Source organism: Styela clava, chromosome 5 (assembly GCF_964204865.1).
Source record: "Styela clava chromosome 5, kaStyClav1.hap1.2, whole genome shotgun sequence".
NCBI lineage: Eukaryota > Metazoa > Chordata > Ascidiacea > Stolidobranchia > Styelidae > Styela > Styela clava.
This window is the reverse complement of record NC_135254.1, coordinates 17437643-17581821: the sequence shown is the minus strand read 5'-3', so window position 1 is coordinate 17581821 and position 144179 is coordinate 17437643. Positions and strand designations below refer to the sequence as shown.

Here is a 144179-nt window from a genome sequence, read left to right as displayed (position 1 = left end):
ATAATTCTTTGCCTGAGAATCTAGAATACCATTAAAAATATCTGAGCGTAATAAAAACCCTATTATTCCTAGTGGCGGGAATGGGTCTAAATCTAACTATACGAAATAAAATATTAAAAACAAAAAAGCCATGGCAACCCTGTTAATACTTTTCTTCTTTTGTCGGTGTCACGATATCCTGGTTCCTGTTTTAATTATTTTAAAAGTAGAAGAGAAATTAATGAATATGACAAACACAGATAGGAAAATATGGATACAGCATATTACGAAAAAAGCTATATTAAGTAATATTAAATATTCAATATCAGCAATGAACATAGTACTTCGTGCATTACTGTATCAGTATTAATATAATCAAAAAAGTATTATGTCGAACTAAATCAAAATGAACAGTAGATAGGAGAAAGCCTGACTAGTGAAACACTTGTAACATACTTACCGGAATTTCAGATTTGTCTCTGATTCCGTCTTTTTTCAATTTCTTCAGTGCCTTCAAAATTTTGAGCCTGAGAAGCTAAGATAATAATAATAATATGTAAGCCTAATAAAATTTGTAAAAATATTTACATGTAATTTGTAGATTTTCCTTGCAGCCGTCTTTTTCTAATTTTCCCAGTCCCTCCATAGTTCTGTGCCTGAGAATCTAGAATACCATTAAAAATATCTAAGCCTAATATAAACCCTATTATTCCTAATGGCGGAAATGGGTCTAAATCTATCTATACCAAATAAAATATTAAAAACAAAAAAGCCATGGCAACCCTGTTAATACTTTTCTTCTTTTGTCGGTGCCACGATATCCTGGTTCCTATTGAAAATATCTTAAAAATAGAAGAGAAATTAATGATTATGACAAACACCGATAGAAAAATATGGATACAGCATATTACGAAATAAGCTTTATTAAATAATATTTAATATTCAATATCAGCAATAAACATAGTACCTCGTGCATTACTGTATCAGTATTAATATAATCAAAAAAGTATTATATCGAACTAAAATCAAAATGAACACTAGATAGGAGAAAGCCTGACTTATGAAACACTTGTAACATACTTACCGGAATTTCAAATTTGTCTCTGATTCCGTCTTTTTTCAATTTCTCCAGTGCCTTCAAAATTTTGAGCCTGACAAGCTGAGATAACATTAACAATATCTAAGCATAATAAAATTTGTAAGAATATTTACATTCAATTTGTAGATTTTTCTTGTATCAGTCTTTTCCTATTTTCTTCATTGTTTCCTTGTATCAGTCTTTTCCTAGTTTCCCCATTGCCTTCATATTTCTTTGCCTGAGAATCTAGAATACCATTAAAAATATCTAAGCCTAATAAAAACCCTATTACTCCTAATGGCGGGTATTTCTAACGGTGGGAATGGGTCTAAATCGATCTCTAACAAAGAAAATATTAAAAACAAAAAAGCCATGGCAAGCCTGTTAATACTTTTCTTCTTTGGTCAGTGTCACGACATTCTGTTTCCTGCTGAAAATACCTCAAAATAGAAGAGAAAATAATGATTAAGACAAATAAGATAGGCAAATATGAATAGAGCATATTACTAAAAAAGCTTTATTATTAAATATTCAATGTCAGCAATGAACATAATACTTCGTGCATTACTGTATCAGTATTAATATAATCAAAAAAAAATTATATCGAACTAAAATTGAAATGAACGAGTAAGCCTGGCTAATGAAACACTTGAAATATACTTACTGGAATTTCAGATTTGTCTCTGATTTCGTCTTCTTTTAATTTCTTCAGTGTCTTCAAAATTTTGTGCCTGTGAAGCTTAGATAACATTAATAATATCTAAGCCTAATAAAATTTGTAAGAATATTTACATTAAATTTGTAGATTTTCCTTGTATCAGTCTTTTCCTATTTTCTTCATTGTTTCCTTGTATCAGTCTTTTCCTAATTTCCCTATTGCCATCATAATTCTTTGCCTGAGAATCTAGAATACCATTAAAAATATCTGAGCCTAATAAAAACCCTATTATTCCTAGTGGCGGGAATGGGTCTAAATCTATCTATACCAAATAAAATATTAAAAACAAAAAAGCCATGGCAACCCTGTTAATACTTTTCTTCTTTTGTCGGTGTCACAATATCCTGGTTCCTGTTGAAAATATCTTAAAAAGAGAAGAGAAATTAATGATTATGACAAACACAGATAGGAAAATATGGATACAGCATATTACGGAAAAAGCTATATTAAATAATATTAAATATTTAATATCAGCAATAAACATAGTACTTCGTGCATTACTGTATCAGTATTAATATAATCAAAAAAGTATTATATCGAACTAAATCAAAATGAACACTAGATGGGAGAAAGCCTGACTAATGAAACACTTGTAACATACTTACCGGAATTTCAGATTTGTCTCTGATTCCTTCTTTTTTCAATTTCTTCAGTGCCTTCAACATTTTGAGCCTGAGAAGCTAAGATAATATTAATAATATGTAAGCCTACTTTTTCTAATTTTCCCAGTCCCTCCATAATTCTTTGCCTTAGAATCTAGAATACCATTAAAAATATCTAAGCCTAATAAAAACCCTATTATTCCTAATGGCGGGAATGGGTCTAAATCTATCTATACAAATAAAATATTAAAAACAAAAAAGCCATTGCAACCCTGTTAATACTTTTCTTCTTTTGTCGGTGTCACAATATCCTGGTTCCTGTTGAAAATATCTTAAAAAGAGAAGAGAAATTTAATGATTATGACAAACAAAAATAGGAAAATATTAATAAATATTCAATATCAGCAATAAACATAATACTTCGTGCATTATTGTATCAGTATTAATGAACACCAGATGGAAAGAGTAATCCTGTCTAATGAAACACATGTAACATATTTACCGGTATTTTAGATTTGTCTCTGGTTCCGTCTTTTTTAAATTTCTTCAGTGTCTTCAAAATTTTGTGCCCGTTAAGCTAAGATAAAATTATAAATATTTAAGCCTAATTAAAATTTGTAAGAATATTTACATTAAATTTGTAGATTTTCCTTGTATCAGTCTTTTCCTATTTTCTTCATTGTTTCCTTGTATCAGTCTTTTCCTAGTTTCCCCATTGCCTTCATATTTCTTTGCCTGAGAATCTAGAATACCATTAAAAATATCTAAGCCTAATAAAAACCCTATTACTCCTAATGGCGGGTATTTCTAACGGTGGGAATGGGTCTAAATCTATCTCTAACAAAGAAAATATTAAAAACAAAAAAGCCATGGCAAGCCTGTTAATACTTTTCTTCTTTGGTCAGTGTCACGACATTCTGTTTCCTGTTGAAAATACCTCAAAAATAGAAGAGAAAATAATGATTAAGACAAATATGATAGGCAAATATGAATAGAGCATATTACTAAAAAAGCTTTATTATTAAATATTCAATGTCAGCAATGAACATAATACTTCGTGCATTACTGTATCAGTATTAATATAATCAAAAAAATATTATATCGAACTAAAATTGAAATGAACGAGTAAGCCTGACTAATGAAACACTTGTAATATACTTACTGGAATTTCAGATTTGTCTCTGATTTCGTCTTCTTTTAATTTCTTCAGTGCCTTCAAAATTTTGTGCCTGTGAAGCTTAGATAACATTAACAATATCTAAGCCTATAAAATTTGTAAGAATATTTACATTCAATTTGTAGATTTTCCTTGTATCAGTCTTTTCCTATTTTCTTCATTGTTTCCTTGTATCAGTCTTTTCCTAATTTCCCTATTGCCTTCATAATTCTTTGCCTGAGAATCTAGAATACCATTAAAAATATCTAAGCCTAATAAAAACCCTATTATTCCTAATGGCGGGAATGGGTCTAAATCTATCTATACAAATAAAATATTAAAAACAAAAAAGCCATGGCAACCCTGTTAATACTTTTCTTCTTTTGTCGGTGTCACAATATCCTGGTTCCTGTTGAAAATATCTTAAAAAGAGAAGAGAAATTAATGATTATGACAAACAAAAATAGGAAAATATGAATACAGCATATTACTAAAAAAGCTTTATTAATAAATATTCAATATCAGCAATAAACATAATACTTCGTGCATTATTGTATCAGTATTAATGAACACCAGATGGAAAGAGTAATCCTGTCTAATGAAACACATGTAACATATTTACCGGTATTTTAGATTTGTCTCTGGTTCCGTCTTTTTTAAATTTCTTCAGTGTCTTCAAAATTTTGTGCCCGTTAAGCTAAGATAAAATTATAAATATTTAAGCCTAATTAAAATTTGTAAGAATATTTACATTAAATTTGTAGATTTTCCTTGTATCAGTCTTTTCCTATTTTCTTCATTGTTTCCTTGTATCAGTCTTTTCCTAATTTCCCTATTGCCTTCATAATTCTTTGCCTGAGAATCTAGAATACCATTAAAAATATCTGAGCCTAATAAAAACCCTATTATTCCTAGTGGCGGGAATGGGTCTAAATCTATCTATACCAAATAAAATATTAAAAACAAAAAAGCCATGGCAACCCTGTTAATACTTTTCTTCTTTTGTCGGTGTCACAATATCCTGGTTCCTGTTGAAAATATCTTAAAAAGAGAAGAGAAATTAATGATTATGACAAACACAGATAGGAAAATATGGATACAGCATATTACGGAAAAAGCTATATTAAATAATATTAAATATTCAATATCAGCAATAAACATAGTACTTCGTGCATTACTGTATCAGTATTAATATAATCAAAAAAGTATTATATCGAACTAAATCAAAATGAACACTAGATGGGAGAAAGCCTGACTAATGAAACACTTGTAACATACTTACCGGAATTTCAGATTTGTCTCTGATTCCTTCTTTTTTCAATTTCTTCAGTGCCTTCAAAATTTTGAGCCTGAGAAGCTAAGATAATAATAATAATATGTAAGCCTAATAAAATTTGTAAAAATATTTACATGTAATTTGTAGATTTTCCTTGCAGCCGTCTTTTTCTAATTTTCCCAGTCCCTCCATAGTTCTGTGCCTAAGAATCTAGAATACCATTAAAAATATCTAAGCCTAATAAAAACCCTATTATTCCTAATGGCGGGAATGGGTCTAAATCTATCTATACCAAATAAAATATTAAAAACAAAAAAGCCATGGCAACCCTGTTAATACTTTTCTTCTTTTGTCGGTGTCACGATATCCTGGTTCCTATTGAAAATATCTTAAAAATTGAAGAGAAATTAATGATTATGACAAACACCGATAGAAAAATATGGATACAGCATATTACGAAAAAAGCTTTATTAAATAATATTTAATATTCAATATCAGCAATAAACATAGTACCTCGTGCATTACTGTATCAGTATTAATATAATCAAAAAAGTATTATATCGAACTAAAATCAAAATGAACACTAGATAGGAAAAAGCCTGACTTATGAAACACTTGTAACATACTTACCGGAATTTCAAATTTGTCTCTGATTCCGTCTTTTTTCAATTTCTCCAGTGCCTTCAAAATTTTGAGCCTGAGAAGCTGAGATAACATTAACAATATCTAAGCATAATGAAATTTGTAAGAATATTTACATTCAATTTGTAGATTTTCCTTGTATCAGTCTTTTCCTATTTTCTTCATTGTTTCCTTGTATCAGTCTTTTCCTAGTTTCCCCATTGCCTTCATATTTCTTTGCCTGAGAATCTAGAATACCATTAAAAATATCTAAGCCTAATAAAAACCCTATTACTCCTAATGGCGGGTATTTCTAACGGTGGGAATGGGTCTAAATCTATCTCTAACAAAGAAAATATTAAAAACAAAAAAGCCATGGCAAGCCTGTTAATACTTTTCTTCTTTGGTCAGTGTCACGACATTCTGTTTCCTGTTGAAAATACCTCAAAAATAGAAGAGAAAATAATGATTAAGACAAATATGATAGGCAAATATGAATAGAGCATATTACTAAAAAAGCTTTTTTATTAAATATTCAATGTCAGCAATGAACATAATACTTCGTGCATTGCTGTATCAGTATTAATATAATCAAAAAAATATTATATCGAACTAAAATTAAAATGAACGAGTAAGCCTGACTAATGAAACACTTGTAATATACTTACTGGAATTTCAGATTTGTCTCTGATTTCTTCTTCTTTTAATTTCTTCAGTGTCTTCAAAATTTTGTGCTTGTGAAGCTTAGATAACATTAACAATATCTAAGCCTAATAAAATTTGTAAGAATATTTACATTCAATTTGTAGATTTTCCTTGTATCAGTCTTTTCCTATTTTCTTCATTGTTTCCTTGTATCAGTCTTTTCCTAATTTCCCTATTGCCTTCATAATTCTTTGCCTGGGAATCTAGAATACCATTAAAAATATCTAAGCCTAATAAAAACCCTATTATTCCTAATGACGGGAATGGGTCTAAATCTATCTATACAAATAAAATATTAAAAACAAAAAAGCCATGGCAACCCTGTTAATACTTTTCTTCTTTTGTCGGTGTCACAATATCCTGGTTCCTGTTGAAAATATCTTAAAAAGAGAAGAGAAATTAATGATTATGACAAACAAAAATAGGAAAATATGAATACAGCATATTACTAAAAAAGCTTTATTAATAAATATTCAATATCAGCAATAAACATAATACTTCGTGCATTATTGTATCAGTATTAATGAACACCAGATGGAAAGAGTAATCCTGTCTAATGAAACACATGTAACATATTTACCGGTATTTTAGATTTGTCTCTGGTTCCGTCTTTTTTAAATTTCTTCAGTGTCTTCAAAATTTTGTGCCTGTTAAGCTAAGATAAAATTATAAATATTTAAGCCTAATTAAAATTTGTAAGAATATTTACATTCAATTTGTAGATTTTCCTTGTATCAGTCTTTTCCTATTTTCTTCACAGTTTCCTTTTATCAGTCTTTTCCTAATTTCTCCATTGACTTCATAATTCTTTGCCTGAGAATCTAGAATACCATTAAAAATATCTAAGCCTAAAAAAAAACCTATTAATCCTAATGGCGGGTATTTCTGACGGTGGGAATGGGTCTAAATCTATCTCTAACAAAGAAAATATTAAAAACAAAAAAGCCATGGCAAGCCCTTTTAATACTTTTCTTCTTTGGTCGGTGTCACGACATTCTGTTTCCTGTTGAAAATACCTCAAAAATAGTAGAGAAAACAATGATTAAGACAAATAAGATAGGCAGATATGGATAGAGCATATTACTAAAAAAGCTTTATTATTAGATATTTAATGTCAGCAATGAACAAAATACTTCGTGCATTACTGTATCAGTATTAATATATTCAAAAAAATATTATATCGAACTAAAATTGAAATGAACGAGTGAGCCTGACTAATGAAACACTTGTAATATACTTACTAGAATTTCAGATTTGTCTCTGATTTCGTCTTCTTTTAATTTCTTCAGTTTCTTCAAAATTTTGTTCCTGTGAAGCTTAGATAACATTAATAATATCTAAGCCTAATAAAATTTGTAAGAATATTTACATTAAATTTGTAGATTTTCCTTATATCAGTCTTTTCCTATTTTCTTCATTGTTTCCTTGTATCAGTCTTTTCCTAATTTCCCTATTGCCTTCATAATTCTTTGCCTGAGAATCTAGAATACCATTAAAAATATCTGAGCCTAATAAAAACCCTATTTTTCCTAGTGGCGGGAATGGGTCTAAATCTATCTATACCAATTTAAATATTAAAAACAAAAAAGCCATGGCAACCCTGTTAATACTTTTCTTCTTTTGTCGGTGTCACGATATCCTGGTTCCTGTTGAAAATATCTTAAAAGTAGAAGAGAAATGAATGATTATGACAAACACAGATAGGAAAATATGGATACAGCATATTACGAAAAAAGCTATATTAAATAATATTAAATATTCAATTTCAGCAATAAACATAGTACTTCGTGCATTAATGTATCAGTATTAATATAATCAAAAAAGTATTATATCGAACTAAATCAAAATGAACACTAGATAGGAGAAAGCCTGACTAATGAAACACTTGTAACATACTTACCGGAATTTCAGATTTGTCTCTGATTCCGGCTTTTTTCAATTTCTCCAGTGCCTTAAAAATTTTGAGCCTGAGAAGCTAAGATAATATTAACAATATCTAAGCCTAATAAAATTTGTAAAAATATTTACATGTAATTTGTATATTTTCCTTGTATCAGTCTTTTCCTATTTTCTTCATTGTTTCCTTGTATCAGTCTTTTCCTAATTTCCTTATTGCCTTCATAATTCTTTGCCTGAGAATCTAGAATATCATTTAAAATAGCCAAGCCTAACAAAAACCCTATTATTCCTAATGGCGGGAATGGGTCTAAATCTATCTATACCAAATAAAATATTAAAAACAAAAAAGCCATGGCAACCCTGTTAATACTTTTCTTCTTTTGTCGGTGTCACGATATCCTGGTTCCTGTTGAAAATATCTTAAAAATAGAAGAGAAATTAATGATTATGACGAACACAGATAGAAAAATATGGATACAGCATATTACGAAAAAAGCTATATTAAATAATATTAAATATTCAATATCAGCAATAAACATAGTACTTCGTGCATTACTGTATCAGTATTAATATAATCAAAAATGTATTATATCGAACTAAAATCAAAATGAACACTAGATAGGAGAAAGCCTGACTTATGAAACACTTGTAACATACTTACCGGAATTTCAAATTTGTCTCTGATTCCGTCTTTTTTCAGTTTCTCCAGTGCCTTCAAAATTTTGAGCCTGAGAAGCTAAGATAATATTAACAATATCTAAACCTAATAAAATTTGTAAAATTATTTACATGTAATTTGTAGATTTTCCTTGCATCCGTCTTTTCCTAATTTTCCCAGTCCCTTCATAGTTCTGTGCCTGAAAAGCTAGAATAACATTAAAAGTATCTCAGCCTAATAAAAACCCTATTATTCCTAATGGCGGGAATGGGTCTAAATCTATCTGTACCAAATAAAATATTAAAAACAAAAAAGCCATGGTAAGACTTGTTAATACTTTTCTTCTTTTGTTGGTGTCACGATATCCTGGTTCCTGTTGAAAATATCTTAAAAATAGAAGAGAAATTATTGATTATGACAAACAAAAATAGGAGAATATGGATACAGCATATTACTAAAAAAGCTTTATTAATAAATATTCAATACCAGCAATAGACATCATTCTTCGTGCAATATTGTATCAGTATTAATATCTTCAGAAAAATATTATACCGACTAAAATCAAAATTAACACTATAGATGGCAAGCCCTGTTAATACTTTTCTTCCTTTGTCATTGTCACGATATCTTGTTTACCTGTTGAAAATATCTCCAAAAATACAATATAAAATAATGAAAATGACAAATAAGATAGCTAAATATAGAAACAGCATATTACAAAAAAAGCTTATTAAAAAATATACAATATCAGTAATAAACGACAATATAATTAATAAATCAGTAATATACAATACCAGTAATAAAAATATAAAAATAACGTAAAACGAAAGAATCATTTTAAACTTATCATAACAGGACATCAAACACAAGATTGCATTGCAGGGTGTTAGAATACAAATAACAATTGTATTTGTTTTTCTGAGCTATGATTCAATTCATTATTAAATATACAATCAAAAATCCGTTTGCAATTATTCAAATTACATAAATAGTTAGTTCCTCACGGGTCGACCATGTTGAACTTCCACATATAATTCTTTTACAGTGTGTATGACATTTTGGTATAGTTTTAAACAACAGTCTTATTTGATATAAAAGACATGTGTATGTGCTGCCCAATGCATTTGTTTGCGATCACATATTAGTAATCAGTGCACATACATACGAGCTTAAAGTACGTATGGCAATGAAATACAGTCTCAAACATCAGTCTATTTTTCTATATCAAAGTCTTGTTTGTGGACTCGATGCATTTGTTTGCTAGCACATCTCAGTTATGTTTAATAAAACTCTTCTTCTTATTCAAATAATTGAGTTGTATTTTCTTTTGAGAAACAGAGAGATTCGTCAAGTTTCATAATTGAAGAATCCTGTAAAAATATATATAAATTTATTTCTTTTTCACTTTTATAGTAGAGGAAGTAAATTATGAGCAACTTATTACGTATGATGAGGCTCTACAAGACGCTTATAACGTGTTGGGCGGTGACGCTGCGCGACATCAACTCCCTTAAGACTTATAACCTGCCAGTTTTCTCGATATTAATAACTACACATCTTTGAATAGGATTGAAGTCTGTTACTGGCAATGAAATATCCAGTCTACATGAACCAAAGTACGAGAAACGAATAATATGTGATGGAAAACGTCAAATAGTGTGCTGATAAAAATGATTATTGTAGAGGTAGAAACGCATAATGTAGAAGCCAAAACAATTAACCCTACTTTTCACATAAGCCAATATATTGGGACATCTGTCATACTCGGTCATAATGTATTGGCTTGCTAAAGTTTACGACCAACCTAAGTATGTCTACAACAATTCCAAAAGATGCAAACAATAGCAACATTAATTTATGCAATTTGAATAAACCCTATCATTTAACCAAAATATAAAACAAGCAAACAATCCGATTATTACAGCAATTAAATTAACACTACTTGAACGACAAACTTCCAATGCGAATTAACTTTTAAATAGCCGACCTGCAATGATCCGAAATAATTATAAACAAACAAGAATATGAGGAGACAAAACCGATACAAGATTTTGTTGAAGTCAACATGCTTCTTTTCTCCCCACGAACAGAAGATGAATTGCCTTAAAGAGAGAGGTCTATGAGCGGTCATTCACTGAAAGTACAACGCCCGATAACTTTTGAAATAACCCCGGGTCAAATATATATACGGAAGAAAACAATTAAACTTTGTCTGTTGCTGAGGAAATAAATCTTAGTAGTAGTATGTGTAACATACTATTACATGCTTGAGATGGCTTAAAAAAGATGGTATTTGATATCTTACGAGGTTTGCAGTAAAAGAGTACATTGTTTTACAACATATTATTTGATACAATAACGCATGAAGTGTATATCTATTTTAAACAATACATTCGTCCATTACATTATACTAGAGATTCCAACTAAGAGATGTACCGATACCTTTTGTCGCCGATACCAATCCGACAACAACGATAAAACGACGATATTGATATTTTAAAGCAGAAATTGCCGACATTTACATGCTATGTAATTATTATCTTAGGTGTTCAGTCCAAACAAGTTAAAGTAACAGTTTGCAAGCTTTATTCATGCCACACAATTTTTCAAATTTGAAAAAGCCATATTTCAGATAAAAAGAAATTAATGTTTTGGATCCCGCTACGTTTTTAGATTTAAATACATTGTACACTGATGTTAATTATATCGGTGTTCGGTTAGAAAACTCATCGGGTTTGGCTACTGTAGGTGGTAAAAATAATGAATGTTCACTCAATCTATCCAACTGATAAATCGAGTTGTGTGCGCAGAATTTTATGCCATGCCAACGTCGTATTTTGTATTTTGCACATCGAAAAATTCACATTCGATATACTTCTTCATAATTTCCATGTAATGTTAAAATTGTCAATATAAAAAATAGGTTGCAAAGATAGCCAAATTAGTTGAGCTAGTTGGGCTGATAAATGGCTAAAATCAGTTCATAATCATATTCCCGTTTCTATTCGCGCGGTTGGGAAACAGCATTGCTCCTATCTAACGAGGCTAATACCGCGAACACGATCACTCCAAGCAAAAAATAATTTTTATATCAGTATTTCAACCTACTTTTTAAATTCACACTATAATATTAAGTTCTTTTTTAAACCAAGAGCAAAAAACTGTAAAATCAAAAACTATCATAAAGTATTGACAACAAGAAAAATGAAAAAGTATGAAACGCAAAGAACTACAGAAACAAATGTTCGTAGAAGTATGTAATGGACAGACATTTTTCTTCTTCACAGGTATTCCATATTTTCCTCTTTTTATTGTTAACGGCGTTTTATATTTTGTACTAAACTAAAAGAGGGTTTATTTGATTTGGTAGATTTGTTTTCTTTAATATTTATAGTCACGTTAACATATTTTAGAATTTGATTTTAAAACAATCGCACTACAAATAGGAGTTTCAGGATGTACCTACATGAAAGCCAGTAGAATCCGCATTTTTATTTTTTTTAAAGCTCAGACTGATATGATTTTGTCACAATTACATCCAACACGCGCCTTCAGTTAACAGTTAGCTGGACGTGTTTTATCCTAAAATATTCTAACACTCTCAAACATTAAAATTAGAAGCAAGTTAAAGTAGTAAAATGAGTTTATAAATGCCCACTTATTAGCAGAGAATCAGCTAAAATAGAAGAACAAACGATTAAGCAAAGGCTTAAATAATATGACTCGGCATGTGTGCAATGTAAATGGGATATTTTCTGCCTTGCCAGCCTTTTTGGGACTGTTTTCTATGCGCTGGAAAATATGAATATTCTATGTAAGCGTCAAGTATACCACAGTGCAGCCTACTACAGATTTAACAACCAATCACAAGAAATCATTTTTTTTACTACATTGGATACCCGACAGCCAGAGTGCACCTTCTGAAAAGGAGTCGGAACAACAACCGTTGGAATATCAAGCGCACAAACCGATTATAAACAGATCGAGCAATAATCAAACACATCAATTTAATCACAATCAAAAACTGTATGAAATATTTTGCACAGCGACAAAACAAAATGTAAAAGAAAAAACTAGCCTTGACAAAATGAAAAATTTGAAATGTTAGAAACTCCGGAAAAACGGCCCGCGAATGAACCCGAACGACTTTCGCGATTATTGCTGCATATTATTGTATTTCATTACTTCCAGTTTCGTGTACAAAATGACCACCTATTAGCAGAGGATGAGCTAAAAAGAAAAACATACGATTAAGCGAGGAGAGATCAATAAATATGACCTGGCATGCGTGCAGTGTAACTAAGATTTTTATAGCTTGTCAGCTTGCTTAAAACAACTTAACTTGTTAACTTTTCGTTCAAAAATAAACCATTTCAATACACATGTTAGAAACTATGAATATTGAGTGTCAGCGTCGGATAAATAACAATTCAGCTAATAAAACTGAACTAGACAGCAAACAACAGAAAATATCATTTTACTTCCTACAAGCATATTAAAAAGTTAATATTTAGGGTTGAAAATACGATCAAATTCCACGAGAAACTCAATGTTGGCTCGTGAGATACTAAGTAATTACTTTTCACCCAGTTATTTCATTCTGGTCTTACTGTATTATAATTTGTACAACCCTGCTGTTTGATTTACATTTTTTACCACCAAAACTAAGTCGTGTCTAATGAAGAATATAAGGGAGACAAAATCCGAAAAGTAACTTGCGTTTTTTTATGAATCTGTTGCTGTGCAGCTTTCAAACATCTGATCAAGCGTTTTTGTTATGGCGGAGATATAGTTTGAGGAATTTTGTGTAAAAAAGGGTGTTAGAAACAAGAATTTTGCAGTTCATTTACCTCTCTTCATTACATAGATCAAGATTTTCGCAAAATATCATTATATAATACAGCATTGCTCTGCAAAAGTACTCGCAATCTCTAATGAAAAACAAACTGATCAAGTTCGTTGCGGCAAAATCAGAAAATTCTGAAAATTTACCTCCTAAAAGTCCTCATGTTGCGTGCTTTCAAATCTACCAATTTATTACGCTTCATCAGAGAATTAGAAGTGACCATTTCATTTCTTTCTTAAATTTGTGGAAACGTCCAACGCTTTTTTGTTGATACGTTTTCTTTCATTTCCCCACTAGTTAGCTTAACATTCTTACTTTGCATCTTTATTGTTTTACTCTTACAATAAACATTATTTAGCATTCACAAATGTATTTTTGTACGGCTAAGACATTAACGCGACAATGACTTAGAAATAAATTATTATTATTTATTAGAATTTTTTGTATTTAAATAAAAATTTACCAAAGACAAATCTGGGTTGGGCATTCAAGTTAACAACAGAATTCAATTCAATTCAACGAAAGCATTAATTTCAAAAAACACCACCGAATGCAGATTTCAATTTTTTTAATTATTCCAACCCGAAACCTAACCCAAGCTGGGCAACTACTAATTTGTTATTTTAAAGCTTTAAGTTTTAAGTTCAATTCAATGGAGGCATTTTTTTCAAATCAAATCTCTCATTTTTCAAAGAAACATTTACAACTGTGGTAATATACCTAAATAATTAGTATATTGCACACTTGCACTATACGTTTTTTTTTAAATATTGAATTATTTCGAACTTTTCCGACCCAGCGGGGGAAAATTTCAATATTCCATCAAATCGAGGATTGAATAAATAACTTAATTCAACAAAAAGTTGTGGTGTGACAATGTGGTATTCGAAAATGATAAATTTTACAAAAATTGATTGATTTCAGAAAAATATTTAATTATTTTGATCTAATTTCGGCTTGGGGGTTAAAATTTGAATGTACCAATAATTTTTCGAACTATGACATTATGTGAACTATATGAACTATGTCAAGTTTTGAGTTTATGAATGACAGAAAATGTAATTTGATAAATTAGATATGAATTGGATACATATTTCAACAAATCTATTTGTACCTGTCTGTTCTAGCGAAAAGGCAACATCAAATAAAACAACACTCCGTAGATTTTCCAAATTCTAAACCCAAACCATTCCAAGCCTGTCGAACTCCTGCGCTATCCTGAAAGCTCCCGCCAAGCCCCATTGTACTAAATGGTTGTAATTGGGAGCCCAATTCCCGACTTTATAAAGGGGAAGCATAATTTCGTGCAAGGTCATAGAAAATTAAAAGATTCAGGTTGAAAATCCTTGGCTTGCCATAACAACCCAAGATAAGTTTCAAAGTCATAATCAGAAAGCATCTAAGGGCACTATCATATAAACAGAAACACTAGAGCGCGCGACATCCGTGGAGAGACGGGTTCACTAAAACTTACAACTGTGCAACGCTATACAAACAGCAACGCTAATTTATTAGTTGTTGAAAGTGTAACTTTGAATATCTGAGATGAACTGTAGGTCAATTTGCGTAATTAATAGACAATGTGATAGAAAAGTCCCATAATATAAAACTGTTTTAATTTAAAGGAACCTCGTCGAATCCCTGGAACAACACCAACAAACACCAAAAATTCGATTTAACCCTGGTTAATTAAAAACTACTGTTCTAGACTATTGAAAAACTGACAAAACGCTTTGGCAACAAAATAAACCCATGAAGTACGATTACAATAAATACTATGAAATGAGGCCCGACCAATTGTATTAATGCAGCTGCAAATGCCCTCATTGCCTGTATTATAACCCCATTGTTGGCGACTGGCGCATACGTCGATACTTGTCAAACGATGGAAGAACGCCCAAAAGGGAACATAACCCGCGTCTTTCCGGGAATTATGTATACGAAATTAACCAATTAGCAAAATTTATCGCATACCAGCTAAAAACTGCACATTCGCCCGTGAACTAGAGGGTGGAAACCATTGCATTACATGACTCTACGAAATTATAAAAAAAAATGAGCGAAATATTTTGGACATCTTGTAAGAATAATTCACATATTTGCAGCTCTTCATGACTAGCGGGATTTAACATCATATATTAGTTTATACCGGACAAAATATGAATTGAAAGATTTATAAGATTACATACTTGCCCTTTACTCTCTAGACTAAATAGGCTTCCATCTAACTCTGTGATGCACCATACTATTAACACTGTCGATTCCGTTTGATGCAATGACTTTTTCAAGCAGTGTTTTAGAAAACTGAAAATAAATATATGGTTTCATTATCAAGTTTTGGAATCATAAATCCCAAGAAAATGCTGTTTGACAGACGTAAAGCAAAGGTAATCTTATAATAAAAATACATAAAAATATCAATTTAATGCCATATTATGTGCATACCGAGTCCATCTTACTTTAGGTGGAACTAAATTTCGTTGACCTAAGATATTATCAAGTTATTTAATTCACAAGACAGAAATACAGAGAAGAGATATAGTTGTTCGAACTATGTCTTTGGCTATTCGGGTTTGGCTACTGTGGGTGGTAAAATAAATAAATGTTCACTCATTCTATCTAACTGATACATACTGAGTTGCGTGCACAGAATTTAAGCCATTATAACGTCGTATTTTGTATTTTGCACATCGAAAAATTCCCATTCAATATATTTCTTCATAATTCCCGTGCAATATTAAAAATGTCAATATAAAAATTTGGCTGCAAAAATAGCCAAATTAGTTGAGGTGATAAATGGCTAAAATCATGTCATAATCATATACCCGTTTCTATTCGCGCGGTTGGGAAACAACATTGCTCCTACCAAACGAGGCTAATACCGCGAACACGATCACTCCAAGCAAAAAATAATTTTCATGTCAGTATTTCAACCTACTTTTTAAAACATTCTGGAATAGAATAAAAATTAATTATCTTGAAAATATCAGTCTACATTTAGCCGATATCGATACGAATGCCGATACCAAAAAAATTGCCGATATTACCGATACCCGATTCTTTTACCGAAAGCTTTTTAAATTAGTTTTGACAAGCACTGACTGTATAACGACACTGATGTTTGTTTCAAGCAGAAGGTAAAACACTCATTTTAATCATTCCAAACCGAAATTGAAATAAATGAAAAGTCAATTTACCGCAATTAATGATAAAATAAAACAAGTAAATAATACACGATAGTTATATGAACATTTGTTAAAAAATTACTATTCAAGGCAAAAAATAATATTGCAAAATGAACATATCATATTGGGTTAGTTTAGCTGTCCTCAGTTAATATTTGGACGTGATTCGAATTAAAATCCTTCTAATTTGAATCGAGCAATAAAATTAGAACCAAGTTACAGTAAAAAAACGCGAATATCAGAACATAACCCGTAAGTTCAAATGACATTATATTTTCATGGCATCGTGATATCAAAACAAGTTTATAGATGACCTATTATTAGGGGGGAAAAGGAGAACAAACGATAAGCGAGAGACTCAAGTAGAAAATGCGTGTAAAAATTCACACTATAATATTATGGTCTTTTTTAAACCAAGAGCAAAAAACTGTAAAAAAATATCATAAAGTCTTGACAACAAAAAGAAATGAAAAAGTATGAAACGCAAAGAACTGCAGAAAATGTTCGTAGAAATATAAAATGGACGGACATTTTTCTTCTTTACAGGTATCCCATATTTTCCTCTTTATAATGTTAACGGCGTTCTATATTTTGTACTAAACCCAAAGAGGGTTTATTTGATTTGAGAGATTCGTTTTCTATAATATTTATAGTCACGTTAACATATTTTAAAATATGATTTTAATTAAAGCAATCGCACTAAAAATAAGAGTTTTAATATGTACCTACATGAAAGCCATCAGTAGAATTCGCATTTTTATTTTTTTTAAAAGCTCAAACTTGTATAATTTTGTCACAATTACATCCAACAAGCGCCTTCAGTTAACAGTTGATTGGACGTGTTTTATCCTAAAATATTCTAACACTCTCCATCTTCAAAATTAGAAGCAAGTTGAGAGGGAAAAACGAGTTTATAAATGTCCTAAAATAGAAGAACAAACGATTAAGCGAAGGCTTAAATAATATGACTCGGCATGTGTGCAATGTAAATTGAATATTTTCTGCCTTGCCAGCCTGTTTGGGACTGTTTTCTATGCGCTGGAAAATATGAATATCCAGTGTAAGCGTAAAATATACAACAGTGCAGCCTAGAACAGATTTAGCAACCAATCACAGGAAATCTTTTTTTTTTACTACATTGAATACCCGACAACCAGACTGCACCTTCTGAAAAGGAGTCAGAACAACAACCGTTGGAATATCGAGCGCACAAACCGAGGATAAACAGATCGAGCAATAATCAAACACAGCAATTTGATAACAAATATAAACTATATGAAATATTTTGTACAGAGACAAAACAAAATGTGAAATAAAAAACTAGCCTTGACAAATGAAAAATTTGAAATGTTAGAAACTCTGGAAAAACGGTTCAAGAATGAACCTGAACGACTTTCGCGATTATTGCTGCATTGTATTGTATTAGCACTTATTAGCAGAGGATCAGCTAAAAAAGAAAAACATACGATTGAGCGAGGAATTAATAAATATGACCTGACATGCGTACAGTGTAACTAAGATTTTTTTAGCTTGTCAGCTTGCTTAAAACATTTTAATTTTTCGTTCAAAAATAAACCATTTCAACACACATATTAGAAACTATGAATATTCAGTATCAGCGTCGGATAAATAACAATTCAGCTAATAAAACATAACTATTCTAAAGTATTCGCAATCCCTAATGAAGAACAAACTGATCAGTGTCGTTGCGACAAAATCAGAAAATTCTGAAAATTTGATAAAAAGTCCTCATGTTGCGTGTTTTCGAATCTACCAATTTATTACGCTTCATCGGAGAATTAGAAGTGACCATTTCATTTCTTTCTTAAATTCGTGGAAACATCCAGCGCTTTTTTGTTAATACATTTTCTTCCATTACCCCACTATTTAGTTTAACATTCTTACTTTGCATCTTTACTGTTTAACTCAAAGTAAAATACAATTCACATCATTTAGCATTCACAAATGTATTTTTGTACGACTAAGACATTCACACGACAATGACTTAGAAATAAATTATTATTTATCAGAATTTTTTGTATTTGAATAAAAATTTACCAAATACAAATCTGGGTTGGGCATTTAAGTTAACAACAGATTTAAATTTAATTCAACGAAAGCACTTATTTCAAAAAACACCCCTGAATGCAGATTTCAAATTTTTCAATTTCCCCTAACCCGAAACCTAACCCAAGCCGGACAACCACTAATTTGTTAAAGACGGATTTAAATTCAATTCAATGGAAGCATTAATTTCAAATCAAATCTCTCATTTTTCAAAGAAACATTCACAACTGTGGTAATATACTTAGATAATTGGTATATTGCACTATAAGTTTTTTCAAAAATATTGAATTATTCCGAACTTTTCCGATCTAGCGGGGAAATATTTGAATATTCTATTTAATCGAGGACTAATATAAACAAGAGAGCTGTGCTCAAATATTTGGACACGTCACAAGGTGTCGCTATTTTTTATTCCGACACATAAAAAACGCGAATCTTTGAGGTCCACAGAAATTATTGAAATAAGTAAAAGTAATAGCCTTCTGGCAAAAAAATCAATCTTTAACCACTGAAAATTCCAAAGCAATTGTTCAGTATTCGAAAAGAAAAGCGATTTCAACATGACGAAAGAGAAAAATACTAACAAGAACAACAACATAATATTGAAACGATCGTTATGTACACTGACGTGTCCAAAAACTTAATTCAACAAAAACTTGCGGTGGCACAATGTGGTATTCGAAGATGGTAAATTTTACAAAAATTGATTGATTTCAGAAAAATATTTAATTATTTCGATCTAATTTCGGCTTGGGGGTTAAAATTTGAATGTACCGATAATTTTTCGAACTATGACATTATGTGAACTATATGAACTATGTCAAGTTTTGGGTTTATGAATGACCGAAAATGTAATTTGATAAATTAGATATGAATTGGATATATATTCAAACAAATCTATTCGTACCTGTCTGCTCTAGCGATATGGCAACATCAAATAAAATAATACACCGTAGATTTTCCAAATTCTAAACCCTAACCATTCCAAGCCTGTCGAACTCCTGCGCTATCCTAAAAGCTCCCGCCAAACCCCATTGTACCAGATGGTTGAAATTAGGTGCCCAATTAAGACTTTATAAAGGGGAAGCACAATTTCGTGCAAGGTTATAGAAAATGAAAGGATTCAGGTGGAAAATTCTTGGTTTGCCATAGCAATCGAAGATGTTTCAAAGTCATAAGCAGAAAGCATCAAAGGGCACTATCATATGAGCACAAACACCAAAGCTCGCGACATCCGTGGAGATGACGGGTTCACTAAAACTTACAACGCTACGCTATACAAACAGCAACGCTAATTTATAAGTTGTTGAAAGTGTAAGTTTAAATATCTGAGATGAATTGTAGTTAAATTTGCATAATTAGTAGACGCTGGGATAGAAATTCCCATAATAGAAAACTGCTTTAATTTAAAGGAAGCTCGTTGAACCCCTGTTACTCCAACAAAAAACAAAAAGTCGATTGAACCCTGGTTAAAAACTACTCTTCTAGACTATTGAAAAACTAACAAAACGCTATGGCAACGAAATAAACCCATAAAGTACGAATACAATAAATACTCTAAAATGAGGCCCAACTAATTGTATTAATGCAGCCGCAATTGCCCCATTACCAGTAATATAACCCGATTGCTGGAGGACTGCCGCATACTTCGATACTTGTCAAACGATGGGAGAACGCCGAAAAGAAACATAACCCGCGTCTTTTCGGGAATTGTGCATACGAAACTAACAAAGCAGGAACATTTATTGCATACCAGCTAAAAACTGCACACCTTCCGTGAACTAGCGGGTGGAAACCATTGCATTATATGACTTTACGAAATTATATAAATAAAATTGGGCGGAATATTATGGACATCTTGTGAGGATATTTCAAATATTTGCAGTTCTTCCTGATTAGCGGGATTTGACATGATATATCAGTTTATACCTGACAAAATATGAATTGAAAGATTTATAAGATTTCATACTTGCTCTTTACTCTTTACACTATATAGGCTTCCATCTCACTCCGTGAGGCACCAGACTAATAACAATGTCCGTTTGATGCAATGACTCTTTCAAGCAGTGACTTAGAAAACTGAAAATAAATATATAGTTTCATGATCAAGTTTTGGAGTTACAAATATCAAAAAATGCTTATTAACAGAGGTAAAGCAAAGGTAAGCTTATATTAAAAATACATAAACAATATTATTTTAACCACGTGAAATGCCATTATTGCCGATTTATTCATGGGTTAGTATCAATTCAAAAAAGTGTTTCAACAAAGTTGAGTTACGTGAACATTCAACAGTGAGTATTGTAGTGATTACCAATTTACGAAGTTCTTTAATTATTATTTAACACAAAAGTAACACCGACACGATCTAAAATTAAACGTATAGAAATGTCAAACTATCCGCTTTAAAAATATGGCACCCCGGGGTCAATAATGATGGTATTGTTCGCCTAAAATTGGGACCGTAATTTACAAATGTGATAGAAATCCTACACATAAGATAGAAATCATAATAAAATTAATTTGTGTTGTGAATGCACCTGTTGTACGTGATTGTGAACTCACAATCATGTCCGAAATATAAAAACTACGATATCCGCCGTGATAATTAATATTTACTAGTAAATAAAAAAGTGCTTTAAATATTAGTCTAACAACATCAATTGGATTGTCGGCCGCCAAAACGATCGCGGTGACAAACAATTCACTGAGGCCTTCGATTACGACAAAATTATGAAATAAAAAAAACCACAATGTTCAAGTAAAATCCGAAAAAAAAGTATTGTCACGGCGATGGTTCCGGCGGCCGACATCCCAATTGATGTCGTTCAAAATGACAATACTGATTATTCGGTGCCCGTTAAAAATATTCGATTAACTCGATTAAAAAATACGATTTTGCCCGCCAGTGATCACGGCGCAAGTAAATAATCATTGAATGGAAATAAAACTTCAACTTCATAACAATAAATTCCAAGTAATAGTTTCACATTTCATGCATTTGATCGGCGCTACATGCGAACGTATTTTTGTACATATAAACCATTATGACACTACTGACATCTGCGAGTTTTAGTTCTCTTTGAAATTAATTTTCCCGAATTTTTGATGTTTTATTTCCAAATGCGGATACCCGCCGACTACGGGATAATAGTCGACTTTTAAAATACGACTTGTAAAATATTCACCAACACCATCAGGCAAAGAGAGACGGGCTACAACGTAACCCCCATTGGAAAATCCTGGCTGCACCCCTGGATGCGGCAATATTTAAAATGCGGTATTTATTGGTTTATTTGTGTTCAATGAAACCTGCAGTTGCGACGACTTACGTCTTACGACAATATAAAATCATGAAAACTCAAAATTACCGCGTCAATCAGCGGACTTGAAATGAAGAACAATGAAACCAAGTGTAACAACACTGAATCCGCCCCGCCGCAGGCCTTGTCACTTTGATTCTTTTTAAGGTTTCACCGTTTGAAATATCCCAAGATATAGACAAAATACGAACGATTGTAATTTAAATTATTGCGAAAAAAAATCAATCGATATATTTTGCATTAATTATTTTATATATCGTCACATACCGAGAAAACGTCGTATGCGGCTCCATAGGTAGTTAGTTTCAAAATAGACAAAAGGTACATCGCGTGAACAATTTACTGTGTTTCGATTTCAGTTACTATTATGGCATATATTTTAAAGAAATCCTAACATAACATCAAATTTTGTGATTTACAATGTCTAAAAAGCGTTTTCAATCTGCTGCGAGACTGCTAAAACAAAACTTATGGTGATATCTTCCGTTTTATATTTTAATTTTAATATTTTATAATGCCGCAATCAAGAAATTGGGTTGCGGATTCACCTCTTTATCATTTATTTCTTCACCGATTTTTATAATATAATATTCTAACTTGTTTGTGATTAATGTAAATTAGAAAGATTCAGAAGATTTTAAAAACATACTTGCTCTTTAGACTCGATTCATCCACCTCTCTCAGTGATGCATAATCGGACAAATAACTCCGCATGTCTTTTGATGTATAATGATAAACTGTCTTTTCCGCTTTCAAGTTCAGAAAGCTGAACTTTATGCGAGATAATGAACTGCAAGTAAATTTTGTATAATGTTGATTTGAATAAATATAGTTGTTCGAATTAAGTCATTATTAATTTTTAGATTTATAAGTTACGGAAAATGTAATTTGACAGGAGCACAGAGAAGCTATGCTAATACTTTGGATACATAAAATAAAAATATTAATTTTCAGTTCATTGACAAATTATTGAGATTTCCCCCTTATTTACTAACATTACTTTGGAATGATCCTTCAGTTTATAATATTGCAACACATAATATAAATTATATTTATATTCATTCAAAAGCACGTTGAAAATACGGCTATTTAGAAATGTGAATATCAAAAATTAGGCGGAAAAGATAAAATTTAACAAATATTTCTGTTTCTAATTACCTTTACGCCCCCCAAAAAAATTGTCCACGCTCTTGTGATAAGCTATGCTTATCCTAAAGATACGAGGACGACAACTTGTACTGATATTCATGTACGTCCATTCTATATTATTTGCAGATTTTCAATATTATAAATATTACTTATTCGGAATGATCTGTCAGTGTGCTATGTTGTATCTCATTATCTGAATCTTAACTAGTAAATTATTTATTAGTGTGTTATATTTTACCTTCAAGTTCTCTATAGTCTTTCCTTCCCATCCCAGAGACCTGAAAATATACATCTATAAATAACTTGATGCCATCTATAAATGCCAAAGACATTTTAGACATTATATATATAAATAAAAGAACATGACAAATCATAACTAGGGAATAAACGATAGCAAAATAAGGAATATATTCCCAGATTCAAACGCTTATGAACATAAGGCTACTAGCAATAGGGATATAGCCTGACTATAGTAGATTTACAATTGGTGGGATCTCATGTATGTATATAGTAACCTTCGAAATTTTAGTTTTGGACACAAATCCCATTGTTAACCAGTACTAAAGGGTGTACGATTCCCGGTTATATTGATGCATATTGACGCACTTGATTCTACTCATTTATATAATATCGTTATTGGAAACTTAATGCAATTTTAGTTCGAAACACAAGTGAACACGAATCTCATGGTTAACTAGTACCAAAGGAGGTAAGATACACGATTAATCAAGTCAAGTTTTTTTTTCCAACCAGTGAAAAGTATCACAACCGTAAAATTTACACCGTTTTACTGGGGAAAGAACGCGTCTTTCCGGGAATTATGTATACGAAATTAACCAATTAGCAAAATTTATCGCATACCAGCTAAAAACTGCACACTCGCCCGTGAACTAGAGGGTGCAAACCATTGCATTACATGACTCTACGAAATTATAAAAAAAAAATGGGCGAAATATTTTGGACATCTTGTGAGAATAATTCACATATTTGCAGCTCTTCATGACTAGCGGGATTTAACATCATATATTAGTTTATACCGGACAAAATATGAATTGAAAGATTTATAAGATTACATACTTGCTCTTTACTCTCTAGACTAAATAGGCTTTCATCTAACTCTGTGATGCACCATACTATTAACACTGTCGATTCCGTTTGATGCAATGACTTTTTCAAGCAGTGTTTTAGAAAACTGAAAATAAATATATGGTTTCATTATCAAGTTTTGGAGTCATAAATCCCAAGAAAATGCTGTTTGACAGAGGTAAAGCAAAGGTAATCTTATAATAAAAATACATAAAAATATCAATTTAATGCCATATTATGTGCATACCGAGTCCATCTTACTTTAGGTGGAACTAAATTTCGTTGACCTAAGACATTATCAAGTTATTTAATTCACAAGACAGAAATACAGAGAAGAGATATAGTTGTTCGAACTATGTCTTTGGCTATTCGAGTTAGGCTACTGTGGGTGGTAAAATAAATGAATGTTCACTCATTCTATCTAACTGATACATACTGAGTTGCGTGCACAGAATTTAAGCCATTATAACGTCGTATTTTGTATTTTGCGCATCGAAAAATTCCCATTCGATATATTGCTTCATAATTCCCGTGCAATATTAAAAATGTCAATATAAAAAATTGGCTGCAAAAATAGCCAAATTAGTTGAGGTGATAAATGGCTAAAATCATATCATAATCATATTCCCGTTTCTATTCGCGCGGTTGGGAAACAACATTGTTCCTACCTAACGAGGCTAATACCGCGAACACGATCACTCCAAGCAAAAAATAATTTTCATGTCAGTATTTCAACCTACTTTTTAAAACATTCTGGAATAGAATAAAAGTTAATTATCTTGAAAATATCGGTCTACATTTAGCCGATATCGATACGAATGCCGATACCAAAAAAATTGCCGATATTACCGATACCCGATTCAAGCACTGACTGTATAACGACACTGATGTTTGTTTCAAGCAGAAGGTAAAACACTCATTTTAATCATTCCAAACCGAAATTGAAATAAATGAAAAGTCAATTTACCGCAATTAATGATAAAATAAAACAAGTAAATAATACACGATAGTTATATGAACATTTGTTAAAAAATTACTATTCAAGGCAAAAAATAATATTGCAAAATGAACATATCATATTGGGTTAGTTTAGCTGTCCTCAGTTAATATTTGGACGTGATTCGACTTAAAATCCTTCTAATTTGAATCGAGCAATCAAATTAGAACCAAGTTACAGTAAAAAAACGCGAATATCAGAACATAACCCGTAAGTTCAAATGACATTATATTTTCATGGCATCGTGATACCAAAACAAGTTTATAGATGACCTATTATTAGGGGGGAAAAGGAGAACAAACGATAAGCGAGAGACTCAAGTAGAAAATGCGTGTAAAAATTCACACTATAATATTATGGTCTTTTTTAAACCAAGAGCAAAAAACTGTAAAAAAATATCATAAAGTCTTGACAACAAAAAGAAATGAAAAAGTATGAAACGCAAAGAACTGCAGAAAATGTTCGTAGAAATATAAAATGGACGGACATTTTTCTTCTTTACAGGTATCCCATATTTTCCTCTTTAAAATGTTAACGGCGTTCTATATTTTGTACTAAACCCAAAGAGGGTTTATTTGATTTGGGAGATTCGTTTTCTATAACGTTTATAGTCACGTTAACATATTTTAAAATATGATTTTAATTAAAGCAATCGCACTTAAAATAAGAGTTTTAATATGTACCTACATGAAAGCCATCAGTAGAATTCGCATTTTTATTTTTTTTTAAAAGCTCAAACTTGTATAATTTTGTCACAATTACATCCAACAAGCGCCTTCAGTTAACAGTTGATTGGACGTGTTTTATCCTAAAATATTCTAACACTCTCCATCTTCAAAATTAGAAGCAAGTTGAGAGGGAAAAACGAGTTTATAAATGTCCTAAAATAGAAGAACAAACGATTAAGCGAAGGCTTAAATAATATGACTCGACATGTGTGCAATGTAAATTGGATATTTTCTTCCTTGCCAGCCTGTTTGGGACTGTTTTCTATGCGCTGGAAAATATGAATATCCAGTGTAAGCGTAAAATATACAACAGTGCAGCCTAGAACAGATTTAGCAACCAATCACAGGAAATCTTTTTTTTAACTACATTGAATACCCGACAACCAGACTGCACCTTCTGAAAAGGAGTCAGAACATCAACCGTTGGAATATCGAGCGCACAAACCGAGGATAAACAGATCGAGCAATAATCAAACACAGCAATTTGATAACAATTATAAACTATATGAAATATTTTGTACAGAGACAAAACAAAATGTGAAATAAAAAACTAGCCTTGACAAATGAAAAATTTGAAATGTTGAAACTCTGGAAAAACGGTTCAAGAATGAACCTGAACGACTTTCGCGATTATTGCTGCATTGTATTGTATAAGCACTTATTAGCAGAGGATCAGCTATAAAAGAAAAACATACGATTGAGCGAAGAATTAATAAATATAACCTGGCATGCGTACAGTGTAACTAAGATTTTTCTAGCTTGTCAGCTTGCTTAAAACATTTTAATTTTTCGTTCAAAAATAAACCATTTCAACACACATATTAGAAACTATGAATATTCAGTGTCAGCGTCGGATAAATAACAATTCAGCTAATAAAACATAACTATTCTAAAGTATTCGCAATCCCTAATGAAGAACAAACTGATCAGTGTCGTTGCGACAAAATCAGAAAAATCTGAAAATTTGATAAAAAGTCCTCATGTTGCGTGTTTCCGAATCTACCAATTTATTACGCTTCATCGGAGAATTAGAAGTGACCATTTCATTTCTTTCTTAAATTCCTGGAAACATCCAGCGCTTTTTTGTTAATACATTTTCTTCCATTACCCCACTATTTAGCTTAACATTCTTACTTTGCATCTTGACTGTTTAACTCAAAGTAAAATACAATTCACATCATTTAGCATTCACAAATGTATTTTTGTACGACTAAGACATTCTCGCGACAATGACTTAGAAATAAATTATTATTTATCAGAATTTTTTGTATTTGAATAAAAATTTACCAAATACAAATCTGGGTTGGGCATTTAAGTTAACAACAGATTTAAATTTAATTCAACGAAAGCACTTATTTCAAAAAACACCCCTGAATGCAGATTTCAAATTTTTCAATTTCTCCTAACCCGAAACCTAACCCAAGCCGGACAACCACTAATTTGTTAAAGACGGATTTTAATTCAATTCAATGGAAGCATTAATTTCAAATCAAATCTCTCATTTTTCAAAGAAACATTCACAACTGTGGTAATATACTTAGATAATTGGTATATTGCACTATAAGTTTTTTCAAAAATATTGAATTATTCCGAACTTTTCCGATCTAGCGGGGAAATATTTGAATATTCCATTTAATCGAGGACTAATATAAACAAGAGAGCTGTGCTCAAATATTTGGACACGTCACAAGGTGTCGCTTTTTTTTATTCCGACACATAAAAAACGCGAATCTTTGAGGTCCACAGAAATTATTGAAATAAGTAAAAGTAATAGCCTTCTGGCAAAAAAATCAATCTCTAACCACTGAAAATTCCAAAGCAATTGTTCAGTATTCAAAAAGAAAAGCGATTTCAACATGACGAAAGAGAAAAATACTAACAAGAACAACAACATAATATTGAAACGATCGTTATGTACACTGACGTGTCCAAAAACTTAATTCAACAAAAACTTGCGGTGGCACAATGTGGTATTCGAAGATGGTAAATTTTACAAAAATTGATTGATTTCAGAAAAATATTTAATTATTTCGATCTAATTTCGGCTTGGGGGTTAAAATTTGAATGTACCGATAATTTTTCGAACTATGACATTATGTGAACTATATGAACTATGTCAAGTTTTGGGTGTATGAATGACCGAAAATGTAATTTGATAAATTAGATATGAATTGGATATATATTCAAACAAATCTATTCGTACCTGTCTGCTCTAGCGATATGACAACATCAAATAAAATATTACACCGTAGATTTTCCAAATTCTAAACCCTAACCATTCCAAGCCTGTCGAACTCCTGCGCTATCCTAAAAGCCCATTGTACCAGATGGTTGAAATTAGGTGCCCAATTAAGATTTTATAAAGGGGAAGCACAATTTCGTGCAAGGTTATAGAAAATGAAAGGATTCAGGTTGAAAATTCTTGGTTTGCCATAGCAATCGAAGATGTTTCAAAGTCATAAGCAGAAAGCATCAAAGAGCACTATCATATAAGCACAAACACCAAAGCTCGCGACATCCGTGGAGATGACGGGTTCACTAAAACTTACAACTGCGCAACGCTATACAAACAGCAACGCTAATTTATAAGTTGTTGAAAGTGTAAGTTTAAATATCTGAGATGAATTGTAGTTAAATTTGCATAATTAGTAGACGCTGGGATAGAAATTCCCATAATAGAAAACTGCTTTAATTTAAAGGAAGCTCGTTGAACCCCTGTTACTCCAACAAAAAACAAAAAGTCGATTGAACCCTGGTTAAAAACTACTCTTCTAGACTATTGAAAAACTAACAAAACGCTATGACAACGAAATAAACCCATAAAGTCGAATACAATAAATACTATAAAATGAGGCCCGACTAATTGTATTAATGCAGCCGCAATTGCCCCATTACCAGTAATATAACCCGATTGCTGGCGGACTGCCGCATACTTCGATACTTGTCAAACGATGGGAGAACGCCGAAAAGAAACATAACCCGCGTCTTTTCGGGAATTGTGCATACGAAACTAACAAAGCAGGAACATTTATTGCATACCAGCTAAAAACTGCACACCTTCCGTGAACTAGCGGGTGGAAACCATTGCATTATATGACTTTACGAAATTATATAAATAAAATTAGGCGGAATATTATGGACATCTTGTGAGGATAATTCAAATATTTGCAGTTCTTCCTGACTAGTGGGATTTAACATGATATATCAGTTTATACCTGACAAAATATGAATTGAAAGATTTATAAGATTTCATACTTGCTCTTTACTCTTTACACTATATAGGCTTCTATCTCACTCCGTGAGGCACCAGACTAATAACAATGTCCGTTTGATGCAATGACTCTTTCAAGCAGTGACTTAGAATACTGAAAATAAATATATAGTTTCATTATCAAGTTTTGGAGTTACAAATATCAAAAAATGCTTATTAACAGAGGTAAAGCAAAGGTAAGCTTATATTAAAAATACATAAACAATATTATTTTAACCACGTGGAAATGCCATTATTGCCGATTTATTCATGGGTTAGTATCAATTAAAAAAGTGTTTTAACAAAGTTGAGTTACGTGAACATTCAACAGTAAGTATTGTAGTGATTACCAATTTACGAAGTTCTTTAATTATTATTTAACACAAAAGTAACACCGACACGATCTAAAATTAAACGTATAGAAATGTCAAACTATCCGCTTCAAAAATATCGCACCCCGGGGTCAATAATGATGGTATTGTTCGACTAAAATTGGGACCGTAATTTACAAAATGTGATAGAAATCCTACACATAAGATAGAAATCATATTAAAATTAATTTGTGTTGTGAATGCACTTGTTGTACGTGATTGTGAACTCACAATCATGTTCGAAATATAAAAACTACGATATCCGCCGTGATAATTAATATTTACTAGTAAATAAAAAAGTGCTTTAAATATAGTCTAACAACATCAATTGGATTGTCGGCCGCCAAAACGATCGCGGTGACAAATAATTCACTGAGGCCTTCGATTACGACAAAATTATGAAATAAAAAAGCCACAATGTTCAAGTAAAATCCGAAAAAAAAAGTATTGTCACGGCGATGGTTCCGGCGGCCGACATCCCAATTGATGTCGTTCAAAATGACAATACTGATTATTCGGTGTCCGTTAAAAATATTCGATTAACTCGATTAAAAAATACGATTTTGCCCGCCAGTGATCACGGCGCAAGTAAATAATCATTGAATGGAAATAAAACTTCAACTTCATAACAATAAATTCCAAGTAATAGTTTCACATTTCATGCATTTGATCGGCGCTACATGCGAGCGTATTTTTGCACATATAAACCATTATGACACTACTGACATCTGCGAGTTTTAGTTCTCTTTGAAATTAATTTTCCCGAATTTTTGATGTTTTATTTCCAAATGCGGATACCCGCTGACTACGGATTAATAGTCGACGTTTAAAATACGACTTGTAAAATATTCACCAACACCATCAGGCAAAGAGAGACGGGCTACAACGTAACTCCCATTGGAAAATCCTGGCTGCACCCCTGGATGCGGCAATATTTAAAATGCGGTATTTATTGGTTTATTTGTGTTCAATGAAACCTGCAGTTGCGACGACTTACGTCTTACGACAATATAAAATCATTAAAACTCAAAATTACCGCGTCAATCAGCGGACTTGAAATGAAGAACAATGAAACCAAGTGTAACAACACTGAATCCGCCCCGCCGCAGGCCTTGTCACTCTGATTCTTTTTAAGGTTTCACCGTTTGAAATATCCCAAGATATAGACAAAATACGAACGATTGTAATTTAAATTATTGCGAAAAAAAATCAATCGATATATTTTGCATTAATTATTTTATATATCGTCACATACCGAGAAAACGTCGTATGCGGCTCCATAGCTAGTTAGTTTCAAAATAGACAAAAGGTACATCGCGTGAACAATTTACTGTGTTTCGATTTCAGTTACTATTATGGCATATATTTTAAAGAAATCCTAACATAACACCAAATTTTGTGATTTACAATGTCTAAAAAGCGTTTTCAATCTGCAGCGAGACTGCTAAAACAAAACTTATGGTGATATCTTCCGTTTTATATTTTAATTTTAATATTTTATAATGCCGCAATCAAGAAATTGGGTTGCGGATTCACCTCTTTATCATTTATTTCTTCACCGATTTTTATAATATAGTATTCTAACTTGTTTGTGATTAATGTAAATTAGAAAAGATTCAGAAGATTTTAAAAACATACTTGCTCTTTAGACTCGATTTATCCACCTCTCTCAGTGATGCATAATCGGACAAATAACTCCGCATGTCTTTTGATGTATAATGATAAACTGTCTTTTCCGCTTTCAAGTTCAGAAAGCTGAACTTTATGCGAGATAATGAACTGCAAGTAAATTTTGTATAATGTTGATTTGAATAAATATAGTTGTTCGAACTAAGTCATTATTAATTTTTAGATTTATAAGTTACGGAAAATGTAATTTGACAGGAGCACAGAGAAGCTATGCTAATACTTTGGATACATAAAATAAAAATATTAATTTTCAGTTCATTGACAAATTATTCAGATTTCCCCCTTATTTACTAACATTACTTTGGAATGATCCTTCAGTTTATAATATTGCAACACATAATATAAATTATATTTATATTCATTCAAAAGCACGTTGAAAATACGGCTATTTAGAAATGTAAATATCAAAAATTAGGCGGAAAAGATAAAATTTAACAAATATTTCTGTTTCTAATTACCTTTACGCCCCTCAAAAAAATTGTCCACGCTCTTGTGATAAGCTATGCTTATCCTAAAGATACAAGGACGACAACTTGTACTGATATTCATTTACGTACATTCTATATTATTTGCAGATTTTCAATATTATAAATATTACTTATTCAGAATGATCTGTCAGTGTGCTATGTTGTATCTCATTATCTGAATCTTAACTAGTAAATTATTTATTAGTGGGTTATATTTCACCTTCAAGTTCTCTATAGTCTTTCCTTCCCATCCCAGAGACCTGAAAATATACATCTATAAATAACTTGATGCCATCTATGAATGCCAAAGACATTTTAGACATTATATATATAAATAAAAGAACATGACAAATCCTAACTAGGGAATAAACGATAGCAAAATAAGGAATATATTCCCAGATTCAAACGCTTATGAACATAAGGCTACTAGCAATAGGGATATAGCCTGACTATAGTAGATTTACAATTGGTGGGATCTCATGTATATATATAGTAACCTTCGAAATTTTAGTTTTGGACACAAATCCCATTGTTAACCAGTACTAAAGGGTGTACGATTCCCGGTTATATTGATGCATATTGACGCACTTGATTCTACTCATTTATATAATATCGTTATTGGAAACTTAATGCAATTTTAGTTCGAAACACAAGTGAACACGAATCTCATGGTTAACTAGTACCAAAGGAGGTAAGATACACGATTAATCAAGTCAAGTTTTTTTTCCAACCAGTGAAAAGTATCACAACCGTAAAATTTACACCGTTTTACTGGGGAAAGAACGCGTCTTTCCGGGAATTATGTATACGAAATTAACCAATTAGCAAAATTTATCGCATACCAGCTAAAAACTGCACACTCGCCCGTGAACTAGAGGGTGCAAACCATTGCATTACATGACTCTACGAAATTATAAAAAAAAAATGGGCGAAATATTTTGGACATCTTGTGAGAATAATTCACATATTTGCAGCTCTTCATGACTAGCGGGATTTAACATCATATATTAGTTTATACCGGACAAAATATGAATTGAAAGATTTATAAGATTACATACTTGCTCTTTACTCTCTAGACTAAATAGGCTTTCATCTAACTCTGTGATGCACCATACTATTAACACTGTCGATTCCGTTTGATGCAATGACTTTTTCAAGCAGTGTTTTAGAAAACTGAAAATAAATATATGGTTTCATTATCAAGTTTTGGAGTCATAAATCCCAAGAAAATGCTGTTTGACAGAGGTAAAGCAAAGGTAATCTTATAATAAAAATACATAAAAATATCAATTTAATGCCATATTATGTGCATACCGAGTCCATCTTACTTTAGGTGGAACTAAATTTCGTTGACCTAAGACATTATCAAGTTATTTAATTCACAAGACAGAAATACAGAGAAGAGATATAGTTGTTCGAACTATGTCTTTGGCTATTCGGGTTAGGCTACTGTGGGTGGTAAAATAAATGAATGTTCACTCATTCTATCTAACTGATACATACTGAGTTGCGTGCACAGAATTTAAGCCATTATAACGTCGTATTTTGTATTTTGCGCATCGAAAAATTCCCATTCGATATATTGCTTCATAATTCCCGTGCAATATTAAAAATGTCAATATAAAAAATTGGCTGCAAAAATAGCCAAATTAGTTGAGGTGATAAATGGCTAAAATCATATCATAATCATATTCCCGTTTCTATTCGCGCGGTTGGGAAACAACATTGTTCCTACCTAACGAGGCTAATACCGCGAACCCGATCACTCCAAGCAAAAAATAATTTTCATGTCAGTATTTCAACCTACTTTTTAAAACATTCTGGAATAGAATAAAAGTTAATTATCTTGAAAATATCGGTCTACATTTAGCCGATATCGATACGAATGCCGATACCAAAAAAATTGCCGATATTACCGATACCCGATTCAAGCACTGACTGTATAACGACACTGATGTTTGTTTCAAGCAGAAGGTAAAACACTCATTTTAATCATTCCAAACCGAAATTGAAATAAATGAAAAGTCAATTTACCGCAATTAATGATAAAATAAAACAAGTAAATAATACACGATAGTTATATGAACATTTGTTAAAAAATTACTATTCAAGGCAAAAAATAATATTGCAAAATGAACATATCATATTGGGTTAGTTTAGCTGTCCGCAGTTAATATTTGGACGTGATTCGACTTAAAATCCTTCTAATTTGAATCGAGCAATCAAATTAGAACCAAGTTACAGTAAAAAAACGCGAATATCAGAACATAACCCGTAAGTTCAAATGACATTATATTTTCATGGCATCGTGATACCAAAACAAGTTTATAGATGACCTATTATTAGGGGGGAAAAGGAGAACAAACGATAAGCGAGAGACTCAAGTAGAAAATGCGTGTAAAAATTCACACTATAATATTATGGTCTTTTTTAAACCAAGAGCAAAAAACTGTAAAAAAATATCATAAAGTCTTGACAACAAAAAGAAATGAAAAAGTATGAAACGCAAAGAACTGCAGAAAATGTTCGTAGAAATATAAAATGGACGGACATTTTTCTTCTTTACAGGTATCCCATATTTTCCTCTTTAAAATGTTAACGGCGTTCTATATTTTGTACTAAACCCAAAGAGGGTTTATTTGATTTGGGAGATTCGTTTTCTATAACGTTTATAGTCACGTTAACATATTTTAAAATATGATTTTAATTAAAGCAATCGCACTTAAAATAAGAGTTTTAATATGTACCTACATGAAAGCCATCAGTAGAATTCGCATTTTTATTTTTTTTTAAAAGCTCAAACTTGTATAATTTTGTCACAATTACATCCAACAAGCGCCTTCAGTTAACAGTTGATTGGACGTGTTTTATCCTAAAATATTCTAACACTCTCCATCTTCAAAATTAGAAGCAAGTTGAGAGGGAAAAACGAGTTTATAAATGTCCTAAAATAGAAGAACAAACGATTAAGCGAAGGCTTAAATAATATGACTCGACATGTGTGCAATGTAAATTGGATATTTTCTTCCTTGCCAGCCTGTTTGGGACTGTTTTCTATGCGCTGGAAAATATGAATATCCAGTGTAAGCGTAAAATATACAACAGTGCAGCCTAGAACAGATTTAGCAACCAATCACAGGAAATCTTTTTTTTAACTACATTGAATACCCGACAACCAGACTGCACCTTCTGAAAAGGAGTCAGAACATCAACCGTTGGAATATCGAGCGCACAAACCGAGGATAAACAGATCGAGCAATAATCAAACACAGCAATTTGATAACAATTATAAACTATATGAAATATTTTGTACAGAGACAAAACAAAATGTGAAATAAAAAACTAGCCTTGACAAATGAAAAATTTGAAATGTTGAAACTCTGGAAAAACGGTTCAAGAATGAACCTGAACGACTTTCGCGATTATTGCTGCATTGTATTGTATAAGCACTTATTAGCAGAGGATCAGCTATAAAAGAAAAACATACGATTGAGCGAAGAATTAATAAATATAACCTGGCATGCGTACAGTGTAACTAAGATTTTTCTAGCTTGTCAGCTTGCTTAAAACATTTTAATTTTTCGTTCAAAAATAAACCATTTCAACACACATATTAGAAACTATGAATATTCAGTGTCAGCGTCGGATAAATAACAATTCAGCTAATAAAACATAACTATTCTAAAGTATTCGCAATCCCTAATGAAGAACAAACTGATCAGTGTCGTTGCGACAAAATCAGAAAATTCTGAAAATTTGATAAAAAGTCCTCATGTTGCGTGTTTCCGAATCTACCAATTTATTACGCTTCATCGGAGAATTAGAAGTGACCATTTCATTTCTTTCTTAAATTCCTGGAAACATCCAGCGCTTTTTTGTTAATACATTTTCTTCCATTACCCCACTATTTAGCTTAACATTCTTACTTTGCATCTTGACTGTTTAACTCAAAGTAAAATACAATTCACATCATTTAGCATTCACAAATGTATTTTTGTACGACTAAGACATTCTCGCGACAATGACTTAGAAATAAATTATTATTTATCAGAATTTTTTGTATTTGAATAAAAATTTACCAAATACAAATCTGGGTTGGGCATTTAAGTTAACAACAGATTTAAATTTAATTCAACGAAAGCACTTATTTCAAAAAACACCCCTGAATGCAGATTTCAAATTTTTCAATTTCTCCTAACCCGAAACCTAACCCAAGCCGGACAACCACTAATTTGTTAAAGACGGATTTTAATTCGATTCAATGGAAGCATTAATTTCAAATCAAATCTCTCATTTTTCAAAGAAACATTCACAACTGTGGTAATATACTTAGATAATTGGTATATTGCACTATAAGTTTTTTCAAAAATATTGAATTATTCCGAACTTTTCCGATCTAGCGGGGAAATATTTGAATATTCCATTTAATCGAGGACTAATATAAACAAGAGAGCTGTGCTCAAATATTTGGACACGTCACAAGGTGTCGCTTTTTTTTATTCCGACACATAAAAAACGCGAATCTTTGAGGTCCACAGAAATTATTGAAATAAGTAAAAGTAATAGCCTTCTGGCAAAAAAATCAATCTCTAACCACTGAAAATTCCAAAGCAATTGTTCAGTATTCAAAAAGAAAAGCGATTTCAACATGACGAAAGAGAAAAATACTAACAAGAACAACAACATAATATTGAAACGATCGTTATGTACACTGACGTGTCCAAAAACTTAATTCAACAAAAACTTGCGGTGGCACAATGTGGTATTCGAAGATGGTAAATTTTACAAAAATTGATTGATTTCAGAAAAATATTTAATTATTTCGATCTAATTTCGGCTTGGGGGTTAAAATTTGAATGTACCGATAATTTTTCGAACTATGACATTATGTGAACTATATGAACTATGTCAAGTTTTGGGTGTATGAATGACCGAAAATGTAATTTGATAAATTAGATATGAATTGGATATATATTCAAACAAATCTATTCGTACCTGTCTGCTCTAGCGATATGACAACATCAAATAAAATATTACACCGTAGATTTTCCAAATTCTAAACCCTAACCATTCCAAGCCTGTCGAACTCCTGCGCTATCCTAAAAGCTCCCGCCAAACCCCATTGTACCAGATGGTTGAAATTAGGTGCCCAATTAAGATTTTATAAAGGGGAAGCACAATTTCGTGCAAGGTTATAGAAAATGAAAGGATTCAGGTTGAAAATTCTTGGTTTGCCATAGCAATCGAAGATGTTTCAAAGTCATAAGCAGAAAGCATCAAAGAGCACTATCATATAAGCACAAACACCAAAGCTCGCGACATCCGTGGAGATGACGGGTTCACTAAAACTTACAACTGCGCAACGCTATACAAACAGCAACGCTAATTTATAAGTTGTTGAAAGTGTAAGTTTAAATATCTGAGATGAATTGTAGTTAAATTTGCATAATTAGTAGACGCTGGGATAGAAATTCCCATAATAGAAAACTGCTTTAATTTAAAGGAAGCTCGTTGAACCCCTGTTACTCCAACAAAAAACAAAAAGTCGATTGAACCCTGGTTAAAAACTACTCTTCTAGACTATTGAAAAACTAACAAAACGCTATGGCAACGAAATAAACCCATAAAGTCGAATACAATAAATACTATAAAATGAGGCCCGACTAATTGTATTAATGCAGCCGCAATTGCCCCATTACCAGTAATATAACCCGATTGCTGGCGGACTGCCGCATACTTCGATACTTGTCAAACGATGGGAGAACGCCGAAAAGAAACATAACCCGCGTCTTTTCGGGAATTGTGCATACGAAACTAACAAAGCAGGAACATTTATTGCATACCAGCTAAAAACTGCACACCTTCCGTGAACTAGTGGGTGGAAACCATTGCATTATATGACTTTACGAAATTATATAAATAAAATTAGGCGGAATATTATGGACATCTTGTGAGGATAATTCAAATATTTGCAGTTCTTCCTGACTAGTGGGATTTAACATGATATATCAGTTTATACCTGACAAAATATGAATTGAAAGATTTATAAGATTTCATACTTGCTCTTTACTCTTTACACTATATAGGCTTCTATCTCACTCCGTGAGGCACCAGACTAATAACAATGTCCGTTTGATGCAATGACTCTTTCAAGCAGTGACTTAGAATACTGAAAATAAATATATAGTTTCATTATCAAGTTTTGGAGTTACAAATATCAAAAAATGCTTATTAACAGAGGTAAAGCAAAGGTAAGCTTATATTAAAAATACATAAACAATATTATTTTAACCACGTGGAAATGCCATTATTGCCGATTTATTCATGGGTTAGTATCAATTAAAAAAGTGTTTTAACAAAGTTGAGTTACGTGAACATTCAACAGTAAGTATTGTAGTGATTACCAATTTACGAAGTTCTTTAATTATTATTTAACACAAAAGTAACACCGACACGATCTAAAATTAAACGTATAGAAATGTCAAACTATCCGCTTCAAAAATATCGCACCCCGGGGTCAATAATGATGGTATTGTTCGACTAAAATTGGGACCGTAATTTACAAAATGTGATAGAAATCCTACACATAAGATAGAAATCATATTAAAATTAATTTGTGTTGTGAATGCACTTGTTGTACGTGATTGTGAACTCACAATCATGTTCGAAATATAAAAACTACGATATCCGCCGTGATAATTAATATTTACTAGTAAATAAAAAAGTGCTTTAAATATAGTCTAACAACATCAATTGGATTGTCGGCCGCCAAAACGATCGTGGTGACAAATAATTCACTGAGGCCTTCGATTACGACAAAATTATGAAATAAAAAAGCCACAATGTTCAAGTAAAATCCGAAAAAAAAAGTATTGTCACGGCGATGGTTCCGGCGGCCGACATCCCAATTGATGTCGTTCAAAATGACAATACTGATTATTCGGTGTCCGTTAAAAATATTCGATTAACTCGATTAAAAAATACGATTTTGCCCGCCAGTGATCACGGCGCAAGTAAATAATCATTGAATGGAAATAAAACTTCAACTTCATAACAATAAATTCCAAGTAATAGTTTCACATTTCATGCATTTGATCGGCGCTACATGCGAGCGTATTTTTGCACATATAAACCATTATGACACTACTGACATCTGCGAGTTTTAGTTCTCTTTGAAATTAATTTTCCCGAATTTTTGATGTTTTATTTCCAAATGCGGATACCCGCTGACTACGGATTAATAGTCGACGTTTAAAATACGACTTGTAAAATATTCACCAACACCATCAGGCAAAGAGAGACGGGCTACAACGTAACTCCCATTGGAAAATCCTGGCTGCACCCCTGGATGCGGCAATATTTAAAATGCGGTATTTATTGGTTTATTTGTGTTCAATGAAACCTGCAGTTGCGACGACTTACGTCTTACGACAATATAAAATCATTAAAACTCAAAATTACCGCGTCAATCAGCGGACTTGAAATGAAGAACAATGAAACCAAGTGTAACAACACTGAATCCGCCCCGCCGCAGGCCTTGTCACTCTGATTCTTTTTAAGGTTTCACCGTTTGAAATATCCCAAGATATAGACAAAATACGAACGATTGTAATTTAAATTATTGCGAAAAAAAATCAATCGATATATTTTGCATTAATTATTTTATATATCGTCACATACCGAGAAAACGTCGTATGCGGCTCCATAGCTAGTTAGTTTCAAAATAGACAAAAGGTACATCGCGTGAACAATTTACTGTGTTTCGATTTCAGTTACTATTATGGCATATATTTTAAAGAAATCCTAACATAACACCAAATTTTGTGATTTACAATGTCTAAAAAGCGTTTTCAATCTGCAGCGAGACTGCTAAAACAAAACTTATGGTGATATCTTCCGTTTTATATTTTAATTTTAATATTTTATAATGCCGCAATCAAGAAATTGGGTTGCGGATTCACCTCTTTATCATTTATTTCTTCACCGATTTTTATAATATAGTATTCTAACTTGTTTGTGATTAATGTAAATTAGAAAAGATTCAGAAGATTTTAAAAACATACTTGCTCTTTAGACTCGATTTATCCACCTCTCTCAGTGATGCATAATCGGACAAATAACTCCGCATGTCTTTTGATGTATAATGATAAACTGTCTTTTCCGCTTTCAAGTTCAGAAAGCTGAACTTTATGCGAGATAATGAACTGCAAGTAAATTTTGTATAATGTTGATTTGAATAAATATAGTTGTTCGAACTAAGTCATTATTAATTTTTAGATTTATAAGTTACGGAAAATGTAATTTGACAGGAGCACAGAGAAGCTATGCTAATACTTTGGATACATAAAATAAAAATATTAATTTTCAGTTCATTGACAAATTATTCAGATTTCCCCCTTATTTACTAACATTACTTTGGAATGATCCTTCAGTTTATAATATTGCAACACATAATATAAATTATATTTATATTCATTCAAAAGCACGTTGAAAATACGGCTATTTAGAAATGTAAATATCAAAAATTAGGCGGAAAAGATAAAATTTAACAAATATTTCTGTTTCTAATTACCTTTACGCCCCTCAAAAAAATTGTCCACGCTCTTGTGATAAGCTATGCTTATCCTAAAGATACAAGGACGACAACTTGTACTGATATTCATTTACGTACATTCTATATTATTTGCAGATTTTCAATATTATAAATATTACTTATTCAGAATGATCTGTCAGTGTGCTATGTTGTATCTCATTATCTGAATCTTAACTAGTAAATTATTTATTAGTGGGTTATATTTCACCTTCAAGTTCTCTATAGTCTTTCCTTCCCATCCCAGAGACCTGAAAATATACATCTATAAATAACTTGATGCCATCTATGAATGCCAAAGACATTTTAGACATTATATATATAAATAAAAGAACATGACAAATCCTAACTAGGGAATAAACGATAGCAAAATAAGGAATATATTCCCAGATTCAAACGCTTATGAACATAAGGCTACTAGCAATAGGGATATAGCTTGACTATAGTAGATTTACAATTGGTGGGATCTCATGTATATATATAGTAACCTTCGAAATTTTAGTTTTGAACACAAATCCCATTGTTAACCAGTACTAAAGGGTGTACGATTCCCGGTTATATTGATGCATATTGACGCACTTGATTCTACTCATTCATATAATATCGTTATTGGAAACTTAATGCAATTTTAGTTCGAAACACAAGTGAACACGAATCTCATGGTTAACTAGTACCAAAGGAGGTAAGATACACGATTAATCAAGTCAAGTCAAGTTTTTTTTTCCAACCAGTGAAAAGTATCACAACCATCAAATTTACACCGTTTTACTGGGGAAGGAACGTCGCGGGGAACCATACTGGTTATCGAGCAGCGACACCAAAGTTCCTAATATCTAATTAAAAAAGTAAGAATTCTAGAGTTTTGAAACTACTATATCTTATATTGACGGTGAGTGACGTATATGAAAGAGACCATTCAGTAGAAACTATATAGGAGAGTTTATATTAATTAAGCTCTTTTCAATACACATGATTAGGCATAACATGACGTGACTAGCAATAACAATGGGGAAAATAGGACACACATTTCTATTTCTCTATTTTTAAATAGTTATGAACATGGATGGTATGATAACATAGGACTTTTAGCAAGGGGATAAGAACCAAAAAGGAGTTTACACTTGGTTGAATATAATTTATACAGTATCGTTTTTGGAAAATTTAGTTGAAACACGAGTTCTTTAAGGTGTAAGATTAACGGCTATCTTAATTCACTTAGTATGACTCACTCTTATAATATCATTATTGGAAATTTGGGACGATTCCAGTTTGATTTAGTTGGGAACATCATTGGCATGAATATCAACTGCGAACTACCCGAGCGTACAGGTCACAATGAGCCACAGTTACATTTAAAAAATTAGCCTGATTACTTTATATCTTATATAGTATGTTAGTTAGTGTCAACTACCCTTTGCGGCAAAAACGCTCATCAGATTAATGATAAAGGCCAGGACTACGATTTCAAAAATGTCAGACATATTAGTATACATAGGCACCCTAGGATAAACAACAAGTTAAACAATAAGTTTTAATATTCGCATGGTTATTAAGTTGGGGTTGTGTTTTAACCGAATTGCACTTAACGAGGCATAGTTCAAACTCTTCCAGTATCTCTGCAGATGTACACTGCTGAACTAAAAGCATCACTATGAAAAAATTTCACTGTTTGTCGTAATCAAAACGTGACACCCTATTGCGATGAAACGCCTTTTTTTTATGCTGGCCTAATAACCTTTAAATAGACTGACATTTCAAGATAGTAATTGGCCTTTCGGTGTGGACGATTAAACGAAACGACAGCAGATGGGACAACACAGCAGTTAGCCCCTGCGCTGTACTGACTATGTTAATATTCACAGGATATTGCTACAGTTAATTCGTAGGACAGAATATTTAATTCCGCGATTCTACGAAATGAGCATGGGTTTGGTTTAACAGATTTTGCCATAAACAATTATGAGCGCGCATTGTGCCCAAACTGACAAAAATAAGATCAATTTAATGCATTCCTGTATCTCGACTATTGGGCGGGAACGAAAAAAAGCCTAATTTTTATTTCTAAAACATGGCCCTAGCCTTATTCACTGGGCCGACTCAATAGCCAGAATAAAACGGTAGTTGTGCGTATCATGTTATTTTGAAATTTTGAGATTGTAATTTTTAGAAAATTTCATTTGACACACAAACCAAAACTGAGCTTATACTCAATATATTGAAAGTAATATTTGTCTGTGGATTTCCCGAAGAATAAACATATATTTGGGCCATTCCAAGCAAAAGTTGAATTCCATCAATTTTTTAAAAAGTGTAGTGAAAGTAATTTTTTTTTAATTTTGATATCAAAAGACATTGGAATTTTATTGGACTGCATCCATTTCATCGAACAATTTAAAATTTCACCCAGGTTGTTGATGGTTTTTAAAAAATGGCCTGAAATGTAGAAATTTTGGTATAATTGACATATTTTGTGATGATTCCTGACACAAAGTGTTTGATTGTGTGGTACAGTTATTTCATATGGAATTGACGCACTGGATGTAAGTTAATAAAGTTTAAATGTTTGCAGTGGTGTAGAACATTTCTTCACCCATTTAACGATTTATTACCAGAATTTTAAGAGATGATAGATGCCGCTATTTCGAAGTGGAAAAATATCCTGTAGTGTCACGTCCTGTAGTGTCACATACAATATGCACATTAATGGCATGGATTTACAGTGTTACATTAAGTAACTTGAGCAACACATAGAGGGGTAGTTCAGCTACTGCACCAGAAAATATTATGGGCTCCTACTGTACCATCGCAAAAATTTACAGCACAACACAACGTACTGTTAGTGCATGGTGGATTTGCCGTCCTGTAGTGTCACGCTATATTTTATTATATTTTTTTTTATCTGCTAAGTAAGGTTGGGTGTAACTTTTGTGCAATTTTTTACATATTCAATAAAGCAACTGATTGGACAATGAAACAAAACATGTAGCTGAAAATGTGAAAATATATTGAATTTAACAACATGCAAAATTTCTGGAATTGTCCTGTAGTGTCACTTGGAATAGCCCATATATTATTTATACTATAGACATCTAAATTGAAAAGATTTCAAATGATTTGGGCACATACTTGCTCTTCAGACTTGATAGGCCTCCATCTCACTCAGTGATGAAAAGCTGGCACTTGACGAATTTCGTTGAGCCAACTAGGTCATTAGGTAGTTAATTCACACAAATGCTATTTGACAGAGACACTGCAAAGCAAAAAATATACGTTAGTTTCAATAAAATACGTAAGGGGTAAATTTCGACATTTGATTTCATAAAACCCGAACTTTTCTCCGATTTTTTTAAATACACAAAACTAAGAAAATTTGAACGAATAAAATTTATTCAGCGATTGCCATAAAATTTCAAATATTATAGATTACCATAGAAATTGCTTTTTACCAAATCAACAGTTACAGGTATATGTAATCATTCAATTTCATAAATTCAGCTTAATATTTTATAACATATCAGGTGTAGCTTTCAAACTGCACGAGTTGCAAATATTACAATAACAGTAAAACACCCAATGAACTTTTATAACTGTTTCATGGAGTATATGACTAATTACCTCTGATCAGAAACTTGTAGAATTATCACATTGTTCACGGTGGGGATCGCAAACTCGAGATCGCTATCCAGCAGAGAAGCGAGCAACGAATTTTAGGGGTCGCACAGAGTACACCAATTTGATACAAGGTACTATATTTATAGTACTATTTCGGACCTCTGCTTCAAAACACAATTATTAAAACATGTGCAAAATCTAAATCTCAAATTTCGATAGAATGCACAGGATAAAATAAGCGCAATAACAATGTTGGCTCGCATCGAACTATTTAGCATTTTAAACGTGAACGTGGGTCTTACTTATTTGAAATTTTGATTCGAAAGACAATTATTAAAACTTGTAAAAATATGAATCTCGAGGGAAAACACACGATCAAATATGTCGCATAACGATGCCGACTTTGATCGCAAGACCCGAGACGCGGTGTGCTCGCATCTAATTGTTTAGCATTCTAAACGAAAACAGTGGTGTACAGGAATAAAATAGGCGTCGAAAGTCAAATAAAATGTTTAAATGATATTTACTTGTATTATTCCTCGTTCGTTGCTTTGTGTCTTTGAATCTCCAACCTTTAATAGTTTTGCATCTGAAAAAAAGGTAAAATATGGATAAATAAACTGTCGCAGAACTGTAGCTAGCATATTCAATGAACAGCGGGGCTGAATCTATCGGATCTTTTGCACAAAGCTCCCGCCACGTTTTAAAATGACATATTAGTAATTATCCATTTGGGGTTAGGAATGATTTAAAAATTTGAATTTTCAGCACAATCTGCATTCCTAAATTAAACTACCAAGATGGCGCACAACCTGAACCCTAACCAGGTACACATACTGTGTTCAGGTTGTGCGCCATCTTGGTAGTTTAAGTTAGGAATGCAGATCGTGCTGGAAATTCAAGATGGCGCACAACCTGAACCCTAACCATGTACACATACTGTGTTGAGGTTGTGCGCCATCTTGGTACGAATACTATGGGAGCACCCCATACACAATAAAATATAAAAGTGAAAAGGCTACGCGAATCTCTAATAAACCATTGATTTTGCGCTACATTTGCGAAAGTTTTGAAAGTTATGCAATACATTCATGTAAATCTTGTCTTGTTGAATGCAGCTTACGTAGATCAGTATATTACGTTTAAGTTTCTTGATATGATAAGTCTATGTATTGCCATATAGCTTTAAAGTTCGACCAGTTGTGAGAAACGATGGAATCCGATGTTAGTGAGTTCGATACAAAAGAGAATCCCCACTAATCTAGACGTCTGTATTAGGTTAATAATTCCATTTCGTATAGGCCCGAAAACCTCTAATTTACCACTTAAACAATAGAAAAATGAAAGCAATAGAATAGCAATGAAAATAATAAGTATAAAAAACATTTAGCTCACCTGAATATCGTTTCGAACTCACTGTCATAACCCAACAGTCAGCTTATCCATACATCTTACACAAAATCGAACCTCATCCTACGACGAACATTTGTGACTGCGATGTCGCTTGTGGCTTCCCGCGCACAAATATTTGACGAAAAAAGCTAACTGATTATTAGTAATCAAATAGTTTTAACTGATTACTTTAATTACTCCAGGTTGCCGTTACAAGCCGATCACGCTTCTAACGCATGATCTCAAAGTTGCAGAATGAAGATGACGGTTGGAATTTGCTTCATACATTTTCTGATCGCATAATACCTAGTTCATAGTATTTTCGGGGGTGTTTATCTCGGTGACCGTACACTTGAACCCACGTACATTTGAACCCATGTGTATATCCGCGGGTTCAATCTATATGCGGGTGCTAAAATCGATGGGTTAGGGTTAGTATGGGTTCAAATAACCGTAAAACAAAAATAATTCATAAGTGCAATAGTACGCAGGTGCAATTGTCGTGGGTTCAAATGTAATGGAACCGTTCATCTCAGATCTCACATTTTTACATCAGTGACGGGAGCTTGGTACAAAGAATCCAGCATTTCCATTATATTTGTCTTTTCTTATTTGTCGAGTAAACGCGCACGTGGATGTCATCAAAAATGTAACCTTCCTTCCACTCAATGAAAGAATAACGGCGTGTTTAGCCTTATATCAATGCATTCTCTAAATTGACGTACAAATCTTAGCTCATTGACTTTCGCAGCCCAAAATGTTTTCATACAATAACGTGCCGGCGATGTCCTTAAAGGTCACAATTAACGTTGTTTCGATGCCTACCCCTGCAGTAAAGATAATTTCTCCGCCCAAACCGAACGGCAGAGACATAACATCAGCAACAGCATTAATCACGGTTCTATGTGAAGTAAATACGGTAATTGACTGCTCAAGACAAGTGCATACCGATGGCATCGACTGATTCACATATTTGGTGTTATGGAGCTCGTGAAGAGGTAGACTGTTATTTACGGAGCCCCACAATAAGAGCGTAACAAAAACAAATTGTTACTTACCGATTAATACTAATGAGTGATTTGAAAATACTCTATTTAATAACTCGGATGTATTTGTTACTTCTTAAATTTTATTATTGTCATTTTGAGTAAACTAATAGTTAACGGAGACTCTAGTTCTGTATGAAGCACTTTGAGTCTGTCTCTACAGTAGACCTCTTGGTAAAAAGCGAATATGATACAGGTATGTACGGCCATAAAGAACAATCCTGAGATTTCGTCATCCAGCGTAAGGGTATAGACGTATATTAATGTGTTTAGTATCTATGTCAGCCAGTGCACTGTAGTTGACTACGTTCGCGTTGAGTGCCGCATTGTGCCTTAGGACTACGCTTGATTTCTAACCTAAGATTACCCCGCTTGGATTCGCAGGTTCAAATCCAGTAGGGGATAATTTAGTACCAGATGATTGCTGGCGGCTTCTTCCCACCATCCCTAATCTAAGCTAGCGCTTCCCAAACTTTTTTCGCCACGGAATATTAATACTTTTTATGATGTAATTTCAGTTTTTTCTCTACTTTCGCTTGAGGCACATAATATGCAGCTCCTACGCAAAATGGATTTTTCGAACCGTCAGTAAATACTTGTACATAGTCTCGATAGTTTTCGTGTATATGGTCAAGAAATGACGTTTGAAGTATTGTTGGTGAACATGTTGTACAGTAAATCGTTAACGATGTATCAATTTGCGGTGGCTTCATTATCCAGGGAGGAATCTTGAAATTGCCATCTTTTGCAACAAAGAAGTCGGTAAAAAAGCTGTTGGTTGTTTTCATAATAAACGTTGCAAATGACGGTTTACCAGGAAAATATTCTTCCCACGACTGTTTGAATAATTGTGCTGTAATTTCGCTGTCATGAGGAATCATTCTGCATTTGTAATGTAGACATTTTCTATAATGTATAATATGTAAAGGCATTTCGTTACACTGGGATTGTAACGCTATAATAGGAGTACTTTTTAATGCAACCAAACATTGTGATTGGATTACAGCCAGTTTCCGCAGTATAGTCGTTGTTCTTATTGTTCCTGTTCTTGTTCTTTGACACGTTTTTAAAAAGTCGCTTTTCTTTTTCATTACTGGACCAATTTCTTTGAAATTTTCAGTAGTCAATGATGGAATTTTTTTTTCTAGAAGGCTATTACTTTTATTAATTTCAAATAGTCTTGTGAGCTTTATGAGATACGTTTTTATTTTGGGCTATGACGTCATCAAAATTTGCCACCATGTGGCGATTCCGCAAACATATATCGATCACTTGATCAACGAACAGGTTCCGTGGTCAAGCCTGCTGGAAGGTTACCGTACCGTACCACAGTGAATTTCAGCGTAACGTGTCTATATATTTGAGCATAGCTCTCTTGTTTATGATGTAATCCCTTCAATATTTGTATACTGTAAGTAAAAATTACTTTCGACTGTGACCACTTGTAACACAAACATTTGTTAAATTTATGTGTTTATTATCACTGCTGAGTCCTATGAAAATGGCAACAAGAAGATTGTGTTTGCATCAGATTATTCAACATTCATCCTGACTGTTGATTGTAATAAATTTGAAGGTAATTTTTGAAGTGTAACAAGTGCAGGAAACAAATTAACTTTTACTTTGCATACAACCGCAAGTTTAGGAACTTGGGCGAAGATCTTATTTATTAAGTAACCGCTTCAGGAAACATCAAACGCATTTAATAAAATAAAACTATAGTACTTTTTTAACACAAAATAAATATTGCCATAATTATATAAAATGAAATAACTCCAAAGTGTGTAAAATAAGGTCTCAATACTGAAACCGTGGCGCCGTGATTAGTTCATACCAATATTCACTATGATAATTATTTTCGAAATACAACGCTAATTATAAAATAGTCTCAAATTTTTCAGGTATTCGATGAATCGGAGTGTATACACCAACATCATATACCCAACAGCGGAAGATCTTCTTGGCGCCAGGAATACTTTAATTACTCTAAGCAGCGCCGGATTAACCATTAAACAATATAAGCACGTGCTTAGGGCACCACAGAAATTTTAGAGCAGAATTTTATATAGTTTATCGGTATTTATTAAAATATTACTAGTTCACCAGGCGAGTCAAACTTCAAAATGTTCGCTTATTTTTTGTCTTCACGTATCATATTAACCTTCTTTACTAAAAATGAACACTGAAACTTATTTATTGGACACGAAATGGGCCTGTGAGTCGTTTCCTTAAATTGTTGTTGTTGTTTTTATTCTTTCTAGTATTCACCTTGTTGCTGCATTTTTACTTTCAAAATTTTTTTATTCTCTTCAACAATTGGACCAATGAACACTATGTTATTTACACTATGTGGCGGTTCCACGATCGCATTTCAACGATATACTGGTCAGCAAAGTCGGGAGTTTCTTGATAAGGTAGACCAGGGTGGTCCAAACTCTGTCATGCTGATACATTCCGTGCGGCTCACAGAACAATTTTAGCGTATATTTGTATCTAATGGAGTAACGTTTTTTTTTTTTTTAGATATTCCAACTGGGGTTGGGATCCCGAAATTCAAATCCTTTTTCTAACGCTTTGTGCCTTTATTTTAGTAAAAACACTCCTCTGTTTACAAGCGTCGGCCATGTGACAGTAGTGACGAAACGCAGAGCCGACTTAACGCTGCGTAATCCAGTTTTTTTTTTCAGTTAGGCCCCGAAATACCAACTGAGACGAACTTGGTTGGTATTTGACGATGTCACTAAGCTTTCTTACGCTGCAAGTTTTTAAACTACTCAACATAACAATTTGTAATAAAATGAGTGTCGCAAGAAAAGGTGACATAAGAGAACACGGCGGAAATGTATTTCCTTGCCCATCACATAGTGTGAGTAATATCTGTCACGAAAGAATATAATTTGAAGCGACATTAAACGCGAGATGCGCAAAATACAACGGTAATTAACTTTAAAATAACTGAAGGTTTTATATATCTTCTTTAAAAGAACGCCACCCATGCAACATGATAATAGTCTGATTAGAACGGTGAACTCTCGTTGTTTATTAAATTTAAAGTAAGTAAACTCGCGATATTTTGATCACTTTTGGGTTTTCTCCGACTTGCGGCCCGCGAGAGCTCCTCAAAAGTTTTTGCGGTCCTTCAACATAGCACCTTGAACCACTTTGAAGTAGACTACTAGGTACCGGTAAAATTCCAAACTACAGTTGTGACTTGTATCCTTTGGTATTTCGATTCACGTTGAGACTGGAGGCATGAATCTTTATTGTCACATTCCCTCAGGATTAGCCCAACCGATATATCGGCCCGATATTGCGTGTTTGCATATATATAACATCGGCAGTAAACGGCCGATATATATATCGGCTATATATAACAGTTAAAAAACCTAAAAATGTTCGTAAAAGTTGTTCTATTTACTGTTGGTTGTGATTATCTTTAATGGATAATACACTTATGTGGTTTATTGTTTTTATAATTAAATTACACATGAGGGGGCACCAAAGTCTTCAGTGCTTAGGGCACCAAAGGGGCTTAATCCGCCCCTGATGATAACAATTGTAAAATATTATAAAATAGTAAGTTCCTCGACAGTTATAGGTAGGCCTTCTTTTCGTCAGTGCTGATTGATATTCTTTCATGTTGGCTTTGATTTATTGCGGCGACGATTATGATCAACCACAAAATAAAATATTTGTAAAATGCTTTTAATTTGAACGTAGGACGGCGGCGTTAAAATGTGCAGGCGATATTCGATATTCTTTAAAACACAAAAAACGATATTCGAAGGTCGCAATATTAAAATTAACTTCGAATTGGACATCCCGGCTTATGAGTTTTCTAATGGAACACCGAGATTACTAGCGTAACTGTACAATGCATCTTAATAAGCATCTGGATACCAACCATCAATTTCATATTATGTGATATATATATATCTTTTTTCGACCTGAAATAATGTGTACTATGAAAAACGCTTAAAGACCATTGTTTTAACCCGTCTGCCTTACACAGCACACTTAATTAAGTGATAATTACATAGTATCGGTATCGGAAATAGGTAATATCGGCATTTTTGTAGAATCGCTGTATCGGTATCGGCGACAAAAGTGGTATCGGTACATCTCGACTATACACCCAGTTGACGAGCACTGGCTTAGTGCACACGATGTTAATTGTTAATTGAATTTTGATTATTAGAAGGGCAATATAGATATTTACTATTTTCACACGACACAGGTAGCCAACGCCAATATATGGAAGAATAGAATGTACCTAAAAGTTTGTTTCAAGAATCGAATTTAATTAGGCATTATATTTTTATTCAATGTAAGTGCTTTGTTTGAAGTATATATCTAAATAGTCAAATTGCCCCCACTAGTTATTGGGGAGTCATTGTGGAATATATTTTTGAAAAATATAATTATTTCAATCGTTTTTCTATTTATTTTTTATTGTAGCACTTACATAATTTTTTTTTTTTTTATTGTAGCACTTACATAAGGCGACGTTAGATCTAGATTACAAGAATCAATGATTCCAGCCGAGTTTGAGCTGAAATGCAATGCAAGTTTTCCGTCTTTCACAGATTATCTGGCTGAGATACTCTATGCCGGAGTTATGAGAATGAATTTATCTTTAATATATATATATATATATATGATGACGATATGATAGCTACCAAGATAACAATAATCCGTTAGTTATGAGATATATATTTTTATATTCTCACCACCTGTATGTGGCTATGAGTTTGAAATTATACCATTGGCAATGACAGTTGATTGAGCACAAAGGGAATTACATTTTGAAAGTAAATGTAGCTTAATTTGTGTTTCATGACAAAAACAGGAATACTTCCCGCTCGTGTCGAACACAATAGGAATTGCTCCAAAACAGGGCCAAGTTTGTAACAAGCGAGGTGAAATCAGTACCAATCTGTTTATTCAATAAACAAAGGATTCACAATTGATTTTGGAAATTCATTGCTAATTTGGTGTGCAGTCGATGCGTGAAAACACGGTAATTTTTCCAAGCCTAGTTTGGCTGGGATGTCATGTTGATCAACCACCAAGGTGGCGCACAACATGAACGTAGTATTTGTGTTCCGGTTAGCGTTCAGGTTGTGCGACTAATAATCGTGTTTGGTCGATAACGATGCCTCTTTTCCATGGTAACCAGGTATTCTGTTATCAAGGGCAATTGTCAAAATGAACTTTTTATCATATTCCTCACTTCTTAAATACACATCGATTTACCTATCTTGGAAATGTCCTTTCCTAAAGTAATGTTTCTTACACTTGGATAGCATAACAGATTACATATGATGCCTCGTTTCCATGGTAACGAGGTAGTTTCTTGAATGGCACCATATCCAAAATCAATCAGAAGATGCCACTGTACATGTGTGCCAAGTTTCATGCTTGCATCCAAAAGTGCACAATTCTATCATATTTGAGGTCTTATCCGCTGAACTACAAAGTTTTACTGATTGGCATCCCCATTATGGTGTTCACCTCAATAAAAACAATACCTAGTAAAATTATATGATTGGTCACAAAAGATTTTCGAAAACTTGCATCGGTAAGACATCCTAGGATTCTGTTGGAACAAATTTCACTCTCTCTGCGCATGAAAGCATTGATATTCTTGCATAAAGTAATTAGCAACAAATCATATGTAGGATTTGTAACCATACAAGGTTTAATAAACCATTCCTTCATTTCCGTACAAACAATGCGACTTTGCGAGATATATAAAACGTTCATGAGTATTTTTAATTCTTAGCCAACAGTGCCATTGTGAGCTTTCATACACAAATCTTTTATTTTAGTTTAAATTGAATATCAACAAAACAAAATTATCATAACTTATTCAACAGCATCTTGGTCAAGATTTGGTTCTGTAAATTTAATGTTTGGAAATTGTTTTGGATCGCCAACTTGATACACTTTTTGCAATCTTGTAATCGAATCATCTTTCATTTTCTGATAATCAGCTCCCGCATCGACTGGCCCACCACCTTGCTTTTTACTCATCTGTCCATATGAAACCACCTGCAAAAAAAAACAATGATCAATAATAATGATGAAAAACATAAAATAAACTACGGTATTATCTCTAGGATGAATTTCTGGATAATTGAAATTCATATCCTTTTCATTAATACAGCATTACACATTTATGCATGTAGTCGACTGGAGCTGAAGCCCCCTATTTACTTACATTAGATCAAAAAATAATATGATGAAAATATTTGAAATTTTGCCGATTCTTGTTATCATCAAGCGATTTTCTGATAGTGGCCTAATCTTGAATTTAAAATGTATGGCGAAGCAAAATATATTAGAAACAAATGTTCCAGTCTTCAACCCTTGGATATTGGTAATTAGTGAATAGAGGGAAAAGGCAAGATGAGATGAAAGAGAAAGAGGGTGAAGCACTTTGGCCTCTTAGAATCTAAAAAAGAAGAGTTTTACCCTAAATTAAAATAATTACCGGTACTTCGGTTTTCACGAATTAACAATACATCTGATGAGGATGGGATTTAAAATATAATAGACTATATTATGGCTATATCCAGTGGTGGGATTCAAATTTTTTGTCAGACGGTCCCATCACACAAATGTCATATTTTCACAGGTGGTTCTGTTACAAAAAGTCATGTAATACTAACCAGTTCGCTGATATCATAAAATTTCGTGAGAGGGTTCTATAGAACCGGTGCGAACAGGCTGAATCCCACTACTGGACAGAGCATACCAGAGTGGTTAAAGTTTTTAATCTCTGGCTATTTTGGGGTCACGTCTCTCTTTGACAAATACTAACACCCAATCATAATGAACCGCTCATTCACTGTATTTTTACATTTACCCCTCATCTTTGATCTCACAAGACCCCAACAGTGTGTGTCCAAAAATACCAGTACTATACACACTACACAGACATCCTCCAATTCCTTGGAAAGTATAGCAAAGATATATTTCTACACTTTCATTTTTTTTGTAATCTAACAAACTTTCACAATTTTCAATTCATAAGATGAACCCCCAAAAAACAACCTCTTAGTTTTATTCTCATTTACAAATCCAAAACAATAGTCCGCAAAAATGTCCAAATTGAGTCAAATATTTGAATACTTTGAAAATTGGATGAATAATTCAAGTAATTAATAACAATTCAAAATAAAACATATCGAGACTTTGGGATCCTGTTCAAACAGAGAAAAAAAGGGTTTCATTCAACTTCATAAAAGTATGGATATTGAAATCTACGGCAAAGCATTATTTATTCAAATTACTGCATTATCAAATTCAATTTCCATTAAAATTTGATCGAAGCAATTTTACTGTGGAATACCATAATCAAAATTTTGGACAAATTCAGAATAACATTTTTCGACCTAATCAAAACAGTAAATTATCCAGATTGCTGCACACTGTGATTACTGGATTATGCCAAGAGTCAGAGTCCACTAAGCGTTCTCAAAAGTCTATTAAAGAAGGCGCGCGCGCATATAGGGCTACCAACCGTCCCGGGATGGCCGGGACAGTCCCGGAATTGACCTCTGATGTCCCGAGTCCCGGTCTAAGCTCCGGTTGTCCTGGATTTTACTGACAATCAAGGCGTTCGAAAATAGAAGTCAATGTAAGCGATCGTGGGATCATCAATCTTTAAGGCGCAGCGCGCACTGCTTCTTTTCTGTATTTCGTGTTTCTCAAGCTTCTGTTGCTTCAATATTCAAATCCTAGACATTAAAGTGTCCCGGAATGGTTTAACACAAAGTTGGCAACCCTACGTGCATATGCTAATGATTTTATTGTCAAAATTTGATTCTCTCATAGTACTGAGGTAAAATCGAAAATTTTCACATTGTACAGTCTGTCAAAGTCAAAACCTTTTTGAACCTGGATTCGGAAGTCTGAGCCAAAATTTATATTCAACACAGCGTCAATTGTTCCGAAATGTTCTTCGACTACACAGCCCTGCAAATGAACCAGCACAACATAGCCTACTGACAGAATATGCTTAAAAAACAAACTTGTCATCATATTCAGATATTGCCGATTTTGCAGTTTTGACTGCCGACTTGTTTTCGCAGGTCAATATCACATGACATGCATGAGGTATTAGTAAAAATACCTAGACTACTAGATTATTTATCAAACTTTATTACCAAAGAAGATTTTATAGGCAATGTGAGCATACCTGATCCAAATAAAGTTTCTGTATGGGATCCATCTGTTTGTTCGCAAGCGCTGATGTTGAAGCAAGATTTCGGCGAAACAGGGATACTGCCTGACGTACAAGCGGAGAAGTCCGTTGAATATTCATCTTGCGATCTCTTCTTTAGCAAGGCGAAATTAATAAAATAAAACGCAAGATAACCCGAACAATCTCCCAGTTGAACCGAAAACGTTACCACTTTGAAGTAGCAGGCATAATCAGCAGTAGCCGGAGTCAAAATGACCTTAAAAACTTTTTGGTGATTGGAGTCTCCGGATGTCTCATTCAATCAGAGCCGTTATATAATGGCTCTGATTCAATTATTGAACAAGTATAAAAAAATTCGACTCCATAGTCAGCATAACAGGCAATAAAATGATGGACAAAAACAAATAAATAAAAACTGAATATGAAATAATGAGAGCAAACAAAACCTTAGATAAGGTTTAAAACGTACAGAATGTATGAGATGAAAGGTTTTGCCAAGAAGAAGTGGTACGTGTTCACTCACGACTCACCTAATCAAAATCTAATTTAACACCACGTTTCGTAGTTATCATGTAAAAAACTAAAATTCGGAAAAAGTGTGGTTTTAAGTAAAAAAACAACACAAAAAGTTAGCAAAAAATAATGTTTAATATGACAAAAACTGAAATTCGAAAAAAGGTCTGGTTTTAAGTACAAAAAGCTAGCGTAAAATAAAATTTTAAGTTGGTAAAGTACTACGGGTAGTATTTAAACATAATGTTGGCGGATAAGTCAACAAACTAATGACTTTCTTCATCGACGCTCTGGTGAAAGTACACAAATAGTGATTATGAAGTAATATCCTGTTCAATAGAAATGAGTAGTCTATTGACACCGAAATGTAGCATGTACTGTTCATACTCAGAATGACAGAATTGCACAATAGATTCGCTGACCCGAAAATGAATGTTCACTCTCCACTTTGCCATTGCAAAACTTTATCCCTATTTTGACAGCGTTTTTGTGAGATGGCGAATACGGACTGTTCTTTATTATGTTCATATTCATCATCCTGATAAAAAAAATATTTAACCCACAATCATTTACAAGTACTGCTTAGTCTAGACCAGGTGGCATATTTTTCTGAATTAATTCTGTATTATTCCAAGTAAACTATATAAGTATAAGTTAACTAGAACAGTGATTCCCAAAGTGGGCGGTACTTAAAATTTTCGGTGCTTATTTTAAGAGTGGTTTCGCGAGTTGTTGTCTGTAAAATTGGGTATTTCAAACTATCATTCTAATTCATACCATTCAACAATCTGTTTTTTGAAATTACCGGTAAAGAATTTTAGCGTGTGACAAAGTGATCATTAAATTATTTGATTTTTTGTTAAATTTCCGAAACACAACTAAAAACAAACGAATATAATTCAAAAACCGAGAAATCGAGGTAATGTTTACGACCAAGCCTGAAAATCTGTCTGAGCGAGAAAAGCGTCTGAGCGGATGCGAAAGGGGGAATTATTACGTTTATTTTTGCATCTTGCTGATTGGCCAATGTCACGAAGTAAAAAAGGAAGTCTATGCCCGAGAAACATCCAATATACAAACAAAAAGGCGGTTTTGGCGATGAATCAATTTTATTTATGATCCACGCTCCAGGAGCAAATTACATTTTTTACGTAACAGAACTTATCGTGAGACACGTTTAGACTAAATTATATCCTAACAATTTAGTGAACAGCTGCTTATTTAGTGAACTCGTTTAACGAGCCTACAATTCAATTATAATTAGACAATAGCAACACGCAGAAAAGTTGATGCTGAGTGCAGGGGTTAAATATCTCAGTAAATATTCAAATATATTGCAATGCAATAAGGAAATAAAATTCATATTCTATTCGAGAGCTTAATCACTGCTTAATGTTTGTGAGAATTTAAGGAAAATCTATATCAAAATTTCACAAACCATGCGAAAATATTCACTTCGATGTTTGGAAGTACATATTTGTGCGAACAATTATTTTTGAAAATGAACATTACAAACAACAAGCAAAGAACTAGGATTATTTGATGCCCATTTAGACACCGTTCCTTGGCGTCGTAAAGCTATTAAGCGTGATGCAGCAACAAGGCAGTGTCACATTAAATGTCATTGTAATAATTTTTAATAGGACGATGACGACGTTGAGTTCATGAATTGTCGCAGTTTTCGCGCGCTGTTCCGTTTTTAACTTTCAGAAAATATATGCGACCCGCAAAAGACTAGCAACCCTTAATTTTGTCCCGCGAGCGACATAAAATTTGCCGACCTCTGGGCCGCAGCCGATAGTCGGTCACGGCTTTTTCCACATCCGAGTCCACGAATCTAAAACAAATGGCTGATTGATTCTATGGAATGGTGATTGGACGGGAGGCCATGGTAGAATGAGGAATCGAGGGTGAATTTTACCGAAGATCGTTATATATCATGTATTTTGGTGCATGTCATCAGGCTGTAGGGATGAATGAGATGTACAAAAATCATAATCAAAAGTTTGGGAAAATTAACTTTGTTTTCATTATTTTAATGTGAAATGGGTTGAATTTGGGGAGTTAAATGCAATAAGGTAGGCACACGGCGGTTTTTGAGGAGGCAGAACCCTGGATTCTTTCATTTTCGACCCCTTATATGGTAAAAAAGGGGGTTTTCAGCCGTGCTACTATTGCTATCAAAACAGCGAAATCGCCTTTTCATCAGTAAACGGAGTGATTTGAGATTGTGTCTGACGAAAATGTCACCTAATGAAGAACACCAAGCTCATCCATTCCATTAAAAAACACTATGAAATATGATTTGTCTTCTTATTTGGTCTGTAATATATTCGTTTCTGACTTCACATTTTTTTGTAGTGCTGGGGGGCGATGGTACAAAAGAGTTATCGATAATACAGTCCATTGCCGTATCTTAACACAAAAGACTAAATCAGAAAAACATTGTTTTTTTATGATCGCATTTGTTGTGTGGCGACTAAAATTCAAAACATATTTGTACGTCGAATAGTCAACAAAGCCAAATGATGCGCCAACCATCTCTAAATAATCCACTTGATGATATACAATATCTGCAAATGACAATCCCTTATACATGAAACACAATAAAGATTACAAGTTGAATGAAATTTTTCTGTACAGTGAAAAATTGGGAAAAGAAGAACAAACACACATGAGAGAAAGAAATTAAGCAAAAATAACAAAACAGCAGTTTGGTCTATAATCACAAATGGCCGCAAAATTTTCAACATAGATGCATAGAAATCTTAATGAACACGTGTTATTCAAAATGGCCAATATAAAACAAGAATTTGCTGGCAGCTTCATGTAATTTCAGTAAAGAAACCACATGGAATAAAGCACTGGGTGTTCATGGTAAAGACAAGAGATGGCCATACCGAATGACGTACAGTCATCTTAATGTTAAAAAATGAGAAAATTCCTCATATTTTTGGACAGATAAAGCCAATACTACTTATCAAAAGTGATCAGCAAAGCAACATTGGTAAGAAAATATTAAACAAGAAATTACATAACATAATGATACATGAAAATCAGCACAAAAAAATATATTTACACTCGCTCGACTGTGTGGTACGGGTTACATCTAAATTATTAAGTTTTTATAGGAGTCAAAGTATTATTGTATAATGAAAGCACTCTGCATACTAGCACCAAAATCAATTCAGGGAAATATACAGGATGTAAAACTATAAAATGTTGGATTTAGACATCGAATTGCTTTTTGAATATATACTGTACCACATCAGAAAAATCCTTTTGCCAACTCAGTGACAAATAGGCTTTGTTGTCAGAATCATTCACGCTCATTTGTCATCAATGAGGCAGAAAAATGTCTCTTGAAACCTTAAACATAAACCCAATAATTCACCACGTATCTAAAAAATTATGGAAATAATCAAAAATAAAAGTTCAACTGGTTATGCAGAAATTATAAAAGTAAGTAGCATGTTCCAAATATTAGTATAAAAATTTCTGTGCTGTCAATAATCATGAGGTGAGCCCTTGGCCAAAACAGAAAATCAGGATATATCTAATGAACAAAATCTTTGAATACATTACCAAAATAAACATTATTACGAAATACAATATTATTTTCCCCGATTCCCAAGCAAACCAAGGTGCACACAGCGGAATCAAAATCCTAGAAGTTAATTGCAAACTATCATGAAACTGAAAATTTTTGCTCTTGTTACTTTTGCTACGACTTGTTCAATGTAAAGTTATAAAATGCAAACACTATATATGATGAATGAATGGAATCACATTAAAGATAAAAATTAAAAAACAGTTATTACAGATCAGTTAGGTACCCGAATAACCAATCACACAATTCAGAACGCCTTCATATATTATGCCAATATTAATGGCTATTTCTGAACTTCCGGCATATTCCACTGAAAATTCCAATGTGTGCAAAATGTATGCATTTACATTATTCAGAGATGTAGTCAGAAACTGCAGGAGTAATGTTCATAAAATATAGAATGAAATAAATGAGTTTTTTTAATTTAAACTAAACTTGTATAGCCTGTCTTGAAAATGCAGGCTATAGATCAAAAGGTTCACAACTCCAAAAAAAGATTACAATTTATTCCACCAATAGCTAAATTTTGTACAATGCCATTTTTTTGTATCCTGGCCGGAAAGTAGAAAATATCCATCCAAATATAGGTATAAATATCTTCAACTTTGAGTCATTTCATAATTTTGTGTAACGACAAACTCATCATAAGGTTGAACATGGAATCGACTGATTGTCTCGTACAACCATTCAACTGAAACCACTTCAGCACCAAACTGTTGTCCCATCGCTGAATAAAACAAGAATATTTTAACATACGGTGGGTAGACGAGAAGTAGTGATATGAAACGGAAAATAAAAAAGAAAGCAATGCTTAAATATATTGACAATACGGCACTGGAAAGTAAACCCCGGATAAGTAGTGAGTATACTGGAAAGATTGAAGGGCAACATGATGAAATGAGGTGTTCGCAGAATTCATATTGAGGTCATATACCGGGCATATGGGGCTCAAAAGAAATTTGAAAAAAAAATAGAAGAAACAGCCTTCAACCATCTTCGAATACAAAAATCTGAAATCGGTTGATCCATTAGCTGCGCAAAAAAGCACGACTCAACCAAGAATCCAGTAAATTATCCATAGGTTCACTTCTGTGTTTAAAGGATATTACCCAAGAAAATTTTCAGCGACCCAATTTAGGGGTCAGGCTTCAAAGAAAATAATAGCACTAACATAAATTGTTTAAGCTCTTTTTGGACATTATAAACTTTTTGAAATAGTAACAAATTATCATACTACGCACCAACATAATCAGGTCCTGAAGCTCCTTCAACATCAACAATAATGAGTTTATGTTCAGCAAAATTTGTGGAATTATCACTCGAGCTCTGCACTAAATCGCCAAGATGTTTCGCAACAGTCGCTCCACACATTTCCAACAATTGCGATGCTTGGTCTACGAATGACAAAATGTAACACATTACATTAATTAATAATAAAGCAAACGTAAAATAATAAGTTCAGAAAATAATCAAGTAAATCAAATCTGAGTAAATTCAGCATGTCTTAAAAAACAGGAATATAAATTGCAACTAAATTGGTCACCATGGCGATGTCGTCGGTACTTCGACAACTCTGGGTCGTGAATTTTTTTTCCACCTGGCGACAAACAGGCGGACAAGCCTTGATATCTGAACAGGCTGACAGATCTCGAGCCAGTCTGCAAAGCGCGACGTCTACGTTGACCGCTCAATATCGTTGACCGTCTAGTTTTTCAATTTCAAGTTTTCAACAAACCTTTCAATTTTAACATAGGCTATATTTTTTTACAAACCACTTTTTTCGATGGATTGTTAGCTCAAAACTGGAAACCTAAAAAGATGCTGTGATAAGTCGGTTGTGCAAGTTGATGCACAAAGTGAATCCAGTACAAAATTTTTCCAATATTAATTTGCCCTTTTCGTTTCTTGGCGTTCCGCGAAGCGAGATAAAAAGCGCACGTGTTTAAACGTTGAGCTAAACCATGAGGTGCGAGTCAAGTTCAGTCATTCTGAACAACGACTTGAGTCACCTTGAGTCTTTGATAAATGATGACTTGAGTTTGAGTCGAGACAACGAGACAAGCCACACCAAAACTATAGTGATACTCTGACCATACGAACAATCTCCATGTGAATCGTACTATTATTATGTATCATTTCATATATGAAGGCCAAAAGAATCAGAAAAAGAAAAACTATGATAGAATAGATCATGCTTACCAACAGAAATAAGGCTGTAAGGTGGAAGGCACACACATCGGTACCCTTTTAGTAGTTTATAATTAGGGTCGGAAGTCCGAGATCTCATTGGACCCTGCAAAATTTCGCAACCATCAGATTCGACGTCATTGACAAAATTATCTCCGAGAACTTCGTATTCGGCTTCGGGTAACTTCTTATCCATTTCTAATGAGTCTGTCACCCATTTCAAACTAACAACCCACTTTTTCGCAGCAATACCTTGCAGATATCTAAAAATTATTATTAAACAGTTATTTTATAGAAAGTTCGCTAAACTTGTAGACATATTATTTCATATGCATCCAAGGGAGAGAGAGAGGAAAGGTGATAATACAAACTCATCATATGATGAACCCCTTCAGATTGAGAAAAGATATAGCTGGCCAGTTAGTTGTGATAGAAGCTTGGCATTGTGCATCTGATACTGAGGATACAATTTCAAGTAGTTCATGTGGTAATATCATGAAGGTATATGTGGTAATAACATGTCGTAATAACATGATCTATTCATTAGAAAATAAAATCTATATATAATTGGAAGTGTATTTCTTCATATAATTAATCGTTTACACATTGTTCAAGTGGCATGTAATAAATAGTAGTATATTTTGCTATTACTATCCCAGTTGTGTTCCCAAATTTTTTTCTATTTGTATACCAGGTTGTAAGACATTCACATAATAATACTCACTTCAAAGTCCTATCACAATTCCTTTGTTCACTTGCTCTGACGATAATATGAGTGACATTATCTCGATCAAATTGCGAATAAAACTGTCCATTATACTTATTAGCGAACAAACAGACATATTTGATACCTCGTTCTTGAATCCCTGTTGTTATAAAGCCAAGTCTACAAAATAAAATTAAAAAAAGTCAAACAAAAACGTGTACGCAAGAAAGCTGAGTACGAGCTATTAATAAATCAACGAATTGATCATTAATTGTCTTTATATTGCAAGAGATAATGTTATGCTGCTATGCTCACACATGTCGAACAAACTTCACAAGATTTTGAAAAAAAAGTCATGCTCTCAGGATATGCAAAATTTTTAAAATAAATAAATTTGCACAAATATTCAGAAAATCTATTTCATAATATACCTTTCAGGTACAACTTCCATATCATTGAGAGAATGTGCAGGAGATGCCATTTCTGGTTGAGAAGATTCGAGCCATTGCTGAACTTTAGGAGCATTGCTCTTGTCCATGCTAAACATGTCTGACACTGAAGGTGGGGAACAGTTTATGATAATGTCCTCATCCAATTTTTCGAGTACAACTTTCGTATTCAATAATTTGGAAGAAAAACTATCCATAATGTTGAAGCTGTGATGTTGGCTTGCTTGTGAAGAAAAATTGAGTCCAGCATTCGTACCATTTACCTGATGTAATAAAAATGTAATAAAAATTTACATGATACAAATTGAGCATATTATAAAACACATGATTAATTATCACCGTAGATTATGCTCATCTGTAACTAACTACTTGAGCTTTAGATTCCTAAATGGTACATCAATCCTTCACTTTGGCAAAGGCAATAATCAATATTTAGTCGAAGATTGGCAACGGGTGTTGGAATATACTTGATTCTGGCTGCATCTCTAACCCAACGAATCTTAATCCAAACTTTAAAAGGAAAATTGATGACCTATGAGTATGACACTGTCAAGGATGATACAAAGCCGGTGGGCAGCGTGGGTAGAGGAATTAAGTAACCAGATGTTTCTTGATGCCTAGACTTGAATGATGAAGTAAACTGTACGCCATTCACCAGATATATGTGAACCAACCTGCAATGGCAAGGATGTTGATAACCTTTACACATAAAACTACGGCCTGACAGTAATTAAATTACACAACAGATGAACCCTAAAAAAATCCAGAAAAACAGAAAATTGGATTGGCATACAAAAGTTCAAAAAGGCACAGCATACCAACCTTAGCGTTCAATTTTTCATTATTAGATGTTTTATTTATACTCGAATTCTCTTCATCTCCCTTTACTTTAGTAGTCTGTATTTTCTGCTTAGGAGTGTCATCTGTTTTGTCGAATGATTGTTGTAAAGACTGCTGTAGATCTGCATTACGATTTTCTATGAAATTTTCAAGCTCAATATCTTGAATATCATCATCACTCATGATCCTTTGAGATTTGCCATTGGTTTCGGATTTTTGTGACGAATTCAACCATTGTTGTAATGTATCCTTGTCTGCAAATTCACTTTCTGCTCCTCCGGAAATTTTTTCTGAAGCGAAACCAGCTGTGGTAGATTGTTCTTCTCGTTTGTTCGATGATTTTTTCTTTTTCGTATTTTCTGTTGTTTTGTTTTTCACTGACTGTTTTGTGGGACTTTTTCTTTTGCCTCCAAAATCATTTGTTTTGAGATTGTCTTCAACGTTAGCAACTGTGCCATCACATTCACTGCTGCTTGGACTTGTCCATCTGTCTCCAATTTTTTGCTTCTGTTTGTCACCTTCTCCTATTTAAGTTTATTAGAAGGAAAGAATTACAAAGTATGTAATTGAATCCCCAAAAAACTAATAGAATGGACCGTTTTGTCCATCTGTGTGGAGGAGGCCAGGGTTACTGGTAAATATAATAACTATGCTTTTCGAGCACTCAAGAAGGAAAACTGTTTCCCCGAGCATCAATTTTTACTTTCGTAACAATGACCAACCAGCAATATTTTAATGGTGTTGTTACAATTGACACTTCTTTCATACTGACAGATTTGTCATGCAAGGTTGTGAAATTATAATTTGTATGTATGAATCAGATTTAGTCTTCAGAGAAGTTCTAGTTTAGTTGCAATTATCAAAAATTAGAACCGAAGAGCTGCGATAGACTGGGTTGAATCAGCTATTAGTACTTGTAAATAGCGGGGAATTTAATAATAAGTAAACCAATTTGTAGAACTGTCGAAAATATTCTCAAATACTCGATCGAAAATTTTGCAATGGTTAAGTAAGTATAGGATAAATTATTCTGGGTGGCAAAACAGTCATCAAATTCAAATTTGTAATTACTTTCCTCATTATTTCAGGCTGAAACCATTTAGATAATAGAGTATTTCTATGAAAATAATAAAATAACTAACTTTTATTTAAATCAGACAATCTTCTCAACCATGAATCAACATTAGCCGCAACAACATCGTTATGATTAACGTTTTGAGTATCATCATCTTCATCCGGATTCCCCTGAAAACAACAATGACCAAAATAAAAGATAAAAATTTGGTAAACTCATACAGTTACACAAAATGCACTGTTGTAGGAATGGCCGGGGAACGAGGCCATGTAGTCGAGTCAAATTTGTATATATGAATGTTCGAAGTTTGATTTCAAAATTTGAAACCCTAATATCATAGTTTTGAATCCTGTTTAGCGAAACTGCCTTTGGGCTGATGTTTCATCAATCATCATACATGGTAGTGGTCATACCTAAAAACCTACATGGCTAGAGCCGGAGCCATTTTAATTTTTAAACTAGTCCTGGTTATAGGTTCTGGTTTTGGGATGTAACAAACTGGAGCAGACAAGATGCTATCCAGATATTCAAAGTATTATTTATAATACTATGTAGAATAGATTTTATTTTTTGCATTTCAACTCAAATTGCACAAAGATCATCATTTTCAAGTTTATAGTCACAGATGTGATAGAGTCTGGTAGCCCAAAGAACAGTTAGTTGGCATCTTGAGTTATGGTAATGATCACGAGATTTGCTCACTCCAGTAGTAATTCAAGTGCGTCGCTAACTTTGCTACGCTATGCAAAACAGAAAAACACAATACAGAAAGGAAAATACTCTATAGTCGCCATCTTTTGAATAGCTAATCTTATTTATAGTTTAAATAGCTCATGGAAACATTTCATCTCTTAGTTTTAATATCATAATTGAACATAAGATACAAAGTTGAATTATAGACATATTGAATATTTCTCTTAAATTAAATGCAAACCTGCGAAGGTCCCACTGTATCATTCATATGTGTATCATCATCAAATTTGATTTCTTCAAGTATGTCTCCATTATTATTGCTCGTTGTATTTCTAGATAGACAACATAAACATCAAATTTTAACAAAATATTTCCAGCCTCACAAAAATTTTCATTTCAAGAAACAAATTAATCTTGTCTCGAGTGCAAGTAAATTAAAAAAGAAAAAATGCAATTTACCTAGTTTTTCTCTTTTGTTTGAATTGATCAACTTCTGTCATGTCCATATCTACTGCGATCATTGCTTGTTCCATTGACGCCGTCATAGATTCATCTACAAAAGTAAGTATTTTGTTTCATACTAATTAAATATGCTTAAATTGTATAAAATTATGATTTTTTGTTAAACTATTCCTAAAATTGAGAATTCAAAATACCTAAAAAAGTCATTTATAAATAGATTAGAATGGTGACCGTACATTTGAACCCATGTACATTTGAACCCATGCGTCTATCCACGGGTTCAATCTATATGCGGGTGCTAAAACCCATGGGTTAGGGTTAGTATGGGTTTAACTATCCGTGAAACAAAAAAAATTCCATAGGTGCAATAGCATACAGGTGCAATTGTCATGGGTTCAAATGTACGTGGGTTCGAATGTAATGGAACCGATTAGAATATTAGATTTGTTTTGGATATTCTTGGTTACTACTTATGTCAAAAAATTTCCAGTTTAACTGACCTTGTTGAGGTTGACTGTTGTATATGACATCTCTTTCCTTGTACATTTTCGACTGTTTGCTATGCTTTTGAACACCTGTAATAATGTCATAAAGCAAAAGAGTTCAATTTCATGAATTTGTGCAATATAAGCTTGGCCATACCAATTTTTGAAAATAATACCAAACGAAATTTGATATAAAGATTGATTTTAAGTATAATAACATAATCCAAGTAATTGAAAATTATTAAACAGCTTTTTGTTATAATTTAGAATATATTGTGTAATGTTGAGTCAATGTTTCTATTTTACTAGTAAATTTGATGACTGTGTAAACAAAATCAAGAAAAATAATCAGGGATCGCTAAAACAAAATAATTTACTTTTCCGAATACATTTTGAAAAAGATATCGTCAAACATTGAATTCTTATGTTGAACAAACGAGCTAAGCCCAAGATGGTACAAACACTGAATCACAATTGTCAGGAATTATGTTTAGTTCAAATAAAAATATTCAAAATTATATCCCAAATCAGAAGTTTAGTATATCGAAGATTACTAAAATTCAATGTATTCTCAGATTTAATTCATTTTGAACATCTCATATAATCAAAATGAACTGTAAAGCTTTGAGAAAAAAAATACTGAATTGGTATGTTTACTTTTATTAGTACTTGAAACACTTCCACCATCATTATTCTGTTTGCATTCATCTTCAGTAAACATAACAACATCATCTTCATCATCGAAATGCCAATCTGAAAAAGAGAGCAATGCTCATATATATAGACTTGAGAGCCAAATAACTAATATGGTCCCCATCCACAATGTCGAAAAAAATTTGGTTCTCATAAGAATGTACAGAATATCATATCAAAAAGTGCCAAATGTCATACGAAGGTACGCATGTGAATTATTATACCCAGTGAAATTTGGAGTGAAATATTAGGTCCAAAGCGTAGGACTCAAAAATATTTAAATCCATTAGTTGCAGTAAAAACTATTTTCCACGACCGAAATAAAAACATTGATTTACCAAAACAATCAATAGCTCAAATTTGGGTATAATATTAAGCATTTCAAAATTCACAAAATATTAGTTAGAATACCATTGAAATAAGAATACAATACCTTTAGAATTTGGCACTTTGGCTATTGAGGACTCAAACTGAGGGCTTAACTGATAAAAGAAAGAAATTGTTGGGAAATTGTAAAATACTGTACCGTGTTCATCTTCAACTTTACTATCATTTCCCATTTTTCCATAATGCTTATTACTTGTTGGAACTTTTAACCTTTTGAAAAAAAAAAAATAATTTATTACTTATTCACAACATTAAAATGTTCAATCTCATATTCTTTAATGTACATATACATAAAAGATGGATAAACCATACATACAATGCTTAGATATGAACTACACTGCAACAGAATTCAAGTCATCAATTTCAGTCAGAATACGGATCAAACATGCATAAAATTCTGGCAGTTTTGGAAAATGAAAATTTAAAAGAACAATTGTTAGAATATCTTCAATTTACAACGTTTTTAAACTTCAGAAATGTTCACTATTATGCAGCAAAGAAGCATTGGTAACTTGACGCAAACAATATAAAGCAACATTGAACTCACAATGTAAGGTAACATTGAATGCCAAAGAATGTAGAGGTTTTATGAATAACATAACTTCCATATTAATGTATTTCCATAGCGCATGTATTAAAAGGTTAAAAGACTTTCTTTCACTCCAATCCGTATTTCCTGAACTTACCCTTTGCCCTTAGAAACTTGTGACATGGAATTGAAATCTTTGCTTCTCATTGATGGTGACGCCACTTCATCATTCTTGTTTGTATTTTTGAAATCTTTTCTTGTTACTTCAGTAGGCCTACGAGGTGATTTTCTCAATTGTGATGATTGAGAAGAATCACTTTTCTGCTTAATTTTCTTTGAACCAGGAGGACGACCTCTTCTTTTATTAGTCTTGCCAGTTGATAACTATCAAAGCAATAAGAATATGGAATTTTTTAGCAATGTTTCACACCTTTTGCTTTAAACAGGACACTGAACAAGTATTCTTTCATATAGTGCAGCAATCGGCTCTTTGTTCTCGGAGCTCTGACTCCAGTGAATCAAAGAGCAAATCAAAATCAGAATCAAAATGTAAGTCGCGAGCAGTAAAGATGGGTCACATGATGGTGATTCAAGTCCGTCAAATCTTTGTCTTTCAATTTTTAAAGATGTTTTCAATATGTCATAGATTGAATTATTGCATCATTCGTATTTCATTTGGCTTCTTATTAGTAAGAACTAGATTATTGCATCATAAGTCGTTTTCTGGAAGTTTTAATAGCCACGGACATTAGAGTAGATGTTGCGGCTCCAAGTAGGTTTGAAGTTGATGGAAAGAATGCCAAATAGTTCCTTCAATGCTAAAGATTGCCGGTCCGTGATATAGTGAGTATTACTAAATCATGATCATGTGGATTCCCATTTCAACACAGCCTACTCCAATAAACGAGAATATCGGTCAGAGACCGAAGAGAAGACTTATTGATCGAAAGTTAGGGGATCCCCCAAAACAGCGCTCTTACTCCATAGTGACACCTTGTGTCCCATCACTAATTAATTAATAACTCGCTAATTATACGACATAATTCATCCAAAGTCAATAGGCTTCTGGTACGACATATGATGAATGCACATGCAAAATCTGGAGCAGATTCAATCTCGCTTTCGTGAGATATCGCGTGCATCTAACAGACAGACAAACAAACAGACAGACAAATACCTATCAACATACTTACCGATTAAAATCGATAAGTAACAATGGGTGAGATGGTAAACCTAACAATGGTCCAAGAAGGAAATAGTCAACATAAATAATACAATATCCCACCCAAAAATCTGATAATACATGCACGGTTGATTATAGTTTCATATGAAGGAATGTTCAGTGAGACCCTTATAAACAAGTAATAACATTTTACCTTATGATCCCATAAATATTTTAGTATTCATTAAAACAAATTGATACTTTAAAAATGGTTATCTATAAATTACTGATTTACTTGATATTTGATTTTTTTGTCAAGTTGATCAATTATTTAAAAAAATTGACAGCTATGACAAAATAAATATATCTGTAACAGTGTAACAAATAATAAGTCTTTTTTCATTTATACAAAGTCAGCGTCACAATGCATGTGAATCATTAAATGCATTCACATAAAAAACAGACAACTTCATGGTTATCATGTAATTACTCATATTACAAATTCTAATTCATGTTATTAATAATGCTACAAATTATTGTCGCTGATTATGTTTAGGAAATAATAAAATACAATATTCTCACAAACATGAATGTAAAACGATTTATATTCAAATTTCAATATTGAAGGATTGGTATTGATTGGAGAATAATATTATGCCTGTTATAACCGGCTCGAAATCCAAGATTTTAATTTAGGGAATTCTACTTTCATCACATGCTACAATATTTTACTACCTAATCAGTGATAAACTTCAGGCGAATAGCGCTCAAACTACAGTAGCCAATTCGTTATTCCATCATGAAAAATAAATAATATTAGTTGAGCTGTGATAAACAGCTACCTAGGATTATATTTTGAGTACATCACATGGTACATAATGATAACCATTATCCCATTAGATAAATAAAAATAAAACTGTAATACTTTTAACAAAAACTTATAGGTTAATGTCCTCTTTCTATCTATACTTTTGCAATATTTTTATCTATTCAACGGTAACTCGTACATAGTTGACATCCTACCTGTGACGTGGTTATCTCAGAAGTAGAAGCCGTTTCCTTTTTCTTGATCTCAACGATATTCTCTGATATTGCAGATGTGGTTCTAACTTCCCTTATAGTTTCTTGTTCTTTTTGTATTGAAGTTCTTGCATTTTCACATATTTCTATTATGAAGGATAGACTGTAATATAATTGCCTAACAAAGATGTCAAAAAAGAATAGAAAATTCACACACATTTCATATCTAGCATGAATTCGTGATTTTAGGAAGAATTTAGAATATTTTATCTGTAAAAAGTGATTCTAAACAACTCACATCTGACTATATTTCAGATAATGGAAAAACTGAATCAATACAGTTCATCTAACAAAAATTGATTTTCGTGAAATTACAGTAGGTTGGGCATATTTGCTCAAAGGAAGGTTAAGTGCACTCACTCAGAAATAATAAAAGAGATTGATCTCGGAGTGAAATTTAGGGTGAGCACTAAAGTGTCAATAGCTACTGAGACTATATATGAATATAGAGTAGAATCATGTAATAGTAAATATCGATTGACACAATACTTTAATTAAAGCAGTTCATAACACAGAAAAATCAAGTAGAAAATTCCACATGAACATGACCAGGTATCCCCGAAACTGAATATTTCACTATTCAGAATACATTCTGAGAAAATATTTTTGAATATAGAATATCGAATACATTCTAAATTGGGGGCAAGTAAATGTAGAAAATACATAAATCACTATACCTCCAGATTTATCATAGCTTAAACGACATATATATAAAAGGTCATTGTTTTCTCTGTGTAGTTTATTACAAGTTGCGACAGCTCAAAATCCCTAATTTTTTAATAGAAATGTACTAATTATTCCAAAAATTCATCGAAAGTAATAAATTTTGAATGAATTTGAATATTCGATTCGATTTGGACACCCCGAACATGACCCAATTTAGAATAATTTCTACAATCCGTATGCAGAAATATAATTCTAGAATGTATCCACAATAATTGATCACTTTTTTTCAGCCAGATTAGTGCCCGACTATATAAACACATTACCAGCATTTTTAGGGTGATCAACATTCATTAATGAATGAAACTGAATGTCTTTATTTTTAAGGTAACAGGTAAAACTCATATTAGTAAGAGTAGATGACCAAAAATAAATCATTCTACTCACAGGCAGGACACAATAACAGCAGCAAAACAACATGGTAACAATAAAACAGGAAATGAGGCAAACAGTTGGTGATTTGTGTAGGAACTCTGTAAAACTTACCAATAGCTTGCACAAGAATTGTTGAACTTTGCGGAAATAAGGTCGAAGCCTTGCTTTTGTCAATACTGCAGATTTTTTGTAAAGAGTGTAAGACATGCTGAAAAAAATTTTTGATGCTGTTATAATTGAGATATTCAAAGTTTGTTTAAAATCAGATTTGACAATAAATGAGACTCTAACACAGCGTTTCCCAACCTTTTTTGGTCGCAGACTGTTTTCTCACCGGCGAAAACCTTTGCGAACTCAATGTGCGTTTATTGCAACCGCACTCTGTGTGAAGAAACAATGAAACCAAACACAACGGAATTTTATTGAATCAAAATCGGAAATTCGCCGCAATTACGCGTTCATGAAAAGAACAGACTTTTTTAGTGTATAATGAATGGCCTTTTCTGTCGCCCAATATTTAATCCATGACAACAACGAGAATTTAAAATGGGTCTCTATTTTAATTTGATTGTGTTCATGGTAACTTGCGGTTGCGCCGACTTACGACAAGATGAAAGCATTACTTCTTTAAAATGCCACAGCAATCTACGAACATATCAATTTGAGAATTTATTGCGCGATTATATTTAGTTTTGATATATACATATTTTTTTGCGATCTTGCGAATTTGTTATCGCCTGCTAACTGCTATTTCCAGACAGTACAACTTGATTTAGTACTTATTAAAAATATATTCAAAATATATTAGTAAATCAAAAATACACATTCATCGCCTTGCTTTATTATTAATTTAATTTGGATCTGCGTCGCATTTTAATTTTCGGTTATGTTGACGAAATAAATGCAATACTACTCAGAAAATATCATGACAATCAGTGGACACAAAAATGCGTGGTAAAGTGCCCGATTATATTTTGTTTTGATTCGTATTTTTGTGAATTTGACAAATCTGAGATGTCCTTACAGCATTTACTGCGCTCCAGTACTTTACGTACTAATGTGGAGGCCATAAAGCAAAGAATCCTAAGAAAAAATGCCCTGGTACCGATGACATTAAACATCTCATTGCTGGTGCGTATACTACGGCAGCACCTGAAATTTTGCGATTTGCAATGTCTAAAAAAGCGTTTTCAATCGGTCGCGGATCATCATAAAAAAACGTATGGTGTTATGGTGTTCTCTGTTTTATTTTTAGTATAAGTATTGTCGCTTTTCATTTAGAAAATTTGGGTTGCCACCATTGACGCCTTTAAAAATTAATTCCTCGTTGTTCGAACTCGCGAGAAACACCACTTAGGTATCAATATAGACGCGTGTACCGACTCGTGTTTTCGCCGGAAATCCGCAAGTGTGTTGTGAAATCCAATCGTTTGATTAAGCGACGCACAAGTGACCTGTCGTGTCACCTATTACCAAATTTTCGAATAGCAAATTGCTATTCTATTAGTTGAATATTGGAATATATGCCCAGCCCTACTCAGTAACCAGTAATTATTGACTCGATTAATGTTACGTGAATAAACTTTCTTTGTTTTATGTAAATTCCAACGTAAATCGTAACTTGGTTGATAGTTAAGTTTCGCAAAAACGTTTGCGGCCCGCAGTGAATTTCTGGCTCGTTGCGGACTCATTCAAACGCTCCGCGGACTCATTTGAGACCGCGGACTCGGGTTGGGAAACACTGCTCTAACACATAGTGTTTCATGAATTATGAGCCTCATCAAATGCAGTTAAAATACTGTACGTTTATTTTGAAAAATCAATTTGAAAAAGTTATGCGTATTTATTGATGTTGATAATAAAAGTTATCGATTCTTATTGGCATTGTTGTTCCATCAAAATTATGATTCTGTCTTTCCAAAAGGAAGTAGCTTTACATAATGAGTGGTTGCTGGTGCAGAGCCTTGTTCACTGCAAAATGTATAAAATCTGTCTTGAAAATTTTTTTTTTTAAATCAAAATTTCAAATTACATTTTTAATAAAATATTTAGGCATGTCTAAATATGAGTAAATGAAGCTATAATGAAAAACCTAACACGAAATGCACTTTTGAATTATATGCATCATTGAAAATTGTGATAAACTTGTAAAAGCCCCAAAAATTACCTCAAAAAATTGGTCTTGGACTTCCTCATTGTTCTTCTGACTTTCATTGCTTTGTTCTGTATCATTTGCGTCCTTTGATTTAATTCCTTCAAGGATATTACTGCTTTGTTTTATTGGTTGTTCATTACTATTCACACTGCTCATATCCTCATGACAACTCGCTGCTTTTGGTCCCCTCATGTGATCAGCTGAAACATATAAAAACCCAAAATTAGTATTAATAAACTATTGGGAATAACTAGGTGGGATTACATGAATGTACCCGTGCGCATGTTGGGTATACTACGATTTACATCAGAAGGTAAGCAAATTAATTGATCATTCAGGGAAGTCATTCATCGCTCTTGTCTCCCTATAAGTTTATTTCTGGATAAAACCTGGTATGGAAACTGTAAACAGGACTCAGACAAGTTTGAAAAATGATGGCTAGTTCTAATAGGCCCATGATCGTAATGATCATATATAATAAGATAAGTACTTGAAATTTCAAAATGAAGTATTTTTCAGCAAAGCAGCAAACTAAAATATTAGCGTCTACGTCTCAGTTACCTTCTTCATTCCATGAACAACATATGACATCATCAGCTTCGTCGTCTATCAAACCAATGTCATCAATAGACTCTCCTGGAACAAATGTTGTTTTCAGATCGCTCAATTCATTCTGTTCAAATGATAGAAAAGAAGTGATTTAAATAACCATTTGTACAAATTATTCAGTACTTATTTTTGATGATCCAAAAAAACACGCATAATCAGTAAAAAACTCATACATCACAACGGTCACACCATGTCAGATTGCAAAATTGCATATAAATAGATAATTCACAGAACATTGAAAATATTCCAGATATAAACAAATAGGCTACCCAGTCAACCAGGAAATGAGATTATTTAATTCATTGTTTGTTTTGAATAACACAACAGAAATCCTTTCAAATTCAAGCTTTATTAATATGCACTAGAAGAAAGAAATATTTAAAGAGCTCAATTTGAAAGCAAAAAGCCTCATTTTATGAATTTAGAAAACAAAAATCACTAATTTTCTTGCTAGTCATTTATATTGTTTCCAACGGAAATCATAATTTTGCAATACAAACCCAAAATTACTGTAGAGTGGAATTACAGTTCATGACTATTCATATGTAAATGATGTGGTATCAATGAGCATTTCATATCATGTTAAGGCAATAGTAGCAATACCGCTTTCAAAGAATAATCGGCGATTTATATTTTTTTTTAAAATGACGTAATTAAAAAATCATATTTTTATTTAAAAATATTATAATTATAAATATTATAAAAATGATTCATATTATTTGAATACAGTTGCGATCAGTTTGAAAATCTTACCATTTCTCTCAGATCAATATTCAAAACGCGGCCTTTTGTATTTTTATCGTCTGATGGCCTACGAAGAGAAAATTTATTATATTTTTACTACTTTGTACTTCTTATAATTTAGTTTTATTAACAGTGGTATCACAACCTAAAATTCTATTTCCCATATAGGTTCACTTGAAACGATATTTAAATAAACCTTTTACATATTCAAAAAATTTATAAAAAAAAAAATTTCCATGATTTACCATTTGGAAAACATTCCAAAATATGAAGGAAATATCATATATATTACAGTTTCCAAATGGATTACGTTTAATTTACATGAACCATTTCAAATACTGTACATCCATGCATCAGATTTCTTAAATGAAAATATTTTGTTTTTTTTCATAAAATCGATAATAAACTATTCCATACGTTTTCAAATATTTCCTTTGTTATGGACATATATCTGACTAAAAAATATAAAAGGTTTGAAGGCAAACTGGCAAAACAGAAAATAATTACAAAAATATTTTTTCAAATATTATTTTCTCAAACTGGCTTATTCAAGTTTTGCCCTTTCGAGGTACAAGCTTTGACTGAAAATTTATAAGCTTTATTATTACTTAGGTAAAGATGGGCTGATGATGCATATCGTCAACAAAATTGTCCATGACCTACCTTGGTCGCAGGAAAAAAAGAATTTGTAAACAAAAAACAAATGATATGTACCTTCCTACTTCCTCATTATCTTGCTGAGTATCAAACAACATGGGGGAAGCATCAATAACGTCATTCCACAGGCTATCGTCATTTTCATCAATTACTAAAGGTTCTATCGATTCAAGCTCCAGTTTATCTCTGCGTCGTTCATTTGCAACTTTGATTTTCGAGGGCAAATTCGAGGAATCAATTCTTCGTAATATCACCGATACATCCGTGATACTTTTCGGGAGAGCGTTCGGCAAAGAACAAGAGAATGTTTCGTTTCTTTTCGATTCGAGAGGCCAAGAACGATTGAAATACTCATCATCTGTAAGGTAATAATTGAAAAAATAAAATAAAAAGATGCCAAAATGGATTTGAATAATATAGCATTTTCCATACATCTATTACTCCAAATATAAATGGGCTGACAGTTAACCGATTGGACCAGTGGTTCTCAAACTGCGGCCCGCGTAACAATTTAATATGACCTGCCGAACTCAAGAGAAAAAGTTTAGAACTTTATGTTTTTTTTCTTTTTGTGTTCTATCGCCAATTGTTACATTATAATCACAGTATAGACATGGGTATATTCATAACAATTCAATTATGCCGGTATTTTAATTATACATGCCGGTACCGGTATCAGCCCCTTGCAGGCGTATCCCTCTCCTGGCCCGCAAATTTCCTTCAGTTTATAATTTTGCCCCCAGTCAATCAACTTTGGGAACCACTGGTTTAGACCAACTATGTTTGTAATGCAGATTAGCTCAGCACATATTAATAAAACCAACTACCTCACTAAGAGTGAAGTATCATGAATTAGGTGGGCAATGCAAAGTTGGAAAGATTTCAAATCTTCATATGCGGACCTGTCTATAAATGCTGTCTTGTCTATAGCCTTGTTCAAGGTGAGTGTGAGAATTCTTCCATGAAATGGGCCATATAACTAACTTTAGATATCAGCTGGGCCACAAAAAAATCAATCGGGAAAGGCAAAAAGGAATGTGGCTATCTCTTACTCTTACCTAACCGGGCATAACGTAGAAAAGATTTAAGGCAGTGACAATAGCAAAAAAACATTATGTATTTTTATACCTGTGTGCGCCTTGCGAACATAAACAGGGCACACTAAGTGGCCTGGCCGGTCGGGTTGTGCTTCCAGGCAGCCTGTTGTACACTCCGTTTTATTTTGAAAAAATTTTGTATCACCAACCTGAAACACTCTCACCATTTACTTTCATTTCATCGGCAGAAGACGGTTTTCTTTCATTCAGTTTTACTTTGTTATTTTTTGTTCGTTTACCGGTTGGTTTCTTTTTCAGAATTTGTTTTTTCAAAGGAGATGATTTTGTTCCTTTATCTTTTGATGGTCGTCTTGTATTACCTGAATTCTGGGACAACTTCTTCGGAGTTTTTTCTATAATTAAATCAATTGTTTAGTTAAGTTTTTTATTTTTGAATAAAAATGTTCTTATCATATGACAGAACTGCATACTTTTTTAAAAAAACATTGAGAAATAAATCAGAAACACTATCAATACACAAAAGTAACTTATTGGATTACCATCATTAAACAAATCTATCTGATTAAGATAGAGGCATGCTTAGTGATGGAAAATTCATAAAATGTCTTACTATGATCTACTTCTATTAAAAATTTTATTTTTTTTACACAAAACAGAATCATAAATTAGACTATTTGATTAAAAGTACTCAGAATTTAAAAAACTTTGTGAATTTGAAGATTTCGATAATATTCAGGCCTTTGACCATGACCTACTTACTAACAGTCTATTCCCGCAAATAAGCCGAGTTTAAAACTATTAAAAAAAGTTGCCAAACCAAGGGGTCTGTCGGCTTATGCGCACATCATTCTGATTGCACTAAAACTTCAGCTTATAGGGTACGCGCATAACTCCGATCGCACTCAAACAAAATGACATAATGCTATCTAATTCCAACAGCTCCAACTCAAACTAAGCTAAGTTCTCACATTAACAGCCTACAATTTGAAGGGTTGGCTTATATGCATATTTTTAAAAAATTCACCGTTTTGGGGGTTGGCTTATACATATCCTCACCTACTACTTTAGTGCCTGATGTTTTCTGCTGTTTTTGTGAATCAGTAGGATTATCCATCCAGTTGATATAAGTTGTATCAGCTTCAGCAATAGCTTCTTCAATATGTTGTAAGACAGGGTTGACATTATCTAAGGCTTCATTAGGTACCATTGGTTTATCTGACGTACTGCTGTCAGGTAACTGGTCAGTGATGTTTTTCGATTTGTTATATTGTGTTGTAATATATTCCAAATCAACTCTTTTTCCTTTGTTCCTTCTTGACGATTTTCGGACATTTTGTTGGGCAGAATCAATTTCACCTTCAGTAATTTTCTCAGAATTTGGTATTATATCAGTGGAAAATTTAGTAGTAGCTTGGATGGTTTTAGAAGAACTCAATTCATTAGCAACAAGATGGCGATCCATGTCAATTGTAGAGCTAGTATAAAAAATAAAGCATTTGAAATAAGTCATTTCTGAATATTAAAGTACATTTGAAACTGGTTATTTAGCAATTTGTCATTTCTAGCATCGGACTAAAAATGATCATAAAATAAACTTCATTTTACTTCCAAAATGTTGATATCAACTATTCTGAATTACTAAATCCCGATTTGAATCAATTTACGGTGATTTCTGAATAAATCTATGACAAGCGTGACCCAATTTAAGAATGTATTCAGAATTATATGATTTTGGCCATCCCTGATTACAGTTGGCATTGGCAACATATTTAATAGTGATTAGTTTTAGTTTAATTATATCTGTTTCGTAAGCTCAAAAACTAAAATCCACTACCATGATGAAAAAAATTAATACAGAGCCATTACGCATGAATACAGATTTTAATTAACACACTTCATAAACAAACATCTAATTACTATAATTGAAATTGAACTTTCAATAAGATATATTTAAATTGAAATACCTTATCAATTTTTGTATCTTTTTGTCTCCATTGGGCTTAGCTAGAATACCACCACTGTTACCAGACATAAGATCGCTTGTTGTTGTTAATTTCTTCCTGGCTGAAAAACCGCTATCTTCATCAGAAACACCAGAACTTCCACTTTTGAAAATACGCAATTTGGTTCCACCCCATCCATTAGTCAAACATTGCAAAGTCCCTTTCTTCACTTCTGTGCCTTCAGGGGGTACGGATTCATCTTCCGATACAAAAGAGTCCGACGTTACCGCAACTGCGCTCGAAGCAGTCGAACCGTCTGGTAAAATCTCAACGACGGTATCGACTACTTTTTCCATGTCTACATCTCTCGCATCGTCAGTTTCACGATCATCTTCGCTTGAAACTGGTTCAGGGGGTGGTTGTGGAATTTCATTTAAATCACAATGTTGAGGTGTATCTGCTAATCCTAATTCAGCTGTTGAAGTAGATGGAGGTATGACTGTATCATCTGTATCATAACCAGGAGATAGATTTTTTCTGTTTGACTCTTTAGATGCTTGGCCAGCAATGTTTGTTGTTTTGCTCCTTAAACATAAAATACAGTTCATGTGATTATTTTTCAATTACGATAAAAAAATGACTATTAAAAGGTATATAAAAAAAATTTAAGATGATACAAAAAATTATTTTATGCCGTGATGTGATCAAGAACGCAATGTTGTTGAAACAATGTATAAACTTATATGGCATGATTACATATTCAATATTAAATAATAATAATAGAGCATTGATTTGGTTCAATTTTAACCGAATTCTAAACCTCTGGTTAAACAGGAGAAAAAAATAAATCAATGCCGCTGCTCAAGCCCATTTCAGTAGAATAAAAAAAGAGTGAAATTATATAAATTGATTACTACTCACGGAGAAATAAGTACCCTATTTATTTTGCCCCACAATTACAACATTCAAAAGATTGCTATTGCTAATCAGGCAATAATTTAGCTAACTAAAAATACCTGGTCTTTCTTTCAGAAACTTCAACTACTTTTGCTGGTGAGGTTTTCTGAATATTAGCCAAATCACCAAATTTTTCCAGCACCATTCTATAAAATGTAGTAAATTTTCGAGTCAACATTGAAAATAACAGCAGAAAGAGTTCATAGCATATGTCATTTTCGAATATTCGATACCCCATGACAGAATTTAATTATTTGAAAATAGCCAAAATAAAATAAAAATAATGACCAATATCTTGGAACAGCTATCTTAAATATCATTTTAATTTTATTAGAGTACGAATTGATCAAAATTTAACGAACAATACATATAATATTATGGAGACAGAGACAATGACATAACGATAAACGGGACATATTTCCAGCTAATGATAAAAGTTAGAAAATATTAAGTCGGTGAATTTACATTCAATAAAAAAAGTCAATTTTTAAAGTGAAACTTTCTTAGATCCGGGGTTCACAGCCGTTTCCAATAAATTGCTCCCTAGGCCATTTTAGATCTCTTTATTTGTACCTCACAATGCAAAAAAAATTTGTTTTCATAATTTGTTCAATCTAGAAGAATCCTCAGCTGGTGTCATAAATGTTTATCAAAATAATACTAAATAGCTAAACAATATTAATAAAACTACATTAAAAATAAAGAAAAAAAAATTTCCCAAAACCAACAAAATTCCACCTAAGAAGGAAACGTTGTCTTACATGTTATTAAAATAAAAAGTCTGTGATCCCAAATATTTAAAAACATAATACCTGCATGTTTTTGCAACTGCATTTGGCCTTTTAATATTCAGAAACTTTTTATTTTTATCCTGAGAAGTTGAGATCATGTGTTCGCTGAAATCTAGAAGTCCAAGTTCGACTCCAACTGGTTCTGAAATTATTTTTAAAACAAAAGATGTGATTCCGATAATGACTAATTTACCAAACAAACTAAATTAAAACAAATTTGTTCATAATCCAGTAGCGTATCAAACAATGATAAAACTCCAGTTAGAACTTCTGTTTATGAGTACAAACTGTATGCATGCACAAACATCCGTGTAACATATTATACTCATAGTTTTTTTACTATTTAATACTTCCATGGACAAAACATGTATGGTGCAATTTATAAATAATACTGTTCACTAAAGTATTGAAATATTCAATCATGTATACGCTTATTATAAATTGTTATTATACTGAATGTCTAGTATCCTTGAATTCTGACTTGGATTTTAATAGAAAACAACTCACTGGTAGTTCTTGGAATCACAGAGATTTTTTGTGAAGCAGTCTGCACTGTTGGACTGTCACCCAATAATGGTAAGTCTGAACCTTGTGCTGTTGTATTGACCATGTTAACATTGGGTACAGAAGTAGCAATAGGAGCTTTATCATTCTGTTTATGAATAAAAACTATATTAAATCATAACAAGAAAAATGTATTTTCACAAACATTAATATTATATTGTTTGTGTGGTTCAACTGATTTAACTTAATTGTAAAATTCATTATGCTCTGTGGACAGGGATGGCCAATTCGAATAAAGTATTCGAATATCTCGTCATTCGAATATCGGAAGTTCATAAGAATATCGGATATTTGTGTGACGTCACACATTTTCGACGCCGCTTTCAAGACGTTTCCGTTGAATGAAAACATTCTCGATAGAAACTTGCGCGTGATTGTTTTCATCACTCATCAGCGTAACGTGTTATTTAGGCCGTAAACGTCTTTACGATTGTGTTATTTTCTCTAAAACGAAACACGATAACGATAACATTTATTTTATTTTTATACGCGCACGGAATTGTGAATCTGGTAAATACGTTCATTGGCGGAGAGTTTCCAAAGACAACGCAACTTTTTGATTGAAAAGCGGCAATTTAAAATACTGAAAATAAAATCGTAAACAATATAAGTTTTAGTGAAGCCCGCGAAAATTTAAAAAACACTTTTCTAGGCAGTGAAAATCGCAAAATTTCGTGTGCCTCTGGCACACATTATGTTTGGTCGGCGTTTAGAAACATATCGTCGCTAATTGAGGGCGTGATTTGCCTGATTTTTTTTATTTTTTATTTTCGTTTTTTTTTATTCGTTATTTTTTTTTCGTGTTAACACGATACAAGGTTTGAAACGCGACTTTTTCCCGGGTTGTGAGGATGTATATAATATAATTAATCTAAAGTATATTCAATCAATTTTATTGTGATGAAATAAATATTACTCTGAGATAGTGAGATATTACTGCATATTTATGGATTTTTCGAACGGTTTTATCTAAAAATAATCAGAGTGGCAGCATTTCAATCGAGCGGAGTCACTGAAAAAAAATACATCTGAATATTTGCCCAATTCGCAAAATACGGATCAAAACAATATTTAATAGGACAGTTTACCTCACGTTTTCATTTTTATAACCGCGGATTGCAATGGTATATAAGAGTGGTGAGGATTTTATTTTGTCGACGCAACCGCAGGTTAAATTGAAGACAATTAAATTAATAAAGCAAGACATTTTAAATATGCCGTGTCGGTCACGAATTCATCACTTTGCACAACAGAAAAATATATATTCGTTGTTATATTATTTGTTGTGAAAGTCGACTCTTTTAACAGGTGGCATAATCGCGGCGATGAATATGTATTTTTAATTCACTGCTAAACTTTATATGTATATTCATTGTATGAAATGAATTATACTCTACACTTAACAGGATTTTATATAATTATTTGAGATTTTTCTAACGGCGATAACGAGTTGGCAAGATTGCAAAAATACGTATTAAAATTAAATACATCAGGCAGTTTATCTCGTAATTTTAGGTCACAGATCGCCGTGGACCGAATAGTAACGTATTTTTTTTTTACGTAAGAAGAAGCAACCGCGAGTTACGTTGGACACATTAAATTATTATATAAAGATATTTTAGAATCTCGTAGTTGTCATGGATTGAATATTTTACGTAACAGAATGATCATTGTACGATGAAAAGACGGCTCTTTTAACGAGCGCGAAATCGCGGTGGGTGTTACAGGCGGCAATGAGAATTTCCGATTTCGAAAATCCTGGCTGCGCGCTAGCAGTGGTGGTCATCTATTCTCGACTAATTTATTTCTAATTTCAAATACAACAATATGTTACACATAATAACAATATGGTTCACATAAATTATTATACAAATATACTGGTAGGTAGTAGAATACCTCAGGCTTAAATATTAGAATTTTTAAAGGCATAATGGATTTTCGATTGTTGTTGCCTGTATTGCCAATAAATTTTATCACTCTCAGAAAATATACACAATTATCTGAATACAAGTAGTATTTTTGTTAATAGACTTGACTATTATCGTAATATCATGGTACCAATGATAGAAAGCGTCAGACAACTCCTTGGCTATCTTTTCACATGGTCATTTGTACAAAGTGAATAATTTTAATAAACTGACTGTGTCACAAGTTGCTATTATTTTTTATTGATAGCTATAAACTATCAATTTCTTTGTGTGCATATACTGTTGGTTTGTGGCTTCATTCTGATATTTCTATTGAAGCTTATTTCCTAATTTACTGGGTTTTAATCAACTAAAACAAAAATGTGTTATTTTCGATTTTAGAATGTATTCGGAATTCCAGATTCGAAAACATTATTTTAGAATGTATTCGGAATAGTTTAGTATTCGGAAATAGCCATCCCTGTCTGTGGACTGTGGTTGTTGGCTTGGAAGAGTGCATCAAATTTATTCTTGTACATTTTAAACCACAAAAAAAATGATAAATATGATATCTTGGGTTACAAACTTACAACCCCATAACCCCACCTCACCCAGGATGTGATGAATTAGGTAGGCAATCCTAAGGTAGAAAAATATCGCCCTTCCAAAATTAGTCGCTCCTTGCATAGTGTTAGACATCTGAGACTGCTGGTACATCCCCATCTTATAATACTCAATGGAAAATAAATTATGAATAGTTCTCAAAATAAGCTTACCTGTTTATCATCTCCTTTAGTATCGGTTATTTCATTCCCAGCTGTAATACAAACTGAACCGTGGGCTATTGTACTTAGAGCAACAATGGCATCTTCTTGTGTGACAACTTGCACAAGAGATGATTTGCTTGAATTCTGAGTATCTGAAGTCGGGGTTTGGGGAACATTGTTCTGACGTACAGGATTTACAGCGTTATCCATATCCTCTATTTCATAATTTTCAGAAGAAATTTCAGTAATAATTCCTTTCATAGCCTCTGTTAGAACATCCGGTTTAAGTATTTCATCCATAAGATCATTTTCATTATTTTCAATAACATTCTGATGTTGATGAACATTGTGATCATTATTATTTGATGCTTCCATGGGGGTGCCAAATGGTGAAACACCTTGCGACAATCCAGGAACATTAAAAATACTTTCTTCTTGCGGACTGGGATCATTTTTGTTTGCTTTTCCTTTCTTGCGTTCCCTGCCTTCAATAGTGATTGCTTTTTCAACAAGAGAAATCTTTTTCTTTCTTACTTTCACCGAACGATTTTTCGTCTTCCCAATTCGCCCATCTTCACTTGAAGTTGAACTTTCTGCAGGCCACAAAGAAGCTGAAGAAATGCAATAAAAAGTAGAAGGCAAAATGAAATACGATAAAAAATGTAAATGGCCAAAGATTAATTCTGAGAATGGTAAAAGCCTTGTCTTATTGTTATCACTATTTCAAGGCATGTATAATCAATTATTTATTCAAACCTAAATTTCAGAAATTTTTAGATAGTTCTTCCATTTAAAGAAGTTCTGAAAATATATACTTAAACTTTTGAGTCATTTCATAACTATTATTACTATACTTGATAATTATTTTGTAATCTTTTATTAAAACTATAAATTGAAAGCTTTCACGACAATCACTTCAACGTCGATTAACCAACAACACTATAATTATCATTGAATGAAAGACAATTTCGGTCAAATTATATTGTAAAAATTTGGCCATGGAATCTGCCCAGTATTATAATTTTTAAATACACTGATTTTGAATGAAATGAGGATATAATATCAAATTATACTATAAAAAACTTCCTGTGAAAAGTTATGAACAAAATCATTTTTTTGAAGTATTCAAATACTTTCTCATATGAGAATTACTTAGTTTTGTTATTTTAGTAATTTAGGTACAAAAATGTGGTTTACTTAACTTTTTTAATTTAATTATTAACTTCTTCGTAATTCTTTATTAATAATAAATTTAATTATTAACTTCTTCGTAATTCTTTATTAATAATAAATTTAAATCTAATCCTGATTTACTATATCACTTACATCCCAAGCTCTTGCGATTTTTCAACAAAAATGTATTTTTGGGTTTTGCTGAGCCGAACACAGCCACATCCCTTGACCATAGTTGGTTGCGAACAGACTCTTGGATTTGTGGATCCAGTTTTACAGGGGAGACCAGTTTTCTTCTTCTGTATAAATTAACAAGAACTTTAATTTATTCGACTGTATGGATTGTAATAGAAAAGACAGAGGGGTGAGTGATACCAGTGATAGCTATAGTTCATGCAAAAGTTCAACGAGCAGCAGTCTTCATTACGAATGAGCAATATAGAAATACCAAATCCGGGAGATTCGAATCCCAAAGTATTCCAATTTAAAAGGATCCGATAATAGGATTCGGTTTCCGCCTCTTCGGCGCCAAGTGCTAATTTTTGTATTTCAGATTTCAAATTAATAATCAGAGACAAGCAATTCCTCTTGCGACGAAATCTCTCTCATTTGATCATACTTGTGTCTTGTCGCAAAGAACCCACAAAAGCGACAGACATCAAACACTGTAAACACTGTCTTTTGAATTTAATTTCTAATTTTCTAATTTAATCAGCAGAAACCCATGCAAAACAAAACCTAAAAAATCTGTAACTGAACACAAAAAAAAATGAATTTGACAATGAGACCTCGTATAGGTTCTCATATAACAATTGGAACATCATTGTCAAATGATGCACTTACAATCAATATATAGATATAGTGCTTCAAAAATGATATCAGCAATTATTGGTTAATTATTGAATTAACACGTTCAAAATATTAACAAATATTTGTTATTAAGCAAAGTAATTCTACCCACTTGACAGTGGTGATTACGTGATCCGAAAGATTTCCAATGCTAACTTGAGAATGTGAGATCAAATCATCATCTGATGTTTTACTTTCTTGCTGACAAGATTGAGAAGAAGGCGATATACTTTGAATATCACTTGATGCTGTTGGTGTTGCTGTCTCCAACCAATTGTTAACCTGGATAATATACCAAATTAAATTTTGAAAATAAACAGAATTAAAAAGGAATTAAGGATTTTAATACAATATATCTATTATTAATGCAAAAAACTGAGTGCGAGTGAAATATCAATCTATTTCATAAAAATTACCGTACTTTTTGTTCATCTGCATTTAGAACTGGGATCATGAGGTGGTCATACATGAGCGTTAAAATTACCATTGCGAGAGAGCATGGATGGTATTATTACACAGTTAAGAATGTTACAATCGTCAATGTTTATAAAAACAAGCTCACATACCATATTGAATAAATTTTAGGATATTTGCTTGTCGAAATTTTGGCGCTCCAGAAGTACGTGTACCAGTATGGAGGTAACTAATTTTTTTTGTTTACTTTACATCAAGTTGTACCCTAATACTACAGGAGTACCAAAAGCATGTTAAAACAAAGTAAGTTTTCCCCTTCAATTTATCATGATTTATATTACAGAAGGTAATGAGCCGTGAGTTTGGAAACTTCTAATTTTGAGATACAGCTTGCCGGTAATCACTTTCATTTCCTAAGTTATTTGCTGAAAAAGAGAATCGCAAACCTATAGAATAATAGTTGTTGCACTCCATTGTATGTCAAACAATAGTCAGAACATGATATTTATATTTATACTCTATTGCACCAGGAAATTGTAGCATTTAATAATGTTACTAGTTATGAGAGCCACAGATGTGAGTTTACAAATAATTTTAGTCCAAAATTATGCCTCAGAAACATTCATTGCATTTCAAAGTTTCATTTTGCAGCAAAAATGTGACTTAAAATATTTTTTTAGTAAATCCCGAGGAAAAATAATTGATGATAGCAGCTGAAAACTCAATAAGTAATATTATATAGAGAAAATCTTAAAAAGCGAAAACTATATGAAAGTGAAAGTAAATGTGTTTCGCAGCACTTTCCAATTACAACTGCAGAACGTCATACATCATAAATTTTTCACACTTTTTTTGCTCCATATTCAAATTTTTGATTACTGGTAAACCTTACTTGTTTTCAGACTCGTATGCCACAATCTGAGTTATTTATCTGACTAATACAATATACAAATACGAGAAAATTACCTTTTCTTTAACAGTTTGCTGGCTTGCATGTTCTTTTATTAACACTTGTTTATCTGCTTCCGGATAATCTCCAGAGATGGATGAAGCAGAAGAAGAATCAGATAAAAGTCTGCGTGCTAATTTACCATCTAAAAATTACATTCAGTTATTAAAAAATATGCATATAGGTACAGTAAAGATCAATCCCCACAACAGTAAACTGCAATAAACTCATCAACATAGAAATATGCAAAACCATTGACAATATATAATACAATCAAAAGTTGGACTGGAATTTTAGCAATCCAATAAAAGCTACTACAGTTCCAATGAAATGGCAAATACAACTAGCTCATATAAACCGCCGAATATTTAATATTTAGAATATTAACTCTAATCGAATTACCGTATAGTATATCCTCATATAGAAGTCGAGTTTAAAACTCAAAACAAATTTGACAAACTAAGTGGTCACCTTGCATGCGCATAACTCCAATCGCATTGAAAATTCGGTTTATACGCGCAGAACTCTTGGACTGAAAAGATCTCTTTGGGAAGTTTTACAGTGGTAGTGAGGATGAATTTGAAGGATTTTGAGAAATTACTATAAAAATTCAGCTTAGCTGTTTCCATGACAGTGTGAACTTTAAAAGAATAGTCTTATCCTGTCACACCAAATAATATTGAATGACATTTCCATTGATACATCAAGTTTACTTCTCAGGTTGTAAGTGGGCATTTGCAAAATTTTATCAAAAATACATCAGGTATCAATTGAGTATTTGTGAAATTTGTAAGTCCACTCATCTGCAATAATTAACTGGTAGGCTATTGTATTACCAAACTACTACGATAAATACTTTGTTGAGTCCTAATAAAAATCATATTTCCAAACAATTTTAACAAATACCGTTTCGTTGTTTTTTCTCTTTCGAAGACTGATCTTCTATTTTTCCTGGTGATTTGGCTATTTTTTTCAACTTTACTTTATTACACTTCTCCTTCACAGCTGAAATACATAACATGAATGCAAAAACATGACATAATAAAGAAGATAGAAATCAAAATCGAGAACAGAAATGTTTTATATCTAGTGACAAATCTGATTTCTAATTGCTTGGTGTATGATACTGGAAATACTTTTGTACTAAACCGAATTTGTCAAAAATAAATGGTTCATTCAAATATATTCAAACTTTAATAAGATACAGGAACTTCCTTGAATCAGGTATATTACACAGAACGCTGTTTGGCAGTCAACACTCAGAAAAACAACCTCATTAAAAATATTTTAATTTAATCAGGTTTGTTTATGAAACAACAGTGCCGGTAGAAGTTTAAGTGTAGGCAATAAAGCCCAAATGCACTACCTGATCCACATATTTTGCACACCGGCTTATAAGGTGCATTATCGTCTTTTGAGAAAAAAGGGATCCAAAATGCACCCTTTGGTCCGTAAAATATGGTACTCACCTCTCTGTTTTGAAAATAGGATAACATTCCGGAATTGCTATTAAGTAAGATTGAAGTAATGGACAAAATGACAGTAACATAAATCAGTGAATCAATATGGAATACATGGCAGGATCATTGAGTGTATAAATTTTCAAAATGAGATAATTTTCAAGTTTTAAAATAAAGTCATAAACCTACCTTTTTGAGGTGAAACTTCAACTTTCTCAATAGTGAGAGAATGCTGCTCAACTTCTTGCACCATTTCTTTAGCAAGTTCATATTCAATTTCAGGCGAATGTGCATTATTGTCTTTCATAATTGGTGACATATTTCCTCGTTCCCCATCGTCAGTCATCTGTTCTCCTCCTCCATCTGTTAGAACCGGTTCGCTTCTAATTTTTCTTGATTTTTTCAGTCTTTTACGCAATGGTGCGACCAATTCACCATCACTGACAGGCATTTTCCTTTTCTTAACATTAGATTTACCAGCCTTGTTTTTTTCTTTTCTCTGTTTTGAATTTTTCTTCTTAGTCTTATCAGTTGGATATGTTCTCTGACTATTGGGAAATTCGAAGATATCATGAGCAATTTCAGTAATATCAACTGAATGAAGATCGTTGTTATTATTATCATATGAAGTAATTGCAGAGCCGTTAACAAGTTCCTTATAATTACCATTACCTTTAGAGAGATTTATGGTGGGTAACTGCTGCTGGTCTTGCCCTGATGAAAGCCCATTTGTTTTTGCTGTAGATCGCACACTAGTGGGAGTTCTAAGGATTTGGGGGGCCATTGGAGAGTGATGCACATCTACACTCACAGTCACTCTATTCTGGTTCTTGATTTTTTCAATGTAGCTTATTTCTGCTGCTGCTTCGACCCTAATACCTGCAACATAGGTATGGTCTTCAGCTATATTGTCCCTGGCAGATCCATTAGGCATTAAAACATCTTCATTTTGTATTTCTGGTGCCCCTGAATTGTTTTGGGAAAGCGGTAAGCCAAATGCTGGTATTGGAGACCCCAAATCTGGTAGGGTAAAACCTTCAGGAAGTTCAATATGGCCATTGCTGAGAGAAGGGTTGTCAAATTCTTGAATGTTTCCAGTAACATCTTCCCTTGTACTTTGACTCAATGTAACTGGCATAAAAGATAATATGGATTATACCATCAGAAAAAGATCATTGTAAACAATTGCGGGCATGATTTGAAAATTAGATGACATTTTAACAAAAAAAGAATTTTTTAAAATAAAAGTATGTTGTTCAGAAGCAGTGTTGCAGTTATCCTGAGCTGTTTTCTGCATAAATAGTAGTTCTGAATTCTTAAAATATTTGAGCATGATCAATGAATTACAATTACCAGATCTAAAAGGACCAAATCCATGACTAAAGGTTCACATGGCTCTCTCTACATTACATTACTATGAGGCAGTGGTGCTTGACATTGTATGGCTTGTGGCCCCTTTATGGAGGGTCGTATTATGCTCGAAAAATTTAGGCTCAACAAAGTGAAAATACCCTGAGAAATAACCCTATCAAGCATTGAAACTAGAAAGAACGGGAATTTTCATGCAAGGTGAAAAGTATCGCGCTTAGCATTGTGGCATCCAGCAACTGCTCTGTGGCTCATCGTTTGGAAATCGCTGCTATAATAAAGCCTTTTGACTTTTTTTAATATTTGACATAAATTATTAAACTTTTAGAATATTAAATCAATCATATTTCAAATTTTAATTTCTTTCCATAATAACGTTGAACAGAACAGTAAAGTATAAATAAATTAAACATACAAGGCAATCCAGCTTGTTCTTGAACTGTGTTGGTAACTCTGTTTACTGTTGTTATAAGAGAATGAAGTTGAAAAGCTTGTTTCAAAGATCTGTGTTATAAAACAAATAAAAATTGATCTGAATCGCGCAAAATTTGAAAAGGCAACATCAAATGGATAAAAAATAGGTAATAAAAGTCACATGACATTGAAACATGCACGAGTACAACGAGGTATAATGCATTATTTTTGGGATGGTAGCATGTATCAGCGATAAGCACCACAATATAGAAACGGTCAGCCTGGTGGCCTAATGATTAAAACGGCAAACTAGTCTTAATTGTGTTGGCATCACAGATTTTTTGGGTTCAAATCCTATGTCCACCATATCATGGTTAATAAATAAATTGAGTATGCAATGTCAAACCCAAAAGATTATTCATGCACAGTCCTGTAATTCCAAGACTAACAACCATATTTGAAGACATCATTTATCACGGTGAATGCAGGGCCCTCCTAAATAGACAATCTGACACCTCCATGTCGCCATGAATCGACAAACCAGTACTGTGCCACCATAAATGTCACCGATAGATTCCTCGGAAAACAATTTACAGAAGCATTAAATTGCCGTCAGGAGTGAATTTTCGTCATGTGACGGCCAGTACAAGTCGCAATTGATTCACAGATTTACAATATTATTTATTGTTATGGGGACATCTTCGAGTGGAAGAACTGTGCCCTTTGTTCTACTGCTGTACTAGTATAATTAGATACCTTGTGCCTGCATGCACAGGGACTTGTTCGGAAATAAAAATTATATAAAAACAAAAAAACAATAATTAACTTACCTTTGTCTCACAGTTTTTTTACAAAGTGGACATGGAATTTCAACTTTTCCTTTCAATGCTTGACGAATACAGTAGGTGCAAAAATTGTGATTGCATCTAAAAATAGAAATAAAGGTTACATAAATAGGTAAATTCCTATCCAAAGGTCTAATCCCACTAAATTTTAAAATTGCTCAATGTTGCTGGCTGAGTATGGTACAGGAAATACAATGACAGAATGAATATAACAAATGCACATACCTCGTTGTAACTGGGTTCTTTAATGTGCTAAGACAAATAGCACATTGCACAGACTTCTCAAACTGTGACAATACATTTTGTAGCACATCCATTTTTCTCGATTTTGCAGTTTTGTAATGAAGGAATAAGGTAGCAGAATGTCAGCTGCACAGCTGGGGATAGTAGTTACATTAAATTATTTGTCAGTTTGTGTAACAATAGCAGAATAAATCATTCAACTACAACCCACATTCGGATACTGGCCTAATCATTGACAGATTGTAACGTACCGTGGAACAGTAAAACCTGCATATACTAATTTAAAACATTTGAATTATTTAACTGTAATCTTGTCAATTACTGGTACCGCATCATTGAAAAGTAAACATATGGTAGCCTACTGCGTATCGATAGTTAATTCAATAGTGGTGGTGGCCTAGCCCTAAATGACAGATAACAGGATAACGAAACATTAGTGGTGGTAGTCTAAAAGAGAAAATCATAAAATGGCTACCATATAGGATTCACATAGAATAGGATTCACATGTGTCAGCTAGCCTATATCCGCACTAAAATGGCTATGTCCCTTCTAAAATAGTGATCCCAATACCGGTATATTCCTACTAAAATGGCTACCGGTATGCCCCTAATAAAACAGCCATGTCTGCTATGTCCTTACTAAGATGCCTATAGCCTTACTAAAATGGCTAGCCTATGTCTGTATGTCCCTTATAACAAATTGTCTATGTCCGCTATGTTTCTACTAAAATGGATATGTCCGCTATGTTTCTACTAAAATGGATATGTTCGCTATGTCTCTACTAAAATGGATGTGTCCCTTCTAAAATCGCGATCCCTATATGCTCGTACTAAAATGGCTATGCCCCTACTAAAACAGCGATGTCCGCTATGTTCCTACTAAAATAGCTATGTCCTTTCTAACATCGTGATATCTTCCAACTAAATTGTCTATGCCTAGGCTTACCATAGGCCAGAGGTGACGAACCTGCGGCCCGCCAAGGACTTTCGTGCGGCCCACGAAGCATTCAGGCAATTCAGTGTACCGGTATGTTTGGCGTCACAAACCTCCAAGAACTGTACAGAGAGAACGGGACGCAAGTGTTACCGTATTCATATTACTGGCAACAACACTATTTCCAACACATCTATTTTTTTGGATCATCGATACCTCTAACAATGGATCAAAATGACCATTGTCGTAGCATAGTTACGCTCTCTTATCGGCAAACGCTTGCGGTTTAATGGACCTTTCCCCGAGCATCGACTTCCTTGTTTACTTTGTGACATTGGCCAATCAGCAAGATGCAAAAAGTGACGTAACAATGCCCCCTTTTGGCATCCGCTCAGACACTTGTCTCACTCAGACAAATTTTCAAGCGTGGTTGTAAACATTACCTCGATCGTTTTCGCGTTTTTGAACTCTATTCGTTAGTTTTCAGTTGTGTTTCGAAAACTTAAATAAAAATCAGATAATTCAATGATCACTATGTCTTCCTAGGAGTTTTGATTTAAATGCAGTAAGAAAAATTAGTGTAGAAATAGCTGTGATACCCTGGCCTGAAACTCTTTACCGGTACTTTTAAAAAACAGATTGTTGTGTGCGATGAATCATAATGATGGTTTGAAACACATACCCCATTTTACAGGCGCCAACTCGCAAAAACACTCCTAAAATAGCCCTGAAAATTTTGCAATGGTAAAGTATAGGAAGAATTTTCCGGGGGTCAAAGGTCGGGGAAAGGTCCATAGAGAAGGAGTAATCTCCCACTATGAAAATGTGATATTTTTGTGCACGATACACGTGATATTTGAAAGTAATAAAAGGTTTATAACTTCTGCTCAATGATTAAAACAATGGTAGATCTCAAAAAAATGCCTACGTTTCAAAAATAAGTTAATCGTGATTAGAGGGATTCGTTTACAATTTTTGTATTCGAAGGTCTGCGACATACGGATCTTTTGTACAAAGCCTCCATCACTAATGCAAAATGTGAAAAAAAACTACGTTCTGAAATAACAAATTAGTAACTATCCAGTTGCGGTTCGAGTTAGGAATGATTTGAGATTTTGAATTCCCGACGCAATCTGGATTCTTAGCCCCCACCCACCCTAAAAATGTAATTGAAATATAATTTACATTTAATTTTGAGAGGAGGCGGTGGTTTTTTATAAGGAATCTTTGTACAAAGAATCCCGAAATAGTTTCCGAGGCATTATCAACCAGAATTTTGCATATTTACGCGACATAAAATGTCATGGAAGAAGATTCGATAATGCGTAGGTTGATATTACCATTGGGGGAAAGGGTAAATCGTAACGAAGCCTAAAGTTTTTATGCAACTGTCGACGCAATTAGGCAGGCCACTCGTGAAAAGAGCCCACTTTTTCGACAATTAATGTTTTTTACTGTTATGTTGTCGGTTAGCGATTTTGCAGTTGTGCAAAGTATTTCATTGGCGACCAATAGGAGTCTATTTATAATTTATTATAAATTAAATATAAGTTTATTATGCGGCTGCGTCGACAAATTGGGAACATTACTATGATGAAATATCACATCAATCCACGGCCATAAAAAGTGTTTCCAACTGCCCGATTATACTTAGTTTTGATTCATATTTTTGCGATGTTACGAATTAGTTTTACAAATATGATGTTCTTGCATCATTGACTGTCTCTATCACAAGATATTTATATCAACGTCCGAGAAATCCCTAGATCTACTATAAAATATCAAAGACTACAATTTATTCCAATCAGTACATTTAAAATTGATTTTGCATTAATACGCAGGTAGTAGACTTTAAACTTTCGTGTTAAAAATGCTGTGGTATTCGAAAGGAAATTCGGATCTCGAACATCCGAGCCGAGCGTCTATATTGCATTATCTAATTGAATAACACCAGCTGTATGAATGCCGTTGTTCGTTATGTAGATGAAAATCGACAGGTATCATACGATAGTACGACTAAAAATTGTGCGGCCCGCTCACTCAGCGGTGACTGATTAAATGGCCCGCGACAGCAAATGGGTTCGTCACCCCTGCCATAGGCCAACACTAAAAGGCTGAAGGAAGAAACGGATGCAGTGGAAGTTGAATGGTTACCCAAAGGTGAAAAATTAAAAAACACTAAAGAACTGAACACTAAAAGGAAGAAGTGAATAAAATTTCATTCAACAAATAATGAGGTGGTAGAGGTCACTAAAAAGCTGAACACTAAAAGGAAGAAGTGGATGAAATTTCTTCCGACGAATAATGAGGTGGTTAGGTCACTAAAAAGTTGAACACTAAAGGGAAGAAGTGGATGAAATTTCCTCCGACGGCTGGTGTGGTGGTTAAAATCCCTGAACGTCCCGCTTTAGGCGGGACAGTCCCGCTTTTTAACGTCTTGTCCCGCCGTCCCGACAAGTCAGCCAAAAGTCCCGCTTTGGCGTTCAGCCATCAAGCATACTACACGAACATATTCTCGGTACTGTTGTTTCTGTGTAGCGCAGCGCTAGCCTACTTACTGAAGGTGAATGCGTTTGTTTTGTTGTTTCCCGCTAACATTGTTAGAAAACGTATCGCATGTAAAACCAATACTAATTATTCTAAATTCGAATTATTTGTACCGTTAACGTCCTTTTCTATTTCTAATTTCTTTATATTTTTCGAACCGAACCCGATATTTGGACAGAGAATATGCGCATGAATTCTCGATGATAATATGGTCAATGAAGACAACCAGGATAGCTTTAAATGTAGGCCTATGTAGTAAAATCGGAAAATGTAAAGTTACATTATCACAGCTAAGGGGTCGTTGTCTTCAGATGCGTCCTACTTTGAAGTCACAAAAATATGGTAACCCTATGACTATGCCCCAACTGAAATGGCTATGTCCACTATGTTTCTACTAAAATGGATATGTCCGCTATGTTACTACTAAAATGGCTAGGTCACTTGTAAAATGGCTATGTCTCTTTTAAAATCCCGATCTCCATATGTTCCTACAAAAATGGCTATGCCCACTATGGCTATATTCGTACTAAAATAGCGATGTCCCTACATGTCCGCTACTTCATACTAAATTGGATATGTTCATTTTAAAATCGCGATCACGATATGTTCATAAGGATCAACTGACGAATCTCAACCCCACCCTCTCCCCCCTGGTCCACCAGGTCAAATAAAGGATCAACTGGTATTGTTGGCTTATGTGGGTTGGGGTAGAGGGATATTCTTCAGTTGGGAAACGGGATCAACTGAAGAATCTCCACCCCAACTAAGACCGACTGAATAATTTCCCCCAGGTGAGTCCAACTGAAGAATCTCCTCCCCGGGCGGGTCCGGAGGGAGGGGCAAGTCTTTAGTTGATCCATTCATACTAAAATGGCTATGTTTTTATTAAAATAGCAATTTCCGTTATGTCCATACTAAATTGCCTATGTCTGTTATGTCCATGCCGAAAAATGGCTATGTAGGCTACCTTATCAAATCGCAATCCCGATAAGTTCCTACTAAAATGGCTATGTCTCTACTAAAATTGCAACCCTGATATGTTCCCACTAAAATGGCTATGTCCACTATGTTTCTACTAAAACGGGACATAGAGGATATATATCACTGTTTTAGTATAGGCATAGCGATTATGGCCATTTTAGTAAGAACATAGCAGATCGCGATTTTAGTAGGGACATAGTCATTTTAGGAGAGACATAGCGGACATGGCCATTTTAGACATAGCAATTTTATTAAAAAGACCTAAATTTTGGAAGGGGCATAGTCATTTTAGTAAGGACAAGGCAAAAAGGCTATTTTAGCAGGGACATAACGTACGAACATAGCCATTTTAGTAGGAACGTCGCTATTTTAGTAGAGACATAGCGGACACAGCAATTTTATTAAACATACCCCGGTTTTTGAAGGGACATAGCCATTTTAGATTTTAGTAGGGAGACGACCTTTGTTTTATCTGTTAAATGCTGTCATGTGATATTATTACCTTATTTGGTATTGGGGGTGCTGTGACACTGTCGGTTCTGTTCTTTTGAGGTGTGCTGTGGTTGGTACCGGTACTGTACAGTGTGGTTGGTTTTCGGTCGGATTCTGGTCATGAGTGTCTGTGGGAGTGCCTCAGGTCTCCGGTGGGTTATCAGGGATGTTTGTTTGTGACTGCGTGATGGGGATTTGTTGGATGTTTTTATGCTAGACAGTAGGCTGATATTATTGTTTCAGTACAGTGCCATTGCAGTTATTTTAGCGTTGTATTTTTGGTTGTTGTCGGGGAATTAGCTATCATCAGTACTGTTCAAAGTGTTTTTATTGTGTATATTCTGTTTTCTTGCATTGTGGTGTCTGGTACTTGTCGCTTTATTGTATGCTTGTCGTTTTGTTTGGAGTATTTGGTTGTGTTGAGATTGTTAATTAATAAATAAAATAGTATAAATTGAAGTGAATATTGAGAGGAAACTTGACGTCAGATCATATTGGAAGATATTCTTAACTTGGATAATTATTTCATAGACTGTCGGTATGCTACAGTAGAGACAGAGCGAACGTAGCCATACTAGTAAGGGCATAGCGGACATATGGGACATAATCATTTTAACTACCCGCCTAAAAATATCGTTGCGAGCAGAGTATTGGGGAATTTACGAACAGTGAGATCAGATTAGGAATATCGCATTACAAACAACAAGGCCGCATTATAACTACTACTCTATTTGTAAACAGAAGCAGCAGTGATCCGACTTAACTTGGTACTCGAATTTGCCGAGACTCAGACTAGTGATATGTCACAGTAATTTAAGATTTTCTTTTTGCCGTGGGTATCAGATTTTTTGGTGTATATGGGCTTATTAGATTGAATACAGGTATCGTATAGAAACGGTCCCATCCTCTGATAAGAAGCTTCACCGTAGCGAAGCTCTAAAAAAAATTTTGTTTGTGACCTAGGTCCCCTCTAAGCCTAGGGCGCGCCATTGCGCAGTGCCACCAGACCATTTGCGCAGTTGAATTATCATTCTCGCGCACTTACATTACAACATTACGCTTTCAAATCGTGGCTCCGACTCATATTTTCTAAGGCCCAGCTGGGAATGCCCGTTCCACGCTTTTATATGTAGTTTGCTTGCCACTGTTCATTGTGATATCACATACGTGTCTCTTCCGTCCAATTACCTTGAATTTTTTGAAATCATTTGGAAAGGGTTAGTTTTAGCCGAACCTACAATGCCAGGAATGGAGGGAACACTGGTTGTGACATCACACAAACTTTAAGGATGAGACGTAATATTTACCTGCTGATATATTTGGCCATAAATCAATCTACGCTGAATATAGTAGTGAAGTACTTTTCTGATATCGGGAACAGCGCATTACAAAATTGAAGTCGCAGTAGAAATGGCGCCTTATAGTATATATAGTATAGATTCTACATATTTATCCCCCGGGAGAGGAAAGCCGATAAGACGACCTAATCATATGGCAAGCCACGGCCTCTCGTCCGTTTACCAGTCTGAGTCGGGCATGGGAGTAGTTTGCCAGTTCTTTGTTTTCAGTAGCATGATCTTGATGGTGGAAGAAGCCGGCCCAGTGGTTAAGTCAGCGGCATGAGGTCATCGACAAATGTTAGGTTTAACAGCGGTAAGTTACACATCTCAATGCAAGATTATTCCAAAACAATGGGATTTATATATATAGTCTACTTATCGCGGGCAAGCTTTCATCAACATGCAGTTGAGTTATTCTATCGCTTTATCCCGTCGTTTCGTTTCATATGATTTCATCGTCGTTTACATCGTTTTAACCGGACATTATAATATACAGATGGAAAAAAGATTTTATCAGAGAGCTCACTGCAGACTTTTGAGAGAGCTTAATCTTGGCACGCATCGAAGTCCGAGGGGAGCAACCTTGCACCCTATATTACCTTCAAAATACCAACTCGCACTCGCGTGTTCATTCTTGAAAATTACATAATGTTTATGGTCGTTTGGGGGTTACAGTAAATCGACACATTGCATAATTCGCTTATGTAGCTTTTAATCAGCATAAGGGTTACCTCTGATACTATAATGATGTAGTTTGTGCAAAGATATTGAGTGGTCAAGGTTGTGAAAACTCCAAATCCAAATAAATGTTCACCGATATCTTATTAAAACTAGTTTATGCGTTGGTGAGCAATACAGTCTGGAATTGCGTATTCTCAACCGATGAACACGGAAACAGAAATAACAGCGAATGAAATCCATCGGAAAAAGAGCGCAATGCCCAAATATATCGACACAAATGTTCAGTACCTAAACGCGCTTCTCACGGATATGTGGTTGTGCACCGAATTCGCAAAATTAAAATTGACGGTATAATAACAGTGTCCCATTAATTAAAACAAAATTATAGATGAAATTCGGATCTCACGGAATTCAGAGGAAAAGAAAAATCAATGGCCAAATTACTAAATAATAGTGTCATTATCATCTGCACCATGTCACAGTGTTATTATAAATTTAAAAGAAGAGAAAAATTTTGAAAGAAATACATCCCTCCCGCAAAAAAAATGAACAAAAGTAATAGCATTCTAGCACAACAATGTAGCAAAACGATCCTTATATGCTTCTCGAGTCTATTAAATCAGAAAAATTTTGAATGAATTATCGGTCCCTGAAGGAATCCAGAAAATTTCAAATCGATAGGTCCAGTATAGTTACTGAGTAAAGCGATTTTTTATGATAAAAACAGTTAGTATAACGACCCATAGGCCCCTCGTGTTCGATAATGCAATAAAACTTTGAACGACGTAATCGCTTCCGGTTGTTCAGAAACTTGTATACGCCGCAAAAACAAAATCAAGTACATGTTTCAGCATCTTGATTCTCTGTACTAGCAATTGCATAAGGCATCGTTTCTTGGAATCGTCGCCTGCAGTGTGAACGATTGCTTCCGATTTGCTAGCACATAGTATAAACCAATATGACTCAAATTGTTATTTTTCTCAAATTTCAAATTCTTTTACAATATTTTTACGCCGGCATAAGCGTCAGGTCTCTGCCCGGAAACTATTTTATAATCATTACTGTGAACTGGGCTCAAGTACTAGTTTATCAAGAGACAAATTAGGAACTTCTAATTTTTTCGTAATGCAGTCTTGGTTTTTTATTTATTCCAATTTACTATTGCTTAATCAGATTGAATATGTCACCTCACATTTGAATCAGTCATAGGCTACTAAATTTCCGTGTTGTATAATCTATAAAAAATAGTAGCCTACTTCTATGAACGTAGATTAGTAGATATTTGTAAATCTTGTGCCACAGGCAATTACGACATATCTCGGGCAAAATAAGCTTGTTGGTTTATTTTGTAAGCAGTTCGATTATTTTTAGAAACCGTTTAGTACTGGAGATTATAAAAGTATTTTCGGATTCTGCACTACTAATTTCAACTTTATTTGGAAGATAAGCTACCTAATAAGCACAAATAGCCGTACAAAAGCGTTACGAAGTAATTTCTCGTGCTTCACAAATTCTTGGTATACTTCAATGATATAAAACTTCAGGCTCATAGCAGGATTCACGATATATAAAGGCTAGAATACCTCGAATGCGAAAAACAAACTTTATAGTATAAGGCAGCTTAAATCTGTTCAGTGTTTCTTTTACGTAGGTTACTAGGAAGTCATGCAATCAAAATTTGTTACGCTGGCTGGCTTGCTGCTTCTGGCGAATTTCTGTTTTAGTCAGGATACTATATCACGCCAACAGACGTGCCAACGGTTGAATAATGTGTTTCAGAGCATATGCCTCGATACGCCATTGCCAATTTCAGCAAGAAACCAAGGTATACCCGGGAAGAGAGGACCCAAAGGAGACAAGGGAGCCATTGGACAGAGTGGAAATAAAGGAGAAAGTGGTGTAGTAGATTATTCCAGGGTTGATGAAACAATATCGAGGAAATTCAATGAACGTGAGTGGTTATCATACATATTAGACTTCTAAATAAAGTTGGTATAATTAATTCTATGTTCCGTTCAATCTTTCAGTGCTGGTTCCTCTTTTACTGTGATGAACAAAAATAATGATCATTTGTGTGTGATCATTTTAGAAATGATTCAATGCATGGATAATGGAGGTAGACTCCTTATAAACATTTTATTTATACAATTGAGAAGGCTGGAAATATACAAGGAAGCAGAACGTATTTGACGCAAATCATCCATTTATTTTAGAAATACATACTCTCAGTGCCAGATTGGAGGAACTTGAAGAAATGGTCACAAACTTGAATAAGAAGACGTCAGGTGAATTCCACACCTAAATAAATGTGCATATATTCCTTGTAAACATAGTAGTGTTTTCGGCAATTTAGTGTTAACAAGAAAGAGATGTTGTAATAACTTTACTAGGTTGTATCAATACTGTGCCGTATCGCAGTGGTTCTCTAAACTTTGTCTTTAAATCCCTCCCTTCGCCTCCCTCACTATGCATAAACACTAATTTATATATTCAATCTTCAATGGATTATTATTTAGTGTTATGCACAAGTCAATCTCCCGCTTTTCAAATAGTTCATAATGTGTAAATAACAAACTAACGTATCGGCTCAAATTTAATGCCAATAAATCTACCGCTTCTCCTATCGTTTATAAAAGTCGATTTGCAAATGTAGCTTAAATCAATCATACTGAAACTTTTCAAATAAGAAATGATTTCTTAATTATCAGAAACATTTCTTTTTTTTTGTTTTTTCTTCATTTAGGACAAAGGGAAGCATCTCCGACAGCAGAGTGCACCAACAAATGGAACACTGAACGTGAGCTTTATTAATTCGTACTGATTTATAACTTTTAATAAAGCTAAATCGAAATTTAGGTTCCAATTAGAAAATGAACTCGAAAGCATTTTCCCAAATTACAGAGCATAGGATTTTAAATTAATTTAAGTCGTAATTACTTAGAACTCTGGTTTATATGGCTAGTATACAGGGTGTCATCAAAAGTAAGTAGGCTATACACTTTTAATTTTTATTTGCTTTTCAGGTATTCATCACAGACCGTTCATTTCTTCAGAAAACATATTATGGATGAGTAGTAAAATTTAGGTATTGTTTGCATCTTTCATCAACCCACAGAATGACAAGGAGATCAACGCAAAAAATGAGGTGCAAAATTGTTGTTTGGCACGAAGCATCTAAATCAGTAATGCAAACCCTGCGCCGCTTTAACATAATTTTTGGAATTAATTCGGCTTCAACAAAACGATCAATTTAGGCAATTCATCGTAAATTTATGGAAACTGGATCTGTAGTTGATGTACAATGATCAGGAAGACCAAGGAGCGGACGCTCTGAAGAAAACATTCAGAGTCGAGTTAATTCCGAATTCTCTGTTAAAGAGACGTTGAGTTTGCCATACTGATTTATACGCTACTTGCCAAACAGCAATTTTGCTCTTCATTTCTTGGGTTAACCTCCTTGTCATTCTGTGGGTTGATGAAAAATGCAAACAATACCAAATTTTACTACTCATCCATACTATATTTTCTAAAGAAGTGAACGCTCTATGATGAGTACATGAAAAGCAAATCAAAATTGAAAGTTTATACTTACTTTTGAGACACCCAGTATTTCCTAAACCCCACTATCTAATGTTTACCAATTTGGGGCAATGTACGCGGACTACTGGAAGATCATGCTCAAACGTTTTTTGTAAAACTTGATTTTATATACCGAATAAACTATTTAGAAGATTTTTTCATTTATTCCTTTGATACTGACATCTCTTTAGCTGCGGATTACATGTATATCGGCTGTTACAAAGAACAAACGCCGTGGCAGGGAACCCGTGTTGTAACGCCAGTTGAAGGGAGATTTCCGACTGTTTCGGGAAGCTATGGAGCCAGAACCAATGCGATAGAAAAATGTGCAAAGGTTGCTTGGTGCTTGGGATATAAAGTATTCGTGCTTCAAGCTGGTGGATGGTAATGTAGAATTTATTCAAAATACATAAAATTAAACCTTGTTTTTCAAAAATCTTATAATCGATCAAATTCGACTACCAAGAAAAGACATTAAAAATATTATTAGCTGGAGTTTTGTCATTTTACCTCCCAAACTGTATATAAGTGTAGTTTAAACCGTATTAAAACGAAAATTGTGTTTTGACATTTTAAACCGGTTTTTGTAATGAACATAAGACTGAATAATTTCTTTCATCTAATTATTGTAAATATCGAAGAACTATATTGTAGACTTTCAAAAACTGACTCTAGTCTAGAGCTCTTTTGCTCCTAGTGACTCCCTGACACACGAAATTCAAAGTTTTAATAATACGCGAATAACATGATGAGATTTGATAAGTGAACAGTCAACAGGGGCATCTAGGTACTAGTATAATATAACAATATATTTTTATATATATCTTCCTATTAATAGATATTTACCTAAGCCCAAATACTGGTAGCCAATCTTATAAACTGAAATCTATTTAAATGAACATTGTTATGAAGGGCTCAACCTACATACATTGATTGTTTAATCGGTATTATTTAGACTCAATATATCAAATGCGATTTAATACATCTGCCAATGCTCACAAAATATATGGCAAATATGGGTCATCAACTGCCTGCGGCCAAGACGGAGAAGGAGCTGGTGCGACAAATGCAGTGTATATGATAATTGGATAAAATAAAACTACAGTTTATTGTAACACCGAGTTTTACTACTTTGTGTTAGGATCACCGTATTTTACCGAAGGAGGAATGCCGACGACGGCTTGATCATATGGCTAATCACGGCCGGTTACCACTCCGTATATTGGTGTAGCGCATGGTGTAATGGTGTGTGGTCGCATTATGTATTATCAACAACGAGGACGCCTTGGTCACAGTGCTACGCATTAGGAATGGCGCATTACTAATAATTAGGGCGTGTTATCAACAGTGTGCATTAAGAAAAATTAAATGAGTAATCTGTACAAGGCTCTGAAAAACCAGCCACAGGTATGCAGAATTTAGGGTTTAAATGATCATTTATAAAGAAATTTTGTTTGCTAATCACTCATAACCTGTTTTAATCCTTGACTTTAAGAATATTTAAAGTTTATGCTCAGATTTTACTAAATCGTTAGCAACTGATCGCGGCAAAAACAAATCTTAACTACAGTCACACATTCATTACCAATCCGAGTCTCAGGTCAAGTAGAAACACTATTCTGCTTCTGTTTACAAGTCGAGTCCGAGTCATTATAGATTTCATGCTCAATTCTCATTGTTGATAATGTACCATTTCTAACGCTACAACGCATTGTTACCAATGCCCTGTTGATGATGCGCCTTCATTGTTGATAATGCAGCCTTCTTAATGCGGTCACGCATTTTCCCAATGTGCTGTTGATAATGCGACCTCCTTGTTGATAATATGCCATCCGTAATGCGACCTAACCTTTCCTAATGCGCTGCTCGTTACGAGACTTTTAGTTTACTTCTCGGACCACTTTAGTTTCATTCAAGTTGTTGAGATAAAGCTTCATTCAAATTGTATAATAAAATACATTTACCATGTCGATTTATATAAATATTCATCAAATTAGTAAAACCCGCCACGGTTATGTCTATATACCCCGTAATTGAGGAAATATCTCGGTATATTAAAATTTAACTATTTTGAAACAAGTGCGGGCCGTCTAGTTAGAGTGGTCCCAATAACTGGACCTCTGATCGGTGCCTATCCTAATGCTTTTTCTTGCCGTTTTTCGAAAAAGTTAGTTAATTAATTTGGCGTTAGCGTAACCGCCTCGCTCTCTCATTTTGATGAATGCGAGGAATTCACATAATACTTATTGTTAAGTTAGCGTACCTTGGAAATAATATGCTGACAGTAGAGCAGGGAATTTATTACGCGGCGCAACTGCTAACCGAGGAACGTCCTCCTGCCGCGTACACATTTAGGTATATAAGATTTTATAAACGTCAAGATTGTACCCAGTATTCGGTAAATTACGCATTTCAAAAGGCAATGTTCTGCCCGACTTCACAAGGATAAGATTTACATATATATCCTGGGCAATCTCTCAAGTTGTGTTTTTTCACTGTTTTATTGCGTCATTTCGTATATCTGATTTTATCGTCATATACATCGTTTTAACTGCACACTATAATATACAGATAGAGCAAGGATTTCACTCGTTATTTTTAGAGATTTCACAGCGGACTTCTGGTAAAGCTTAATCTGGGCACGCATCGGAGTCTTCGGAGAGCAACCTCGCACCCAATATTGACTTAAAAACACTTAGGCCTACGTGTCTATTCGTAAAAAATACATAATGTTTATTGTCTTTTGAGGATTTACAGTAAATTGAATTATTGCATATTTTGCTTTCGTAGCTTTTATTCAGCACAAGGTTTACCTCTAAGTCTAATAACATAATAAAAAAAAGGAAAAGAAAAAATCAAAGGCCAAATGACAAAATAATAGTGGTATTTATTATACTCAGCTGTGTACCATCTTGCAAGTTTTACCATGAATTGAAATAAACGGAAAATTTTGGAATAAAAGCATCGGTCCCGCCCAAAAAATGTTAACAAATTAACCTTCAGACCTTTACCCTGAAACGCTGGCAGATATAGAATTATTTATAAATTTTAATGCGTGCTGGACTTAAGTAATAGTTCATCAAAAGACGAATTAGGGACTTTTACATTTTTCGTTTTTACCTATGTGCTGTCATTGTTTTTTAATGTTTCCAATTTACTATTGCCTAATCAGTTTGATTATGTCACTTTACATTTGAGTCAGTCATACCAAATTTCCGTGTTGTATAATCTACGAAAACTGGACTTTTATGTAAGTAGAAATACAAGGGAAATTTAAAACTTGTGCCACAGGCAATTACGTCATACATCAATTAGAATAGGCTGGTTTGTTTGTTTTCTTAGCAGATTATTGTTTGAATACGTTAACGTTTAGTACTGAAGAGTAGTGAAGAAAATTTGGGGTTCTGCGCCAATGATTGTAGTTTTACCTGTAAGATACTCTAATTAAACACAAATAGGTATACAGAACCATTACCAAACAGTTTATTGCGCTTAACAAATTTTTGGCACACTTCAATGATAGAAGCATTCATGCTTGTAGCAGGAATTCGCAAAATATAAAGGTTTGAAAACATAAAAAAAAAATTCAGCAGAAGGCAGCTTGAATCTGTTTAATGTTTCTTTTACATAGATTACTAAAAAGTCATGCAATCAAAATTTGTTACCCTGGCAGGGTTGTTGCTTCTGATGAATGTCTGTTTCAGTCAGGATACTATATCACGCCAACAGTCAGTCAGTCAGTAGTTTATTTTATCGCAAATGAAAAATTACATTTCAGTGCGAAGGGAGACGCGATAAACCAGAGAAGGTTATCGAGCAGCGTCACCTTTGAGGCAGTAAGTCTAATATTAAATCATAATGAGAAAGAAGTCAAACATAAAATACTAACAAAAGCCGGACTTGAGACGCCATTAAGCGACCCGGTGACCCGGATAATAACGAAAGAAAGCAACTCCAGACACGACAGGCCGCGGTCGCCATGGTGACCGCATATCATTGAACAACCAACCAAGAGAGCCGAACTGCCGATGGTTATTCTGTGGCTGCGCTAAAGACTTTTGTCCTCTTGACGCAGTACCAGTACCAACAGACGTGCCAAAGGTTGAATAATGTGTTTCAGAGCATATGCCTCGATACGCCATTGCCAATTTCAGTAAAAAACCAAGGTATACCCGGGAAGAGAGGACCCAAAGGAACCAAGGGAGCCACTGGACTGCGTGGAAATAAAGGAGAAAGTGGTGTAGTAGATTATTCCAGGGTTGATGAAACAATAACGAGAAAATTCAATGAACGTGAGTGCTTTCTAAATAAAATAGGTATTATAAATTCCATGTTCCGTATACAATCTTCTATTGCTGTTTTTTTTTTACTGTTATGAACAAAAAAATGTGTTGGGATCATTTTAGAAATGATTTATGGCATATAAAATGGAGTTAGACGCTTTATAAACATTTCATTAATACAACTGAGGAGGCTAGAAATATATGAGGAAGCAGACCCCATTTGATGCAGATCTTCTATTTATTTTAGAAATACATACTCTCAGTGCCAGATTGGAGAAACTTGAAGAAATGATCACAAACTTGAATAAGAAGACGTCAGGTGAATTCTACACCTATGTGTATATAGTAAACATAGTAGTGTTTTTAGCAATTTGATGATAAAAAAAAGAGTTGGAATAATTTTTCTAATACAATTGTATCAATACTGTGTTGTATCGCAGTGGTTCCATAATATTGTATGAATTTCCTCCCATCGCCAATATTGGAACTCCCTCCCTTCCTATATTTCTCCCTCACTGTGCATGAAAACTACTTTATTTATTCAATCTTGTGGATTATTAGACATGTAATGGACATAACGATCGTTTTGTTGTTCTTGTTTTTCTTTGACACGTTTTGAAGAAATCGCTTTTCTCTCTGATTGGACCAAGTGCTTGGAAATTTTCAGGGAGTAAAAACTATATTTTTGCTAGAGGGCTATTACTTTTATTTTTTGCTATCACGTCATCGGAATTATGTGGTTCTACGTGTCCATATATTTGAGCATAGCTATCTTGTTATCTAGTATTACGCACAAGTCGATCTCCCGATTTTGTAAAGTTAATTCTCAATGTGTGAATAACTGACTGACGTATCGGCTCAGATTTATTGCCAATACATGTACCGCTCCTCATATCGTTTATGAAAGCCGATTTGCAATTGTAGTGAATTGAAGTTTTTTTAATAGAAAATGATTTCGTTATTATCAGCAGCATTATGAAACACTTCTTTTATTTGTTTTTGGGGTTCATTTAGGACAAACAGAAGCATCTCCGACAGCAGATTGCACCAACAAGTGGAACATTGAACGTAATCAATATTAATTCTACTGATTTTTAACATTTATAAGGCTATATCGAGAGTTTAATCTGGATTCAGGTTTCAATTGACAAATAGTTTTGAAACCAATCTTTACCAAATTGCTGAGACTAGTATTTTCAATTAATTTAAGGATCAAATGGCCAATATATTCCCTAAACCTAACTATATTGTTTACTAATTCGGTGCAATGTACGAGGACTACTGAAAGATCATGCTTAAACGTTTTAATAAATCTTTTAATTTTATATATATACAAAATAACCTAATTTTTCTATTTATTTCTTTTCTACCAACATTCCTTTAGCTGCGGATTACATGTATATCGGCTGTTACAAAGAACAAACGCCGTGGCAGGGAACCCGTGTTGTAACGCCAGTTGAAGGGAGATTTCCGACTGTTACGGGAAACTATGGAGCCAGAACCAATGCGATAGAAAAATGTGCAAAGGTTGCTTGGTGTTTGGGATATAAAGTATTCGTGCTTCAACATAGTGGATGGTAATGTAGAATTTATTCAAAATACATAGAAATAAGGCATGCCTTTCAAAAATATTATAATCGATCAAATTCGTCTACCAGGAAAAGACATTAAAAATATTATTAGCAGGAGTTTTGCCATTTTACCTCGCTATCATTTGTGTTTCATTAAACCAATTGCAACAGAAATTGTATTTCGATGTTTTGAACCGGTTTCTGTAATGAACATAAGACTGAATCATTTCTTTCATCTGATCGTTGTAAACTTGAAAATATTGAATACTGACTCTCTGACGCACGGAATGTCACCTTTAAATTATACGCGCAGAACATGATGAGATTCATAAGTGAACTGTCAACAAGCAGCATTTAGTAGTATGACACAACAATATATTTTTACATGAATCTTTCTGTTAATAGGTATTTACTTGAGCCCGATTGCTGGTGGCCTATCTTTTAAACTAAAATCTATTAACATCGTTATAAACAGGGATGGCCAAAACCGAATAGTTCACTATTTCGAATACATTCGAAATTATTTTTTTCGAATATGAAATTTCGAATACTTTGAAAATAAAATCCATTAATTGAAGCTTATCTAAATGTATGTAGGAATTTCCATACAATAAGTAATGGAATAACTGCTATCTACAAGTTACAACCTAGCTATATTACCAGGCATTTCATATTTGCAGATTATTGCAGTATATATTTTATATTCCATGAGTCATGTTAACAGAATTAATTAATACGGCAATAGTGGTATCGGTGATGGATTTAAATATTTGCGCAACACAAAATCATCCTAGTAAAACGCCCATACTTTTAAATACCAACCATTATCCAAATTATTTGCCAAAAAGTGGGATAAAGTATGAGTTATTTTTCCGACTTGTGACAACTTTTTCGTGTTTACAAAAATACGAATCAAAAATTAATTATATTCGGGAACTTTACCACACATTTTAAGTCCGAAGATCGCCGTTGTATGTTTGAGTAATAATACTTTTATTATTTTATGAATATGAAAATAGGAATCAAAAACTATTTATAATCGGGTAGTTTCCACACATTCCACAGATCACCGTTGTATTTTGGAAAATTCGAAAATAGGAATCAAAAATTAATATTAATCGGGGGTTTTGCCACACAATTTATGTCCACAGATTGCCGTGATATTGTGCCGAATATAATTAGTTTTTGATTCTTATTTTCGTGCTCACGAAAAATTGTCACAAGTCGGAAAAAGAATTTATACTTTATCCCACTCTTGGGAACTAATTTGGATAATGGTTGCCATTGGTTTGTACTTAAAAGTATGGACTTTTTACTAGGATGATTTTGTGCTGCGCAAAATATTCGAATCTAATAAATTTAAGTTGTAAAGCGACAATCATTTTGGACAACCTATTAACCCGAATGTTGAAATAATTTTGGAATGTGATAAGTAATTACACTGTATGTCCACTGGTTATTTCACAGCTGTGTTTTCCTGTCGTGTTCTGCTGAATCGGCAAAACGAAAGGGTCACAAATCGCTTTATCTCGGTGGCCTAGAAAAGCGACTTATTAGCCGGGAAATACGGTAATTGTCAATTTTTCGACGTAATGGAAATGAATTTGTAAATTAGAAGCCTAGTAGACACATTTCGGCAATGTCCACCCACGCAAACGTGCAAATGTGTCGCAACGCTATGCGACGTCAGGTCGCACAGAATATAAACAATCAAAGTGCCGATTCTATTTCATCGTCATTACAATACGTAAGACAGCGTAAAAAGTCGTTTGAAGATTCTCGTAAAACGAAACACCACGTTTACGGCGAAAAGTGGCTACTATTCGGAATTATTCGAAAATCAGCCAAAAAGGTATTCGAATACTTTGATATTCGAATACATTCGAATATTCGATTCGTTTTGGACAACCCTGGTTATAAACGACTCAACCTCATACCCTCAAAATTATTTCATTGCTTAATCAGTTTTTTTTAGGCACAATATAATAAATGCAATTTAATTGTCGAAGAAATTTCCCATAATTTGCGGTATTTATAGCGTTTTCGCCAAATCTTCGGCGATAAAGATTAAAGTTTTTTGAAAAAATTTGTTATATAATACAGGATAATCCCTGGTTGTTCAGTTCAACTCATTTTCAGGTGTGCAACATCCGCCAATGCTCACAAAATATATGGCAAATATGGGTCATTACTTACCTGCGCCCAAGACGGAGAAGGAGGTGGTATGACAAATGCAGTGTATATGATAATTGGATAAAATAAAACTACAGCTTGATGTAACACCGAGTTTTGGTAATTTGAGTTAGGATTACCGTATTTTACCGGGAGAGAACGATGACGGCTTGATCATAATTACGTGGCTAACCGCGGCCGGTTACCGCTCCATGTCGGGTATGGGAATTTTTGTCCGGTTACCACTCAATGTCGGGTATAGGAATAGTTAACCAGTTATTCGTTTCAGATGCAGACTTGATAGTGAGAGAAGTCGTAACTGATCAGCGATTACGTGGGCACCCAACGACGGCGAAAAGATCAGCGACCCTCTCGTACTTAATTATTCCCACGAACTTCCAACCCGCGCAAGGTCTAATGGTAGGCATGTTCCTAACACTCAGAACGATGCACGAACCACCGAGTCAGTGTAAGTTGTGTAACGATATTGCAGGGTTTGCAGATCTTTGATTTTCATAAACCAAGATTATACTGAATGATTTTCTATCCTGTATTATTATTCGCAGTGCATGTATCCCATTCCACCGACACGGAATGTGCCTGATCACTAAGTTCGCAACATCACCAACCGTGACTTCGGCGGTCACGCTTGATTAAAAAAGGTGCTCACACGAATTTTAAAATAAAAAGCAAAAGTTGGGCGAAATATGATATAGAAATTTTTCAAGTAATAGTATTTAGTGACTACTTCCATCTTTAATAACTGAAAATTTGAATTTGGGTTGAATCCTTAGCAACGGAGAAAGGTTATTATTTGACGGTTGTCATCACAATTAAAAATGAATGACAAATTGGGGACTGAATCTTCTGCGGATGGGCTCTGGGGTTAGTCGAGGTAGCGAAGACTACGCTTTCGTACAGGTGTTACGAAAAATTGGATACCGATTCCCGCAATACTTCGCTTTCGTGTTCATTTATTTGAGCATTGCTCTTTATTATTATTATTATTGGACTCGAAATAGGCCTATGGGTTGTTTTGTTATCATGTTGTTGTTGCTCTTTTTGTTAGCATTTTCCCCCTGGTTATGAAAAATTGACTTTTCTTCCCGACTACTGGACCAAATTTCAGTGGTTGAAGATTGTTGTTGTCGCTAGAAGGCTAATACATTTATTTGTTCCTAAATTTCCTATAAATTCTATGAGATCCAATATTTCATTTAAAATTTTGCTGTTATATATTTCTTCGTGTGAATTCAGTTGTTATTACGTCAAGGTTGTCATCGGTTTTGAAGATGCAACAGAAAGTTGATGCAGACATTGATTAATTATATATAAGCAGCAGTCGTTTATCCCGTGATGAAGATATAACATTTGGCCCACTAATTAAAATATATTCGCCATCTTTGGTTCTATTATTTAACGGTAGTTTTTGAAACAAGCCAATATTACATCGACTTTGTTCAAGGTCTTATGCGTTACCGTGTGTCATCGTACTTTCTATGTCGAAAACTTTGGCCAAAAAAGTCCGTTTTTGACGCATGACTTCCTACCCATCTCTCTATTATTTATTCCAGCTAAAGGGAAATACTACCTAATATGGTTAGTCTGGTTTTTGTATATCAGTTTTTTTGGACGGTTGCACAAAAACTCTGTCAAGTGCATCTAATAGCATCGTTCACTTGAACCTCATAGTATAAACTAGTAAGCCGAACGACGCCAAGTTTGCCGCGCCCTGCCTGCGCCGCTATTCATTTGGAACCGTAAGTAAATATTTACAGCTTACATCAATTTTATCATTGTTGCGCGATGTTTTTTTAAAACGTGCGAACGCAACATTTTGACATCAATGAAAGTATTCTCTGTGGGTACGGCGTCTATATGACCCACAGATGGGATAAAACTATAGAAAAATTTTTTTTTTTTAACTATTATAAGATGTAAAGCAATTTTTTATGCTTAGTCTGGCTACGAACAACTATGGGAACTTGTTTTTCGTCTCGCTTGAATTCCTGCTGTTGTTTGGCTGGGCTGATTGTTATTGCAAATAGAAAATAATTTCGAGTGCCACGAGTCTCTGAAGTAATGTTCAATATTAATATATATAGAATAGATTACCAAACAGTCATGCATTTACAATTAGTTAATCTCACTGGCTTGTTGCTTCTGGCAAATTTCGGGTTTTGTCAGGACACTATATCACGCCAACAGACGTGTCAAAGGTTGAATAATGTGTTTCAAAGCATATGCCACGATACACCATTGCCAATTTCGGCGAGAAATCAAGGTATACCCGGGAAGAGAGGACCCAAAGGAAACATGGGCGCCACTGGACAGCGTGGAAATAAAGGAGACAGTGGTGTAGTAGATTATTCCAGAGTTAATGAAACAATATCGAGAAGATTCAATGAGCGTGAGTGAAATATCATACATATAAGCTAAAAATGAGGTCTCTGAATGATGTTGTTTTCATTAATTTAATGAACCGTATGCAATATTTTAGTGCTTGGTTGTGTTTCGTTCATGGAGTTTAACAAAAATAATGTATTGTTGATATTTTAGGAATGATAAGATATGAATAATGTCCATGACTTTATGGTCTATTTTCTTTTACATAATCTGGTAATTTATAGGAAAACATGGGATATATTTAATCCAAATCTTCTCTTTATTTTAGAAATACATACCCTCAATGCTAGACTGGAAAAACTTGAAGAGTCAGGTAAATTCCCCATCTAAAAATGTATGACTGGAAAATTAACGTATTAGTTATTTAGCATGTTAAAGATGCTGAGCAAGACATTGAAGTAAGCTTTTTAAATTGATATCAATCCTATGCAAATAGAAGTATTGCATCGGATACCTCTAAATTAACATATTACACATCTCCTCATTTTGTTTATAAAAGTTGATTCTTTTGATTGGCTAAGGTTTGAAACCAAGTATATATATAAGTTTCTATTGAGCGGGAATAACTTTGTGATTATCATCGAAATTCTAATACATTTCTTTTATTGGACACGTTTAGTGGCCATAACGATCGTTTCAAAATTTTGTTGTTATTGTTATTTGTCTCCGTCTCCATTTTTAAAAAATCGCTTTTCTCTTCGAATACTGGACCAATTGCTTTGATATTTTCAGTGGTTAAAGATAAAATTTTTCTCCAGAAGGCTATTACTTTTTTTTTTCGCTATGACGTCATCAAAATAATTGCCACTGGGTGTCCTACGTGTCCATATATTTGAGCATAGCTCTCTTGTTGTTATTTGTCTCCGTCTCCATTTTTAAAAAATCGCTTTTCTCTTCGAATACTGGACCAATTGCTTTGATATTTTCAGTGGTTGAAGATAAAATTTTTCTCCAGAAGGCTATTACTTTTTTTTTCGCTATGACGTCATCAAAATTATTGCCATTGGGTGTCCTACGTGTCCATATATTTGAGCATAGCTCTCTTGTTTTTAGGACAAACTGAAGCATCCCCGACAGCTGAGTGTACCAACAAATGGGACACTGAACGTAAGTATTTTTGAATCAATTCGGATAAGATTTGTGAATCTTTCAATGGTTAGATCGGTGTTTTTCAACCGGGATTACGCGGCAACCTACGGTTTCGCCGGTACAGTACCGGGGTTCCACAGGTTTCCATTTAAATCCGATGGTCGAAAATCATGTATATGTATTTTGTTTAAATATAATCAAATATCTATTTTTTTTGCCACTATTGGGTTTGCTTTATATATATACATTAATAATTTATATAATTCAGATAATAAAAGACAAGTGAACTTATGTACTGGGGTAAGCTACCGCGGGTCTCTGGAATGTTTCATTGGGATTCCGTATCACCGAAAATTGATCTTATATATATATATACATATACGCTATTTCGGAAGTTTTTTCTATCTATTTTTTCCAACCAACATTTTTTTATTAGTTGCGGATTACATGTATATCGGCTGTTACAAAGAAGAAACTCCGTCGCAGGGTAATCGTATTGTGACGCCAGTTGAAGGGAGATTTCCGACTGTTACGGAATTTTATCGTCACAGAACCAATGCGATAGAAAAATGTGCAAAGGTTGCTTGGTGCTTGGGATATAGAGTATTCGTGCTGCAAGATGGTGGATGGTAATGTAGAATTTGTTCACTGTACAAAATCGTGAATGTGATTCGCTTAGTCGCTAATATTCACTAAATATGGAAATATTAAAGTAGTTTTTATGCAAAGTTAGGGAGGAATGAGTAATTCCAAAATGGGTGAGGTGGGAATTGATTAAAAATGGTTGCGAACTATTGATCTAATTTATTACAATAGTATATTTTTACATACTGTACATCTCGCAGTTAGTAGGCATTTTGCTAAAACCTCTAGCGTATAGTCATATTCGTTAAAACCAAAATGTAGCATCGCCGTGAAGAATTGAATTTGATACTCTCAGAATTTTTCTGTTGCTCAATTGATTCTATTTAGGCACAATATATCTAATTTAACTTTTAGTTTAGTTGTGAAGTATTCAAATTTTGTAGTTTTTATCAAGATATATATCTCCAAATAATCGGTGATAAATTCGAATTTCGTCTTTATAGCTAATAATGATGATCTTATGTGAAATAAGTTTTGGTCAAAATATTTTTCATTATTGAAACATAAATAAATTCTTACCCCTTCTCCCTCACACAAATTCTACATTTCTTCTATGAACACGAGGAAAACACTTTTTTTGTATAATATATGATTTTTCTTATTTTTAGGTGTGCAACATCAGCCAACGCTCACAAAGTATATGGCAAATATGGGTCATCAACTGCCTGCGCCCAAGACGGGGAAGGAGCTGCTGGGACAAATGCAGTCTACATGATAATCAGATAAACCTGAATTACAGCCTGTTATAACATCCAGTTATGTTATTCTATGTTGCCAATTTGTGTAACGATTCTTCAGGATTTGTACATCTTTGAGTTCTACAAGCCATGTATACATTGTTATTGTTGAACGTATTTTTACCTTGCATTTTCGTTCTATTTTCTTATATCATATTTACAACTTATTAATGCTCGAATATATGGAAACGTAGATATTGGAACTAGCCACAGTACCGGTAGCATATGAACACACGGAAATGTTGCTGAGCACCGAGTTCGCAAAATTAAAATCAATCCGTCGCATCCGTGACTTGAGCGATGAAGATTGATTGTTTATTAGTTACCTAGAATTTTTTGTAGCTAAAAAGTCGCATAACAGCAAAAGTAACAACAACTACAGTATTTAGAAACACGATTCACTTCGTCACCAACTTGTCTTAACAGAAAATTGTATTGTAAGTAAAAAGCAGTACACGCATCGCGTCGACGCTGTAAAAATCGAAATTACTGTATAAATGGCGGATCGTTCAAATGGCAAATGGGCCCATATATATATTTATCCTTATTCCCAACTAGTATAGTTCTATGTACAATAATAGAAACTTTTCTGTGCATGAAATGTAATTATTTCACTCAATTCAGGAAACAAATATGCAATTTCCGACAGATATATTCGATTCCAACTGCGAAATTCATCTGTTCCGTCAACATCAACCATTCGTAAAAGCTACTCTGCTATAAGTTGCCAATGGAACTCGTCATGTTATCATGATGTCACATGTGATTTTCAGTCCAAAATTCAAATAAATTACAGGGATTTTGTATTTGCGTAAATGTTCCATCGCGCATTGAGCACGAATCGCTCACAATATTTACTCGAACAATTGAAAAATCATCTCTCTAATCATATATGAATAGATGAAGAACAATCATGTGTTTAATTCTGCTATTTAAGTTATTCTTTATCAGGTCTAGTAAGACAACAATACACCAAACCGCCATATCAAAGCTTCGATAACTTTTGCAGTTTTCTGTGATAACTCCCTTTTACCCGTCCTGAATGATGTTTTGCTTTTTTTTTGTAAATGGCTGTTTTATCTAATTTACATAATATGGTGATGAAATGAATGTTACTATGCTGCTCGTCACTGGCAACAACTCAACTAAACTTGATTAACGTATAAATCTCCCGCACCTGGAACGAACTACTGAGGCACACGATTGTTTAGTGTATACTATATAGTAATTATTTTATTCACTTTTGAATGTTTTGCAACTCTCAGAATAAAGGCGATTCTATAAATAAAAGGCAACTAGCATCCTTTATATAGTTTATAATTTCATTAAAAAACAAGAAGAAAAGAGCTCAATTAAAAGATTGTATTTTGAAATAAAGGACGGTTGGTAACCCTGCTGAAAACAAACTTACCATTTCATTTCAACAGTCATGGCTGTAAACGTATAAAGAGTAACAGTTAGAGGGAACAGCTGAAATTTTAAAATCAGCAGTTGTATCACTTAGGTAGAAGCTTCAGCAGCATTGTTTCCAGTAACTGTATACTGCAATGGTTTATTTATTGTTAGATTGATTTGAGGCCAATTTTATCATTAATATTTACGTTTAATTCAAATGTTGGTATGTTTTTTGCATTAATTTCGTGGGCCATGAAGAATTTTTAGGTATTACAAAATTCTCAACGAAACATCGTTTAACTATTTGCATTTGAAAACCAAAACTGGGTACCGCTCAAATATCACTATCAGTCGTGAATAAGACACGGCTCTAATGTTTCGTTCCCATCCATATTGATAACTATTTGGCCTTGAGGGGATCATAAATTGTTCACTGGAATATTGTGACATTTAGTCATCAGAAGTTCGGAATATATTTCACAGTAATAATAACATTCAAGTGATGAAGTTGCGACATGCTCTGTCTCGATTAATAGGAATGAATTAAAAAATAGGCATCACATAAGATACTGTCTTTATTCATATTTAAACAAAATGATCCGACATTTGGATATATGTATAAGTTTAATCAAGTGGGTAAATAAGACTGGTGGATATATCTTTTTGCAATGATTTTTCTCGTAATTGAGATTGGTGTTGAAGACTAAGTCGAAATATTTCAGTTGATATTGCGTATAAACTTCCAACTGCACGGAGGACAAATGTTTGATTGAAACTATATGGAGCGTCATCATCAGTCTAAAATTAGAACATGTTAGAGGATCATATTTTGGTCAATCCATGAACAATTATATTTCCGCAGACTCGGACCCCGTGGAAAATAATTATGTGACAAACGACTGCTGGACTTTTGTTGTCTTCACGTGGTGGTTAACGTAACTCGTAGGTGCTAGGTCATAGCGTTCTCCACCAAGCAACCTCGCAAATCTCTAACGATATGGTGAATTTACTGTTGTTATTCTCGACAGGGACATTTTTGCATGTGTCATTCCTGATTCTCACTTGACTATGTTATTCAAAAATGACGTCACTGTTACATCACAAACACATAATACCGCTTGCCAAAGTTTGGCGACGAAAAGATGCAACAGCAAGTTTCAGATTGACGCAGACATTGATTAATTAACTATCTATGAGCAACAGTCGTTTATCCCGTGATAAAGATATAACATGTGACCCGCCCATTGAAAGATAGTTTTTGAAACACGCCATTATTACATCGATTTTGTTCACGGTCACGAGCGCTATTTTATTCTCTGCGGTAGTCAGTGCTAGTTTTCATTTGTGTACTTAACATTCGTTCAACGAGTGTTACTTTCTATTTTTTTTTACTTTTCATGTTGAAAATTTTGAAGCATGACTTCTCACCCAGCTCTCTATTATCTAATTCTAACAAGTAAGGGGAAGTACTACCTAATATGGGTAGTCTGGTTTTTGTACATCAGTTTTTCCATGGTTGCACAAAAACGCTGCCAAGTACATGCATCATTCACTTGTATAGTATAGTTATGAACTATTAAACCGCACGACGCTCAGCTTGCCGCGCCCTGTTTGCGCCACCATTCATTTGGAACCGTAAGTAACAATCCACAGCTTACGATAATTCCATCACTTCTTGCGCGATGTTTTATGAAGCGCGCCAACGCTACATAGATTCCAACATTGATAAAATTATTCTCTGTAGTCACGGCGTCCATATGACCCACAGATGGGACTAAAACTGGAGTAGAAACAGTTTTTTAAATACAATAATATGTAGAGAAGACTTTTTTGCTTACCCATGCTACAGTAGAACAATTATGAGTGATTGAGAAACAACTATTTTTCCCCTCGCTGAATTCTTGCTGTTGTTGGGATTATTGTTTTCGCTAGAAAATAATTTCGAGTGCCATAAGTCCCCAAGGTAATAATCAATATTTCTATTATATATATATATATATATATAGATTAGCAAAAATTCACGCAATCAAAATTTGTTACACTCATCAGTGGCTTGTTGCTTCTGGCGAATTTTGGTGTTTGTCAGGACACTATATCACGCCAGCAGACGTGCCAAAGGTTGAATAATGTGTTTCAAAGCATATGCCACGATACACCATTGCCGATTTCAGTAAGAAATCATGGTGTACCCGGGAAGAGAGGACCCAAAGGAGACATGGGCGCCGCTGGACAGCGTGGAAATAAAGGAGAAAGTGGTGTAGTAGATTATTCCAGGGTTGATGAAACAATATCAAGAAAAGTCAATGAGCGTGAGTGAAATATCATACATATAAGCTTCGAATGAATTCTCTGAATGATGTTGTTTTCATTATTTCATTAAACCGTATTCAATGTTTTAGTGCTTGGATGTATTTCGTTCATCGAGGAGTTAAACAAAAATAATGTATTGTTGATATTTTAGAAATGATAAGATATGGATAATATCCATGATTTTATGGCCTATCTTTCTTTCACATAATCTGGTAATTTATAATAAAACATAGGATATATTTAATCCAAATCTTTTCTTTATTTCAGAAATACATACTCTCAGTGCTAGATTGGAAAAACTTGAAGAATCAGGTAAATTCCTCATTTAAAAATGTATGACTATTAGAATAGTAATAATGTATTAGCAATTCAGTGTAAACTTGGTAATAGCATGAAGATGCCAAGCAAGACATTGAAGTAAGCTTTCTAAATTGATATCAATCGTATGCAAATAGTAGTAATGCATCGGCTATCACTAAATTGCCCTACATATAAATATATCCTCATATCATTCATGAGTTGATTTTTTCTATTTACTAATACAGTTTATTTTTAGCACAAATGGAAGCATCCCCGACAGCAGAGTGTACCAACAAATGGGAAACTGAACGTGAGTATTTTTGCACCAATTCCGATAGGATTTGTGAACTTTTCAATGGTTAGATTGGTGTTTTACAACCGGGATTACGCGGCAACTTAGGGTTTCGCCGGTATAGTCCCGGGGTTCCGCAAGTTTCTATTTAAACCCGATAGTCGACAATCATTTGTATATTGTTTGAATATAATAAAATTCCTATTAGTTTTGCCACTGTTATTAAACTTTCAACACTTTAACTTTGTTATGCCAGTGTTGGGTTTGCTCTATATATATTTATAGTTCAAATAATTCGAAAATTGAACTAATGTATCGGGGCACCTCGAGCATCCGGAATGTTTCGTTGGGGTTCTCTTCACCAAAAAGGTTGGAAATCAATAAATTATATCGAGAGTTTCAATAAAGATTTTCAGTGATCCCGAAGTATTCGTACCAAGATGACGCACAACCTGAACATAGTATGTGTGCCTGGTTAAGGTTGTTCAGGTTGTGCATCATCTTGTTACGAATACTTTCGGAGCGCCAGATTTTTTTATTAGATTAACTTTTGTGTACTTTAAACTCAAGTTTACGTACTAATTTAGTACAATACAGCATATACGCACAGTATATCACGTGATCTAAAATTGATCGTATATATAATATATACAAATACGCTAAGTTTTTTCTATCTATTTATTTTCTATCAACATTTTGTTTAGCTGCGGATTACATGTATATCGGCTGCTACAAAGAAGAAACTCCGTGGCGGGGTAATCGTATTGTAACGACAGCTGAAGGGAGATTTCCGACTGTTACGGGAAATTATGAAGCCAGAACCAATGCGATAGAAAAATGTGCAAAGGTTGCTTGGTGCCTGGGATATAAAGTATTCGTGCTTCAAGCTGGTGGATGGTAATGTAGAATTTATTCAAAATACATAGAAATAGAGCTCAAACTCAATAACATTCAGAGTCGATTATTATTATATTGTATTGGGATTGTAAGATGCAGGAGTTTTGCAAATTTCACCTCCCAAATTGTATGCTGTGTCGTAAAGCCAATTAAAACAGAAATTGTACTTTGGGCATTTTTGAGCGGGTAAAAGAAGTGCAATGGAGAAATCATTTCTTCCATCTGAATATTGTAAATTTGAAAATAGCTGTCTGTTTGATTCCAGACTTGTCTGATACTGTTTTATTCCTAGTATTCTATTGACATACGATATTTAACCCTTAACGCCCAGAACATAAAAGATTTATTACAGGATCAGTGTCAATAAGTACACTGCCAGTATGCAACACCTAGTTCAACGCTTTCTAACCAGAAATGAATTTTGACGTTTTGAAGGAGGAATTTTGTTTTTTAATTGCTGTAGTATTACTAATACTATTTAGCTTTTTTATTTTCACTGTACATTTAGGCACGCTTAAACTGTACAAAAGCGTAAATGCGACTTGCACATAATACTAGCTAAGATCTATTACAGATTGGAAAATTAAAGTAGTTTTCATACTAATTGAGGGAGGAATATAGAGTTTTAAAATATGCGAAGGGAGGAATTACCTAATTTCATACTCTCAAAATTGTTCTGTTTTTGAATCGATTTCATTTAGGCACAATCTATCTATTTCAATTTAATCTTATGACAAAGGATCAATTTTGTGGCATTTATTAAAATATGTCTAAATAGTCTTTTGTCTTCATAACTAATAATGATGAACTTATGTGAAAGATTTTTGTGAACAAAATTTATCATTATTGGAATATAAATAAATTTTTCATTGTTCCCCCTCTTCCAAAATAAATAAATTCTTTGTTACTTCTATAAACATGAAGGAAGCAATTGAACTTCTGTTTGTGTATCAAACAACCTGGGTTCTGTTTTTTTTTGAAGGGGGAGGGAGTCACCTAGCACGTTCATTACGATCATAATATTTTATTCAGCATCTCACAAAAGAAATTTTCCTGTTCCTGTTTCCTGTCATTTCAGTTTAGTTTATTTTCTGGTGTGCAACATCAGCCAATGCTCACAAAGTATATGGCAAATATGGGTCATCAACTGCCTGCGCTCTAGACGGGGAAGGATATCATTGGACAAATGCAGTCTACATGATAATCAGATAAAACTAAATTACAGCTTGTTATAACATCCAGTTTTGCCATCTTATTTACTAAATTGTGTAACGATTTTTCAGGATTTGTACATCTTTGAGTTCCACAAGCCAAGAATACATTGTTATTGTTGAACGTATTTTTATCTTGCATTTTTGTCTGTTTTCTGGTATTATATCTACAACTTATTAATGCTCAAATATATGAAAATGTAGATATAGTAACTAGCTACAGTACTGGTAGAATATGACACACACGGAAATGTTTCTGAGCACCGAGTTGGCAAGATTAAAATCAATCCGTCGCATCCGTGACTTGAGCGGTGAAGATTGATGGTTTATTAGTTACGTAGATTTTTTTTGTAGCAAAAAGTCGAATAACAGCAAGAGTAGCAACAACTACAGTATTTAGAAACACGATCCACATAGATCGCACTTCGTCACCAACTTGTCTGAACATAAAATTGTATTGTAAGTAAAAAGCAGTACACACATCGCGTCGACGCCAGAAAGTTCAAACATACTGTCTGAATGGCAGAATAAAAATGTCAGGCCACTCAAATGGAATCATATATATATACGTTTATCCATATTCCCAACTAATATAGTTCCATGTACAATAATAGAGATGTTTCCGAGCATCAAATGTCATAATTTCACTAAATTCTTGAATATAAATACGAATTTCATTCAAACTGACAAATTTATCTGTTTGTCACCATCGACCATTCGTGAAAGCTACTCTGCTCTAAGTTGTCAATGGTACTCGTCATGTTACCATGGCGTCACATGTGATTTTAAGTCCAAAATGCAGGGCTTCTGTATTTGCGTAAATGTTCCATCACGCATCGCATTCACGAATCGTTCACAATATTTAGTCTAACAATTGGAAAATAATCTCCCTAACGGCTATGAATAGATGATAAGAAAAATCATGTGTTTATTTCTGCTATTCAGGTCTAGCAGGACAACAATACATCAGACCGTCATATCAAAGCTCCGATAATTTTTGCAGTTTACTGTGACTCCCTTTTTTACCCGTTTTCAGTGATGTATTGCTACTTTTTGTTAATGGGTGTTTTATATTCAACCTAATTTACATAATATGGTGATGAAATGAGTATTACTATACTGCTCGTCACTGGCAACAACTCAACTAAACTTGATCAACGTCGGGAGACTTAGGAAACGAACGAATGAAGCGCGAGATTGTTTAGAGTTTAGTGTGTGCTATATAGTAATTATTTAATATTTTATTAACTTTTGTTTTGCAACTTTTAGAATAAAGGCGATGCTAGAAATAAAGGACAACTAGCATCCTTTGTATAGTTTATAACTTCATTGAAGGACAAGAGGAAAAAAGCTTAATTAAAAGATTGTATTTTGAAATAAAAGACGGTTGGTAACCCTACTGACAGTGACAATACACTTACTATTTCCTTTCAACAGTCATGGCTGTAATCGTATAAATAGTAACAGTTACAAAGAACATTTTAAAATCAGCAGTTAGCGTCACTTAGGCAAAAGCTCCAACAGCATTGTTTTCAGTAACTGTATTTTGCAATAGTTCATCTATTTGTAAATTGATTCGAGGCTGATTTTATTATTAATATTCACTTTTAATTCAAATGTAGGTATGTTTTTGCATTATTTCGTAGGTCAAGGAGACTTTTTAAGTTAGTACAAAATTCTCAACGGAAAATCGCATTTTAACGCTTTGTATTTGAAAACCAAAAATGGGTACCGCTCAAATACCCTCATCAGGCGGAAACTGGGCGGAAATTACCAACTTTCATGACTTTTGACCGATGCTGCCAGCTACGTTTTTACTGATCTCTCAGAGGATGCCCGCCCTGGCGCGCCGTTTCAGAGTTCGCATGGTTGCTATTCGTGCCTGCTTTGAAGAGCTTGCTTTGTGCAAATGTTGCTTTAACAGTCTTTCTAATACTATAAATTGCATACAGACTAACCTATGTATCTTCACTGCTAAACATTAGAACTGTATTGTTGCATATTGTACCGGTAGTGCGTGGTGCACCGGTACCGCCAGATAACCGGACATCGTGCCAAATTTTGTTAGCATCTAGTCCAGGGTCTTCCAACCTGTGGCCCGCGGGCCATATGTGGCCCGCGCTGTATTTTTCGGAATTGAATAAAAAAAATTGAGTATTGATGTCCGGAAATAAAAGAGGCGTTTGCAAATATAAGCCTGCCAAGACAGACGATTATCGTCGTGTTGAAGAGCTTGGGAATTCTATAGCAGAAACTTTAATTGCAAAAGCGGGAAAATTATCATCGTATTCCTTGGTGCTTGACGAAAATACTGGCATTAAGTCTAATGCTCTTCATGCGTGGAGTTAATGATGATTTTGAAATTACCGAAGAGCTCACTATGGGTATTGATTTGTTAGGTTTTTTGCGAAACTTTTGGGAATAACCACTGACGGCGCCCCATCAATGGTTGGGAAACAACAGTTTTATTTTTCCAATAATTGTGAAAGTTTGGTCATTAACCTGTAGTCAGTGTAGCAAAACTAAAACATAACTACAATGTTAAGTCATGGCCCGTGCACTTATTGGTAAATTACATGTGGCCCTTCCTGCCAAAAAGGCTGGACGACCCTGATCTAGTCTATATTGTTCTCTAGTACAGTATTGGGACTCAACGAAACAGCTATCCCTCAGATCATCTACCGCCCAACCACATGCGAATGCAAAATCTTCTTTAGCCTCAACGCGGTAATAAGTAGCCTGGCGGAAATAGAATCGACATTTAGATATATGTATAAGTTTAATTAAGTGGGCAAATAATACTGGTGGATACATATTTTTGCAATGATTTTTCGCGTAGTTACGCTTGATGTAAACTAAGTCGAAATATTTCATTTGATATTGCGTATGAACTTTCAACTGCACTGAGGACAAATGTTTGATTGAAACCATGTGGAGCGTCATCATCAGTCTAAAATTAGAACATGTTAGAGAATCATATTTTGGTCAATCAATGAACAAATATATTTTTACAGACTCGAACCCTGCTGAAAATAATTATGTGAGAAAGGACTGCTGGATTTTTGTTGTGCCCAGGTATAACCCGTAACTCCTAGGTGCTAGCGTATAGCGTTCGCCACTAACTCACCTCGTGAATCCCTAACGAATTTACTAGTGTTATTCCGGACAGCTGATGGTCCCGACTTCCGACATATTATTGCTTGAAACATTTTCTATGTCAATTATTTAATAACGATAAAAACTTATTCATTCAATATGTGGAAGAACCGAAACTGTTACCTTCATTTGCCCATTCACCGTAACTAACACTGCTTCTCCATCAGCTCCGAATATGTATTGGGAATCGCATGTGCTGACAACATGAGTAACAGTTTTAAACGGAAGTTCCTGTAAATACATATTACCAATGTTTAATTTAAAGCATTACCCATGGTCCGTACTACTTTAGGTCGTGATTTCGCATACTTTCTATAATGAAAATGTTCCACGATTCCGGATGTAATTAAAATAGATACCGTTAAGCTGAAATAATTAGTAAATTCGTTCAAAGTTGATCCGCAATACCAAAACTCACTTTAAGTTTCTGCATTATTTTCTCCCTCGACACGAATGTTTGGCCTTCAAAAGTTAAACAGCTGGAATCAACCTGTAATAAAAACACAAATTAGTGTAAGCATATTCTTACTTTCCAAACTCTCTTTGCTTAGAATAAAAATATATAATAACAGCATATAACAAAGAGACTTGGTGAACCAGCATTGCCATGCAAAATAATTATATATACATATTCACACGTTAACCGAATTTACGTCAACCCGCCGTCTACCTCTTAATTGTATATATATATATAAATTTGAATGGTATTAAAATATTTCAATATATATCATAACTATAGTAGGCCTACAACTTGGCGTGGCTAGTAAAAATTAGTAGAATTTGTTTGTAAAGAAGCATAAGTTTTTTGAAACCATTAAATAATAATAATCTTGAGTAAAAATCATGAGCTGGAAGGTTCCACAATGCGATGGAAAATATTTCAGAAACTTCATTCCAACGAGTGTCAGATCACCTGGTGTAAACGTAATCAAAAACCGTATAGCTTGTAACGTACTTGTACATGTTTTTTGAAGCTGCACACAAAGTGATGAAATTCCTGACTGTAACTGTATACGGTATCATTCTAAGTGCCACCTTCCACATTCTGCTTATTATAAATATAGTTGTTCACTTACGTATAAAGTAGCGATGACAGATTTGTTTTGAAAATTCTCATAGTAAAACTTAGAGAATTGTAATCCAATCTCATTGGCTCTCTCCGTATTCGCCATCTCTGCAGTCTGTTTTTAACCTACTTATAACCAACTGGTTATTCTTTAATGCAGGCTGTGTAGATATTGCATATTAGTATTTACCCAATGATATCATATCCGCAATATATATATATATCATATCCGATTTGAAAGTTTTTAAAAATCAAATCATGACATTTATTTCCCCGATATTATGCAACTATGAAGTACAACCTGATTAGTCTAAATTTTCAGTTACGATATATTCACAAACCTTCTCTTTAAACAAAATGTACCTAAGGAACTAATATTTTCGGAGAGGTCGAAATAAAAACATAACATTTTTTTCAATTATCGCACCAAGTAAATACTCCATTGATATGAGGCCAAAAAATGACATAAACTGACTATGATCCAATTAATCAAAATCGATTTGATGATTCGTGATTCGATATCGACTCATATACGGATCAATTTTTTATGATGTATAAGCCACACGTGCGGAAATTATCGATGTCCCGTCAATAACTATAAATAAAACGTGATAGTACATCTGAAGTCGAATCATTCAAAATTAAACTTTTGGTGTTGCGGAGCCCTTGAAAAGTTGAATATTATTCGCGGAGCCCCAAAATAAATGTTAAAATTGTTACTTTCAGATTAATATTCCTGGGCAAGTTAAAAGTACTTTACTTATTTAAAATGCTGAACCTTTTTTAATAGGATTAACACAAGCCATAAATGAATCTGAATTTCATACTAAAGCTGTAAATTTGACACTTGACGAACATATTAATAAATTAGGGGTCGAATATTTTCTCTTTTGACATTTCTGGAAGACTTAACAGGCCGCTAATAACGTGCGCGATTTTATTTTGTTACAATCGCCGATTTTTTTCGTCAGCATGGCGTGTTTTGAACATCTTTACGCCGGTGTTTATTCTCCTTAAATCAAAAATTTCCCTCGGCATATACATGTATTGTCACACAATGACGACGTTAATTCCTTTTTTGTTCTCGTGGGAAATTATGAGTTCAACGTGAAAAACATGTTACCATATAATAGTCATCTGCGACGAAATGTTAAAAATTATAATTAATAAAGAGATGAATCCGCAACTCAAATTTCTTGATTGAAAAACGGCATTTTAAAATATTAAAACTGAAACTTAAAATGGAAGATCACACGTTTGGCTTCAGCAGACTCACCTCAGATTGAAAACGCTTTTATAGACATTGTAAATCACAAAATTTGGTGTTATGTGAGGTTTTCGTCGTAGTAACTGCGAAATCGAAACACAGTCAATTGTGCGCGCGATGTACCTTTTTTTCCCATTCTGAAACTACCGACGAAGCCGCACGCAATCAATTGTGCACGCGATCCACGATGTACCTTTTTTCATCCTGAAACTACCGACGGAGCCGAATGCAATAAAATAAATTCTAATTGTTCGTATTTTGCCCAGACATTGTGATTTTTTAAACGGCGATATCCTGCTTAAAAATAATCTCAGGTGCGAAAGAACAAATCAAGTTTGACAAATCCCAAGATCGCGAAAATACGACTCCACTTTATTTATTGTTGGCAGTTTATTACATATTTTATGTTATTTTAGAATAGTATTCTTTCATTTAAGTAATACTAATACTAATCTCGAATCAAACTTGAGTAACGATGATCACAATTACATTATAACGAAGGGACACGTTGAATGCTCGCATCGGTCATGGATTGAATATTTTACGCAACAGAAATCTCGTTATCCGTTTTTTTAATGGCGAAGAATGTTGCGCGGAAATTTCCGATTCCAATTTTGAACCACCTCCCTCTTAAGAATCCTGGCTGCGCTCCTGCTTATAAATAATGTCATTTTTAATTCAGCCTCTTTACCATATTTCGAGGCTGTATTGTTGTCAGATTTTCTCAACGCTGTTATTGCTTCTTTCAACAGTTACAAAATTTTGAGTCAGTATTTCGAAGAGTAATCGAATAGCTCGCGGAGCCCCTGGGTTTCTCTCGCGGAGCCCTGGGGCTCCGTACGGAGCACTTTGAGAACCTGTGTCCTAAGTGATCGATGCTATAATTCCGTCGTACAAAACGTAGTCTAGTTGAGGGTTTTATTATTTTAGGTTTGGTTTTATTACTTTATTACTACAATTGACTATGATTATACCCCACTGCATTAAGCGTGCATGATAAACCAATAATATTGCGATTTGATGAATATATATGCATTTCATTTATCTACATAATTAGCATAACGGATAATAAAAAAAAAATATATATATATATTACAAATGCTGTTTTATATTTCCATTGATGTAGTGGGCCTTATAAATATGGATAGAATTTCTGCTTCCCAATATATGAGATCCGGGTAAGATAGGCCTAGTCTAGAATAGATCATTGCTCGTCAACCTTTTTTCGAAATGGTACACCCTTTTATCCTCTGCAAATCTGGTACACCCAACCCGTTATACATTTTTAATCAATCATAACTAAGATATATACACATGTTTATACGGACATAATCAGTGGTGGAATTCAAATTTTTTGTCAGACGGTTTCATCACACAAATGTCATATTTTCAGCCGATTCTGTCACAAAGAATCGTGTTTTATTTCAGTAATGCTAACCGGTTCGCTGATCTCAAAAAATTCCGTGAGACGGTTCTATAGAACCGGTGCGAACCCCATTACTGGACATAATCCTCCATTATTCATTTATTCAATATGAACGTTGCTCTTGGATTTATTCAGTCAGTTGTACAAAGCGAGATATATACTAATAACCGTTTCGAATGCCCCACTCGTCTTTGTGTATCTGCTTCCTTAATTGAACTTCATCTTTTTTATTTATGGAATAAATGGAATTTTTGAGAAGTTCACCAAAACTAATTTTCACAATACCAACAGAATTGCTTTCCCCGCGCATATAGTGCTATGGGAGGATGATGATGTCGGTTAATATTGATGAATCGATGTGCTGGAGTTACGTCCATCAAGTAACAAAAACTGCAGGTTCTCGTCAGGGGAATCTCTGGATTGTTAATCCTTTGCAAAGGACATCAATTCGTACAATCTTAATGCTGTTGAGAAAGAATCGATGATTACACGTCCCTGCGGTACCACGTTGGTGTCGAAGCATAAAGACTTATCATTGTCACAGTTTTGGATATCGCTTGAAAAGGAATATTCTAAGCTCAATGACAACGCCATTGAATTACTACTGATTTTTTGTAGAACCTCCTTTTACGAGAAAAGCTTCTCATCGTTATCTTTCATTCAGACCTAACATATATATAAATCGTGTGGAAGTCAACAGTCCACCTCGCTTTGCAGAAACTTCACAGAACGGCGCTCAATACGTATGAAATATTAGCAAATTTCCCATTGAAATGAACTGTCTGCTTTAGAATTGCATACTTTTGTCGTAAAAACATTCGTTTAATTATGTTTTTGACATTTTGGGTTTATTCTGGAGGTTTACCCTGGTGTAACTGTAGATCATCACTTCATATCGCTGAATATAATAAAGGATTGAGAATAGAGTTAAATTTTAAGTATTGTCATTATTTATGACTTTTATAATAATGCGTTACCAAACTGCTTTGACAAAAATACAGACGGAAGAAGGGAACGAAATCCCAACGGAAGAAGTAATTCCGACTTGTTCTTACCTTTCATGAGTAAATCTGTGAGGCAGTATAGAGGAAGGTGGGTCCCTATCTGTTACCCCATATATTGAACGTACTTCAGCGGAGTAACCCAAACAACTCCTCAGAGGTCAATAAGCACACAATAGGTTGTGATATCAAATATTCGTATATTGTAAAGTTGCGCAATCGAATTCATCCAAATAACAGATAACGAAATAAACATAAAACCTAAACGCAAGTACATGTGATGAAACAAAATTTCTAACTAACAAAGAACGATAAAACTATGACAAAAAACACTTGAGCGAGGGGGGGGGTATATATATGTCTCAACTTTTTCGCATAAAACGTTGCACAGAAGTGTCATAAAGGAAATGAATTGGGGCAACGGACTTGTTTCAGGCAACTAACATCCACTATTAACAATAAGTTGTGAAAAGTATTAAAATACACAGCATTTTATTTGTGTTTTACTGGATCCCAAACTTTTGAATTCGCTGTGCGTGAATTTGAAGACGCTGATGTCCAAAGAGGAACAAATCAATATTATGCCCATGCTCTCCAGAAGAAACTGGAGTATGATTTATCGTTTACGCTGCCAGACTGTTTTCTTCTAGTTCTAGTATCTCCACGACATTCGGCTCTATACCGATACTTATCTTTTGGCAATGAAGCTGCATATTTTTTCGACTTGGGCTTTGATATATCGATGCCAACCCTCCAAATGAGTGTTTGTTCTAATGTCCACGTCAAATACATAGATGCATTTTGGTGGTTACGCGCCTTTTCAAATTATTCCGCAGATTTTTAGATATGGGGGCCTTCCTTTTTCTTTAACATTTTGATGGAATGAATGCTTACACGCCCCTAAAACAGCTTACTTGGCCTGAGGCCTGCGATAATGAGATTGTAAACACGGCGATAACAGAACTATAATCAGGGCTTGTGCCTCCGCTATCAGCGATATTAAACATTATCTGATGCACGGAGATTACCATAGTGCTCGTAGATGATAACAACAAGTCAACAATCTCAAACGTTTATATAAGAATTGAGTTGTTGAAAATATACAATCCCGTTCTAGAAGATATTCAAGGATACACGGGCCACAGGATTGTAAATTACGTAGATATTTATCGGCAGGTAGGCTACCTACAAAAAAACACAAGATTTGCCTACACAAAACTTAAAATCGAATGAAGTCTCTTATTTATGTTTCGGCCTAGTTTCCTTGCCAGGCGCAGTGCCATTACCTATTTGTTCCTGGTTTTCTTCTGCATGAAAAATGTAAAAAAAGACTGAAAAACTTTGGTGATTTGCAGTCGCCGGTAGGCGAGTTATCTGCTAATTCGGCGTCTCACTCGAATACGTACCGTAGCTCATATCCAATTGTCGGTCTAGTTCAGGGCTTCCCAAGCTATTTCCAGAACAACCCCGAACCAAAGACAACTTTCAAGTGTCCAGTGCGACCCCCGGTCAATATATATATATATATTCCATGAAACTTTAGAGCTTCTTTCACTGGACTTTCGAGTTTGGTCATGTGGTGATAATAAGTAAAATAAGCTAAAACCAAACAGTGATTCATTGGACGTTTCTCTGAGCATTGATTTTATTATTTATTTCCGTAGCAATGACCAATCATCAGGTCATTGTAAAAAAAGTTTGCAATAGTAAAGTACGTCATATGGAGATTTTTTCTGGGGTCGATAGTCGGAGAAACTCACATCCGCATTTAATTTTAAGAATGTAAAATGTAAATTCAGGTTAATGTCATGTTATACCGTAAATATATACTACTACGGTTATACCGGTAATGTTTGAATAAATCAATCATTGGATTTGTATGTTATTCACATGATATTTCAACATGTTTCAAACTATGAAAAAACGACGAATACACACAGTTGTATATAAATTATAATAATGTCAACAATCTGACATAAAACAACTCGAATTTCTTTTAGGGAGCATGAGCAAAGCCAAAATATCTCACAAGTCCGGTTCTCCACTTCCATACCGCCACCGGTACGGTACCTGTACCCGTATTAGTTATTTGGGCACGTTTTCAGTTAGGGAGTTTACTACTATGTGGATGCCGGCCTGTAACCAGTGTACCTGTACGTTACGTTTCTACTACTGTAGTGTCTGTAGCAAGTTTGTTTTTCTTTATATACTAATATATTAATGTCTTGTTTATTACAAAGCACTGACTGACTGCTATCACATTTTGTAAACACGTACCGGTGGGCTATTTCAATAAACGAAATGATATGAGATAAATTGGAAAGAATACTGTACAATTCAATGTGTTATAGGAGGAAATAAGTGACTGAAAGCATCTAGTGCCCATCAACAGCCTAAACCTAAAATAGCCCTGTGGATTCACTGTCTTTTTTGTTATCCATATTTTGTTTTTAATTAATATATCAATCCTGTCAATCAGACTCTAATAAATAAACAGCTTTTCCTATGCATTCTTTTGCAGTAAAGATCTAGCCGTTAATATATAGCACAATGGGAAATGCCCTTGGAAGACCATCAAACTCAAATCAAGAAGAGCATCCAGAACTTTCCGCCAGAGAGAATGATTTAGCACGCAAACGTCACATCAATGAATCTACATTTTCACCACCTACGCCTACAAAAGATTTACAACCTAAACGAAAAAGGCTAAGATCAACTTCTCAATACATTTATGATGCCTTATTTGTTCATGGCGAAAACAGTGATGTGACAATATCTTCGGGTCTTACTACTTACTGAATACAGCGCGAAACACCGCAAAGAGCGCAAAACAGCGCAAAAGAGCGCGAAAGAGCGCAAAACAGCGCAAAATAGCGCGAAACAGCGCAAAACAGTGGGGAAACAGCGCAAAAGAGCGCAAAATAGCGCGAAACAGCGCAGAACAGTGGGGAAACAGCGCAAAACAGAGGGAAACAGCGCAAAACAGAGGGAAACAGCGCGAAACAGAGGAAAACAGCGCAAAACAGAGGGAAACAGCGCGAAACAGAGGAAAACAGCGCAAAACAGAGGGAAACCGCACGAAACAGAAGAAAACAGAGGGGAACAGCCAAAAAAAAAACAGCGCGTAACAGAAACATATTACCGGTACTGGCTTTAATACGGTATATAATACGGTCCACAATAGATGGTTCTTCTGCTATTTTCAATTACGTATTGAATACTTGAAAAGGGAGTTATTACTTATCGATCTTAAGATCGGTGGGTATATTGATAGGTATTTGTCTGTATGTCTGTTAGATGAACGCGATATCTCACGAAAGCGAGGTTCAATCTGCTCCAAACTTTGCATGTGCATGCATCATAGCTTGGAGCAGAAGCCTATTAATTTTGGATAATTATCTATCGTATAATTAGCGAGTTATTAATTAATTAGTGATGAGACACACGGTGTCGCTATGGAATAAGACCACTGTTTTGGGAGATCCCCTAACCGTCGATCGATAAGTCTTCCGTTTCCAACCGAATTCTAGTTTTCATATTAATTAAATCAGTAAATCATAGAATGCTGTTACCAATATTCACTATTCCTGAAGAGATTGCGGTTATTGAAAATGCAGGTTTTTACTCAATCAAAAGACTTCCATACAAAATATATATGATCAAAACTAATAAAGTTATTCTTAGGCTATTGTCGTTTGTGATAAATATCCGCAAAACTTCCATATTGGTATTTACACTATGTTTTTGTATATAATATGTTAATCATCAACCGTGTTTCCCCGAAAATAAGACCTAGTCAATAACGCGAATTATTTTTTGTCCTATACGATAACAAGAAATCTCTCCTACACGTTTTTTAAATGATTGATAATTTATGCTTTGCAGTTATTTTGAATAAAAAACGTATTATTTATTGGATAACAGTTTTCACATTTTGTATATATATTTGACAATCTCGTAATTCTGTACTTTGAAATTTTGTTTTGGATAAATAAATATATAAGACATCCCCTGAAAATAAGCCTTAGTGTTATTTTTCGAAAGAAAATTGAAATGAGACCCAGTTTTAATTTCGGGGAAACACGGTACCCTTGGTGTCAAGTTTGCTAAATTTTCAAAATTTGAATTCCCGAAAAGTAAACGGAAATCTCAACCATCATCTGGCAACATTCATGTAGGCTATTTACAATTTTCGATGGATCATGATTAGGGTTGGGACCCCGGGAAATCCCGATACCGAAATCCAGGGATTTAGACTGTTTTCGTCAATCCCGATCCCGCGATTATTTCTTAAAAGTCCCGGGATTTTAAGGCTTTGTTATCCACATATACATATTCCCACAAACGGCAGATTATACTATTTTATTTAATACTTATTGTAAAAAAAAAGCCATCCACGCTTACAGTTTGAGTGGAAGTGGAATTATTGTGCGAAGTTGTTATCAAATTATACCGTGGAATTATTATTTGACTAGTAGAATTGCCATTATTGCTGACTTATTTAATCATAATTTGAACTCAAAATAGCATTCAGGATTCACGCAATGACTTTGCAGGGGGATTTATTCACTATTCAATACAAAAATAAAACAGCCAAACTTTTGAAAAGTAAAATCAAGAAAGTCAACTATCGTCTTTATAAATATCTGCCTTCCGGTGTCAGAAATGATAATATTTTTGGCTTAAAATTAGTACAGTTGATTCACAAACGGCGACAAGAAAGATCGAAGCCGATGCAACAGTTAAAAATCGGAATAAAATCCCGAATTCAACCCGATATTCGATAATTATTCGATTCGATGAAAATATACTATTTTTCCTACAATTGCGATCTGTAATCACGCTAGTAATCCGCGAAACTTGTTTTTCCCGAACACTGATGCAATGAAACTTAGCAAAACCTTCATAAATTTAATAAATTGCACTACTTTACCAAAGCGCGGTGGAATTGACGATTATTCCATATTTCGAACACAAAAACGGTCATCTTTTTCGGGTAGTTTCTGCGGTCTGAAAGGTTTCGACATAGTAAATGCCATGATCTTTGCCGTCAAATTATGCTCGGGCCTTGTACGAAATTCCTACCGTGAAAAGATACGTCCAGCTGTGAAAATTGTTTATTTCAACTTTAAACCTATTTAGTGTTTTTAGCCATAATGATTAATTGTTGCAATGAAATACAGTTTGTTTGCCACTTTCATTTCTCTCGCAGGTGCCGACAATAACACTATTGAATGATTCTGACAAACGGGAAAATATATTAAATTGTAACAAAAATGAATTGTGAGAATACATGTGATAATAATAAGGGCGTACCTTGGAACAGGGAAGGGCGAGCAAAACCGAAGCGCGTGATCGGCGGTGCGCGTGAAGACCAAGTATTACCCGTGCGGCCGTGCAACTTTTACAATAATGTGACTTATGTGAGGTGCTTCGAATACGCTCTCGTTTACGTTGATGTAAGAAAACAGTTCTAATGTAGGTAACTATTAACCATTTGTTGCGATGGGTAGAGAATGTTCGTGTTTTGTGATAGGTGTGCCGCGAATATTTGAAGAGCTAAACAGTGTGCCGCGATATAAAAAAAAGGTTGGGAACCAATGCCCTAGGGCAGGGGTGGCCAACCTTTCACATACCATGCGCCACGTTTTAAACAAAATGTTTCAGATGCGCCGTAAATCTCTTGTATTCCCACGCCTAATGTCCGCTTCTTGTTGAAATTATATAAATTTATAATACACACACATATATACACACGTATATGTAGTTTTTACAATTTACAACTTCACATGAATAGAAATTAAGCAAGGAAGTATAATAAATAAAACTGATCAATTTTATTTAAGTACCGCCTTTATGAGATTTTTGCTGCTGTTTTACTTTCGCCAATTTTTTTATTCTTGGAGTTAAGTTTGTTACTGAGAGGAGCAGTGCATTCTTCAAATTTAAATCTGTAAGTCCTGACCTCGCTTTGCTTTTAATTAGTTCCATGGCAGAAAATGTTTGTTCACATCTATATGTCGTTCCGAAACGACATATAAAACCGTGGGCAAATTTTCTCAGTTCTTTAGTATCAATATCTACTCTACTCTACCCTCGATTCTAATTGGCCTTTGCTAATCAGCTGTTTGGCCCAGCGTCGCGTGATTTTACTCCAGGCTCCTTCGAGATTAGTACTTGCGTCACAGCAAGCGATTTTACACTTCGCTTTTGTTGACAACGGTCATTTGAAGTTTGGATGAAAAAGGTGGAATTTAGGGGTCATTTTCAGCATGTTGTGGGTTGATTCATAATAATTTTTTTAGGCTTGAGCAATTCAACTGGTTGTTCAATGGTTATTGGGAGATATTTGGGAAGTCTGGGCAATGGAAAATCCATGTTTCAAGCTGATAAATCACGATTTTCTATTTTTCCTAAAGTTCTGAACTTTTACTTCAGTAGGGAAAAAATAGTAAACTTTCATAATTTTTGCTAAAAGTCTAGAATGAATGTCATAAAGTCCGTCCAAAAGCTAACGGCAATAATCGCCTGTTGTTTCTAATTCCAACAAGCCGTAAGTGGAGAATAGATTTTAGGTATAATCAAAAGTCACCATGTAAATCGCAAAAAAACGGCTTGGCGTGGAGAAGCCAAGTGCAATTAACAATTTTGGCATGAAAAGGGTTAAAGATGCAATGCGCCACCTCTAATCATGCAATGCGCCACGTTTGGCGCATGCGCCATAAGTTGGCCACCACTGCCCTAGGGCCTAGATGCTCTAATATTTCTACGTCGATATTACATGAAAGAAATGCGTAATTTTATTGCCATGCAAGATGTTTCAATCTTTCACTAATCCCGAAAAAATCCCGGGATTATACGGCTCAATCCCACGATATCCCGACACCGGGATTTTGAAAACTGGTCCCGAAATCCCAACCCTAATCTTGATCTCGTCGGAGTAGTTCAGTAACCTACAAGGTCCATGTATGTATTGCGAAGTAGCATGTGAAGTAAATTGTGCTCAGAGTACAATGTTAAAGCAAGAATAGCAATTGCTTCAGTTGAAATATGTATGTCTGATGAAGTTTGACTTTGGTCAGACAAAACGTTACATTGATATATTTGTGTTGGTGTGCAGTAAGGTGTTAGTCGTTGAGTAAGACTATTAAATTAATCAGGATAAGTAAGGTTTATAGGGTTTTTATATTGCAATTACCAAATTATGCACTGGTTGATTCAAGTTCGCATAATTTTTCAGAAGATGCTGTTACGGTACCGGTAAAGACCCATAGCCCAATTTTTTTGGGACCTGTTTATCTACATTGGGATGCAAGCTTCGAAACTTACTGCCGATTCTTTTCGCATTTGAGTGCTAGATTGTCTAACTCGCAGTTTACTTCTGAAATTCGTATAAATATTGGAAGCGACAATGAAAAAGCTCTAACGAAAGCAATAGATCACTGCTTTCCCAATGCTAATAGATTTCTATGTACAAAACATCTAAAGGAAAACCTACGGCACCATCTTCGAGAAAAAACAATTCTGTCCTCAAAACAGAGATCCGAAGTGTACGACTTGTTTTTTTCCGAAAACGGCGTCGTCTTTGCTGTTTCATTAAAAACATTCAACAATAAAGTGGAGATTATAAACAATAAGATTGCTGATCATGAAGACCTGCAGAAATATTTATCAGAGAATTTTTTGCCAGCACTTAAAGAGTTTGTAATCAAGCCGCTTAGAATGAAACATTTAGAAAAACTGTGGACTAACAATAATTGTGAGAGTATCAACAATATTATAAAGCTAGATTTGCAGTGGAAACCACATAAATTGCCAGATTTGATAAGACACTTTCAAAATGCTGTCAACCTTCAATACGCAGACTTGAAGTTGGCAATTCATGGGAAAGATAATTATTCGTTAACAGGATCTTACCAAAAGCATCTCAGAACTCATGCAGTGTGGTGCTCGATGAACGTTGAGGAAAAAGACAAAGCGTTTGAGAAGTTTATGAAAGAAAGAATTCGCACGCAAGAAAATTTTACCCCTATAAAAACAACAAAATTCAGTATAACTAAATTTAGAACAGCCACTGTCCGAGGAATTGCGAGGAAACCGGGCCAGAAGCGTAGACCTCGATCAGAAAAAGTTAGAAGTAAATTATCGAAATTTGGAAAAAAAATTTACAAGTTATAAACTATTCGCGTTTTAAAGTTTCGTTTGCTGAATGATTTACTTATTCACAATTTCATTGTCAAATTTATTATGTATTGTGAAGACATACTATTTAGTATATTTTGTTGAAGTTTCTCTTCACAAAAATATCTTCGATTTTGCTTAGTAGTGTGCACATATTTCGTTATTTTAGGTTGTTGAAGATTGCTGATGTAAACTCGTGATCGTTTCCTACTGTACTGTTAAAATTTCACTGACGTTAATAAATAATAAAAAAAAAATGTTGTGTTTCCTGGATGCATATAGTCGAGACTTTCGAGAGTGATTAATAATTTCACTTAAAGGTTCTTATCAAATGCGCCGTGTTATAAAAATGAAATGCCTCATCATCCTAAGGCGCTGCAAAAGCAATATACAGTTTCATTTATAATCTTGATATCGGCGTGGATCGTAATATGATGTTTATCGTGTGGAACTATTAAAAATATTCCCGAATATAAACTTTAATCAGTATGTTCTAAAAACCGCGCAAAATTGTTGAAACCGGGCATAAATGAGGACATTCTCCAGCGTTTTGCATATTTTGCACAGTCATGCGATGAAGAATAACATTATATTATAACACATAAAACAAAATAATCGGAAATTGACTGTCGTAGAAATGTGATTTATATACTACTAATTTTCTTGTAGCATTGTGCTTTACCTATTTGAGGGTGATCAAAAAAAGCGAAATTGGTTGTTTTGTATCGTGCATTCGTAAAAAGAGCGAGCCATTGTATTCAGGCGTATATTGCAAAATATTTGACATTCAATGCTTTTATTTACAGTCGTAAAAATAGCATTTTTTGACATTTAAATATTTATATGCCTTTCTGATAAACAGACACGAATTACTCGTACAATGTAGGTTCATATATTTGTAGACGGCGCGATATACATTACTTTTTTATTATAAGAACAAGAAGTAAGTCCTTGATTATTTACCGTTTTCAGATTCAGATATTTCATTTCGTCATTCATAAAACATTGTAAACAAATAACGAGAATATCGGTCGGAGACGGAAGACTTATCGATCGAAATGAAACTGCGGTTTCAATTTATGACTCCATAGTGACACCGCGTGTCCCATCACTAATTAATTGATAACTCGCTAATTATACGACATAATTCATCCAAAATCAATAGGCTTCTGGTCCGAGATATGATGAAAATGCACATGCAAAATTTGTAGCAGATTTAACCTCGCCTTCGTGAGGTATCGCGTTCATCTAACAGACAGACAGACAAATACCTATCAACATACCGATCTTGAGATCGATAAGTAATAAGACGGTGTGGCTCATCGTTCTAAGTGTCAGGAATACACTCGCCTCCGCACCGCATTACTCTGTGTGGGAAATGGCATTAAACAACGTTGTTTAATGTCATTGGCGTGGGTTCACAGGTTCGAATCCCATGCGGGTATAGCGCGAAAGGATTGCTGGACTCCTCGCCGCCGTAGGGTGGTTCACCTAACCCTGATCGGTTGGTTACGGTTTCCTCCATCATCAAGTCCATGTTTCCGAAAATAAATACAGTAACTATCAAGTATCTTTTCCCCTCTGTTTTGCGCCGTTTTTCTTTGATTTGCGCCGTTTTCCTCTGTTTTGCGCTGTTTTCCTCTGTTTCGCGCTGTTTCCCTCTGTTTTGCGCTGTTTCCCCACTGTTTTGCACTGTTTCCCTCTGTTTTGCGCTGTTTCGCGCTGTTTTGCGGTGTTTCGCGCTGTTTTGCGCTCTTTGCGGTGTTTCGCGCTGTATTCAGTAAGTAGTAAGACCGATATCTTCTCTTGATCGGAAATGGAATCTTCATAAAGTTTATTTAAGACAAGCTGGTTATTTTAAAAGTATGTTTCACAAAAGTCAATGGAAAGAATCATCAATGACAGTTATAGACCTACAAATACCTGATAGTAATATTGATGAAAATGCACTAGATATTACCTTTGGTTCTCTGTATTCTGAAGAGGTCCTCATATGCCCCGAAAAGGTAGTGTCGATACTAGCAGCAGCTTCTCTCATACAACTTGAGGGCCTTATGCAACAATGTGCAGAAGTAATGAAAGAAGCAGTATGTCTTGATAATGTATGTCTATATTACAAAACTGCTTGCATGTACGGACAAAATGAAGTTGCAAAAAATTGCATGGCTTGGTTAGAGACAAACCTGATGACATCCCAGAGTCTAGACTTACTCAGGGAGCTCGAACCTAATCTGTTAACTGACGTCATCAACTCGCCAAATTTAATTGTTATACAAATTGAAATGGATATATACACAATTCTTAAAAAGTGGCTTTATCTAAAGCTGAATCCAGAATATTCTGGGGAGTTTAAAGGAATATTAACAGTTGCAGACAATTACTTTCGTGAATTGGCTAAAACTACAACAACTGTTTTCTTAGACTCTCAGCAAGGCCAGCCATATATACAAGTGTTTCAAGCTCTTAGATTGCAACATATCATTAGGGATTTCGTGTCTTGTCGTGAACTTGAAAAGGACTTAATAATTCCATGGTCTTGGCTTTCTCCTCTTTATAGACAGCAATGGTTGTCAATGCTTCGTGAAGAACAAAGTCTAGACGTAGGTCCCAAAAATTGCGATGAAAAAGACTTTGAGTGCAATGGATTACGATGTGGTCGTTTACTACTCAGAGACACTGACCATTGCTGGAGATGGAATGGATATAATTTTGGTCTTGATCTCCTTGTTTCCTACTCCTCACAGGTGAGATCATAAAATTGCTTTTGTTACATGTTTGTAAAGAAATCTCAGTACTCTCGAAGTATGTGAACCAAGATGGCGGACACCGGAGCATAGTATGTGTACCTGGTTAGGGTTAGGCCATAATTTCAGGTACAGGAGTCACTTGGCTAGTCCCCAAACTCGTAATAGAACTAAAATATGGAATAAAATTATAGCCTAACCCTAACCTGGTAGCTGGTATACATAACTACGTTCTGGTGTCCGCCATCCTAGTTTACATACTTCGGGAATACCAGAATCTCTCTAATGCTGTAATGTGGGACTCAGGATCTAGCTTTGTTCTTCATGAGTTTGAAGGCAGTGACCATTGAGAGTGGTGTCTGAAACCAAATATTTGCAATTGGCCACATTATAAGCAGAAAATTTCTCATTTGATTTCAGTATTTTCAATTATTTTTAGCCCAAAAAATGTTTTTTTCATTACCCATTAATAACACAAACCGATCTGAATATAGGGTTCACTTAACTACTCATAACGGTTCCGGTACATTTGAACCCACGACAATTGCACCTGCATACTATTGCACCTATGGAAATTTTTTTGTTTTGCGGATATTTGAACCCATACTAACTCTAATCCATGGGTTTTAGCACCCGCATATAGATTGAACCCGCGGATTTACACATGGGTTCAAATGTACGGTCACCACTCATAACAAATGAAAACTCCCGTTTTTCTGACGCACTTGCATTTTTAAATTCAACTTTCATGTTCTGATGTATTTATCATTGTCTTCTAAATAATATATTTAATGCATTTCCAATGCAAAGCAATCACAGATAGATGATTAGAATTGTTTGGTGGTTGAGTCTTGAAGCCGAAGTTCCATCAAATTCAATATTGGTTGATTCGCTTGCCCATATAATTTATAAAAATATTGTTCTGTTCAGTTCATTTTGATATGATTTAAAATAAAGGTTAAAATTCTAATTTTAGTTTCCAAAGACAATATCACTACGCAGGAATGTTCAGTCACAGAGATGTTCATCATCTGTTAATTTTGCACAATCACGGAATATCATTTTTCGCATGCATGTTGCTTCAGTTAATGACAAAGGACATACTATTCTGAGATTGAGTACTGGAAATATGCCCCTGACTCTTGAAAAAGAAGAAGAAAAAGTAATTTTAGCAATAGACAAAGAATTACTACCTGAGAATGTGCACAAAAAACAAGGTGGATGGAATTCATGTTTTCCTTTGCTGATAGCAGCTACATTTCAATTAGTTAGTGGACCTACTGCTCCAGAGATGTCTGATGGTGGCTATGCCATTTTACCACTGCCGAACTTGAATTTATCCACTCCAACATTGGGAGAAGCAGAAATCGGTGACCTAAACAAGGATGATGATGATCCAGAATAAACTGTTGATGAAGCAATCATTTTTCAGTTTAAAAATCACATTTACAGTTCTATATTGCAGGATGTTCTTTTTTCAAATTTTTTATTTATTTTTATTCATAACAAGATGTAGATTAAACATGATGAGGAAAAACCTGGAATACATTCCGTGATCAATATTCAGATATTCTATCCTAGACATTTAAACGCTAAAATTTACATCAAAGATGCAGTGTTTTGTTTTTTATTCAAAATAAACTAATGTAATATTGAATTTTAACTGAAAAGAATATGAAGACCTATCTCTTTCTATCCACTTTCGTGCCTTTTTAAAAAACTGTAATTTTTATTGTAAAGTAATATCAAAGATTTGCAGTGAAGATATTTATTCAACAATTTTTACCATGTCAGAAACACAATGTATAACTTACTTAACCGCCCTAAAACGAGTAATAACTTGTTTCCTATTTATCAAGTTGTCTGTGATATTTATGATAACATTTCAGGACTTATATTTTACACAATTAGGTATTTTAAAAACACCATCATTTTTCATCTTTCTAGTTATTGAAATTTTTTTTTTATTATTTTTTTTACTATATTCCAAGGAAAAGGCAGATTTTACATTTGGGATGTTTTTCATGACAATTTCTCTTGATTTACCGTACATTTGAGTTGCTTTTTCTGATGATTATTCCCATTTCAAATGAGTTGATTTAATTGATTTCGATAATTCTTCTGGGCAAATGTTGCACCATGACTCTGGAGATTAAGACATTGAAGTTGAGAATTTTTAATGAAGTTTTGTTTTATTTTTTTACTTAGTTTTGTGCGTCCTATCACTTTTATTTCAAACAATATCTCAAGCGAAACTGCATTATGGGCTTTTAGACCTATTCATATCAATGATATTGCAAATAAAAGCAGAACACACCGTTTGTGTGCAAAGTTATCTTGGAATAAATGTAAAAGACTGCTGCAGAATGATATGCTTTGTCAAGTTTCTCATTATAATAACAAACATTTTATCTACGTTTAAATTCGTTAAATATAATATAACCGAAACGGGTTAAAACAGTGGTTCCCAAACCCCGGGCGAATTACAGTATGACTGACGTAATGATTTAATAAAGCCTCCGCAATGAAATAGTTTAACACTTTTTTCTTTCTTGTGTTCTAGACACAGCCAATTGTTATGTCATTATCACAGTTCAGGCACGTCTATAATTTTAACAATTCAGTTTGGTATCTTTATTATACCTACCGGTACAGGTATCGGCCCCTCGCGGACGCCCCCCTTTCCTGGCCCGCGAATATCCTTCAGCTTCTAATTCTGGCCCGCGGTAAATCAACTTTGGAAACTACTGGGTTAGAATAATGTGGTGAAAATTGATGCGATGTCTTCAAACATTAGATAGATAGTTTATTCCGAAAACTCCGCAATATGATTGTACAATTAAAAATGGGCAAAACCTTTAAAAAAGTTTAAAACATGATGAGTATCATGTGCCCGCTCACCAACACGCATTCACAACAAAAAACACAAATCTTGTTAAACAAGGCTCGGGCCAAAAATAAACACACACAAAAATACGCGAATGTAATAAACTTTCGGGCTGTTGTATACTTTTAAAATAGTCAAGCTAATAAGGACTAATTCGATATGATACGAAGACAACGTGTGTAGGTGTAATGTAATAAGGTGGCGAGAAGGGTCAAAAAACCATGAAAACTACATTGATTTGGCATTGGTGATACAGTGAATCAAGACACATACAAACAAATCAAAACAATGCTGGTAAATTCTACGCTAAAGCAATTGGGAAAACACTAACTGACTAATCACTCGTAAAAAAAAAAACTAACATATATAAAGACGTTTTTAAACTGTTGTGAAGGATTGTTCAAGAATAATACAGGTTCAGAATTTTACAACTGATATTTGTTAAATTTTCAATCAATTCAATAACTCTTGTCCCAAATAGATACCCTTTTGAAGGTTAAAAAAGCAATTAAAGTTGAAGAAATGAATTTTGAAAACCTGTGGTGCCATGGTGGTTTAATGTCACTCTATTCCAGTCTCTCTAGTTCTTAAAGTACTATCCAATCTACTTGGTGATTAGCGTATATGTGTATATGTCCCGTATTATACATTGTCAAAGGAGCCTCACAAATGGCGCAGCCTAGGGCCCTCTCATCGTCTTAATCTTTAAATATAGGCAAATATATTTTCTGAAATGAGAGAACCCGTTGTTAGTGAGTTCGATGCAAATGCTGTTCCAAATATTTGACTACCACTACAGGATATAAGCATCAAAATAAATATTTTTAACGCGTGTTTCAATGAATTATGATTTTTGGAATAAATTAAACAAGTAAGCGTATTCCACGCCCACAAATTTGATAGTGTTTTGGGTACGACTTGAGAGTTCATAATATGAATTATTGACAGAGCAATGTCATTGGACAGACTTGTGCGAGAGAGAGAGACCTCGTGTCCGGCCTTATGATGGGCGTTTGAATATGTAGTATTATTGAAATCGAAGTGTACCGTGTACATGTGGATCGTTTTGATATCATGTTGTTGTTGTCCATCTTGTTAGTAGTACTTTCCTTCTTGTTGTTTTGAAAAATAGCCTTTCCCATGATTTACTGAACCAATTGCTTTCAAATTTTTAGTGGTTGGAGATTGTATTTGTCGCTGTTTATTTTATACTCGATCTAAGGGAGAGGAGAGCCAATATTACACTCTAACCGTGCCGTGGAACACGACGGAAAGAAGTCTCATATATACTCGCATATTTTATGATTTTCTCAACCTCACTGTCCAGCAATCCTGTCGCGCAATATTAGTTTTTACTAAGCGATGTAGGATTGATGGGGTTCACCAGCAGATCTTGAGTGGAGCGAGAGAAGCATAAAAATGTAACGTTCACTATCACTGACTACTGGCAAGATCATCAGAGACCTGGATCACTGGGGCCAAACTACATCGTTCACACATCGTGAATGTATCCAAATGATTTCACGCCTGTATATATTTCGTGTTTGAATCACGAACCCTCGAGCCTGCACCCCTCGAAAAAAATCCCATTTTATACCATGACTATAACCCTTTATCAGGTGTTTTAAGATTGAACTCGGCGTTTGCAGACAAATCGTAGGCGCCTAGCTTTCTGCGTGCGTGGGCTTAAAATTAGTTTGCCCAAAATGCAGAATGTGGCTCTAATATACGCATTTGGAATAAAAGACTATAGAGAACTTGGAAAAATTGCACGAAGCGCTCGAACTATCAAGCAGCAGGCGAGGCTGAACGTTATTTTTCTACTCTGTTTACTGATATCAAAATATTCCGGAAATGTTGGATAAAATTTCTGACAAATCTTCAAATTTAGTCACGAAATCACAAACCTAGATGATCGCAGGCGGTGCTGAAATTTAATTACTAGGCTACAGGGTGATCCGAAAAAAAAAAACAGAACCCCATAACTTAATCACTTCCAACGACTAACATACCGATCACTTCTAAACAAATCATGAAAATTTAATACATTT

At 34.0% G+C, this 144179-nt stretch overlaps 7 protein-coding genes and 3 long non-coding RNA genes across 12 annotated transcripts; 4 read left to right on the top strand and 6 right to left on the bottom strand.

Moving 5' to 3' along the window:
• Nucleotides 1-9687: 9687 nt before the first annotated feature.
• On the bottom strand, nucleotides 9688-22903 carry LOC144422723 (uncharacterized). The gene is made up of 4 exons (XR_013475345.1): nucleotides 22763-22903; nucleotides 20760-20869; nucleotides 15728-15842; nucleotides 9688-10062 (listed from the first exon to the last, which is right to left on the bottom strand). It is a non-coding gene; the product is annotated as an uncharacterized LOC144422723 (long non-coding RNA).
• A 1435-nt stretch (nucleotides 22904-24338) lies between these two features.
• LOC144422797 (uncharacterized) lies at nucleotides 24339-31473 on the bottom strand. Its single transcript, XR_013475396.1, has 3 exons — nucleotides 31333-31473; nucleotides 29329-29438; nucleotides 24339-24454 (listed from the first exon to the last, which is right to left on the bottom strand). It is a non-coding gene; the product is annotated as an uncharacterized LOC144422797 (long non-coding RNA).
• A 1434-nt stretch (nucleotides 31474-32907) lies between these two features.
• Nucleotides 32908-45536, bottom strand: LOC144422972 (uncharacterized). Its single transcript, XR_013475504.1, has 7 exons — nucleotides 45448-45536; nucleotides 44580-44641; nucleotides 43567-43690; nucleotides 40652-40691; nucleotides 39914-40054; nucleotides 37910-38019; nucleotides 32908-33023 (listed from the first exon to the last, which is right to left on the bottom strand). It is a non-coding gene; the product is annotated as an uncharacterized LOC144422972 (long non-coding RNA).
• A 6708-nt stretch (nucleotides 45537-52244) lies between these two features.
• On the bottom strand, nucleotides 52245-54945 carry LOC144422985 (ATP synthase peripheral stalk subunit F6, mitochondrial-like). The gene is made up of 2 exons (XM_078113125.1): nucleotides 54697-54945; nucleotides 52245-52544 (listed from the first exon to the last, which is right to left on the bottom strand). The coding sequence occupies exons 1-2, from the start codon at nucleotides 54820-54822 to the stop codon at nucleotides 52359-52361; spliced, it is 312 nt and encodes a 103-aa protein (XP_077969251.1). The 5' UTR covers nucleotides 54823-54945; the 3' UTR covers nucleotides 52245-52358.
• Nucleotides 54946-57519: 2574 nt separating this feature from the next.
• On the bottom strand, nucleotides 57520-90858 carry LOC144422720 (uncharacterized). 3 transcript variants are annotated; one of them, XM_078112463.1, is made up of 34 exons: nucleotides 90521-90858; nucleotides 90281-90376; nucleotides 89452-89540; nucleotides 87858-88799; nucleotides 87115-87213; nucleotides 86226-86353; nucleotides 84958-85127; nucleotides 84150-84295; nucleotides 82833-83434; nucleotides 80093-80237; nucleotides 79607-79727; nucleotides 78854-78940; nucleotides 77859-78422; nucleotides 76951-77369; nucleotides 76098-76286; nucleotides 74894-75194; nucleotides 74189-74246; nucleotides 73388-73499; nucleotides 72839-73026; nucleotides 70783-70879; nucleotides 69517-69659; nucleotides 67489-67715; nucleotides 66942-67012; nucleotides 66380-66475; nucleotides 65738-65812; nucleotides 65235-65328; nucleotides 65017-65107; nucleotides 64150-64252; nucleotides 62990-63531; nucleotides 62150-62430; nucleotides 61737-61898; nucleotides 61025-61275; nucleotides 60067-60219; nucleotides 57520-59552 (listed from the first exon to the last, which is right to left on the bottom strand). In XM_078112463.1, exons 1-34 carry the CDS (start codon nucleotides 90610-90612, stop codon nucleotides 59425-59427), a joined length of 7062 nt encoding a protein of 2353 aa, XP_077968589.1. In that variant the 5' UTR covers nucleotides 90613-90858; the 3' UTR covers nucleotides 57520-59424. The 3 variants fall into 3 exon arrangements, with proteins under 3 accessions (XP_077968589.1, XP_077968588.1, XP_077968587.1); XM_078112462.1 differs by having other exon boundaries at nucleotides 76083-76286; nucleotides 86226-86341; nucleotides 90521-90857; XM_078112461.1 differs by having other exon boundaries at nucleotides 76083-76286; nucleotides 90521-90856.
• An 8084-nt stretch (nucleotides 90859-98942) lies between these two features.
• LOC144422957 (uncharacterized) lies at nucleotides 98943-109218 on the top strand. Its single transcript, XM_078113035.1, has 5 exons — nucleotides 98943-99464; nucleotides 99727-99798; nucleotides 100257-100310; nucleotides 101284-101476; nucleotides 109086-109218. Exons 1-5 carry the CDS (start codon nucleotides 99179-99181, stop codon nucleotides 109201-109203), a joined length of 723 nt encoding a protein of 240 aa, XP_077969161.1. The 5' UTR covers nucleotides 98943-99178; the 3' UTR covers nucleotides 109204-109218.
• A 1830-nt stretch (nucleotides 109219-111048) lies between these two features.
• LOC120344464 (uncharacterized) lies at nucleotides 111049-114225 on the top strand. The gene is made up of 5 exons (XM_039413700.2): nucleotides 111049-111528; nucleotides 111793-111837; nucleotides 112578-112631; nucleotides 113050-113242; nucleotides 113867-114225. Exons 1-5 carry the CDS (start codon nucleotides 111201-111203, stop codon nucleotides 113982-113984), a joined length of 738 nt encoding a protein of 245 aa, XP_039269634.2. The 5' UTR covers nucleotides 111049-111200; the 3' UTR covers nucleotides 113985-114225.
• A 3170-nt stretch (nucleotides 114226-117395) lies between these two features.
• LOC120345153 (uncharacterized) lies at nucleotides 117396-120528 on the top strand. Its single transcript, XM_078113036.1, has 5 exons — nucleotides 117396-117699; nucleotides 117968-118012; nucleotides 118257-118310; nucleotides 118997-119191; nucleotides 120286-120528. Exons 1-5 carry the CDS (start codon nucleotides 117606-117608, stop codon nucleotides 120399-120401), a joined length of 504 nt encoding a protein of 167 aa, XP_077969162.1. The 5' UTR covers nucleotides 117396-117605; the 3' UTR covers nucleotides 120402-120528.
• A 2621-nt stretch (nucleotides 120529-123149) lies between these two features.
• LOC120345151 (nuclear transport factor 2-like) lies at nucleotides 123150-124963 on the bottom strand. Its single transcript, XM_039414570.2, has 4 exons — nucleotides 124633-124963; nucleotides 123975-124046; nucleotides 123680-123787; nucleotides 123150-123350 (listed from the first exon to the last, which is right to left on the bottom strand). The coding sequence occupies exons 1-4, from the start codon at nucleotides 124726-124728 to the stop codon at nucleotides 123240-123242; spliced, it is 387 nt and encodes a 128-aa protein (XP_039270504.2). The 5' UTR covers nucleotides 124729-124963; the 3' UTR covers nucleotides 123150-123239.
• A 5874-nt stretch (nucleotides 124964-130837) lies between these two features.
• Nucleotides 130838-141576, top strand: LOC120344305 (germ cell-less protein-like 1). Its single transcript, XM_078112790.1, has 3 exons — nucleotides 130838-131098; nucleotides 138286-139241; nucleotides 140218-141576. Exons 1-3 carry the CDS (start codon nucleotides 130867-130869, stop codon nucleotides 140644-140646), a joined length of 1617 nt encoding a protein of 538 aa, XP_077968916.1. The 5' UTR covers nucleotides 130838-130866; the 3' UTR covers nucleotides 140647-141576.
• The last annotated feature ends 2603 nt before the right edge of the window (nucleotides 141577-144179 follow it).

Coding starts and splice junctions, on each gene's coding strand:
- LOC144422985 (XM_078113125.1), bottom strand. CDS start 54,822: ATGAATATTCAACGGACTTCTCCGCTTGTACGTCAGGCAGTATCCCTG. Junction 52,545..54,696: donor AGAAACTTTATTTGGATCAG/GTATGCTCACAT, acceptor TTTTTTTTGCAG/GTGGTTTCATATGGACAGAT.
- LOC144422720 (XM_078112461.1), bottom strand. CDS start 90,612: ATGGATGTGCTACAAAATGTATTGTCACAGTTTGAGAAGTCTGTGCAA. Junction 80,238..82,832: donor CTAAAGGAGATGATAAACAG/GTAAGCTTATTT, acceptor ATTCATAAACAG/AATGATAAAGCTCCTATTGC. Junction 69,660..70,782: donor AATTCTTGTGCAAGCTATTG/GTAAGTTTTACA, acceptor CCTTCATAATAG/AAATATGTGAAAATGCAAGA.
- LOC144422957 (XM_078113035.1), top strand. CDS start 99,179: ATGCAATCAAAATTTGTTACGCTGGCTGGCTTGCTGCTTCTGGCGAAT. Junction 99,465..99,726: donor ATCGAGGAAATTCAATGAAC/GTGAGTGGTTAT, acceptor CATTTATTTTAG/AAATACATACTCTCAGTGCC. Junction 99,799..100,256: donor CTTGAATAAGAAGACGTCAG/GTGAATTCCACA, acceptor TTCTTCATTTAG/GACAAAGGGAAGCATCTCCG.
- LOC120344464 (XM_039413700.2), top strand. CDS start 111,201: ATGTTCAATATTAATATATATAGAATAGATTACCAAACAGTCATGCAT. Junction 111,529..111,792: donor ATCGAGAAGATTCAATGAGC/GTGAGTGAAATA, acceptor TCTTTATTTTAG/AAATACATACCCTCAATGCT. Junction 113,243..113,866: donor GTGCTGCAAGATGGTGGATG/GTAATGTAGAAT, acceptor TCTTATTTTTAG/GTGTGCAACATCAGCCAACG.
- LOC120345153 (XM_078113036.1), top strand. CDS start 117,606: ATGGGCGCCGCTGGACAGCGTGGAAATAAAGGAGAAAGTGGTGTAGTA. Junction 118,013..118,256: donor GGAAAAACTTGAAGAATCAG/GTAAATTCCTCA, acceptor GTTTATTTTTAG/CACAAATGGAAGCATCCCCG. Junction 118,311..118,996: donor CAACAAATGGGAAACTGAAC/GTGAGTATTTTT, acceptor CATTTTGTTTAG/CTGCGGATTACATGTATATC.
- LOC120345151 (XM_039414570.2), bottom strand. CDS start 124,728: ATGGCGAATACGGAGAGAGCCAATGAGATTGGATTACAATTCTCTAAG. Junction 124,047..124,632: donor CTGTCATCGCTACTTTATAC/GTAAGTGAACAA, acceptor TTTTTATTACAG/GTTGATTCCAGCTGTTTAAC. Junction 123,351..123,679: donor CGGTGAATGGGCAAATGAAG/GTAACAGTTTCG, acceptor TTCTAATTTTAG/ACTGATGATGACGCTCCACA.
- LOC120344305 (XM_078112790.1), top strand. CDS start 130,867: ATGGGAAATGCCCTTGGAAGACCATCAAACTCAAATCAAGAAGAGCAT. Junction 131,099..138,285: donor TGATGTGACAATATCTTCGG/GTCTTACTACTT, acceptor TTCAGTAAGTAG/TAAGACCGATATCTTCTCTT. Junction 139,242..140,217: donor TTGTTTCCTACTCCTCACAG/GTGAGATCATAA, acceptor TTCTAATTTTAG/TTTCCAAAGACAATATCACT.